Below are 144,179 nucleotides of genomic sequence, written 5' to 3' on the forward strand. Positions count from 1 at the left end.
TCGAAGTAGACGCTTCTGAGACAGGTATAGGTGCTGTTCTGTCCCAAAGGTTGGGTGTAGATAAACCACTACATCCTTGTGGATACTTTTCCAAAAAATTGTCCGGTACTGAAAGCAGATATGACATTGGTGACAGGGAACTACTAGCGGTTATAATGGCCTTGAAGGAGTGGAGACATTTATTGGAGGGTACTTTGCATCCTGTTACTATTTTGACGGATCATAAGAACTTATCCTATATTGGGGAGGCTAAACGACTATCATCTAGACAGGTTCGTTGGTCCATATTTCTCACTCACTTCAACTACGTACTCACATATAGGCCAGGTTCTAAGAATTCTAAAGCCGACGCCTTATCTCGCCAATATGAACCTGCTGCCGTATCTGAGCCGGTTTTGTCCTCTATAGTACCCAAGTGTAACATTATCGCTAATACTACTCTCAAAGTTCATTCCCCGCTACTTGATCAGATAAGGAACTTGCAGCATCTGGCACCTAGACTGACTCCGGTTTCCAGACTTTTCGTTCCCCCTGAACTTCAATTGGAGCTCTTACAGTGTCTTCACGAGAGTAAGGTGGCTGGTCATCCGGGTGTCCGCAAGACGTATTCTTTGATCTCCAAGGATTTCTGGTGGCCGTCGTTACGGAAGGATATTAAGGATTTTATCGGGGTTTGTGTGGTCTGTACTAAAACCAAACTACCGCATTCGCTTCCTTGTGGTCTTCTACAACCGCTGGAGATTCCTGACAAACCTTGGTCCTGTGTGGCTATGGACTTTATTGTGGATCTGCCGGTTTCTAAAAAACACACTGTTATCCTCACCGTAGTCGATAGGTTTACCAAGATGGCACATTTCGTACCTTTGCCTAAACTCCCGACTTCTCCTGAATTGGCAGAGGTCTTTGCTAAAGAGATTTTTCGTTTACATGGGATTCCTTCTGAGATCACTTCTGATAGAGGCTCCCAATTTGTTTCACGTTTTTGGAGGTCGTTCTGTTCTCAATTAGGCATCAAATTGAATTTTTCGTCCGCCTATCATCCTCAGTCTAACGGAGCTGCTGAACGAACTAACCAGAAGATTGAGCAATACTTACGTTGTTTTGTTTCCGAACACCAGGACGATTGGGTCGGTTTGATTCCTTGGGCAGAGTTTGCGCACAACAATCTTGTTTGTGACTCCACGCATTCAAGTCCCTTCTTCATGAACTATGGCTTTCATCCATCTATTCTTCCCCCGGTTTCTCCTTCCCAAGGAGTACCGTCGGTTGATGTCCATGTGGCCAACTTGAGGAAGTTGTGGGATCAGACTCGACAGATTCTTCTACACAATTCTGTACTGGTAAAGAAACATGCTGACAAACGTAGAAGGGCGGCTCCGAATTTTGTTCCAGGCGATAGAGTGTGGTTGAGCACTAGGAATATTCGTCTTAAAGTTCCTTCCATGAAGTTCGCTCCTCGTTATATTGGTCCTTACAGGATCTTGACTCGAATTAATCCAGTGGCATATCGTCTAGCTCTTCCAGCTACTTTACGCATCCCGAACTCCTTTCACGTGTCATTGTTGAAACCTCTAATCTGTAACAGATTCTCCTCCACAATCGCCCCTCCGCGCCCTGTTCAGGTGGAGGGTCAGGAGGAGTATGAGGTTAACTCCATTATTGATTCTCGTGTCTCCCGGGGACGAGTACAATATTTAGTTGACTGGAGGGGATATGGTCCTGAGGAGAGGAGTTGGGTACCACAAGAGGATGTTCATGCTCCTCGTCTTCGCAGGGCATTTCACTCCCGCTTTCCATCTCGCCCCGGCTCCTTCCGCCCGGTGGGCGTATCTGAGGGGGGGGGTACTGTCAGGGTACCTGGAGTCTCTACCGTTGAGAGAGGTAGAGACTTGGAAGGTTATCCGTCCGGACGCCATGTCTCCTCGGTCTCCCGCGGTTCACTCGGCCTTGCTAACGCCGGCCGCGAGGGAGTCACTTCCTTTTATAACAGAAGGACCGGAGGTAGACGTCATGACGCTAACCCGAAACATCCTGCCACTCAAATCTCGGGAGACGAATCAGGACTCGCCGGAGGCGTGTCTCCTCTCCCTAGCCAGGATACTTAACGGGGGTTCTCTCATTCACTCATTGCCCTGTCGTGGTTCTAGTCCGCCTAGTCACACAGTGCTTTGTGATTCTCTTGTCTTTTGGTTCTGACCCGGCTGTGTTATTTACTCTCCTGCCTTTCTGTTATCCTTGACCCGGCTTGTCTCTCGCTTACCTGTCTTCTGTTATCCTCGACCTCGGCTTGTCTCTGACCATTCTATTGTAGTTCTACGTTAGTCCGGCCATTCTAAGGACCGGTATACGTATCAGCTACTCTTTGTACTCTGCGTGTTGGATCCCTGACCCGATCCTGACAAGGACCAGACGGATTCGGTAATAGGTTTTACAAAGATATGAAAGATATAATTGCAGATCCATTAACTAAGACTTTCAACGAGGCCATAAAAAAGGGAGCGTTCCCACAAGAAATGCTGAAAGCAAATGTCCTGCCAATACTAAAACCAGGTAAAAAACCAACTGAAGTAATAAACTATAGACCAATTTCCTTAATAAATGTGGATGTTAAGCTGTTTGCATCAATCTTAGCTAAGAGATTAAAAACAATATTGGAGGATATAATTAATCCAGATCAAAGTGGATTTATCCCTGGGAGAAACTCGGGTAATAACGTGAGGAGGCTAATAGACGCAATGGACATGTCGAACAAAAGCGGGGATCCCCTCCTGATCCTGTCCTTAGACGCAGAGAAAGCGTTTGACAGGGTCAGTTGGGGATTCATGTTTAGGGCCTTGGAAGCATTTAATATCTCTGGGTGGATGCTGGATGCGATCAGAGCTTTATATGCCAACCCATCAGCAAGATTGGTAGGTCAAAATATATGTTCTTCCTGGTTTGGTTTAGAAAACGGAACGAGGCAGGGATGTCCCCTGTCTCCAATCCTATACATTATTACTATGGAGATTTTTGCTTTAAGAATAAGACAAAATCAATTAATAAAAGGCCTTAACACAGTTAAGGGCGATTTAAAAATATCATTATACGCAGATGATACCCTCCTATATGTCAAAGATTTAGAGAGCTCCTTACCCCAAATAATGGCAGAAATTGAATTGTACAGCACCATTTCAAATTATAAAATAAATATGACCAAATCGATTGCTTTGTATAAAAATGTCGGAGTAAGCATAATAAAGGAATACCAAACTAAATACGGTTTTCTACAACCAGAAGAATTTGTATATTTGGGGATTAGAATAACGAAGCATATAGATAAACTAATGGAAATAAATTTCTTACACCTCCTAAAACGAACTAATAAAGATCTAAAGGACTGGCGCCAACTAGAAATATCATGGTGGGGCAGAATCAACACCTTAAGGTCCTATGTTCTCCCCAAATGGATATATATGTTCAGAATGTTGCCGCTAACAATCCCTCCCCCATGGATAAAAATGATACAATCAACTTTTTCCAATTTTGTATGGAGAGGCAAAAAACCCAGGTTAAAAACAGACACCTTATGTAATCATACTAGCAAAGGTGGGCTTAGTTACCCAAATATAGAAAAATATTATGAGGCTGGGATACTACATCATATAACATTACTGCAGAAAGAATCCACACTTAAAGAGGGTTGGTTTTGGCTAGAAGCTGAAATGTGTCAAACCAAGAAATTAGCTAACATAATATGGAATAATAAAATATGTGATTGCTCTTCTTCTTATGTGTTGAGACACTTACTCCCCATGTGGGAAAAATTAAAAAAGAAACTAGATATACAAAACAAAATTTTCGGATTCCAAAGTATTGAGCATCTTGAAAGAGAAATACCCAATATTTCCTTAAAAAAATGGAAAGAAGGAAATATTATCACAATAGAAAATATTTACAAAGATGACAAGGTGAAACCATTTAGAATACTAAAAAATGAAGCGTCTCTTTCGCCACAGGAAGCTTTTTCATATATAAGGGTAAACAGCTACCTAAATAAACACAAATTTATGAATCAAGGGAATATGTACAATGCAATAAAAGCAACTTTTGATAATGATGAAACAAGGAAATTATTTTCAAAAAGTATTAGAATACTCGATACTAAGGTGTCTGAACATCACCCTACAGCAATAAAAAGTTGGGAAAAACTTCTGCATATAAATATAGATATAGATATTTGGTATGGGGCGTTAGCTAAGGTGAACAAATACGTGCATAGTATACATTTATTAGAAACCCATTACAAAGTGATAAATAAATGGTACTTGGTACCTACAAGATTGTTTTAGAATCTCAACAGACAATGACCACCTATGTTGGAGATGTGGCGAATCAAGAGGAGATTATCTTCACATATGGTGGAAATGTAAAAAAGTAACTCCCTTGTGGAGCTGGGTGAGCACTTTGTTATTCAAACTGGACAATATCAGAATAGAGACTAGCCCAGACACGATGTTGCTTCACTTTAGATGGCCCGCGTTAATTAAAAGAAAGCAGATATTGACAATTCATTGTCTGATAGCGGCAAAAATAATTATAGCGAGAAACTGGAAAAAGACAGATGATTTCGCCAAAGCAAAGCTCATACAACAAGTAAAATTCCAGATAAGAATGGAAATTGGAGTAAATAAAAGCCGAAGCAACAGCAAAGAGAATAATTTCTGGTTTACCTGGTTAGAATTATTAGAACAGGAGGAAAAAAATAACTTACCATAGAAATAGCTATCTATACAATATATACTCCCATAAGTCAGAAGGGATGAAGATGAAAGTCACCACTGTACCAAGTAAATGTGAAAGTTTAATGTGTGAGTGATTGATGAATGAATGCAGCAAGAGATTTCCCCCCCCCCTAATCCTACCCCCCACCACCCCTGACCACTACCTCCCAAGGGAGAGAGCGAATAGTGATGGACTCTCATAGGATAGAAGGGTAGCCCCCTAATACAAAGCGGTTGGGAATTCGGGGAGAAGTAGAAGAGAGGAGAGAGATGAGGGAGAAGGGAGAGAGGGATGGAGGGGAGGAGGGAGGAGAGAGGGAAAGGAGGCAATATAGTGGTTATGGAGTGAAGTCAGGAGATAGGAAGAGACAATACCAAATTGATGATGACTTTTTACCAAAGCCCTATACAATGATGTATTAGAAAATCTCTTGGCTGGTAATGTCTGAAATAAAAAAAAAAACAAAAAAAAAAAAAAAAAACATTGCCGTAACTATGGACTGTAGCAAACTTTGTTTTACATGAGTCAGTCCTGCAACAATTCAAACAAAACAATTTTGGTTGTAAATAAATATTTGGCATCAGGGGTGCAGGTGGTATATAAGTGGTAAGGGAATACAGTACATAACATTTGTGGGGTATTTTACAGGGCACAAAGAGGACATTACTAGGCACAAATTATAGAACATTCAGGGAGCTCATTACATGTGGCACGTTTGAGGGCACACAGCGGGCACTTTAAAAGGCACACAGAGATTATATTCCAACTCCTACTGAGGGTATGTCACTGCTCAATCAATGGACACTTTAAACGGCACAAGTGGCACAATAAAGGGTACACAGATGCCCATTTCGAATCATACAGAAGGTATATTATATGATCCACAGAGGCCACAATAAATGACACAAAACTGCCTTGCATTACAGGACAGTAAGGGTAATTATTGCAAATGACTTAACATGCCAGGGCCAATACATTCAGTTACAGGATGCATAGAGTCATATCCTTACTGAATATTTATTCTTGATTGACACTTAATAAATCTATATGCATGCTTATTAAATTAGACTGAAAATGTTTTTTTTTTTAAATTGCCCTCAAAACACATAATTCTAGAGAACTATGAACAGAATTGAACAACATAGATAGAGTTGAGCGGACACCTGGATTTTCCGGTTTGCCGAGTTCGGCCAAACTTCGTCAAAAAGTTTGAGTTCGGGCTCGAACTTGACCCGAACTTGACCCCGAACCCAAAGTCAATGGGGACCCGAGATTTTGGGCACTAAAATGCCTCTAAAAAGTCCTGGAAAGGGCTAGAGGGCTGCACAGGGAAGTAAAATGGGGGTAAAAGTAGGACAAGTGCCCTGCAAACAAATGTGGATAGGGAAATCACTTAAAATAACATAAAATACATAAAAATTAAAAATACAGCTGAGCTATAAAATAGCACTACATGGAATCTTTGATTTTAGCTTTGGAAGAACATAAATCAAAATCTAAAGCATGGCTGTCAGGAGGATCACCAGAATGATCAATTTGAGAGAGGGTTGGAGTGCAGGGTATTCTCTTTCATTGTTCAAACTGAGCTCAACTCCTGATGCATGGAGAAAAGGCCTTCACAAGCCTCTGCTATTGTGTACAAAGGTTATACTAAGTGACCCATAGGTTGAGCAGGTGGTTACCGTGGCAGTGTAAGTGGAAGCGGCGGTGGAGGCGGAGGAGGTAGCCAACACTGTTTTTTATTATTTTTTATTTGTTTTATTTTTTTAATTGGGGTAGCTCCCAAAATATTGGGACATTTAGAAAAAGAAACATTTGCGGTCTGCGGTGCATTTCTTGCAGTCAATAACGCCATCAGGTTTTTAAAACTGTCCGTCTCCACCAGACGGAATGACAGCATTTTGAAATGCTGGCATTCAGGGCCAGGGATCGCGGGAGGGTAGGGGGGTACTTCCTCTTTCTCTCCAGTGTTTGGGAGATGGACAGCTGAATGCTTCCATGGGACAGTGTGGAGATGCTGGACAATTGTGTATCTGGCCTATGCTGGTGCAGGAACCCACCCTCTGAGCCACTTGTGAATGACTGGCCTGATAACCGTGGAAATGACCCCTCTTCCTCCTCCTCTTGCTCCTGTGCCACATCCTCTTCCATCATCGCCCAAAGTGTTTTTTCAAGGAGACATAGAAGGGGGATAGTAAGGCTGAGAATGGCGTCATCGGCACTGGCCATGTTGGTGGAGCACTTGAAACAGCGCAACATGGCACACAGGTCTTGCATGGAGGCCCACTCATTGGTGGTGAATTGGTGCTGTTCCGCAGAGCGACTGACCCGTGAGTGCTGCAGCTGAAACTCCACTATCGCCTGCTGCTGCTCGCACAGTCTCTCTAGCATGTGCAAGGTGGAGTTCCACCTTGTGGGCACGTCGCATATGAGGCGGTGAGCGGGAAGGCCGAAGTTATGCTACAGCGCAGACAGGCGAGCAGCAGCAGGGTGAGAACGCTAAAAGCGCGCACAGACGTCCTCACTTTCTGTAGCAGCTCTGATATATCTGGGTAGTTTTAAGGGAATTTCTGCACCACCAAATTCAGCACAGAAATTCCTGAAAAACTGAGGACGTCTGTGCGTGCTTTTAGCGTTCTCACCCTGCTGCTGCTCGCCTGTCAGGCAGGGGATGTGTGTCAAACCGGCTAGGCCCAGAGCTGCTACGAGATTTCGCCCATTATCGCACACCACCAGGCCGGGCTTGAGGCTCAAGGGCAACAACCACTCATCGGTCTGTTGTTCCATGCCTGTCCACAGCTCCTGTGCGGTGTGAGCTTTTCCCCCCAAACATATGAGTTTTAAAACAGCCTGTTGTCGTTTCCCCCTGGCTGTGCTGAAGTTGGTGGTGAAGGTGGTATGCTGACCGGATGAGGAGGTGGTAGAGGAGGAGGAAGCGGAGTAGGAGGAGGAGGCAACAGGAGGCAAAGCTATGTACCCAAATAAAGATTGTCAAACGTTTTATCCTGGAACTGTGTCCCATCCGGTGACTGGGGAAATGGGTCTGACCTATTCTAATCAAAGGGGATAACCATCGGTTACCCAGGTCCCGCTTCAATTGGTGGCAAGCGGCGGGATCCCATGTCCCTGCCAACAGACCCATGGACTACAGTGCTCTAAAGTGAACTAAACTGCGGGACTTGTGTGGAGCCAGAGGAATAACGCAAGGTGGGAGTAACAATGCCAAATTGACTGCTGCACTCATGGAGGATGACCAGGCACGCAGTGAGGCAATGAACCCCAGCCAGGGGCCGGAGATGAGGAGGAAGTGCGCAAGGAGGTGGTCTGGCGCCTGGCATATTATCGAGAGCCGCTCTTAGAGGAGATTGTCAGCAGGACCTTTTTGGAGGTGCAAGCCTATGTCCTTGCCAATAGACAGAGGGCGACCTCCATGAACCCAGATGAAGGAAGAAGGGAGCAGAGGGCGCCGGGAAGCACAACCACCCTGGCCCACAAGCTACCATACAATGCCTGCAAAGAGTTCAAGGAAGCAGAAGAAGGCATCTATGACTTTTTACAAGACTTTGAGCGCCAATGCCTACTCCAAGACATGGATCCCAGCGACTGGGTCACCATCCTGGCCAGCAAACTAGTGGGGAAGGCAGCGGATATTTACCGGGCTGTACCAGAAGAGCAGATCAGAGACTATCCCTTTATTACACAAATCCTCCTGGCCCGGTATGCGGTCACCCCCGAGCAATACCACCGAAAGTTTAGGGAGACCCGGAAAGGGGAGAAGGACTCCCATCTGGAGTGGGCATGCCACATCACAAGGGCCACCGCCAGCCCCAGACCCAAGAAGTATTGGTATGAGCTGCTGAAGCTAGCTCACAATATTTCCTTGGCAGGGCATTTGGGCAGGAGCCGGACAGCGTCTCGGCTCACCCAAAGCTTCTTCTGGCCAGGCATCTCTCAGGATCTGAGGCAGGACTGCCAGATGTCTACCAGAGAGTGGGGAAGAGAAGGAACCGGCACAGGGCCCCCCTCCATCCCCTACCTATTAGTGAAGAACCGTTCGGCAGAGTAGGTGTCGACATTATAGGTCCCCTAGCCAAGCCTAGTCCCTCTAGGAAGAAGTACATTCTGACCATCGTGGACTACGCGACTCGGTACCCTGAGCAGTATTCGGGAAGAGACTGTGGCTGAAGCCTTGATGCGAGTGTTCTCCCGGATGGGTTTTCCCTGGGAGAATCTCTCAGACCAGGGCACCCAGTTTACTGCTGAAATGACTCACCAACTGTGGAGATTGTGCATATTAAACCAATCCTGAGCTCCCCTTACCACCCCCAGATCAATGGCCTGTGTGAGCGCTTCAACGGTATGTTGAAGAAAATGCTCCGTACCTTTGCAGCGACTCACAAGGATTGAGAGAGATTCCTGCCCCATCTCCTGTTTGCCTATCAGGATGTGCCACAGGAATCGACTGGGTTCTCCTCGTTCGAACTGCCACGCCAGGGAACTGCTTGGAGCTGGCTTTGGTGTGCTCGCTCCCTGGGTGCGGTGGGCAGTATCAGGCGTACTGTCTAGGGGACGGCATCTCCGCTTTTGCACCCTGCTCTAGGAGGAGGAGGTGGATGTGGAGTAGGAGGTTGAGGAGGTGGTGACCGTGGCGGCGACGACGCATTCAGATGTCTGCCCTATCAACTTTCGATGTTACTTTCTGCGCCTAAGATGGTGACCACGGGTAACGGGGAATCAGTGTTCGATTCCGGAGAGGGAGCCTGAGAAATGGCTACCACATCCAAGAAAGGCAGCAGGCGTGCAAATTACCCACTCCCAACGCGGGGAGGTAGTGACGATAAATAACAATACTCTTTCCAGGCCCTGTAATTGGAATGAGTCCACTTTAAATCCTTTAACGAGGATCTATTGGAGGGCAAGTCTGGTGCATAGTGACTGACCCGTGCGTGCTGCAGCTGAAACTCCCCTATCGCCTGCTGCTGCTCGCACAGTCTCTCCAGCATGTGCAAGGTGGAGTTTCACCATGTGAGGCGGTGAGCGGGAAGGCTGAAGTTACGCTGCAGTGCAGACAGGCGAGCAGCAGCAGGGTGAGAACGCCGGAAGCGCGCACAGCCGCTACAGTGATACTGCGAATGGCTCATTAAATCAGTTATGTTTCCTTTGATTGCTCCATCTGTTACTTGGATAACTGTGGTAATTCTAGAGCTAATACAGACCGACGAGCGCTAGGAGACGGCCGCTCCGCTTTTGCACCCTGCTTCCTCTTATGCTGTGCTGGTGCCTCTGTGCGACCACCGCCTCTTCCTCCAAGCTGCACACGTCACTCGCATGACCTTCACTCCATGTGGGGTCTAGGACCTCATCATCCTCCACATCATCTTCCACCCACTCCTCAACCCTGCCCTCCTTGCCAGTCTGCACACTGCAGAAAGCCACAGCAGTTGGCACCTGTGTTTTTCCAGCATGTAAAGTCTGCAAAGGACATATGGAAATTGTTTTAGAATTGTAATTGTATCCAGGCAACAGTTTTCCCCATAAACTGACCTCTCAGTTTGACTTGTATTGCCCCAGAATTACAATATTGTTGAAATACCTCTAAGCTATTGATTACTGGTTTAAATATAGCAGCTTGTTATATGGTAGTTTCTAGTGTAGAAAATATCAATCTGTTTTCTATCACTTAGATCTGTTTAACAAGTGTTGTAGATGTGACACAATATTACAAGTGACCGATGTAGTAAATGCGAATCAAAGTTCCATTTGCAAAAAAAAATTCTCGCCCATCTTCTGTGGGTTATTGCATTTTTAAGATGTAGACTTATTATATCACACTAGCCATGCACAGGTAGATTGTCTGACACGTTGTTTTGGTGGTGGGTTTTTAACTGTATATTAATGCTTCTGTATATGAAGCAATCACAATAACACTTATTTTTCACTTTTTTAAAAAGCCTTTAGACTTTCTTGAGAAGCAGTAACTAGCCAGTGTTGCACACATACACCAGATATGAAGTGCACACCCCAAATTTACTATTTAGCACCTAAAGAATTTGAATGTTTAAAACTGCTATGTCACAGCAGTATTTGACGGTACTATTTGACTCTCAGATATGAAGTGCAGGCCCCAAATGTACAATTTAGCACCTAAAGAATTGTAATTTTTAAAACTGCAATGTAAGCACAGTATTTGACGGTTCTATTTGACTCTCAGATATGAAGTGCAGGCCACAAATGTACTATTTATCACCTAAAGAATTAGAATTTTTAAAACTGCGCTGTAAGCACAGTATTTGACTCTCAGATATGAAGTGCATGCCCCAAATTTACTTTTTAGCACCTAAAGAATGCTAATTTTTTAAACTATGTCACAGCAGTATTTGACAGTTCTATTTGGCTCTCAGATATGAAGTGCACGCCCCAAATTTACTTTTTAGCACCAAAAAAGATTAAATTAGGCAAACTGCAATGTCGCAGCACTATTTGACGGTTCTTTTTGACTCTCAGATATGAAGTGCACCACAGGCCGCAAATGTACTATTTAGCAGCAAAAAAATTTGAATTTTTAAAACTGCGCTGTAAGCACAGTATTTGACGGTTCTGTTTGACTCTCAGATATGAAGTGCACACCCCAAATTTACTTTTTAGCACCTAAAGAATTCAAATTTGTCACAGCATACTATGTCACAGCAGTATTTGACGGTTCTATTTGACTCTCAGATAGGAAGTGCAGACCACAAATGTACTATTTTTTACATTTACATTTGTAAATTTGAATTAGGCAAACTGCAATGTCACAGCAGTATTTGACAGTTCTATTTGACTCTCAGATAGGAAGTGCAGACCACAAATGTACTATTTAGCACCTAAAGAATTTGAATGTTTAATCCCTTAAGGACCAAACTTCTGGAATAAAAGGGAATCATGACATGTCAGGCACGTCATGTGTCCTTAAGGGGTTAAAAATGTGCTGTAACCACAGTATTTGACTGTTCTTTTTGACTCTCAGATATGAAGTGCAGGCCCCAAATTTACTTTTTAGCCCCTAAAGAATTTGAATGTTTAAAAATGTGCTGTAACCACAGTATTTGACGGTTCTATTTGACTCTCAGTTATGAAGTGCACACCCCAAATTTATTTTTTAGCACCTAAAGAATTTGAATTTTTAAAACTGCGCTGTAAGCCCAGTATTTCATGGTTCTATTTGACTCTCAGATATGAAGTGCAGGCCCCAAATTTACTTTTTAGCACCTAAAGAATTTGAATTTTTAAAACTGCTATGTCACAGCAGTATTTGACTCTCAGATATGAAGTGCACGCCCCAAATTTAATTTTTAGCACCTAAAGAATTAGAATTTTTAAAACTGCGCTGTAAGCACAGTATTTGATGGTTCTATTTGACTCTCAGATATGAAGTGCAGGCCCCAAATTTACTTTTTAGCACCTAAAGAATTAGAATTTTTAAAACTGCGCTGTAAGCACAGTATTTGATGGTTCTATTTGACTCTCAGATATGAAGTGCAGGCCCCAAATTTACTTTTTAGCACCTAAAGAATTAGAATTTTTAAAACTGCTATGTCACAGCAGTATTTGGCTCTCAGATATGAAGTGCACGCCCCAAATTAACTTTTTAGTACAAAAAAATGTGAATTAGGCAAACTGCAATGTCACAGCAGTATTTGACGGTTCTATTTGACTCTCAGATATGAAGTGCAGGCCACAAATGTACTATTTAGCACCTAAAGAATTTGAATGTTTAACAATGCGCTGTAACCACAGAATTTGACGGTTCTATTTGACTCTCAGATATGAAGTGCACGCCCCAAATTTACTTTTTAGCACCTAAAGAATTTGAATGTTTAAAAATGCGCTGTAACCACAGTATTTGACGGTTCTATTTGACTCTCAGATATGAATTGCACCGCAGGCCGCAAATGTACTATTTAGCACCAAAAAGTTTGTGGGTTTTTTTAACCAACAATGTAACAGTAGTATTTAAGGGTTTTATTGGACTGCAAGAAATGCAGTTAGCAAATGTACTATTTAGCACCAAAAAAATTGCAGTATTTAAAAATGCCTAGATGTTGCCCACTGAGCTACCAGAACAGGATTAAAGTAATGTGCCTGGCACACATGCAGTTGCAAGTGCACTGCACTCTCTGTGGCACTGGGTTCAGGGCAGGGTACAAAAAGGTGGTATAGCACCCACAAAAATAATCGCTGTAGTTTGCAGATTCAACACCAGAATTCTTTCCTAATCTGTCCCTCACAGTTGCAGCATCCTCTCCCTACACTAATAAGAGCTTATGTGACTCCAGCTTATATATAGAGGCTGGGTCACATGCTGCACTGGACAACCACAACTATGCCATTAGTAGGCATGGCTGTGATGGCTTCCAGGGCACACAAGTCAAACCCTTGTTGATTGGCTGCCCTGCAGCCTTTCAAATGCGCCATTAAATCGCTGAATACCGAACTCCAACCCGAACATACAGTGATATGTCCGTGTTTGGGTCCGGGGTCCAAAAAACGTAATGTTCGGTACGAACCCGAACTTTACAGTCCGTGTTTGCTCAACTCTAAACATAGACAAAAATAGCTGATTTGAAAGTTATTATTATTACTATTGTTATTTTGGGCATTTATATAGCACCAACATATGCTTTACAAAATTATAAAATGGGGAAATTTAACAAAAAAATTAGACCAATACAAAATGTTGCAGGATCAATAGGTTGATAAAGACCCTGTTTGAACCAGCTTACAGTCTAGAGGAGGAGGAGTATAAAAATACAACCTGGGAGCTTTTCTGAAGAGATTTGTTTTGAGGGAATCCTTCAACAATTGAAGACTAGGAAAGAGTCTGATGGGGGTAGGCAGGCTATTCCAAAGGAAAGAAGATGCCTGCGAGAAGTCAAGCAAGCACGAGTTAGCAGTAAGGGTGCGAACAGCGGACAGGAGAAGGTCACTGGCATAGCGGAGAGACCAAGAAGTGGCATACCTATGAATCAGTGAAGAGCTACAAGAGGGGCTGGATTTATTAAGAGCTTTATAGGTAAGGGTCAGTGTTTTGAATTGACTCTTATAGGATACAGGTAGCCAATGTAAGGACTGACAGAGGGCCCAATGTGAAGGGAAAATCTGCCTGGTGGCAGCATTCATTACAGACTGTAGCTAGGCAGTACGTCATCTGGGCAGACCAATTAGGAGAGAATTACAATAATCAATGCAAGAAATTACTAGAGCATGAACAAGCTCTTTAGTAGCATCTTGCCAGAGTAAAAGATAACACTAAAAAAAGCGAACTTGCAAGGATTTGTTGATGTGGGTATCATCAACTTGCTGGTAGAGCGAAAGAGGAGGATCAGTATTATGAGGAGGAAAGACAAAAGCGTTTTAGAGAGACTGTGTTTCAGAAAACAGAGATATATCTGGGTGTCATCAGCATACAGGTGGTAGTGGAATCCAAGTGAAGTAATACGTTTGTCAAGGGAGGCAGTATAAAGAAAAAATAGAAGGGGACCAAGGACAGAACCATTAGAAAATGAGACACTTAATTAACATTTGGAGAGATAGGATGATAACCAAAAGAGAGCAGTGTCACAGAAACAGAGTTTGAAGAAGGAGATCAACAGTGTCAAAGGCAGCAGAGAGGTCAAGAAGAATTAGTATGGAGTAGAGGCATTTGAATTTATCCACGATTAGATCATTTGTAACTGTAATCAGAGTGGTCTCAGTAGAGTGGAGGGGGTAGAAGACAGATTGAAGGTGGTCTATGAGAAAGTTGAAATTGAGGAAGCAAGCAAATAGGTATAACAAATCTTTACAGAAGCTGTAGGGAGCAGGGGTATGGGATGATAATTAGAAGGGGAAGATGGGTCAAGAGATGGCTTTTTTAAGACGGGTACTACAGTAACATGTTTAAGGGGATCAGAGATGATGCCAGAAGAAAGAGAGCAGTTGAAGATATGTGGTAAGGAAGGCACAAAACAAAGGGAGAGAGATCTGATAAGGTGAAACATGACAGGACCAATCAGACAACTGGTGGGACAAGAAGAGAGGAGAGGTGCAGGCACCTCCTGTCCAAGTGTGATTGAGAGAGAGAAAGAGAGAGAGAGAGAGAGGAGCAAAGGGAGGAGAATGCTTTCCTTAACAGTTCAATCTTGTCTGCAAAGTAGCATGTAAATCTATCAGTTGTAAGGTTAGTTTTGGGGGTGACCACAGCAGGGTGAAATAGAGAGCTGAAGGTATTAGAGAGATGCCTGGGATTGCGAGAGCATGAACTAATGGGAGAGGAAAAGTATGACTATTTAGCACAGGCGAGGACTGCCGTGTATGAACGTAAAATTAATTTATAATGGAGAATGTGTGACACGGTGCAGCAGGACTTCCAGCAGCGTTCAGCATTTTTGAGAGTAGTGTGTTACCTTAGTGTGCCACAGTTGTCCTTTTCTTTAAGTACATTGTCCAGGGGTAAGGTGAGGGTAGTGTTCTATGCAGAGATAGCCAGTGAGGGACAGTAGAAAGTATGAATGGGTGACAGTTTAAGTTCTCCAACTCAACTACATTCACAGCTTCGCTATTTTAGCCTAAACTTTGCCGTTTGGTTCTTAAATACTAACTATACATATCCCAAAGGGCGCCCTTCAATGAGTAGATATGGAACTGGCGCAACTTCTACCCAACTCTCAAATAAGCTCTGTGGACCCCAAAACCACTTAACCAATTTAAATCATCGTTACTTCCAACGATCGAAATTCTGATTAAAATCTGGAATCAGATTCTCCAACAAAGGTGGTAGAGAAACACTTTCTTCCTGCTGCTCACGTAGTGGCCTTGGCAGTGGTTTTCCATGAATATTGCTGCAGAGGTGGATGGATGCAGGAATCACTAAGCTACAAACTTTCCCACGCCTACAGGAAGACTTTAAATTGTCCCCAGTTATATTTTTCCCAATTTGCAACTAAAAGGTATTCTCAATTCCTATGATAACTTGTGCAAACCCATACTTTTTTTTTAATAGACACTCAGTTTCAACTGTTCCTTCACAGATGCCGGAGGTCCCCACTGAAACACTGCCGGTATGCTATAAAGTCTTAAAGGAGACTTATCAAATTCAAGTTTATGTTTTTCAAAAGAAACGGGAGAGCATGTGTGTTATACAGCTTTCAGATAGAGAGTGGGAACAATCACTCAACTCTGTCAAAGAGGTATCAAAATATTACCACCATGCAGAGGCTCATTGCAAGCTAGTATACCAATGGTACTTAGGTCCCTCTTGACTCCACAAAATATATCCTTTTGTTTCGCACTTTTGTTGGAGATGAGGTGAATGAGAGGAAACCATGCTTCACATCTTGTGGTCCTGCCATACAATACAGCCATTTTGGGGGGAGGTAGCAGCACAATTAAGGGATTTGTCAATCTCAGACTTACCCTTCAATTGTTCCAGGTATTTGCTGTTATTGTCCATAAGAGATACCTACTGTCCTGGTAGAATCTTATCCACACATGTTTTACTACTGGCACGCCGTCTCATAGCTTTACACTGGAAGCAAAATAAACCACTTTCTTCCCAACATTTGGTTAAAAGGATAAAACTTAATTATGTGTACAGACATATGTGTAATGAGAATGTTTCCTGGGGAAAAAAAAAATCTAATGTATGTGGCAACCTTGGCTAACGTATGTTTCTGGTAGGACATGACTGCAGTAATATAATGATATTTGGGCAAAAGTGAAGTAGCGCACCAGACTAAGTCAGTAATGATGCGAGAAGCTCCCCTATTGTCTTTGTGTTCAAATATATGTAATCTCAAATCATTGTGTTATGGTTTTGTTTTCGTTTTCTTTTACTTTGTGATACTTATTGCGGCGAACGTGACCTTGACTTGGGCTCATGGAGTAGCCTACTTGCCAGCCTCCTGCCTCAAGGCTATGGGCCCTGCAGAAAGAACTGTAAAATACATTTTAAAAAGCCGGGTTTGTGTAATTTCCCTATACCATTTGGGAACCGAACAACCGCACAAACCAGGGACCACCCGTGTGCTTGTTAAGCCCAATTGACACCTTGTAACAATTTCCACCTCTGTGTTCTAATTGTTCGTCAGGGTGGCCGCAGTTCGTATGAACAACCACAAGGTGGCAGCCATCTTGTTCCTGCGATCGCAGGCACCAGAGTTTGGGCTTAGATCTCCTGGAACTAAAATCGGACACTGACACTCCCGAACACCACTGGTCTTCCATCATCGACTGCGTTTGTTTCTACACAACCTGGAAGGGCACTGTTCGGTGGAATCGTTCGCATGGATGAGGTGAACAAGCTACACATTGTAATAATGGATTATATTCGGTATTTTATTTGTTTTTATGTTACAGAAGTTGACTGACCTCTAGCACTGATTTCATCGAACTATTTTGCACTTAAGCCATATGTGCGGTCAGTCAAAAACGGGACTTCCATGGAAAACCCGAACCCCTGAAACGATCTGGGTGATTTTTAGATATGTTGGTCACCCAGATCGGGGAGCACTGAATGCCAATGTGTGTGGATGCAGAGAAAACATTTGATATACTGTAAGTAAAACACATTTTTTCTTTTGAAACATTTACATTTCTCTTTCTGTCATGGGTTTGATTTAATCAACTATTAATTTGCTATCATTACGTGGGATTGCCATATTTAAAGATATCACATAATGGAGCAATCTGCTAAACATCACCCATATTTCATATCTTCAAATATGGTAACCTCACATGTGGATAGCAAGTTAGGGAGCTATATCTTAAACAGCTGAACTATCAAAATTAGTAATCTTATCTAATTAGTTTCTTAATTTTGATCTTTTAGCAACTTAGCAAATCAATACTTTGTAACTTTGTGTCTGCCACCTTTATTCATTCCCCATAGGGAATAATAGGTTTTCAAATTTCGGACCATTAACAACATTTTCAGATGAGCTTGTCCAAATCAATATTTTCTGAATTTTCGGACAGACCGAAAATAGAAAATTAATGAAATTAAATTATACAATTGTTTTCCCATGCATAACTCTATTAAAATCATCCTGATGCTTGGATCAGACTCTGTAAACCTAGTGAAGGATGTCTTGTGGTAGCAATAGCCCAATAGATGCCTCAATCACAATGTCAAAAATGTTCAATATACTATAATAATGCCCAGTCCAAAGAGGGCTATTGCTGGACACACACACCAGTGATAATTTTGGTAATAGCTGATTCTCATAAGACCTACAATTTGAATTTGGAGGGGGAGCAGGAGTTGAACTCTGTACCTCAGTCACTACCTACTTCATAAGTGATAGAAATGTACTGGGTACAGTATGTCCTCCATCACAAATTAGTTACTCTTAGTTGGATATTTTTTTTTTTTTTTTAAATCTGCTATTTTGCCACACATTGTGCAAGTTTGCCATTAACAACTATAAATGCAGAAAGAAAAGTCCTGCGCTCACTCCTATCACTGGGCGGCTGCAATGACTACAGTACACATCAGCCCCAATATATAGTAAAAACCAAAGAAAAACAAGTTACCTGCGCTCTCTCCTTAATCCCTATGTATTTTTTAAACAAATGGAGGTTTTTTAGTTACCTCCAATGGCCATGAGAGGATGAGCCCACCTGACAACGTCAAGGCAGACCCCCCTAGGTGGGTCCTAACTCTAACCATTCACCTTGCTTCCTTGAGCCTCTTGCAAAAATCTCTAATGAGACAGAAAGGGGTATTTTTTATATACACCCCTATACATTATTAACCCTTAATAGGTAGTGGTCGTCACTAGGGGGTGGGGGGGCAGAGGGGGCCATGGCCCCCCCTACATTGTTGTGCCCCCCCTTGCGCCCCCCCAAATGCCAACAAACTGCTGGCCATGTGTTTAGATTATATTCCCTCGGGCTGTAACAGTCTGTGACAGCCCGAGGGAATGCAGGAGAGAGCATCTCATCTGGAGGCTGGGGGCTGTCTGTGGTCGGAGAGAGCACTGACAGGCTCCACGACACAGGCCCCGCCCCCCAAACGAAGCCCCGCCTCCCGCACATAAGCCATGCTGCTGCTGCAAAGGCCAGAAGATGGCTGACCCCCAGCAACAGGTAGGCTTGATGTGTGTGTATGTGTCTGGATTCAGCAGTCTGTCTGTGTGTCTGGACTCAGCAGTCTGTGTGTATGTGTATGGACGGACTCAGCAGTCTCTCTGTGTGTGTGTGTATGGACTCAGCAGTCTGTGTGTGTATGTGTGTGTGTGTGTATGGACTCAGCAGTCTGTGTGTGTGTGTCTATGGACTCAGCAGTCTGTGTGTGTGTCTGAACTCAGCAGTCTGTATGTGTGTGTGTGTATGGACTCAGAAGTCTGTGTGTGTGTGTGTGTGTATGGACTCAGCAGTCTGTGTGTGTGTGTGTGTGGACTCAGCAGTCTGTATGTGTGTGTGTGTATGGACTCAGAAGTCTGTGTGTGTGTGTGTCTGAACTTAGCAGTCTGCATGTGTGTGTGTGTATGGACTCAGCAGTCTGTGTGTGTGTGTGTGTGTGTGTGTATGGACTCAGCAGCAGGGCCGCCATCAGGGCATGACAACCATAACGGTTGTCATGGGCCCGGCGGTCCTGGGGGGCCCCAAGCCCCACATTCATTATGTGCACATATATATATATATTATTTTTTTCGCTATATATATGTGCACAGGGGGCCCCCTGCTACCTGTACAATGAAGAGGGGGCCCAGCAGCACACTCTGTCCTCCTTTCCAGCTGCTCTCTGTCTAACTTTCCTGCACCCTGCGGCCGCCAGAGCATTGCCACGGGTTACTATGGCAACGCTCCGCACAGCACGCAGGCCTATCTCGTGAGAGTTAGTCAGAGAGGAGCTGGAAAGGAAGACAATGTGTGCTGCTGGGCCCCCTCTTCAATGTACCGCGGCTGGCTCCCTCCACCATGCCACTGGATCAACAGGAAATGCGATCTCCCCCCATCCCTGGAACGGTAAGAACCAGGGAGGGGGGAATAAAATTGAAATATACACAAATAAATAAAAAAAAAAATACTCCCCCTCCCCCCTATTTTACACACACACACTGGATCCTTACAAGCACACTCTGCACTACACACACACACACTACATTCACTAAACACACTCTGTACTACATACACATACACACACTACATTCACTAAACACACTCTGCACTACATTCACTAAACACACTCTGCACTACACATACACTACATTCACTAAACACACTGTGCACTCACTACAAACACTACATTTACTAAACACACTCTGCACTACACACAAACACTACATTTACTATACACATTTTGCTCTACACAAACACACACTACATTCACTATACACATTTTGCTCTACACACAAACTACATTCACTATACACATTTTGCTCTACACACACACACACACACTACATTCACTATACACATTTTGCACTACACACACACACACTACATTCACTAAACACACTCTGCACTACACATACACTACATTCACTATACACTCTCTGCCCTCACTACAAACACTACATTCACTATACACTCTCTGCACTCACTACAAACACTGCATTCACTAAACACACTCTGCACTACACACACACTACATTCACTAAACACACTCTGCACTACACACACACTACATTCACTAAACACACTTTGCACTACACACACACTACATTCACTAAACACACTTTGCACTACACACACACACACACACTACATTCACTATACACACATTTAACTCGCTACATATTACATTTACTAAACACGCACGACACTACACACACTACTTTCACTAAACACACTTTGCACTCACTACAAACACACTACATTCACTAAAAACACACTACATTCACTATACACACTACATCCACTACAAAAACACAAACTCTGCATTCACTATACACACACTCTGCATCTAATGCATGCATACAAACATTACATACATTACACAAAACGTACAATCTGCATCCACTATACACACTGCATCCATGACACACATACTGCATCCACTATACACACTGCATCCATGACACACATACCGCATCCACTATACACATTCTACATCCACTATACACACTGCATCCATGACACACATTCTACATCCACTATACACACATACACACACACACTTCATCCTTGTGGGCGGACTCGGGGGCCCAGCTCTTGAGCTGTGTCAGGGGCCCTAAAATTTCTGATGGCAGCCCTGCTCAGCAGTCTGTGTGTGTGCAAGGACTCAGTAGTCTGTGTGTGTGTCTGTGTGTGTGTATGGACTCAGCAGTCTGTGTGTGTGTGTGTGTGGACGCAGCAGTCTTTGCATGTGTATGGACTCAGCAGTCTGTGGGTGTATGGACTCAGCAGTCTGTGTATGTGTGTGTGTGAATGGACTCAGCAGTGTGTATGTGTGTGTGTGTGGACTCAGCAGTCTATGTGTGTGTATGGACTCAGCAGTATGTGTGTATGGACTCAGCAGTCTGTATGTGTGTATGGACTCAGCAGTCTGTGTGTGTGTGCATGGATTCAGCAGTCTGCGTGTGTGTATGGACTCAGCAGTCTGTGTGTATGGACTCAGCAGTGTGTTTCTGTGTGTGTATGGACTCAGCAGTCTGTGTGTGTATATGGACTCAGCAGTCTGTGTGTGTGTATGGTCTCAGCAGTCTGTATGTCTGTGTGTGTGTGTGTGTGCGTGTGTGTATGGATTCAGCAGTCTGCGTGTGTGTATGGACTCAGCAGTCTGTGTGTGTGTGTATGGACTCAGCAGTTTGTGTGTGTGTGTCTGTGTGTGTGTGTGTGTATGGACTCAGCAGTCTGTGTGTGTATATGGACTCAAGAGTCTGTGTGTGTATGGACTCAGCAGTCTGTATGTCTGTGTGTGTGTATGGACTCAGCAGTCTGTGTGTACGTGTATAAATCAGCCTGTGTGCATTCAGCAACACCTGTGTGCATTGAGTAGTCTGTGTGCATTCAGAAATCTTTGTGTGTGTGTGTGTATGTATTCAGTGTACTGTGTGTATGTACTCAGCAGTCTATCAATAATTAAATTTTTTATTCCTGTGAGTTGTTGTGTAGGAAGGGCCCCAGTGCACTGCTTTGCCCGGGGGCCCTTAACGCTGTTAAGATGGTACTGCTTGTGTGTGTCAGTGAGCTTCTATTTAGTGAGCATGTGTGTGTCAGTGAGCTTGTCTTTAGTGAGCTTATGTGTGTCCCTGAACTTCTTTGTAGTGAGCCTTTTGTTTATACAAGTGAGTTTGTCTGTAGTAAGCTTGTGTGTGAGTCAGAGAGTTTTGTCTGTCAGTAAGCCTATTTGCGCATGTCAGTGAGCTTGTGTGCTTACTGTACAATATATACATATTGACTTGTAGAAATGGCATACATTTTTTTCCAGGGCTGCTTTGGATTCTCCGTTTGGCTCTGCCAGCGAGTGCGCTTTACAGCTGAATCATCTGTGTGAGCTGCCGCACACTTTAGCCCTGTTACACACGTCTGGGAGCTGCTGTTGACAGGTACTAGTAGTCTAGAGATTGGGACATGGGGTATATGCTCAGCTATCTTTATAATACTATAGTGCTGTTCTCTGTATAATACAGATCTGTGTGTGTATAATATCCCGGGATAGTCAGTGTTCCTGTATAGTGCTGCTCTCTGTCTTGAGATATTATACACAAACAGACCTATATTATACAGAGAGCAGCACTATACAGGGAGCACTGACTGTCCCAATTTATTATACACACAGCCATGTATTATACAGAGAGCAGCACTATACAGGGAGCACTGACTGTCCCAATTTATTATACACACAGCCATGTATTATACAGAGAGCAGCACTATACAGTGAGCACTGACTGTCCCAATGTATTATACACACAACCCGTATTATACAGAGAGCACTGACTGTCCAGGGATATTATACACAGACAGTAATTGATAGCTGTGCTGCAAAATGTCCTTGGAATTTTTTTTTCAAATGTTGGAAACTATGGAACTGTATCAAAGGAAATGTGTTTGGTTTTTTAATAACCCTGGTGGAAAATAATGAATCCTCCACCAGGGATTATAAAAAAAAAAACAACAACACATTTTGTCGGGGGCGGGGCTTAACATGCGGCAGGGGCAGGGTCAAACTGTGGCGAGGGCGGGGTTGAATGTGCCCCCCTACTTTTGTCCCTGGCCCACCCTAAAAATTCATCCTAGAGACGCCAATGTTAATAGGGAACACATGGGATGGGTGGCTGCATTGTAACAAGGCTGAGTAATACAACAAATGGATACAAATGCAGAAAGAAAAGTCCTGCGCTCACTCCCATCACTGGGCGGCTGCAATGACTACAGTACACATCAGCCCCAATATATAGTAAAAACCAAAGAAAAGCAAGTTACCAGCGCTCTCTACTTAATCTGGGTACAGTATGTCCTCCATCACAAATTAGTTACTCTTAGTTGGAGATTTTTTTAAAAAAATCTTCTATTTTGCCACACATTGTGCAAGTTTGCCATTAACAACTATAAGTCGCTGTTTAGCAACTAAATAATTTAGTCTCATGATATGATGAAAGGACAAAGTTATCTCTCGAATTTGCATTCTCAATGTTGTCTTGCTTATAATATTATGCATGATGCAATACATAAGAGCCTGATAAGAGTTGTCCCGATAGTTCCTTTCTGTGTGTAATTACTTCCTGTTTCTTCTGCTTTCAACCTTGCAAATAATTAATGCATGACACATATAAAACAGTCCCATTACTCAATAATGGACAGCAGTGACACAATAGCCCTTTGCATCAGTGAAAAACATCCTCTCAGAATACAGGGGATAGTAAATAGGAAACGTTTCCAGGATAATAAATTTTTATAATTCTCTACGTTTTCACAGTTTTGCTTTTAGCGTGCATTGCGTAACCAATTTGATTTGTCAAGGTCAAACACATGATCACTGACAATATTAGATACATTGTATTCATACTTACTGTAATTTTCTTTTTCAAAATAGCTTATTGACTTTTTTTTAACAATATTGATACAAAATATCCAAAACAATGATAAACTGAATTGCATAATAAAAACGACAGACCTACCTCTAAAGGTAATTTCAATATTCCCTTGATTATTTTTTTGAATACACAGGTCATTTATGGTAGGACTGATGATCTGTATATTTATTATTCTTTTTATTTGGAGCTTTTATTTTCTTTATTTTCTTTGTGAAACAGATAACACATTTCAGTATATACAGCTAAGTCACTTGGTATGCAGTTTATCTCTGACCAACTTGTAGAACCATTACAAAGGATTTTCACATTTAGCCCCTTCCACCCCTTGTTCTACCATAGAGCAGGAACATGGCAGAGGCTACTTAGACTCCTTCTGGAAAAGAGGCTCTACAGAGGGCTGCTTAGGCAAGAGAATGCTTAGAATCCTGTGGAATAACACTCCATTAGATCACTCTACTGGACCTATACTTTATACACAAAATACTCTTTCCACATCAACCAATAATGTCATAGTGTATGATACTTCCTCCTTCTCTATTCTGAGTGCTCACCTATCCTACCGTGTCAGCAGGTAATGTTCACTTATACAGTATATGTTTTACTCTTATGTGGAGTGAGAAAAAAAAAAAAGAATTAAAACAAAAAAAGAGGATTTTCAGGATGAACCTGGATTAATAGAAATTTATAGTAATTGGTGAAATAGTAAAATGTTATCCTTTTTGTATCCTGAAATTTGTAAAACTCAATACTTACTGTACGGTACGCAATCTGATTGTAACCAGATATATGGCTGATTTTCTGAGGTTTTTTTTTCTGGTATTTTCACTTTTTGGTTGTACAGGAAACATATGGGCAAATATAAGTCTTTGTTTAGACACTTGAGTACAGTCAGCATTAATTATTAAATTTAAAGTGAATAATCTAATCGTTATCCAGTTGTGATTTACCATCATTCTACTGTGTACCAAAACCAGAGGGATATCCTGCAAGTGGGTATTGTATACCACTGCATGCTGTTTTACCTAGAGCTGGTTATAGCTCTACCATATGTGAGTTGACATCTTATCTAAGTGTCGTTTGTCCTACCATGTACCACCATATTGCACTATTGGTTTGCCTCTGTTTTTGCTTCCTTTTAATATTCTGCTATTAAGCGAAGCTACCAAGAAAGTCCCATACCAGGACTAGAAGATCTATTGCCACCTTTGTGACTGTGCCGTACCATTTATTATTTTTTATTCTTTTATTCTTAATAAGTTTTATTGTGAACACTTTATATCCTGTGGGTTTTTTTATTGCTCTTATTGATTGTATTGTTCTTATTATTATATACTATTGTGTTTGGAGTATTTTTCTTGGCCCTGCCTGTATATTGTTGATTGACTTGTTCTAGTTTTTTTTTTTTTTTTTTTTAGCTTTCTTGGGGGTTGGAGGGATTCCTCTATTATCAGATGTGCTGCCTCCCATTCTAGTGTTCTTATTTTGTTTAGCACTGCTCTATTCCTTGTTCAGATTTGTTAGAATTTGCCTACACAAAATGTTCCCTTTTATATGGACTTAAAAATAAAAGTCCAAATATGCCTAGTATACAATTTCTTTAATGTATGGTGTCTTAGTGTAAGCTTGCAGTTTTACCAAAAAATAAATAATAATAATAATTTAAAGTCTCAAGTGCATTGATTTGCTTTAAAATTGCTTTTATTTAAATTTGTCAGTTATTTTTTCTAAACACAATTTAAATGCTTGCTGCAGAACTAACACATTTATTATTTAGAGTATTATATTATTGCTGGAAAGGCTATTCTTTTATATTCCCGAGCGTGTTAGATCACCCCCACCAGCTGAAAAAGCCTGCAAATAGAAGAAGACAACTATTAGAAAACCGTTACTATTATTAGATGTGAAATATTTTGCTTTCGAGGAAAAATAGTCTATGAGCTCTCATTAAAAAGGCATGTGAAGACTTCTGTATTTGCTATGGGAATTTCACTAAAGTACAGTTTCATACCCTCTGCGTAAGGAGTCCAAACTGAGCACCCATGTAAGTTTAATGTGGTCCAACTTGTAGGACACATCATATTGAGGCCCCAGGCAACTGCTCACAATAAATAAATAGTTTACTGTAGTGACATTGCCTTAACTAGGAAGCTTAGAGAACGTTGTTTTGCATAATTTATTGTTAATATACATTTTATAATATCTAAAAAATTGATTTATTGAGTCAGTCCTTCAAGTGACGAAGGGCTAATCATGTTTATGATATGTTCCTGCCAGGGCCGGACTGGAAAAAGCTCCAGCATGAGAACACGGCCCTTTATTTGTTCTGCACTGTGCAAGCAAATTTAATAGCATGCTATTGTTGTGTTTGCTTGAAACTTGTCTCTGGTGTGTCCATAAATAGGATACCAGGAGACAAAAATGCCAGGAAAAATTACTGTTCATGTGTTTGGAGCCTGCTTATGGGATTGTGTATGTGCAGAGTGAGCTGATTGTGGTGTGGTTTTGTTTGGGGTGTAATGTAATGTGTGTGTGTATAGGGGGCATAGTGTGTATAGGGGATATAGTGAGTGTGTGTACAGGTGATGTAATGTGTGTATGGGTTGTAGAAAGTGTGTGTTTAGGGAATGTAGTATGTGTTTGCTTACAAGGAATCTAGTGTGTACGTCAGAAATGCAGTGTGTGTATAGGTGGTGCTGTGTGCAGGGGATCTAGTATGTGTTTGAAGGACCCAGACTGTGTATAGGAGACCTAGTGAGTGTGTGTGTAGAGGATTCAGAGTGTATGTAGGGATCTAGTGTGTGTGTATATGTGTAGGTGATCCAGAGATGGGTAAGGGATTTAGTGTGTGTCTGGAATGTAATGTGTTTAGGGGTGCAGTATGTGTATGATGGGTTCTGTAGTACATATACATATATGTTTAGAAGTATTGTGTATGTGTGTGTGGTGCAGTGTGTTTGGGGGGCTGCTGTGTGTGTATGTGCGAAGTGTGCAGTGTGTGTGAAGGGTGTTGTGTGTGTGTGTGTGAGGTGCTGTGTGTGAGGGTGTTGTGTGTGCCAGGGTGCTGTGTGAGGGTGATTATGCATGTGTGTGTGTGAAGGTGCTGTGTGTGTGTGAGAGGATGCTGGGTGTGTGTGAGGGTGCTGTGTGTGTTTGGAGGGATAAAAAACAAACAAACAAACAAAAACAAGCATTGTATCCCCCTTCCCTTCTTACATTTAGTTTGGGAGGGGGGACTGTGCTGCCATTCCTGGTGGTCCTAGTGATGAGTGAACTCTAGCCTGTGGATCATGTGAGAGGAATCCGGCGAAGCTGCAAGATAGAGCTCCTCCGTGTCCTCTCCGGGCTCCCTCCCTCCCCAGCCGGCAGCTGCATCACACTGCATGTGGGCCGTTGAAGGAGATTTGTGATCTCCCCACTGGCCCGTCATGGAAAACAGCTCCCCGGCCGGCGCTCAGATAGCACGGGCTCTGCATGGACCGGCCGGGGAGATCCTGTGACCTCTCCTGACAGCCTCGGCCCATTGCCATTGTGGCCCACCGGGCATGTGCCCGTTGGCCAGTCCAGGCCTGGTTCCTGCACTTTGTAAATCTCCCGTGATTTGGATCTATGTTTTCAGATCTATTAAACAATTTACAATATCAGAGAAAGCATGTACCTTTTTGTGAATTTTCTTCTGGTTCATTTTCTATAACAAATTAGAAAATATGGTATTAGGCAAAGGCAGCTGTATATTGTTAAAATGGCATTCAAGTAAAAAATAACCAACATGCCCGAATTTAAACATTGGAATATGATTTTTTTTTTTGTGTTTTAAGCTTAAGATGTCAGTTTTTTCAGTTGGCATACCAAGTGTGTTGCACATCCCACAACATCTCTTGTACATGCATAAGTTGCTCCCATTGTTCTCTACAGGAGAATCACTTGATGTGACTTAGTATATGCATGTACAATGCACAATGCAGTGTGCTATGCACTGGCTGCACTATATGTGAAGTTGTTTGACTTTATCAGTGAATATAAAATGATTATGAAAGAATAATGCCAAAGTAGCAGAGAGTAGACAAAGCTAAAGGAATATAGTTCTACTGCATAAACACATTTTGACAGTTCTACAAAAATAGAACTTTCAAATAATAGATTTTAAAATTTGTAAACACAGTTTTTATGTGAGCATATTAAGTGACTGCACAGATCTAGAACATCCAGTGCCGTTTTACGGAGTTAATCACTACGAAACTGCAGGAAGTGCCTCTAGTGGCTGTCTATCAGAGTCAGGATTGACTCTTAGACGCCACCCTGAAATACAGAGACAATGTAAAAATTGGTGGCAGCAATGGTAATAATAAATTGGCTATATTGAACTTTATCGTGCAAGGGGGTTGTAAACCCAAAATGATGCGATCAAAGATGGCTCATAGATCTTCACTGTATATTTGAAGTGAAACTTGTTTCTTACTGTAAGACAATTGGTTTTAATAATAACACTGTCTGTACAACACCAAGTTCGTCAGTGAGATAATAGGGGTGTTTTGAAAATTAAAACAAGTTCATGTATTCCCGGGTTTGAGAGGGAATGAGTTATATTCAATGGAAAGCTAGATATACACATGCTGAAATATGTACTTATTACAAATATTTTTGTAAATGATTATAAAGTTATATGTAGGGTATATTTTAATAATAAAATGCTAAAAATAATTGTATCTTTTTTTTTTACAAAAATGTGAGTTTGTGAAGAATTGTAATGGAATAACAAAATCGCAAGCAGGGAAAATATCAGGACTGTCTTTAAGGCAGGACAAACAGGGCTGCTGCCCGCAAGTTACAAGTGGACTGGTCCACTGGTAAAGGTGTGGTGCGGCACCTAGAGCCACAATGCCGACATTGTTTTGCAGTAATCAGGGGCCTGTGGCCTTTAATATGGCTCCAGACCGGGCCCCTGTTATTTTGTTTGTTCCCCCATGGCCTGCTAGGAGGAAGTGAGTTTAGATCGCTTCCTCCCAACTAACACAATGCCGCTTGGGGAGGAGGAGGAGGTGGCACACACTGAGGAGGAGGAGAGGGACTGAGGATGTTTGGTGCATCAGATTCCCGTTAGCCTCGGTTAGCCAGCTCCCACTGGACACCATGGAAGCCACCCTTCTGCATCCAAAACATAGGGAAAGTGAAGGGTGGCTAAACATTTAGAAACTGATCCATATATATATATGTGTGTGTACCTGGGTCTGAGTATATATGAGGTTGTGCATATCTGTGTGTGTGTCAGTGTGTGTAGTGTTTATCTGGCTGTGTGCGTATATGTGTACCTGCGTGTCTGTATATATGTGTACCTGTGTGTCAGTGTGTATTTGCACCTGTATGTCTGTGTCTGTGTGTCTTTGAATGTGTGTCTGTGTATGTGTTCCTCTGTGTCGGTGTTTATGCGTACCTGTGTAACTGTGTCAGTGTGTATGTGTACCTGTATGTTACTGTGAATGTGTACCTGTATATTTGTTTGTATGTTTACCTGGGTATGTGTACCTTTATGTTTGTGTATGTGTGTCTGTGTTTTTGAGTGTGTATGCATATCTGTGTTAGTGTGTGTAAGTGTGTAACTGTGCATTTGTGTAAGTGTATCAAAGTGTGCGTGTATCTGCATGTCAGTGTATATGTGCCAGTGTGTGTATGTGTGTCAGTGTATGTATCTGTGTGTCATGGTGAGTGCATGTGTTACTGTCTTTATATGTGTGTTATCTGTGTGTCTGTGTGCGTATATACCAGTGTGTGTGTGTGTGTATGCCAGTGTGTATTTATATGTGTTTATCTGTGTGTTAATGTGTATGTATATCTGTGCAAGTATGTATATACATACATACCAGCAAACACAACATGCAAACATACTCCTGTAAACACAAACATTACAGACAAACACACCCCTTCACTCAAACACCAATACTATACACAAATGTACATCTACATTTAAAAGACAACACTACATACAAACACACTCCCACATGCAAATGCAAAATTACATACAAACACACCCCTGTATTAAAATGCAAAAATTATATACAAGCACCAACTCTACACACAAAAGAACACCTTCATATAAAAACCAACACTACATACAAACACACACACACACCTGCATTCAAACGCAAACACTACACACTAGGTTGGTGTGGAGAGGGCTTAATTGCATGCCAGGGTGTGGCAGTGTCCAGGAGACCCAAGGAAATGCTTGCCAGGGGTCCAATCAATATTAAAGATTGCACGGTAAAATGTTTGAGTTTTTCCTAGTTGAGTTTTTCCTAGTTTTATAATATAATTTGCAATTCCTTAATCAATTCTTGATTTTTTTTTTGAGTTGAGCGAATAATCTTGATTATGAAATTCTTCTGTAACAGAAAGCCTCTCCATGTAACCAGACAGCGTTGTAAGTTATTTACTAAAGTGAGAACTCAAGGTCAATTTTAGCTGAATTCCAAATTTTAGGCAATTTTCCAGTTTGTCTATTTTGACTTTACATTTGAAATTAACTTTGAATTCTCACTTGCGGGAATAACTGCGTTTTGTGATCGTTATCATCATGTTTTTCAGAGTTCCTGCTCTGCTGTTGAAATACGAGTTAACCTAATAATAAGTCAAATAGAGCCAATGTTTAAAATGTAAACTGATCACCATATACATCTGTAAAATGTTCTTGCTCTTTAGAAATATCTACATTTATTTAGAAGTGAGCGGTTGAATCATTTACACAATAAATAATATAGAAAGCATTTACCGGTTGGGGATTTGGATTCTGATGCCTGCCCTATAACAAAATCGAAACTTGATTAGTCAAAAGCACTATATATTGTTAAATTTGTATTACAGCCATAAAGTAATTAACATGAGGAACAATATAATATTGAAATAAGCAGATTTTTGTATAATAGTTAACTATTGGTATTTGTATTCAACTCAGTATTTTTCATATTTTGTGTTTTGTTTTTTTCTTCTCTGTTTATCTACCGGTTGAACATTCGGTACACAACATTCTTTGCCGCACACCATGGAAGTTAACGGATTGAGTTGATATTATTGGCATTTTGCATTGCTCCCATTACTGTGTATTGGAGAACAAGCCCAAGACAGATATCAGCCTGAGCACACACCCTAACAGATATGACAGTGCATCTCCAAAAGGGTCCATATGGCCATCAAAACGGCAAGTTAAAAAAATACCACTACTGTGAAACTTCAATGGTGTTTTTGCAGTATATAATACTGCAATTCGACTTTGGTACTAGATAAAACGTGAGTAGGTTAAATTACACATAAGGTGGTTAGTAGGTACACAGGTTAAGATAATACTTGACACTCTATCAAACCCTAGCAGATATCCCAGTGCACCTCCAATAGGTTCCATGTTGCCACCAAAGCAATGAGTTAAAAGAATACTAGTACTATGGAACTTCAATGGTGTTTCACATATACACAATGGTGATTCACATGCACTCTAACTGGAGCATTATTTTAAAGAGTGCAGTATTTAATACTGTAATTACATTTTGGGACGATGTAAAATGTGAGTAGGTTAAGATAATACTAGGTTAACACCCTTTTTCACATGTGGGGCTTAGGTGGGCTATCCATGTTACTTAGGGAACACACCAGTAATTAGGGTTTCTGGTACTTAGGGTAAGGGTATCTCCTAAGCTCCGTGACAGGGTTTAGGGGTAGGGGACTATCTACATTACATGCAGGGTACCCTTGAAGTCATTTATGGCTAGCAAAGCCTGTTTGGGATAGGTATTACATCCAGTATTTATATGTTTTACTTATATATGATACATTTTTATTAATGTATTTATTTATTTCTATGTTACTCATCTTTTTGATGACTCATTATCTATTTACCATAAACTTTTTTTTAAAATAAATGTATTTTTTTAAAAAAAAAAAAAGAAGAAGAGGATAGTCATTTTTAGAACTTTACAGACAAAAATAAAAAAATATCAAAAATCTTACCTGATGGCATATTATATTCCCATTTATTTTCTGAAACAATTCCAACAAAATCGTTTTAGTTGTAAATAAATATGTAATTGGTGGAAGCAATAGTAATAATGAATTGACTATATTTAACTTTATCTTGCAACGGGGTTTTAAACCCATCATGACTGATTGATTACCCATAGATCTCTACTGTATTTTGGAAGTCAGATTTGTTTCTTACTATAAGACAGTTGGTTTTAATAACACTGTCTGTACAACACCACGCTCATCAGGAAAATAGGAGGGATGTTTCAAACACTTAAATATTCTAAAAACTACAAACCTTCTAAGATTAAAATAAGCTGACGTATTCCCGAGATCGAATGAGTTATAATCAATGAAAAGCTAAATATACGTATGCTGAAATATATATAGGTTTTAAAAATAAGTTTTTTAAAATTATAATGAAGATACCTGTAGTGTATATATATAAATCATAAATTTCTATAAAGATTAAAATTTTTTTTTTTTTACAAAAATGTGAATTGGTGGAGAAGTGTAACAGAATTGCAGATTTTAGGTAAAAATAGCAAGCAGGGTGTAACAAACTCTCCCCTTCCCACATGGAGGAGCTTGATTGCCAGCCTCCTGCCCACAGACTATGGGCCCTGCAGGGAAACCTGTAAAAGACTGCCGAACTTGACCGACCGTAGCACTGATTTCATGGAACTGTTTTGGGCATAGGACCATGTGCACTGTCAGTCAAAATTATGACTTCCAGGAAATTCCTGAACCCCTGAACGGATCTGGGTGATGTTTGAATATGTTGGTAACTCACATCAGGGCTATCAGGGGATATACGTTTGTGGGGGTTTTGTGTGTTTAAATGTATTTTTGGGGTTGTATAAAAATGTATGTTTTCTGTGCCTGGAGATAATTGAGTTTAGTACAGTGCATGACCTTATTATCTCCCAAGCACAGGGGATGCATTATCTTGTTTTGTATGGGAGTGTCCTGGACCTGAAAGCCAATGTTATCATGTGTATGTTTTTACCGTAGTCTCCTCTCAGATCCAGGGGGGAGTGCCCTTGAATGGGGACCTGCATATAACACCAGTTGTGGCTGCCAATAAAGGAGTTCCTGCTTACCCTCAACATAGAGTCTCCCCTCGTGTGTGGGGGAAACAGCTGTATCTACTCTGGTAATTGCTATATCACTATACTCCCCTGGGATTATAATCACTTGCTCTTTTAAGAGCATATTGCTACACTCTCGTGGAGGAGAGGTCTTCCCACTGGAAGCTGGATCCAGGAGTTTGGTCCAGGGTGGGAAGTGATGGCAAGACCCCAGCCAAGCTGCGGCTGCTAAGGGTCTACAGTACTGATGGTGTCTGGTGGAGTGCATGGAGTACTCGGTGTGGCTAGGAGCAGCAATTGGCGGAGGCACCCAGTCGGGATGCCAGGCTGTCCGTCACACAGGGAAAATACCTATATTTTCCCATTCACTCTTTTTGGCCTAAAATTTGCAATTCCCAGTTGAGCAAATAAGCTTGACTACTGTTCTTCAACATGTGATTCTGCTGTAACAGAAACTGTCTATGACTTTGCTGAGCATCACCAGAGGACTCTATGTTGTGGTCTCTCCCATCATATTTTTAAAAGTTCTTTCTCTGGTGTTAAAATATGTGTTAACCTAATACTCAGTAGTACAATATGGGCAATGGTTAAAATGTGGAGCATCACTATATGCATCTATAAAATGTTCTTGCTCTTTATAAATATCTACATGCATTTGGAAGTGTGTTAGTAGTGTTAGTAGATACAAAGAGTTACAGGTTAAGATACCACTAAGAAAACACCAATTTCCACAAGTAGGGTCAGTGGACTATCCATGTTAGTTAGGGATCACACCTGTAATTATGGTTCATGACACTTAGGGTTAAGGTATCATATAAGATCAATGACCGGGTTTAGGGCTAGGGGACTATCATTAGATACAAGGTACCCTTGTAGTCATTTATGGCCGGGCAGAGTTTGTTTGTGATAGGTATTATCTCCATTGTATATATGTTTTACTTTTATATGATACTTTTTGTTTATGTGTTTTTTGTAATTTGTATTTATTTGTTTTTATATTACTCATTATCTTTCTGACTATTCAGTATAAACCTTTAAAAGAAATGTAAATGAAAAAAGAAGAGGGTAGTCATTTTTAGAAATACAGAAAAAAAAGAATATTAAAATATTACCTGATGGCATATTGAATCCCCAATTAGTTTCTGCAACAATTCAAACAAAACACTTTTAGTTGTAAATAAATATTTGGTGGCAGCCATGGTAATAATTAATTGGCTATATTGAACTTCATCGCGCAAAGGGGTTGTAAACCAAATATGACTTGCAGATAGATGACCCAGAGATCTCCACTATATATTGGGAGTCAAACTTGTTTCTTATTGGGGGGCGGAGCCTGACCAGCAAACGGAGCGGTCGCAAGTTCGATGGGCTCCCACTACACTTGGCAAATATACATTAATTATCTACGACAATAAGCCTGAAATTATGCCGGGGTACGCCACCCACGCCAGGGGCACCCCGGGAATTCATCTGATACCCAAAGCGACCAAACTCCATGATCGGGCACAAGAGTCAGCAAACTGCGGCCTGCGGTGGACGGAGCTGGGGAGAGACGGCCGCTATCTCCACCCACACACTGAGGCCACGGATCTCCTAACCCCCCCCCCCCCCCAGGACCACACTCCTGGTCCACACTCAAAAGCAACTGGGCTAGAGAAGCTACAGGCAGCGGGGCCAAACAAGCAACCTACCAAAGCAGAGGCCGCCACATGCACTGCCAAACGCAACGACAAGGGAGCCGACACTCTATCCAGACTTAACGCCATATTCGATGCCTTCTGGGCAAAAATGGCGCAGGGAGAGGCAAGCGAAGATGAAGGCATACTCACACACAGAAACGAGTGCACAGCCCACCCAAAGAAGAAGAGCAGCCAAACCGCCGAAAGGAGCTCAGAGACGACGCCATAGAAGGAGGCCTTTCCCGCCAAAAAGAAAATATAGGCGGCTGCACCGCACATCGCGACAGGACCCCTTTAAGCCCAACACTTCACCGACAGCAGCCGTGAAACCGGTCAGAGATCACCATCCCTCACTGCACCGAACCCGGAAGCCGCTGAAGGGGCCCCAACAGACCTCACTAGACACATCTTCTCTCTTCACACCTCACACAGGTCCTCGCAGCGACAGCCAGAAGGGCTCAATACTGGGACTTTCACGACTGGACTCAGGGTCAACCCGGTGGAGTATCGGCTAGACGCAATGGGGGAATGTAAACAAGGGCACTGCTAGCCCTCCATGACACCCTGAAACACAGCAAGTATAGCTTAAGGCGTATCCACGCGCTTAACATATGGTACACCTAACGCGTTACACATAATTTAAAACGACCCCCTATGTGGAATGTATATAGCATAACGAATCTCTGGGTGACGACCATAGCTAAATTTTGCACTAAGCAGATCACCCTAACCCTCATATTTAGCAACATACATCTGGCCCTCGAAAGGCACCTTAACCCTGCTGCCACCAATAGAATGCTAGTAGCACAAGCTCTAGGGAATGCTAACACCAAAGGTGGCTCCTAACTAATCACCCACATACAAGCATGCAAACTTACAATATGACCTACTTTGGTTAATCTTAGATCTTAGCCACACATGAATATAACAAAACTTGACTCAAATAGAGTGCATATAACTAATCTATGCTATTAACTGTTTATGTATTACGCGTGCACTGCTCATTTACTCATTTACTATTTCTATATTAATTTCAAAACTGTGCTGTCATTTAATGCCATGATATTGTTTATTTTGTGATATTTCAGCGGCTTGTATCTGCTGTCGTGGCGATATAGGCATGTTTGTTACTCTAAGCACTACAAAAATAAAGAATTAAAAAAAAAAAAACTTGTTTCTTATTGTAAGACAATTGATTTGAATAACACTGTCTGTACAACAGCACGCTCATCAGGAAAATATGAGGGGTGTTTCAAACACTTAAATATTCTAAAAAATGCAAAAAAGCCTTCTAAACTGAAAATAAGCCCATGTATTCCCGGGTTTGAGAAGGAATGAGTTATAATTATGGAAAGCTAGATATTTGTATGTTGAAATATTTAGGTGTTACAAATAATTGTTGTAAATTATTATAAAATTATATATAGTGTATATAATATAAATCATAAAAAGCTATAACGTATTCAATTTCTTTTTGTTTACAAAAAATGTGGGTCTGTGAAGAAATGTAATTGAATTGCAGATTTTAGGCCAAAATACCTGCGTTATTTCTAGTTTTAGGATATAATTTGCAATTCCTTGATCAATTCCTGACTTTTTTTTATCTAGATTATGAAATTGTGTTTTAACAGAAAGTCTCTCCATGACTTTACTGGATATCATCAGAGGACGCTGTTACGATTATTTACTAAGGTGAGATTTTAAGGTGAATTTAAGCAGAATTTAAAATTTTAGACCACAATAGGCAAACGGAAAGCATAGCTGACTTAGATAAATTTCCAGTTTGTCTAATTTGACCTTAACCCCTTCAGGACCGGCCTGTTTTTGCGATGTTTGTACGTTAAGGACCAGAGCAGTTTTAACACTTTTGTGGTGTTTGTGTTTAGCTGTAATTTTCCGCTCTCTCATTTACGGTTCCCATACAAGTTATATACTGTTTTTTTCACGACAAGAAGGGCTTTCTTTACATACCAGTATATATATTATGTCATATATTGTATTTAAAAAAAATAATAAAATATGGTGAAAAATAAAAAAAAAACATGTTTTTGGACTTTTACTTGAAAAATCTTTTACTTATCTACAAAAGCTAATGAAAAAAACTGCTAAATAGATTCAAAATTTTGTCCCGAGTTTAAAAACACCCAGTGTTTACATGCTTTATTGCTTTTTTTTGCAAGTTATAGGCCTAAAAATACAAGTAGGAAATTGCTGTTTCAATATATATATATTTTAAATGTATCAATAGTGACATTGTTACACCGCTATCTGTCATAAATCCCCGAAACACACCTAACATGTACATATTTTTTAAAGTAGACAACCCAGGGTATTCAAAATGGGGTATGTCCAGTTTTTTTTAGTAGCCACCTAGTCACAAACACTGGCCAAAGTTAGCATTTATATTTGTTTGTGTGTTAAAAATGCAAAAAACGCTAACTTTGGCCGGTGTTTGTGACTAAGTGGCTACTAAAAAAAGCTGAACATACCCCATTTGCAATACCTTGGGTTGTCTTCTTTCGCAAATGGTATGCCATCATGGGGCTAATTCTCATTCCTTGGCTACCATACGCTCTCAAAGGCAACCTAACCAATCTGACAAATTTCAATAAAAAAAAAAAAAGTAAAATCAAGCCTTATATTTGACCCTGTAACTTTCACAAACACTATAAAACCTCTACATGTGGGGTACTGTTATACTCAGGAGACTTCGCTGAACACAAATATTAGTGTATCAGAACAGTAAAATATATCACAGCAATAATATCCTCAGTGAAAGAGCTGTTTGTGTGTGAAAAATGCAAAAAACTTCACTTTCACTGACAATATCATCGCTGTGATATGTTTTACTGTTTTGAAACACTAATATTTGTGTTCAGCGAAGTCTCCCGAGTAAAACAGTACCCCCATGTACAGGATTTAGGGTGTCATAGAAAGTTACAGGGTTAAACACAGTGCTAGCAAATTAAATTATCTGGACTTTTGGCCTGGGTTGGCAGGCAGGTCCCTCAAATTGCAATCATTAAAATTACTTAATTAGGTAAAAATATTACATAAATATGCACGTAGAATTTTAATATATATACATATTTATATATTTGACGTCTACGTGTATATTTATGAAATTATTTATGTAATTATGTATGTGGACATATGTATATTTCGTATTATTTTTATTTATTTATTTATACATAGATATATATATCATTACATTCTAAGTATATTTTGATATAAATATATATATATCAATATCAAAATACTGTTAGAATAAAACTGAATATATATATATAATTTTTTTTTAATTATTAAAAATTATTTTTATTTTTTGTTATTTATTTTTATTAACATATTATTTGTATTTTATAATAATATATATATACCATATATATAGTTATTATATATATTGTATATATTCGTGTGTAATTTAAATATAAGTGTATTTTTATAATTATATACGTATATATAAATATAAAAATACACTTAGTGTGACATTATATATATGATATATATACATATATTATATATAGGTATATATAGATATAATACATGTATATATAGCATATATATACACATATTTTTTTTTTTTTTACACAGATTTTTTTTTTACACTTTATTTTGGATTTTTCACTTGCAGGGAGACTGCCTGTCAGCACAGACAGTCCCCCTGCAGGCAGACACATGGACACCTATTGCGGTCATGTGATCGAGTGATCACATGGCCGTGGGGTCCTGATCTGCCGAAGGGGGACTGCCTGGGCAGACAGGCAACCCCCCTGGACCGGGTGGAGCACTGATCGCCGCCGTGGGACCGACGGCGATCAGGTAAGTAGCCCAAAACCGTTATGACGGTTCAGGACCGTCAGCGGTCCAAACGCACGTTTTACCGCTGACGGTCCTGAACCGTCAGCGGTCGTTAAGGGGTTAAATTTGAAAATTACTTTGAATTCACCTTGAATTCTCACTTAAGTAAATAACTCTGTGTGTTGTGATCTTTCTCATCATGTTTTTCAAAGTTCCAGCTCTGGCAATGTTCAAAATGTAGACGGATCACCATGTGCATCTGTAGAATGTTCTTGCTCTTTATAAATATCGACATTTATTTGGAAGTGAGCAGTTAAATCATTTACACAATTAATAACATAAAAAGTATTTACCTGTTGGTGATTTGGATTCTGACACCTGCCCTATAATAAATTCGAAAAAACAAGGTTAGCTAAATTCACTGTATATTGTTAAACTGGTATTACAGGCAAAACAGTAATTGACGTAAGAATAACTACAATATTGTAATAAGCAGATTTTTTTTATAAAAGTTAACTATTGAGGTTTTATTCAACTCAGTAGTCTTCATATTTTAGTTTTTTCTTCTCTGTTTATTTACTAGTTGAACATTCGGTACACGACATTCTTTGCTGCACAGCCTGGAAATCAATGGAAGCAGTGAGTTGTTATTGTGGGCATTTTGCGCACCCCATGGCATTTCTCCCATTACTGTGTTTTGGAGAACAAGCCCAGGACAGATCTCAGCCTTAGCACCAACCCTAATAGATATCCCAGTACACCTCCAATAGGATCCATATTGCCATCAAAACGGTGAGTTAAAAGAAGCACTACTATGAAACGTGAATGGTGTTTCACATATACAAAATGCTGATTCAGACATACTCTAATTACAGCATGATTTTAAAGAGCGCAGTATTTAATACTGTGATTAGATTTTGTTACTATGTAAAACGTGAGTAGGTGAAGTTACACATAAGGTGGTTATCAGGTACAAAAAGCGGATAAGATAATACTAGGTTAACACCTGTTTTCACATGTGGGGTCAGTGGACCACCCATGTTAGTTAGGGAGCACACCTGTACTCAGGATTTATGGTACTTTGGGTTAGGGTATCACTTAAGATCAGTGTTGGGGTTTAGGGCTAGGGGACTATCTACATTAGATACAGGGTACCCTTGTAGTCATTTATGGCTAGGCAAAGTCTGTTTGTGATATGTGTAATCTCCAGTGTATATATGGTTGACTTATATATGACGCCTTTTTTTTATGTATTTATTTATTTAATTTATTTATTTTATTCCCTTTGCCCATTATTAGTCTATTTTTTCTAATGCTTTATGTTTATAGTGCGTAGTTAAACAGGCTTTCTGGTACAAACATTTCACACGAGTATACATGTAATAGAAGTTGTCATAGTAGGAAATGTCGAAGGTATTGCACTTTTTATAGGGTATATATAAGAGATAGAAGAAACACAGCTCTACTAGTTACATAGGCTGAAAGGAGACATGTGTCCATCAAGTTTAGCCTTCCTCGAATTTGTTTTTTGCTGTTGATCCAAAAGCAGGCAAAAAAAAATAGTTTGAAGCACTTCCAATTTTGCAACAAACTAGGAATCTAAGAGAGGTTTGGAAACATTAGGGATAACTGCAGAGCTGTGGGTGACTACAAGAAGCAAATACCACTGGATAGGTAGGTTAGTCAGTTGCAGGTGGACAAATAGGTGAGCAAATAGAGCACAATAGTAGAGTGTGGTAGTGTAGGCATAACAAACATTGTGTATTGAACATGAACAACAATAAACCAGCCCAGCTGCAGACAATGCCCGTATGCCTCCTAGCCAATGCCCTGGGATGGAGAGACCTGGCTTCCCCTGTCATCAGCACTCCCAAAAAGGCCCACCCGTGGAGCCCGTGCCCCCACAGAGTCTGATGAACTTGCCCCCAGATAGACACTCCAGTTCACGGTAAGAGCCTGCATCTGTAGAATCGTGGTCCAGTGCTGACAGCATGTTAGGGTGGTCCCTGGATCAGGCTCGGTACGCTGGAGGAGAAGAATCCTGTTCCGATCGATCCAAGGTTTAGATTGAACAGGCTCCAAATCAAAGCCGAGGATCTTACAGTACAGCTTAAGACCGCAGGTAGGTCTGTTATGGGCTGTGTTCACCTGCCTCGGACTAAAAAGTGCCTAAAGTGTGGCTGAGTGCTCCCAAGAATTGTGGACACAATTGTTGCCAAAATTGGAAAGTAAAAGTCCACCTTGGGCACGTAAAAGGGGATTTCCCTAAGCAGATCCAACAACATTCATTTGTCCGAGTCAGCTGTCAGGCCCCACCCCCTGTATATATTTATTTTTATGTTACTCATTATCTTTCTGACATCTCAGTATCTATTTACCATCAACTTTTTTTTTTTTAAATAAACATTTAAAAAAAAAAAAGAAAAATGAAAAGAATAGGATAGTCATTTTATAACTTTACAAACAGAAATAACAAAAATATAAATATCTTACCTTTTGGCATATTATATTCCCATTTAGTTTCTGAAACAATTCCATCAAAGCAGTTTTAGTTTTAAATAAAAAAGTAATTGGTGGCAGCACTAGTGATAATAAATTGAAGTAAATATTGAACTTTATCTTGCAAGGGGGTTGTAAACTCAAAATGACTCACTGATTAATTACCCATAGATCACTGTATATTGGAAGACAAATTAGTTTCTTATTGTAAGAAGGCTGGTTTTAACAATACTGTCTGAACAACAGGACACTCATCAGGAAAATAGGAGGGGTGTTTCAAACACTGAAATATTCTAAAAAATAATAGCTTTCTAAGACTAAAATAAGCCGTTGTATTCTCAGGTTTGGGAGGGAATGAGTTATATTCTATGGAAAGCTAAATATTCGTATGCTGAAATATGTAGGTGTTACAAATATGTTTTATAAATTATGATGAATATACTTGTAGATCATAATGAATTTTATTTCTTTTTGTTTACAAAAATGTAAATTGGTGGAGAATTGTAACAGAATTGCAGAAATACCTGCATTATCAATTTCACTCTTTTTGCCCTAACATATTGTTGAGCCAATAATCTTGATTACAGTTCTTCAACAGCGGGATTCTGCTGTAACAGAAACTGTCCATAACTTTGCTGGGCATCACCAGAGGACTCTGTGTTGGGATAATTCTCATCATATTTTTAAACATTATTTTTTCTGGTGTTGACGTATGGATTAATTTAATAATAAGGAGTAAAATAGGGGCAATGGTTAAAATGCAAAGAACCACCACATGCATTTATAAAATATTCTTGTTCTTTGTAAATATCTACATGTATTTGGAAGTATGTGGTTAGTATGTGGTACAAAGTGTAAGGGGCTAAGCTATCATTACATTAACATCAGTTTCTACATGCGGGGTCAGTGGACTATCTGTATTAGTTAGGGAGCACACCTGTAATTATGGTTTATGATACTTAGGGTTATGATATAAACTGAGCTTAGTGACATGGTTTAGGGTTAGGGGCTAGCATTAGTTATAAGGTTCCCTTGTAGTAATTTATGACCGGGCAACGCCAGTTTGGGATAGGTGTTATTACTACTGTTTATATGTTTTACTCATAGTTGATATTTTTTGGCTTATGTATGTATTGTAATAATAATAATTCTTATCTTTTTATTTTATATTACTCGTTATCGTGCTGAGTATTCAGTATCTCTTTGCCATAAATCTTTTTGAAATTAAAGTTTTTAAAAATAAAAAAGAAGAGGATAGTCATTTTTAGAGCTTGACATACAGGAAAAAATAGAATATTAAAACATTACCTGATGGCATATTGAATCCCCATTTAGTTTCTGCAACAAATTCCAACAAAACAGTTTTAGTTGTAAACAAATAAATATTTGGTGGCAGCAATAGTTATAATAAATTGGCTATATTGAACTTCACCGCGCAAAGGAGTTGTAAACCAAGTATGACTTGCAGATAGATAACCCATAGATCTCCATTGTATATTGGGAGTCAAACTTGTTTCTTACTGTAAGACAATTGGTTTCAATAACACTCTCTGTACAACACCACGCTCACCAGGAAAATAGGAGGGGTGTTTCAAAGACTTAAATATTTTTTTAAAGTCTTCTAAAATTGAAATAAGCCCATGTATGCTTGGGTTTGGGAGGGAATAAGTTATAATCTATCGAAATATATAGTTATTACAAATAGTTTTTCTAAATGATTATAAATTGATATGTAATGTATATATAAATCATAAAATGCTATAAAGAATTATATTTCTTTTTGTTTACAATTATTTGAGGTTGTGAAGAATTGTAACAGAATTGCAAAATTTAGGTCAACATTTAGGCCAAAATAGCAATCAGGGAAAATACCTGCATTTTTCCTAGTTTTAGGATAAAATTAGCAATTTCTTGATCAATTTTTCAAGTTGAGCGAATAATCTTACATTTTGAAATTCTGTTGTAACTGAAAGTCTCTCCGCGACTTTACTGGATATCATCAGAGAACGCTGTCGTGATTATTTACTAAAGCAAGATTTCAAGGCGAATTTAAAGGACCACTCTAGTGCCAGGAAAACATACTCGTTTTCCTGGCACTAGAGTGCCCTGAGGGTGCCCCCACCCTCAGGGACCCCCTCACGCCCGGCTCTGGAAAGGGGAAAGGGGCTAAATCTTACCTTTTTCCAGCGCTGGGCGGAGAGATCTCCTCCTGCTCTCCTCCTCCGATCCTCCTCTTCTCCTCCCCGTCGGCTGAATGCGCACGCGCGGCAAGAGCTGCGCGCGCATTCAGCCGGTCACATAGGAAAGCATTCATAATGCTTTCCTATGGACGCTGGCGTGCTCTCACTGTGAAAATCACAGTGAGAAGCACGCAAGCGCCTCTAGCGGCTGTCAGTGAGACAGCCACTAGAGGACATAGGGGGAAGGCTTAACCCATTCATAAACATAGCAGTTTCTCTGAAACTGCTATGTTTATGAAAAAATGGGTTAACCCTAGAAGGACCTGGCACCCAGACCACCTCATTAAGCTGAAGTGGTCTGGGTGCCTAGAGTGGTCCTTTAAGCTGAATGTCAAATTTGAGGCCAGAGTAGCTAAATTGAAGGCATAGCTGACTTAGAGAATTCTCCAGTTTGTCAATTTTGACCTTAAATTTGAAATTCACTTTGAATTCACCTTGAATTCTCACTTGAGTGAATAACTCTGTGTGTTGTGATCTTTCTTGTCATGTTTTTCAATATTCCAGCTCTAGTGTTGAAATATGAGTTAACCTAATAATAGTGGGTAAAATAGGGGCAATGTTCAAAATGTGGGCCAATTATCATATGAATCTGTAAAATGTTCTTGATCTTCCTAAATATCGACATTTATTTGGAAGTGAGTGGTTAAATCATTTACACAATTAATAACATAGAAAGTATTTACCTGTTGGTGATTTGGATTCTGATGCCTGCCCTATAACAAATTTGAAAATACTTATTTAGGTAATGCACTCTATATTGTTAAACTGATATTATAGTTAAAACGTAACATGATGGTCTTTTCATGAGCTCCTGCCAAAACCAGATTTAACTGTGTTAAAACTGTGTTAAAACTGTTGCGAACAGCACAAAGCCAAGCACAGAAGATACCTTTAACAAAGTTAATGAAGTCTGCAAGTTTATTCCTCTGTCTGAATTATGGCTTTCCGGGACTGGTGGTCCGTTGGTTGGGAGAGGCGGGTCCATCGCTGTGTCTAATAGGCATAGGATAAGCTACACACCTTCTCTAGCCGAAGGCTGGAGGTCCATCACTCCGTCCCTAAACTGGCCCTTTGGCAGATTTGGGGCAGCAGTTTATTATGTTAGTTAATGTCTGCTTTCTGCTTAATAAATGTATTCCAATCAGTACAAGTGATATTACTTTTCTTATTTCCTAACAAAATGTTTTTAATTGTAGGCAGCACACCTCTTTTTTGTGTTAATTATCGATATAGCTACGTGCCTAGCTTGTTTGTTCTCATTGTCATATAGCACCCTTTTGAGCAATACTCTTATTCTGCCATACACCATACTTATAACCTACTTACTGTTACTATAGTGACATTTCCAGCTTGTATGCTATCTTTTCTATCTTTTCTGTTTTATAACATAAAATGGTGCTGACTCCTTGACATATTCTCAGAACTTACTGTGACCAGCATGTAGCCATCGTAATGTCATTTATTGTCTGTTAAGTCATAAAAGCACCGTAAAAAAAAAGAATATATATATATATATATATATATATATATATATATATATATATATATGAAAATAACATTAGAAGAAATACAATATTGTAATAAGCAGATTTTTGTATAATTGTTAACTATTGGTGTTTTTATTCAACTCAGTAGTTTTTCATACTTTGTCTTTGTTTTCTTCTTCTTTGTTTATTAACCAGTTGAACATTCGGTACGCGATATTCTTTACCGCACATGATGGAAGTTAACAGAGCAGTGAATTGATATTATGGGCATTTTGCACATCCATTGCTACCATTACTGTCTATTGGGTGGTTAGTATGTACAAAAATAATACTAGGAGGTTAACACCCATTTTCATGTGGGGTCAGTGGACTATCCATGTTAGTTAGGGAGCACACTTGTAATTAGGGTTTATGGTACTTAGAGTTTGGGTATTTTCTAAGCTCAATGATGGCATTTAGGGCTAGCGTACAATCCACATTACATACAGGGTACACTTGTAGTTATTTAAGTCTGTTTGGGATAGGTATTGACTCCAGTATATATATGTTTTACTTATATATGATACCCTTTTGCTTATGTATATATTTCTTTTTATGTTACTCATTATCTTTCTGATGACTCAGTATCTATTACATGAACTTTTTTTTCAGTTAAACATTTTTTTTTAAAAAAGAAGAGGATAGTAATTTTTAGAACTTTACAGACAGAAATAAAAAATATAAAAATCTTACCTGATGGCATATTATATTCCCATTTAGTTTCTGAAACAATTCCAACAAAGCAGTTTTAGTTGTGAATAAATAAGTAATTGGTGTCTGCACTAGTGATAATAAATTTACTATGTTGAACTTTATCTTGCAAGGGGGTTGTAAACTCAACATGACTCACTGATTAATTACCCATAGATCTCCACTGTTTATGAGGGTTGTTTCAAACACTTAAATATTCTAAAAACTACAAGCCTTTTAAAATTAAAAAAAAACCCCAATAAAAAACAATGTAATCCGTATTTGGAGGGAATGATTTATAATCTATGAAAAGCTAAATATACGTATGCTCAAATATGTAGTTATTACAAATAAGTTTTGCAAATTATGATAAAGATACTTGCAGTGTGATTAATCTTAAAATGCTATAAAGAATTACACTTCTTTCTTTTTTACAGAAATGTGAAATTGCAGAAAATTGTAAGATAATTGCAGATTTTAGGCCAACATATCGAGCAGGGAAAATACCTACATTTTCCAATTTACTATTTTTGACCTAAATTTCCAGTTGAGCGAATAATCTTGATTACTGTTCTTCAACGTGTGATTCTGCTGTAACAGAAACTGTCTATAACTTTTCTGGGCATCACCAGAGGACTCTGTGCTCTTTCTCATCATATTTTTAAAAGTTCTTTCTCTGGTGTTGAAGTATAGGTTAACTTAGTAATAAGTAGGAAAATATGGGAAATGGTTAATATGTGGCGCAATCACCATATACATCTATAAAAAGTTCTTGCTCTTTTTAAATGTCGACATTTATTTGGAAGTGTGTGGTTAGTATATGGTACAACATGTGACAGACTAAGATATCATTAAGTTAACACCAGTTTCCAGAGGTGGGTTCAGTGGAATATCCATGTTAGTTAGGGAACACACTTGTAATTAGAGTTTATATTACTAAGGCTTAGGGTATCACCTAAGCTAAGGGACAAGGTTTAGCCCTAGAGGACTATCATTAGATACAAGGTACCCTTGTAGTCATTTATGTCCAGGCAAAGCCTGTTTGGGATAGGTACTATCTCCAGTGTATATATGTTTTACTTTTCTATGATACCTTTTTGTGTATGTATTTTTTTTTTATTATTTTTATTTTTATACTATTCATTATCTTTTTGACTATTCAGTATCTATTTACCCCAAAAAACTTTTTAAAATAAACATTTTTAAAAATACAATTTTTTTTTTAGAGCTTGACATACAGAAAAAATAAATACATATTAAAATATTACCTGATGGCATATTAAATCCCCATTTAGTTTCTGAAACAATTCCAACAAAACAGTTTTAGTGGTACATAAATAAACACGTATATGGTGGCAGCAATTCTAATAAAAGATTGGCTATATTGAACTTCACTGTGCGAGGACGTTGTAAACCCAACATGAGTCGCTGATAGATGACCCAGAGATCTCCACCATATATTGGGAGTCAAACTTGTTTCTTATTGTAAGACGATTGGTTTTAATAACACTGTCTGTACAACACCACGCTCACCAGGAAAATAGGAGGGGTGTTTCAAACACTTAAATATTCTAAAAAATACAAGCAGTCTAAAATTAAAATAAGCCCAATTAGTCCCGGTTAAAGGGAATGAGCTATTATCTATGGAAAGCTAGACATACATATGCTGAAATATCTAGATAATGTTATTACAAATGATTTTTGTAAATTATTAAAAAGTTACATGTAGTGTATATATAAATCATAAAATGCTAATACGAATTATTTTTCTTTTTGTTTACAAAAATGGGAGTTTGTGTAGAATTGCAAATTTTAGGGCAAAATAGCAAGCAGGGAAATTACTTGAATTCTTGCTACTTTTAGCCTATAATTTTCAATTCCTTGATCAATTACTGACTTTTTCCAGTTGAGCAAATAATCTTGATTATACAAATTCTGCTGTAACAGAAAGCCTCTCCGTGACTTTACTGCACATCACCCAGTTTATTTACTAAGGATAGTTTTGAATGTGAATTTAAGCTGAATTTCAAATTTTAGGCCAGAGTAGCTAAACTGAAAGCATAGCTGACTTAGAGCATTTTCCAGTTTGTCTATTTTGACATTAAATTAGAAAATATTTTTGAATTCACCTTGAATTCTCACTTAAGTGAATAACTCTGTGTGTTGTGATCTTTCTCATCATGTTTTTCAATGTTCCAGGCTCTGGTGTTGAAATATGAGTTAATCTAATAATAATAATGAGTAAAATAGGGGCAATGTTCAAAATGTAGACCGATCACTATGTGCATCTGTAAAATGTTCTTACTCTTTATAAAAATCGGCATTTATTATGAAGTGAGCGGTTAAATCATTTACACAATTAATAATATAGAAATTATATACCGGTTGGTGATTTGGATTCTGATGGCTGCCCTATAAAAAAATTGAAAATACATGATTAGATAAATGCACTGTATTTTGTTAAACTGGTATTACAGTAATAAACTTAAATATAAATACAATATTGCAATAAGCAGATTTTTGCATTATACTTAACTATTGATATTTTTATTCAACTCAGTAGTTTTTCATATTTTCTTTCCTTCTCTGTTTATTTACCAGTTAATCATTCGGTACACAACATTCTTTGCCGCACACAATGGAAGTTCAACAGCAGTGAGTTGTTATTATGGGCATTTTGCACACACCATAGCATTGCTCCCATGACTGTGTATTGGAGAATGAGCCCAGGACAGATATCAACCTGAGCACAGACCCGAATAGATATCCCAGTGCACCTCCAATAGGTTCCAAATTGCCATCAAAATGCTGATTTAGAAGAATACCAGTACTGTGAAACTTCAATGGTGTTTCACATATGCATAATGGTTCATACACACATACATGCATTGCATTCTAATTAAAGCATGGTTTTAAAGAGTGCAGTATTTAATACTGTAATTACATTTTGTTAGTATGTAAAACGTACGTAGGTTAAGTTACACATAAAGGTGGTTAGTAGGTACAAAGAGTTAGAAGTTAAGACAGTACTAGGTTAACAATGCTTCAAATGTGGGGACAGTGGACCACCCATGCTAGTTAGGGAACACACCTGTAACTAGGTTTTATGGTACTTAGGGTTAGGGTATCACCTGAGCTTAGTGACAGGGTTAAGGGCTAGTGGACTATCTATTTTAGCTACAGGGTACTCTTGTGATCATTTATGGCTAGGCAAAGCCTATTTGGCATAGGTGTAAACTCCATTGTATATATGGTTTATTTATATATGATATCTTTTTGTTTATGTATTTATTTTATTTATTTATTTATTTAATTCCCTTTCCCCCTTTTTAGTCTATATCAATATTTATTTTTTCTAGTGCATAGTTAAACAGGCTTTCTGGTACAAACATTTCACAAGAGTATATATGTAATAAAAGTTGTCATAGTAGGAAATGGAGTAGGTACTGCACTTTTTATAGGGTATAGTATACGAAATAGTAGAAACACAGCTCTACATGTGGAAACCAAGGGAGGTTAGGAAACATTAGAGATACCTGCAGAGCTGAAATCTCCGGCTTGTAAGAAATATGCAGTTCTTGGCTAAGTGACTAGTGCAGGCTTCCAGTGGGGACCAGGATAACCCCCACTGGTCCAAAGGGGGTGGGGTGTAAGGGCTCATGTCAAACAGGTTCCAAAGCAAGGCCAAGGATCCGCTGCCTCCCCATCTTCGAGTGCAGCTTTTGGCCGCAGGTAGGTCTGTTATGAGCTGTGTTCACCTGCCTCGCACTATAAAAGTGCGGCAGAGTGCTCGCTAGGGTTGTGGACACAATTGTTGCCAAAATTAGAAAATAAAAATCCAACTTTGGGCTCCTAGAAGGGGATTTCCATATGGAGCTCCAACACCATGCAACTGTTCCGGTCAGCTCTTAGGCCCCACCCCAGTATTTATTTATTTTTATGTTACTCATTATCTTTCATAAAACTCAGTATCTATTTACCATAAATGTCTTCTTTTTTTTTTAAATAAACTTGTTTAAAAAAAATAAAAAAATAAAAAGAATAGGATAGTCCTTTTAAGAACTTTACAGACAGAAATAAAAAATATAAAAATCTTACCTGATGGCATATTATATTCCCATTTAGTTTCTGAAACAATTCCAACAAAGCAGTTTTAGTTGTGAATAAATAAGTAATTGGTGGCTGCACTAGTGATAATAAATTTACTATGTTGAACTTTATCTTGCAAGGGGGTTGTAAACTCAACATGACTCACTGATTAATTACCCATAGATCTCCACTGTATATTGGAGATCAAATTAGTTTCTTACTGTAACAAAATTGGGTTTAATGACACTGTCTGCAAAACACCACGCTCATCAGGAAAATATGAGGGTTGTTTCAAACACTTAAATATTCTAAAAACTACAGGCCTTCTAAAATTGAAATAAGCCCATGTATTTCTGGGTATGGGAAGGAATGAGTTATAATCTATGGAAAGCTAGACATAGATATGCTGAAATATATAGTTTTACAAATAATTTTTGTAAAATATGATGAAGATAATTGTAGTGTGATTAATCATAAAATGCTGTAAAGAATTACTGTATTTACTTGAATCTAATGCGCCATTGAATCTAGTGCACACCTCAATTTTTTAAACCTGGAAGCTGAAAAATGTTTTGCTGGCCAATGTAATGCGCATTTATACAAGATACTACTATGCAACATTGTGCTTCAATGAAAATGTTTATTGCCATGTACCATAGTAACACTGATGGTATTTAAATTTTAGTGATACATGTTAAATCTATTCTTTCTTAAGCCCTCTTTCAGGAAGGAAATATGCACGTGTGAATTAACCTGTTTGGATTCAACTATTTAAACTTGTCTGATTTTGTCAAAATTTGTCTGTTTACATTCACCAATTTTTAAATTGCCTGTATGAATTTGCCAGAATGCAATTCACCGAAAAATTTCAAATTTTGACCCGAATGTAATGCGCCATCAATTCTAATGTGCTTTCAAATTTTAGAAACCTACATTTCCAAAAAAAGGTGCAAATTAGATTTGAGTAAATACAGTACATTTCTTTCTGTTTACAAAAATTTGCAGAGAACTGTGAGAGAACTGCAAATTTTAGGACAAAATTGACTATTCCCAGTTGAGTAAATAATCTTGATTATCGTTTATGGTACTTAGAGTTAAGGTATCATCTAAGTTCAGTGACTGGGTTTAGGGCTAGGGGACTATCATTAGATACAAGGTACCCTTGTAGTCATTTATGGTCTGGCAAAGCCTGTTTGGGATAGGTGTTATCTCCAAACATAATAATTTTTTGCTTATGTATGTATTTATTAATTTATGCATTTTTTCTTTACTAATTATTATTTCTGACTACTCAGTGTCTATTTACTATAAAAAATAAATAAAATAAAAGTTTTTAAAAATAAAAAAAGAAGAGTATAATGATATTTAGAACTTCACAGATAAGAAAAAGGAATATAAAAATGTTTACCTGCTGGCATGTTAAATTCCCATTTAGTTTCTGAAAGAATTCCAACAAAACAGTTTTAGTTTTAAATAAATACATACGGTGGCAGCAATGGTAATAATAGATTGGCTATATTGAATCTTATCATGAAAGGGGTTGTAAACCCAACGTGACTCTCTGATAAAAAAAAACATAGATCTCTACTGTATAGTGGGAGTCAAATTTGTTTCTTACTGTAAGACAATTGATTTCACACTGTCTGTAAAACACCACGCTCATAAGGAAAATAGAAGGGGTGCTTCAAATACTGAAATATTTAAAAAAATACAAGCCAAATAATTTTTGTAAATTATGATGCATATACCTGTAGTGTCATAAATCATAATATGCTATAAAAAATTAAATTTTCTTTTTGTTTACAAAAGGGGAATTTGTGGAGAATTGTAGCAGAAGTCAATTATGGCTAGGCAAAGCTGATTGGGATAGGGGTTATCTCCAGTGTATATATGATTTACTTACGTATGATAACTTTTTGCTTATGCATTTCTTCTAATTCCTATTTATTTATATGTTACCTATCTTGCTTACTACTCACTATTTACCATAAACGTGTTTTTGTTTTTTTTATAAAAGCTTTTTAAAAAGAGAATAATTATTTTTAGTTATTTTTCACATGCAGAAAAAATATTATTATTTTTTTCCTGAGGACTTATCAAATTTGGTTTCTGAAATGATTCCAATAAAAGAAAAAAAATAATAATTTTAAATCAATAAGCATTTGGTTTCAGTCAATATAAACACATATATAGAAACAGTATTACCTGTTGGAGGAAGATTGTAAGATGTTTCTGTGTATGTGGTGCTTTGAATATCCAATGATGAGATGAATTCAAATGACTCCTGCCAGCTGCCCATCTGTTTGGACGTTACGCCATTCCTTGAAGATCCACTGTAACTGTCAGATCCTGTTGTCTTCTTCATGATCACAGATCCTCCACCATTATCAATTTTTCCGGCATGAATAGCAGCTTGGCAAATAGCAGAATCCTAGATGTGCAGATTTAAAAATGTTTAAATATTAAAAAACATTTCGTAACAAAAAGTCTGAAATTTCCAATAATATTTATTTCTATATGAGTGCTATTCTTACTCTCGTGTAGATGTCAATTCCCCAAACATTTGCATTTTGCTTCATGCACCCACTGGGGCAATGAACTCTAAAAGAAAAAAAAAGAAAAATCATAATTTTTAATATATAATAATATAATTGGCATTTTATAATATGAGTCTGATGTACCAGAGAGATAGGCGATAACAACTACTTTAAAGAATTTGGGCTACTGTTTATTTTTTTCTTGCAGTGCCACAAATTAACATTAGGGGTTGTATTCAATGTTCTTGAACTCCCACACCCCACATGTTGATGGTCTACAGCTCCTGGTATTCATTAAATATCCAGAGAATCAATGGAGTTGTATTTCAGCAACATCCAAGGACTATACATGTGCTTTGTATAGAGCCCTTTCTTAGTTATTAATAGAGGTCTACATTTAATGAGCCAATATCAATATATTGGTTGTCAAATTTATTTTAAAACACATGTTCCTGGGCTGAATATTCTAGTCAGTCTACTGCTAAGTGTTTTGTATTGCTCTCTCGGATTGTGCTGTAGATTCTAGATTTCCTTGGTATGTTTTAATACAGATTTTTTTTTTTAAATCTTAGCTAATGTTATTCGGAAGAGAGTCTAAAAAGAACAGATGATTTTGATGACGTTGGTCCTTATCTGGTTAATTCTCACAATTATCATATAATTACACTAGAAACTCATTCATATGGTTCACAAGACAGTTAGCACGGATACTACGTACAGTGTTTGCATTGTGATAATTTATTGACCTAGGTACGCATTTTAACTACCTGCAGCTACTAAGCACATGATGCATTACTACGATCTCATTTACATAACACCAATATTTTCCCCGGAATTTTACAATATTAATATGTGCATATAAACTAGCATATAACTGAAAACAAAATAACAAGCACATAAATAAATGGTGACGAAAACTCTGCTTCAATACAGGCTGTTGCTTACATTGTGATTGATGTAGTTATTTCATTTCCAGTCATAGAGCAAGACGCTTGAACTATGGAGAAATGAACAAACATTATTTGTTGTCCTTTCCGTTAACGTTATTTATAGGAAAACTGAACTCGCATTTCATCCTTTAGATACAATGTGACAACATAATAGTCAGTACTTTAAACAGTAACAGACTTTCCCCTCCTTTCCATTCCATCTCCCTTACGTAGATGGCATTTATGCATATCTCTTGAGTGATGTCTTAAGTGATATATGCATTGGCAAAACCAAATTGAAGACTGGCACCATGTGATGCTTCTCATGATTACTTGAGAAGGAGCCCGGGATTGAGAAGTGGTTGATGAAGTAACTCGTGACTACCAGTAAATAAGAAATTAAGTTTGATACCTCTAGATTCACAATGTCTTAATTTTCGTTGCTGCATTAAAGGTTTTTAGCTCCGAGGAGGGCATTCCCTAGCCAACATTATCCTTCCACCATAAAACAGTAGGATGGGTATTAGATATCTGGAAAGTGTTAAAATGTTTTCTCTTTATAGAAGTACAGAGTGTGAAATGTTGTTCAAAGAGTTCAACTCTTTTACACTGGGCTATGTTAGACTCACCCACATCTAGGGACCAATATACACATATATTTCTAACACAACACAGGAGTACTTAGCGTTTTACAGTAGACGCTAAAGAACTGGTGATGTACACTACTAAACATCAGGACATAATAAGATTTATGATAAGTTTCTAGGCATTAGAAGCGTCTGACACATACAGCTTACAACCTAAACCCAATATAGACTACGTACAACCAATATAGGGGCATCATATGAATTGTTATGACTAAAAATGATATACTGTACCAATAAACTTGTTTAATAACTATAAGGTGCAATAAAGGTATTTTTACTTCGGTTTTGTAGAAGAAAATAGCAAATTATAAAGTATTACCTGTTGCCTGCTTGGACTCCCATTTTATCCCTGCAGAAGTTTGGAAAACAACATGTTTGTGAATGCGTTAAAACAAATTAAGATAGATTTGAATCTCATCTCAAGCATAACACTTTGATAGATCATTACCTTGACCTTCTATATTGGGCGAGGAATCTGTAAATATGTTGGTTTTAAAGTCATATGACTTGCTCAACACGTAAGACCCAGATGACTTCCCGTAGCGTCTACTTGTGATTCCATTTTTCGTGGACCCTTCATAGCTCTGTTGTCCTGGTTTCTTTAGGAGAACAAATTTACCCCCAGTACTGGGTATGACTCCTGCATGTGTGGCAGCCGCACAAGCAACAGAATCCTAATGGTTTAAAAGCACATAAAATGTATTTAAAATAAATATTTGGCACTTTGTTTAGGTGTCCTAATCAATGTTTTGGAACACACGGCATTTAATGTCTCTACAACAAATCAATAAATATGTTGCCAGCAAAGCGATACACAAATATAGTTCACATCATTTGAAATGTTGCATGATCACCTACATCAGGTCAAAATGAATAAGTGAATAGCATATAGTATTTCCTAAAAAAAAAAATGCTTATTCATGTAGACTTACCTCAGTGTACATATCTACTCCCCAAACATTTACTTTTGGACCCACACATCCATTAGCACAGTCAACTCTGAAACATATAAGGGATAGTTGTTATATATTTTGATTTGACTTTTATAGGGTTATTTACTAAATTGAGTATTGCTGGGAATTCATAGAGGATTCAAAGTGAATTTCAAATTTTAGACGAAAATAGCCGAGCTGGTAGCATTTAGAGAATCTTTTGATTTCAGTTATTTTAGTCTTAAATGGACACTAAAGTCACCAAAACAACTTTAGCTAAATAAAGCAGTTTTGATGTTTAGATCATGCCCCTTCAGTCTCACAGCTTCATTTTCTGCCATTTAGGAGTTAAATCACATTGATTATGCAACCATAGTCACAGCTCACTGCATGTGACTTACTCAGCCTTTCTAAACACTTCCTGTAAAGAGTCATCTAATGTTTACACTTCCTTTACGGAAATACGGTTTAATTTAGAATTGCGTATATCATGCTCTGTTAATAGCTGTGCAGGAGCCTCCTGTATGTAATTCGAGTTCAATTTTTAGACTAGGAGATAAAAACTTTTAAAGTAAGTAACATCTGAGTGAAAATGAAAGCATTTTTTTCTTGCAGGCTGTGTAAATGATAGCCAGGGCGTTACTGGGGCTGCATAGACAGAAGCAAAAGTGATATAACTCCTAAAAGGCAGAGAATTGAACTGTGAGACTTCAGAGGCATGATCTATATACAAAAAAAGTCTTCATTAAATTAAAGTTATTTTGGTGTCTATAGTGCCCCTTTAATCTAAATGAAGTGGTTATGGTGCCAGGAGGCCCCTGGAGGCACTCTTATTTCAAGTGGATAAATCATTCTCGAATGGTTTAAGCCCTAGGTTGCCTCAAGCGCTGATTTCCACCACCCTCCCCCCCCCCCTCTGGCAGCTTCCGGCTTCTCTAAAACTGGCTTGAAAAGAAACTTACCTTTTGCAAGCCAGTTAAGTGAATGGGGAGTCACTGATTGGCTGAGATAATCAGTTGACTGCTCTCCGCCAATCAGCCATGCCCCTGTGAGACGGCACTCCACACTTCCTGAACGTGAAAATTCAGAAACCTGAAGCCACCAGAGGGGGAGTGGAGATCAGCGCAAGAGGCAACTTAGGGGTTAACCCGTTTTAGAATGGTTTAAACCCCTTGAGGTAAGAGTGCCTTCAGGGGCTTCATGACACCATAACAACTTAATTTAGATGAAGTTGTTTTAGTGCCTGGAGTGTCTTTAATTTTGAAAGCCAGAAAACGGACGTTATACAAGCATAACATTGCCAAAAAGCAGTGCAGATAAATAAAGTGTTTTAGAAAACTGGCACAAATGAATTGATCACATGAATCTTAGCACATTCTGTTCTAAAATTATTGATTTAAAGGGAAAGCACTAAACCGTAAAACCGTGAAATGTAATAATAGGTTAACATAATATAGTTCATGTGTGCTGTCCTTTATGAATAATTACAACTTGAAGACAGTTTCCACTGAGTGACTGTTTATTCCTTCAAGTATTAATATACATGTGTGTGTCAGTCCAATAACAAGAGCGTTTATCATTCCTTATGCTTTTATGCCCAGCGTTCCATGCTCATACTTACATTGTGATTGGTGCTGTTAGTTTCTTTCCGGTTAATGAACAAGTTGCTACGACTACAATAAGAAAAAACACACAACATGCTCATTCACAGCGTCAGGAGAGCAGTGCAACGTTATATTGTAATCAGTTATCTCATCTGATAAAATCTGACATTTACACAGCATAGGGTAACAAAATTGTCAAATGTGTAACAACAACAACAATTACCCAGGTATTGGTTCTCATGGGTTACATTTTAATGTCTATGAAATGCCACCAGCACATTTTTACATGACAGTAAGGGTTTAAATAGGAAAAATTAATTTGCAAAGCTATACCTGTTTCTGGCTGAGCCTCCAATACAATTTGGTTTGCTATTTAGAAAATAAATAGAATTGCGTGAGTTTCATAAAGAACAGATATCACTGATAACAAAAAAACATTATTGGAAGTTAAGTTACCTAATTCAGGGGGTTTGTAAGATATTTCTGTGGATGTCGTACTTTGAAAATCAAATACTTTACTGAATTCAAATGACCCAGTCCATTGACCCTGAGGTTTTGATGTTACACCGTTCCTTGAAGCTCCGTCATAGCTATTATGTCCTGGCATCTTATGTACGAGAGCACTGCCTCCTATACTGGATATTACACCATCATGAATGGCAGCTCGGCACAAAGAAGACATCTAATGAAACAAAATTCCTTAAAATTACTCTTTTTTTTGGTGCAGTACATTGTTTTATAGGGGTGGGGGTGAGTTGGTGCAAAATGTATAATATTTCTAAAAATCATAGAATCAGGAATGTTAAACTTACATTAGTATAAACTTTCGATCCCCATACTTCCCATTTCTGAGTCAGACATCCATCCGGACAAATAATTCTAAAAGAAAGAAGAAACAGTGATGTAATATCACAGCAGAAAAGTATGAGATGCTATTGTAGCATGTTTGAAAAGCTAATGGTTGTAACATATTTTTCCCTCAGGTACCAGTATCAGTCACTGACTCAAGAAGTGCCCTCTATTGCAATCCTTTTCTTTGTTTAGTCAGAAATCAGTTTTTAACAGTTTGAGCTTGGTGGTACTTAGAATAACTTTTATTAGACCAGAAATAATGAAACGTTGACAAGGGAACTGCAAGTTCTAGGCCAAAATAGCCAAACTGGAAACATTGAGTTTTCATGGTCAACCAATATTAGCTATGCCATTGTACTATGTGTTATCCAATACAATAATAAAGAAGAAATGCACTCTTGGGTCAACGAGAACCACAACAGGGCAACTTGTTCCACCAAGCTCTGACTTTTAAAAGCCAGAGCATTAACACTATTGGTTGGCGTCATTTTAGAATGCGTAAAGACCCGAATTTGACCAGAGGCCGAATTCTGGAGTTTTCTGTGTTCGTTTGTGCCAACCGAATCGGTGCTCAGAGTCGTGCCGTTCTGTCATTGGCGCGACAGGCTACAAACAGGTGCGCACGAGCAGCATGCTGCATCTGTGCCGCCATTGAATCGGGGAGAAGGAGCGCTGGAGCAGGTCAGCATTACACATTGTCAGTTCCTATCAATACCAAGTTTAGTGTATTAATCACATGGGATATGCTCGTAATGCTTCTAGCAGACATGGGAGATACAGGTAAAAACTGTCTACCTCTGCTCTAGGTAAGACCCTGTTTTTCCCAAGCCCTTAATTTCCCTTCCAAACCTTTCCTTCTCAGTAAACAAATCAGAAAAAAAATGTAGTGGCGAAAGAGTAAAATTATGCATACGCTTGATACATATACCCAAATAGCAGTCATGTAAAGTGTCCTGTAAAGTGGAACGCTGGTGGGAGAAGTGAAAGGGAGCAGGAGGCATAAGTGACACAATTATATGAATTGTGCCACTTGCACCTCCCTAAGCAGGTGGATCCGCCCGAAGAATAGGCAGTTCAGTCTGGCTCTCCAATCAAGTAGTCGAACCCACTAAGGGTGAACAATGAAGAGTACAGTGTTTCTGCGCTCAATGCTTGGTCCTAGTACTCTGAGCATAGAACAAGCAGGTCTAGTAATTAACTTGTTGTACACTTTCTGGAGACCCGTCCCTGTTGTCCTCAATAGCTGGACACCAGGGATCAAAATTGGGATAGGGGGACAGAACCCTGGAAATAGGGACTATCCCATCAAAAAGGGGAACTGTTAGTATAATACCAATATAGCTGCTGTTTTCTAAATTGAAATTGTACTTTCTGTGACTTTACTTACATTGTATAAGGTCCAGGTAATTGTGCCCCTGTCCACCAACATTCTGCTGAAACTAATATAAAATGATTTTAAAGTTAGATTGAGGGAAAGTTTTCATAATTGTCACATTTACTGCATTATTTTATTGTAGATTGCTTTGTTAGCAGGAATAAATTATTAACATGAAGCATGCGCTAATGTTACTTATTCACTACGAGTAGGAGGAAGGCTCCGGTGGGATTCATACTTATTTTATATGCAGTATTAAACCCCTTATTATAATTTTTTTTTTTTTTAATGCAATCTGTTTCCCACTTTGTCAATGACACACAATCCAAGAAACCAATGCGTTTAGATGTTCCTTTATTAGAAAAGTAATAGAAATGATACTAAAATCAAGGTACTAATTTAGGGTAAAGTTAGCCAAAAAAAATAACTCACAACTTTGTTTATTACTTTAATTTTTGTTATAATAGTTTTAGTATTTGTAAATGAGAGGACAAGTATAGAAGAATGAAAGATAAAACATACATACTGTTCACTGCTCTTGCTGCAAACATTTCTAATAGTTTGTCTCATTTGCTCTTAAATCAACCATTTAAAATTTTGCTTCAGAATATATTCTCCCTATATAAATGCTACTACTAATACTGTTACAATAATAATAATAATTTACTAAGCAGGGATTGTGGATGACAGACAAGGGAATTACATGTTTAGACCAAAATAGCAAAGAATTCTTTCACCCGAGCTATTTAGGCTAACACAAGCTATATTTTTATTAGTTCCCAGAATCCCAGTAACATTAAATAGTTGTTGCTGTCACAGTTATGAAAATGTAATATCTTGCATTTCACCATGTTCACCAAGATCATATTCCAGAGTGGAACATGAATTCTGTAAACAATGGGGGAAATAAAATGATGAGTTACCTGTTTCTGGTTTTGACTGCCCGGCCATTCCTATTTCAAAACGAAAAACAAAAAGTCAGTGTACAGTAGAGATACAGAAATATCTTTAGTATGAAATATGGGCCTACATTTAATATTGTTGCATAAGCGTTTAAAATGAGTTAATACTTTCAAATAAATGCTTAAAATAATTTAATATCATGAATATATTTTTATTTTGTGATATTTTTATATTTTTTGGAATATTTTCTGTAAATTATATATATTTGTTGGTATTTTAAAATGTAAAAAAAAAAAAAAAGTTTATCCAAAAATATTAAATCATTTGAAAAGCTCATCTAATAATATTAAATTGAGGCCGTGGATAGCAAAGCAAGTAAAGAAAGTCACCTGTTTGTGGGAATGTATAAGAGTACTCTGTGTATGTTGTGCTTTGAGATTCATATGACAAACTCAGTATAAATGATCCAGACCATTTGCCCTGTGCTTTCGTGGTCACTCCATTTCTGGTGGACTCCTTGTAGCTATCCTGTCCTTGTATCTTTTGAAGAATTACACTCCCACCTTGATCTCCCATGAAGTCTGAATGGATTGCAGCTCGACAAACTGCAGATTCCTAATAACAGAAATGTATATTTTATGTTAATTAACTATGTTTAAATCGGAGAGGAGATATATATTTTGTTTATATCATATTCTTACTTTGTGTTGTATTTAGTATTTGAGTACTTGCACATTTAAAAGTATAGTGGTAGAAGGACAAATGGCCAAACTGCCCTTCTGAAATAATGAAAGCTGCAATTCTGATATGGGTATTCTCATATTGATCATCACCAGGCAGTTTGGCATTTTTTTTATGACATAAGTGGACATGTACTGTGAAATCACAACAAGGATTATATATAAAGTAAAGTTATTGGGTTAATGGAACACTCTAAGAACCATAAAAACTACAGCCACTGTGGTGGTTATGGTGCCAGTAGTGAAGTGGTTCTCTACAACTGTAAGTAATCGAACCTTTTGGAACAGTTTGACAACTTATCTGGTAAGTGCACGGCACATGTTATGAGCTCCACTGAGCTAAGCTCTGCTGTGCAGAATTGACTAAATGGCTGGAACTGTGGGCTCTATCCTGGTAAGGTGTCAAGGCATTAATGGCACCATAACCACTACATCAGATTGTAATGGTTGTTGTGTTTGGATTGTTCCTTTATTATGGCTATGTTATTGGGAGAGTTCCTTTAGGCGTAGCGCAATTATAATGAAAAATAGTTAAATATTCTTGCTGATAACTTTTCCTCTGGATTGTTCTTATTAATACTTAAAATGAGACGGTGAAACAAAATGTGAAACAGTATTTATCACAAGATAGGTCTATTAACTCAGCTCACATCTGTATAGATGTCTGATCCCCAAACCTCTCCGTTCTGTTTTAGACAGCCTTCAGGACATTCAATTCTGAAATAACAGGTACACAAAAAAAAAAATGAAACATAAACAACTACTATACCAATAAATGAATTTAAAACATTGGAAGAATTATAGGAATGTAGTACACTGAAACCATACCATATATTCAGTGCATTTCCGACAAACACTTGATTGCTATATTGATCCTAATTTTAGAATAAATAATTTAGTGCAAAAGATTACACACATATTTATCACAATTAGTATCATAGGGCATAGGGAATTTGACGACAAGAAGGGTTATTTACTAAACTGTGAATTGTCTGGAGTTCAAAAAAATTAAAATATTAAGGCCAAACTGAATATTTATAAAAAAAAAAAAATACGTTAAAAATATGATCACACATTTAATTTTTCAGTCTCACAGTTACATAGTCACATTTATAATTTCTCATGCATACTTCTAAGGGGCATAATTATAAATGTCCATGGATTTTATTCTATAATTACTACAATGTATATCCTGTCTCTATAACCTGATAAAGCAAAACCTTGGAAATTACACACAGTATAATACATTTAAAATCATATATATGAAAAACATATTTTGTTTTTAAAATATTAAATAAAGAAAATAAAAAAATACAGGGTTACTCCAACACATTTGGGGTTGGGGGTGAGGTGGGGTGGGGATACCTTTCCTGTAAAAATTGCCCTATTGGGCAGTATGGAGTATCCCCCCTACTCTGGTTGCAGAATAACCTGCAAAATAAAATGTTTACTTACCTTGAATCCAGCCACGGACAATGCTCCCAGAACTAATCCTCCACGTTCCCTCTGACATCACAGGGGCTGCACATGGTCCACTCACAGACTTCTTTCATGGAGAAGGCTGTGATTGAAACATTTTGCCAGCTAAGAGCGTATGTGCATACACTGGACCAGTGAGAGGAGGGTGGGAGTAGAGAGTGGATGGGAGGGTTTAAAAAAAAAAAAAAAAAAAAATATGCAACAGAGGGTAGCAGGAGGGAGCACAATGAGGGTGGGAGGGCATAAGAATCTATTCATGTCTGTTGCAGCGTGCAATACGCACTGATGACAGACAATTTTTATACACAGAAATGACATTCACAGCCTGGAACAGAGTTCTCAGCTGTCAATGGCACATGTACTGGAGGTACATCTAGCCCACAGAACACAACTAACAAAAACTCATTATGTGCAGAGTTTTAAGCAGAAACATTGCACATACATACTCATACCACCATGACCACTTTAAATTACTGAAATGGGTCATGGTGTTAGGGGTAACCCTTTAACCCCTTAAGGACCAAACTTCTGGAATAAAAGGGAATCATGACATGTCACACATGTCATGTGTCCTTAAGGGGTTAAGCTGAAATAAACAATTTCAATCTGCAATAGGTCTTAACCCATATCTCTCTACAAATCCAACTTCCTTGATGAGAAGAACTTCTGTATTTCATGTGAAGTATAAGTAATTTAATAGCACCTAGTCTGTGAATACTTTTTGTCACTTTATACTATGTATGTCGCAAACGTTTTCAGGGTTATTCACTTAGATGAGAATTTAAGATGAATTCAAAGTGAAATGTAAATTTAAGGCCAAAGTAGCCGAACTGAAAACATAGCTGATTGGGAGAATTTGTCAAATTTGGCTATGTTTTTCTTAAATTTTAAATTCACTTTGAATTCATCTTGAATTCTCACTTTAGTTAATAGCTCAGTACGTTATTTTATTTTATAGTAGGCTTATTTTCTGCTTTTCTTTCCCAATCAAGTAATTTATCAATGTATCAGTGTTATCCATTAAAGTGAATTCAAGGGGAAACTACAATTTTAGACCAAAATAATTAACTGAAAATATAAGTGACTTTGAGATTTTTTTTTACAATTATTTATTCATATACTATGGCCTAAAATGGAATAAGCAACTTTTGAGTCAAGCGAGTATTTGTTGGCTCATTGTGTTGGTTGTCTGCCAATATCATATTCATACTTACATTGCAACTGGAACAGGTATATCCTTAGCTTTCATCAAACAATTTGCAGAAACTACAAAAAGAGGAATGTAAATCAGACTTTTAATAGAATATATGCAGTGTGCAGGATTTTAAGACTATCAGAAATAATTCAAAACTAAAAAAAAACATTAATAAAAAAGATATAAAATTGTATGTGGACACGAAGATGATCCATTAAAGACACAAAGTTGGTCTGTAAAATGTGTTGATTCCCTTTAAATTAATCTATTTGTCATGTATATGAATTCAGATATACAATTCAAGTTACTTATTCAATTACTAATTGCATTAAAAAAAAAGAAAAACAAACAAAGAAGGCATTATAATTTAGCAACATCATGGGCAAATTGGGCAGAAGTTCCATCTGACGTAATTCCTAAGGCCCAGTTTTAAAGATGGGTTGATACCCTCCAGTGGCAGAGAGGAGAATTTCCAATTGTTTCTGTTCAGCATTATGAATTCATTTCTGTATTCTCTTCCTCAATGTACAAGTTTTGAATCCCTGGTGTCTAGATACACACCCAAACTTTGGAAGACTGCGAGAGTAGTGCCTATCCATAAAAGTGGTGACACTACTTTGGTTTCTAACTATCGCCCTATATCATTGCTCCCGGTATTGTCAAAAATCTTAGAAAAATGTGTCCATACACAACTATGTGAGTATTACCAACAATCAAACTATCTGACCCCTGATCAATCAGGCTTTCGCCAGAATAACTCCACTACCACTGCCCTCTTAAAAGTCTGCAATGACATCCAAACTGGCATGGAGACCTGTAGCGGTACTTACCTTATCCGGGGGCCGGACGCGGTCCTCTCTTCAAGCCGCGCGCGGTCCTGCGGCTGCACGAGCCGCGCGCGGCTCGTCCAACTGTTCAGACAGGAAGGCGGGCAGTGACCGCGAGAAGCGGTCACGTGTCCCGCCTGCAGCTAAGAGCGCGCCGCGAATCTCGGGCGCACTCTTAAAGAGACAGTGGGAGCCTAAATTGCAAAAAGGCTCCCATTGGCTCCTGTCATGCCAATCACCCCATACACTTACCTGTTGGGGGAGTGGAAGTGACAGGAGCCAATCACATTAGTTTGAAGGCTACTTATACTTACCCTTTTCCCTTAGTTCCTTGCCCTATCGTGGTTTCTGCTACAGTTCCCTTTAGTGCTTGTTGTGTTCAGTTGTGTTTCTCCGTATTTGACCTTGGCTTTGTATTCTGACTTCGTTTTCGCTTTATCCTATTCTGTACTGTTTGCCGGCTTGCTGATTCCTGTGTACCAGTCCCCGGCTAGTTTTCGTTTACGCTGTCTCTTTGTGCCCTTGACCTCGGATCGTTCCTGACTCTGTCTTATCCTATTACGTCGAGTCCGGCCACTCTAAGGTCCGGTAGACGTATCTCTCCTCTGTACTGTCTTCTGTTAGGCTGGATCCTGCGTGTAGGGGTATATACTCGTTACAAGACCTAACTGGAGCTATTTTCCTTGATTTTGCTAAGGCATTTGACACAGTAGACCATGACATTCTACTGAACAAACTCAAAAACTCAGGTATTGGTGATCATTCACTAAACTGGTTTCGATCGTATGTATCAGATCGCTCGCAATATGTGTCCATTTCTGACAGCGTCTCCCTCCCTCTCCCAGTCACGTGTGGTGTTCCCCAAGGTTCCATTCTCGGCCCCCTACTATTTACATTATTTATAAATGATCTGCCTAATGTCTGCAAATCCTCAAATGTACACATGTACGCAGATGACACGGTAATCTATGCGAGCAATTCCGATCTACCGCAGCTTGAGGCTGTGCTCCAAGACCAGTTTACAGAGGTAGAAAAGTGGATCGCAAAAAACAAACTCTTCCTGAACACTGACAAAACTGTCACAATAATCTTTGGAACAGTATCTAAATTACACAAATTACACAATTCCCACCTATCCATCAAAACAATTTCAAATGGCACACTGACCGCAGTCCACTCTTTCAAATACTTGGGTATGATGTTAGACCCCAAACTATCTTTTGGCCTGCACATAGAAAAGCTTGCATCTAAACTTTATCCAAAACTAGGTGCCCTGTACAGAAACAAATCCTGCCTAAGCCCTTCAGTAAAGGAAAAGATTGTACAGCAAATGCTGATGCCAATCATTTATTATGGAGATGTAGTATATGCATCTGCATCGCAATCCCACATTAATAAACTAAACACATTGTATAACTCGTTCTGCCGATTTGTGCTACAATGTAATTACAGAACCCACCATTGTGACATGCTAAAAGAACTAAACTGGCTGTCGCTGGAATCCAGACGCACCCTTCATATTTCCAGCCTTGTGTTTAAGAGCTTTTCTGGGAGACTCCCACCCTACCTGAACGCAATGCTTTCCCCAGCTGTTCCCACTTCCTATAACCTCCGATCCAGTACCAACACTTTACTTAGTCTACCTCAATACAAAAAGAAAGCAGCCAGATCCTCCTTCTCCTACAGAGCACCGCAATTGTGGAACGACCTCCCGCACAATTTAAAATCTTCCCTAAGCTTAAAGTCCTTTAAGAGATCCCTCTCTACATACCTCAAAACAGAATGCACCTGTCATGGTTGATTACATATTTCCTACCTGTTCTATGTTACATTTTGTAAATATTGTATATTAATATTGTTTTTGTATTTTATTGTACACTAACTGTAACAATGCAATGATTTGTGGACCCAGGACATACTTGAAAACAAGAGAAATCTCAATGTATCTTTCCTGGTAAAATATTTTATAAATAAATAATAAATAAATAATTAGTAGAGTACACAAAAATCCATCCATGGAAGGACTGATGTGAAAAGGGCAAATTTTTTCCAGATTCTCATGCTGAATCAGCATATTCTACTATATACTATGTATGTAGTGTGTGTGTGTATATATATATATATATATATATATATATACACACACATTATTTTTTATTTTATGTTTATTTATATAATGCTTCCATTCTATACATATAGCAGCAAATTAGTACATTATAACAACTTTGTCTTACATGTTTTGCAACAGACATTTTTCACATTCCATTGTATTGTATACATTACACTAAGCATGTTATATGCTGGAATGCATTAAATAAAGTATGTAACATCTGTTGAACAGACATCCAAATGTCTCAACCTTTTTAACATTTTCTTCTCTGATCAGATCATTAACTCCGTTTCAGTTGGATCATGTGCAATACAGTTTCATGTTATATTTTAATGTAACAGATTGCTAGGAGCTGAGTCAATAATTTAAAGGGACACTATAGTCACCTGAACAACTTTAGCTTAATGAAGCAGTTTTGGTGTATAGAACATGCCTCTGTAGCCTCACTGCTCAATCCTCTACCATTTAGGAGTTAAATCCCTTTGTTTATGAACCCTAGTCACACCTCCCTGCATGTGACTTGCACAGCCTTCCATAAACACTTCCTGTAAAGAGAGAGCCTTATTTAGGCTTTCTTTATTGCAAGTTCTGTTTAATTAAGATTTTCTTATCCCCTGCTATGTTAATAGCTTGCTAGACCCTGCAAGAGCCTCCTGTATGTGATTAAAGTTCAATTTAGAGATTGAGATACAATTATTTAAGGTAAATTACATCTGTTTGAAAGTGAAACCAGTTTTTTTTCCATGCAGGCTCTGTCAATCATAGCCAGGGGAGGTGTGGCTAGGGCTGCATAAACAGAAACAAAGTGATTTAACTCCTAAATGACAGTGAATTGAACAGTGAAATTGCAGGGGAATGATCTATACACTAAAACTGCTTTATTTAGCTAAAGTAATTTAGGTGACTATAGTGTTCCTTTAACAAAAACATAAAACAAATTACAAATCAAGACAGGAATGCAAAGGTAAAGTCATAACATGAACAAAATACCTTTTGGAAGTTCAGACGTTGTTTCTGTAATAACTTAAAATAAGAGATAAAATGGAGTTTTAAGTAAAAAACAAACAAACAAAAAGAAAACAACTCTTATTGAATAGCACATATGTTTCAAAATTCAGTGTGATCTGAATTGTATTTGTTATACATGGGCCTATACATAGGACAGGAGGTCATGCATTTAGACTGGAAGAAAAAAGATTTAGTCTAAGGCAAAGGAAAGGGGGTTTTACCATAAGAACAATAAGGATATGGAATTCTCAGCCTGAAGAAGTGGTTTTATCAGAGTCCGCACAGATGTTTAAACAGCAACTAGATGCATACTTGCAAAAAAAAAAGAATATTCAACTAAATAATGTATTAACTGTAAGGTAATAGGTTCTTGATCCAAGGACAAATCTGACTGCCATTCTGGGGTTAAGCGGGGATTTTCTTCCTAGTTTGTTGCAAAATTGGAAGTGTTTTAAACTGTTCTTTTTTTGCCTTCTTTTGGATCAATAGCAAAAAACAAATGTGAGGAAGGCTGAACTTGATGTACACATGTCTCTTTTCAGCCCATGTCACTATGTAACTATAATTTCCAAAATTTCCTACATTACATTATTATGCTCATCTCCATGAATTCTAAATTAATTCAAAGTGAACATGATATTTTAGTGCAGGATGTGACACATGATCACATTAGTTCACAGCTCTCATTCTCCCCCAGCTGGCTTTCACTAACATTAGTGTTTTGGAGACTCCATGAGTGTCTGAACTGCAATAGGAAAGCTGTCACACAATCCAGATGACCAACTACATTTATCATTTAATGTTCGATCTTTTATAAATGCATTTATGGATTGTTCTTTACAATAATTATTTTTGTATTATTGAAGTTAAATTCACAACTAACCTTTGGGTTGGTTCAGGGGCGGACTGAGCACTCGGGCAAATCGGTCATGGACCGAGGGCCCAAGGCTCTAGGGGGCCCGCCCGCCTGCCTGCCATGCACTAAAATAATAGCTGGGCTGGGGAGTTAAACAATCTCCCCAGCCTGCAGTTAGTCAGTCAGGGGCCCGCACGGCACTCCGCGGGCCCCTGTTACCAAATACATATCCCCCATGTTCGGGCAGGCACAGTAAGAGACAGCTAAAGGGCCCTCCTAAAGACCCACTATGCCGTCTCTCACTGTGCCTGACTGGTGAGCAGAGCAGGAGAGCTGTCTGTAGTGCTGATCAGGCAGCTCCGTGCGGCTCCTGACAGAGGAAATGACATCATGTGTCAAAAGGTCAGGGAGCCGTGCGGAGCTGCCTGATCTGTGTTAGAGGCAGCACTTCAGGGAGAGACAGCATGCTCCAGTGCTGCTGGGAGAAGGATTAACCCCTCTGGCCAAAGGTAAGGCTCCTCTTCCCCCAGCAGCTCCTCTTCCTTCTACCCCCTACAGCCCCTCTACCCTCTGCTGCCCCTTTGCCCCCTACTCCCTGCTGCCTCTCTACCCCCAGTAGACCCTCTGCTGCTTCTCACCCCATACTGCCCCTCTACCCCCTGCTGTCTCCCACCCCTCTGCCTCCCTACTGCCCCTCTACCCCCAGGAGACCCTATGCTGTCCCCCTGCTGCTCCTCACCCCATACTGCCCCTCTACCCCCTGCTGTCTCCCACCCCTCTGCCTCCCTACTGCCCCTCTACCCCCAGTAGACCCTATGCTGTCCCCCTGCTACTCCTCTACCCCCAGCAGCCCACTACAACCCCTATACCTACCACAGCCCCTACCCCTACAGCCCCTATACCCTCTACTGCCCCTTTGCCCCATACTCCCTGCTGTCCCTCTAGCTCCTGCTGGCCCCCCTATCCCCTGCTGCCCCTCTACCCTCTGCTACTCATCTACCCCAGCAGCCCCTTTGCCCCCTGCTGCCCCTCCACCTCATGCTGGCCCCCCTGCCCCCTGCTGCCCCTCTACCTTATACTGGCACCCCTACTCCCTGCTACCCCTCTACCCCCTGCTGCCCCTTTGCCTACTACTCCCTGCTGGCCCCTTTGCTCCCTGCTGGCTGCCCCCTACTCCCTGCTGCCCCTTACCCCCTGCTGGCACCCCTACCCCCTGCTTTCCCATCTACCTCCTTCTGCCCCTCTTCCCACTTACTCCCTGCTGCCCCTCTACTCCCCGCTGCCCCTCAACCCCCTGCTGCTCCTCTACCCCCAGCAGCTCTTCTACCTACTACAACCCCTACCCCTTACAGCCCCTCTACCCTCTGCTGCCCCAGCAGACCCCCTGTCGACCCTCTAGCCCCAGAAGACCCCCCACTGTCCCTCTACCCCCTGCTGCCCCTCTAGCCCCAGCACACCCCCTACTCCCTGCTACCCCTTTGCTCCCTATTCCCTGCTGGCCCCCTTACCTGGTGCTGCCCACCCTACCTCCTGCTTGTCCCCCTACCTCCTGCTGGCCCCTCTACGCACTTACTCTCTGCTGGCCCCCTACTCCCTGCTGCCCCCCCATACTCCCTGGTACTCCTCTACCCCCAGCAGCCTTTCTACCTACTACAACCCTATACCCACCACAGCCCCTATCCCTTACAGCCCCTCTACCACCCCAGCAGACCCCCTGCTGACCCTCTAGCCCCAGCAGACCCCCCGCTGTCCCCCTACCCCCTGCTGCCCCTCTAGCCCCAGCAAACCCCCTGAGACCCCCTACTCCCTGCTGGCCCACCTACCTCCTGCTGGCCCCTTTGCCCCCTACTCCCTGCTGGCCCCTCTGCCCCTTTGCCCCCTACCTCCTGCTGGCCCCCCTACCCCCTTCTGCCCCTCTACCCACTTACTCCCTGCTGGCCCCCTACTCCCTGCTGCCCCCCTACACCCTGCTTCTCCTCTACCCCCAGCAGCCCTTACCCCTGCGGCCCTTCTACCTACTACAACCCCTATACCCACCACGCCCCTCTACCCTCTGCTGCACCAGCAGACCCCCTGCTGACCCTCTAGCCCCAGCAGACACCCTGCTGTCCCCCTACCCCCTGCTGCCCCTCTAGCCCCAGCAAACCCCCTGCTGCTCTCCTACACCATGCTGCCCCTCTACTGCCCTGCTGCCCCCCTACTCCCTTTTTCTCCCTACTCCCTGCAAACTCTACAGACCCTGTACCCCATGCAGTCCCTATACCCACTACAGCCCCTTTACCGCATGCACAAACCGCATGCCTATATATTCCTTACAGCCCTTATCCATTATTATATTATTTATATAGCGCCATCAGATTCCGTAGCGCTGTACAATACCCCACTACACCTCCTATAGTCCCTATACCCACTACATTCTCTATATACCATGCACCCACTACAGCCCCTATATCCCATAAAACCACTAGAACCCCTGCAGCCTCTACACCCACTACAGCTGATATACCAACTACAGACTCTAAACACCTGCATCCACTACAACCCTATATCCATGAAAGCTCCCATGCCCACTACTGCCCTTTTTCCCTGCACCCACTACTGCCTTTATTGCTGTCTGCACTTACTACAGCTCCTATCCCCCTGAAACAACCACAGTCCTTATGCCTCCCCTGCAACTACCACAGTCCCTATCACTCCCCTGCACCCACTGTAGCTTATATTACCCCTTGTCTCCACTGTAGCTTCTATTACCTCTATTACCCCCTGCCCCCTCTATAGTCACTATTTCGCCTTACCCCCACTATAGCCCCTATTATTCGCTGCCCCCACTATAGCCTCTATACCCAATACAGCCTCTGCCCCCACTACAGCCCCTATAACCACTACAGTTTCTATGCCCCAGCACCCACTTCAGCCTTTATTCCCCTGCCCCCACTGCAGCCCCATGTCCCCTACACCGACTACAACACCCCACAGTTTTTATCTACTTAAAGGGAAACTATAGTGCCAGGAAACATGTTTTATTTTTCCCTAGCACTATAGCTTCCTAATGTGCCCCCCTCCTTTACAGGGTTAAGGGACCTGGGACACTGTACCTACACCACTTCAATGAGCGGGAAAGGTCTGGGTGCCTATAGTGTCCCTTCATAGATACTCTGTATTTCGTGTTAGGATATGAGGATTCAAAGGCCTTCATATATCCACTTACAGTAAATATACACAGAAACATACATTCACTTCACATGCACATACAATCAAATATATTTTGAATCCTAATATCCCAACACGACTTACAGTAAGTATACACAGAAACATACATTCACTTTACATGCACATACAATCAAATATATTTTGAATCCTAATATCCCAACACGACTTACAGTAAGTATACACAGAAACATACATTCACTTTACATGCACATACAATCAAATATATTGTGAATCCTAATACCTCACACAAAGACATACATATATTCACTTACAGTGAATATACACAGAAACATACATTCACTTTACATGCAAATACAAGGTACATCTACAACAGTGTGTGTGTATATATATATATATATATATATATATATATATATATATATCTGGAGGGGGCCCAGGTCCTAATTTTGCCCGAGGGCCCAGGACTCTCTCAGTCCGCCCCTGGGTTGGTTGTACTCCACTGTCATCTCTGCAATGATTACATAAATGGACAATTAGCTACATACAGCTTGATGTGATATGTAGACACATTTATTTTACTACAGCCTTTTACTACAACACAAAAAGTAGGAGGTAATATATTCTGGAATTAGTTGCACACCAAAGTAACGGGGTCTAAGCTCCATACAGACAAACAGACAAATACAGAGACATAGATACATACATAGACATACAGAGACAGACATCCATACAGAGACAGACATACAGAGACATACATACATACAGACAGATAGACATACAGACAGATAGACAGACAGGTATTGGTGATCATTCGCTAAACTGGATTCGATCGTATGTATCAGATCGCTTGCAATATGTGTCCATTTCTGACAGCGACTCCCTCCCTCTCCCAGTCACGTGTGGTGTTCCCCAATGTTCCATTCGCGGCCCCCTACTATTTACATTATTTATAAATGATCCACCTAATGTCTGCAAATCCTCAAATGTACACATGTACGCAGATGACACGGTAATCTATGCGAGCAATTCCGATCTACCGCAGCATGAGGCTGTGCTCCAAGACCAGTTTACAGAGGTAGAAAAGTGGATTGCAAAAAACAAACTCTTCCTGAACACTGACAAAACTGTCACAATGATCTTTGGAACAGTACCTAAATTACACAAATTACACAATTCCCACCTATCCATCAAAACAATTTCAAATGGCACTCTGACCGCAGTCCACTCTTTCAAATACTTGGGTATGATGTTAGACCCCAATCTATCTTTTGGCCTGCACATAGAAAAGCTTGCATCTAAACTTTATCGAAAACTAGGTGCCCTGTACAGAAACAAATCCTGCCTAAGCCCTACAGTAAAGGAAAAGATTGTACAGCAAATGCTGATGCCAATCATTGATTATGGGGATGTAGTATATGCATCTGCATCGCAATCCCACATTAATAAACTAAACACATTGTATAACTCGTTCTGCCGATTTGTGCTACAATGTAATTACAGAACCCACCATTGTGACATGCTAAAAGAACTAAACTGTCTGTCGCTGGAATCCAGACTCACCCTTCATCTTTCCAGCCTTGTGTTTAAGAGCTTTTCTGGGAAACTCCCACCCTACCTGAACACAATGCTTTCCCCGGCTGTTCCCACTTCCTATAACCTCCGATCCAGTACCAACACTTTACTTAGTCTACCTCAATACAAAAAGAAAGCAGCCAGATCCTCCTTCTCCTACAGAGCACCGCAATTGTGGAACGACCTCCCGCACAATTTAAAATCTTCCCTAAGCTTAAAGTCCTTTAAGAGATCCCTCTCTACATACCTCAAAACAGAATGCACCTGTCATTGTTGATTACATATTTCCTACCTGTTCTATGTTAAATTTTGTATATATTGTATATTAATATTGTTTTTGTATTTTATTGTACACTAACTGTAGCAATGCAATGATTTGTGGACCCAGGACATACTTGAAAACGAGAGAAATCTCAATGTATCTTTCCTGGTAAAATATTTTATAAATAAATAATAAATAAATATTTAGTAGAGTACACAAAAATCCATCCATGGAAGGACTGATGTGAAAAGGGCACATTTTTTTTCCAGATTCTCATGCTGAATCAGCATATTCTACTATATTCTATGTATGTAGTGTGTATATATATATATATATATATATACACATTATTTTTTTATTTTATGTTTATTTATATAATGCTTCCATTCTATACATATAGCAGCAAATTAGTACATTATAACAACTTTGTCTTACATGTTTTGCAACAGACAATTTTCACATTCCATTGTATTGTATACATTACACTAAGCATGTTATATGCTGGAATGCATTAAATAAAGTATGTAACATCTGTTGAACAGACATCCAAATGTCTCAACCTTTTTAACATTTTCTTCTCTGATCAGATCATTAACTCCGTTTCAGTTGGATCATGTGCAATACAGTTTCATATTATATTTTAATGTAACAGATTGCTAGGAGCTGAGTCAATAATTTAAAGGGACACTATAGTCACCTGAACAACTTTAGCTTAATGAAGCAGTTTTGGTGTATAGAACATGCCCCTGCAGCCTCACTGCTCAATCCTCTGCCATTTAGGAGTTAAATCCCTTTGTTTATGAACCCTAGTCACACCTCCGTGCATGTGACTTGCACAGCCTTCAATAAACACTTCCTGTAAAGAGAGAGCCCTATTTAGGCTTTCTTTATTGCAAGTTCTGTTTAATTAAGATTTTCTTATCCCCTGCTATGTTAATAGCTTGCTTCACCCTGCAAGAGCCTCCTGTATGTGATTAAAGTTCAATTTAGAGATTGAGATACAATTATTTAAGGTAAATTACATCTGTTTGAAAGTGAAACCAGTTTTTTTTTCATGCAGGCTCTGTCAATCATAGCCAGGGGAGGTGTGGCTAGGGCTGCATAAACAGAAACAAAGTGATTTAACTTCTAAATGACAGTGAATTAAGCAGTGGAATTGCAGGGGGATGATCTATACACTAAAACTGCTTTATTTAGCTAAGTGTTCCTTTAACAAAAACATAAAACAAATTACAAATCAAGACAGGAATGCAAAGGTAAAGTCATAACATGAACAAAATACCTTTTGGAAGTTCAGACGTTGTTTCTGTAATAACTTAAAATAAGAGATAAAATGGAGTTTTAAGTAAAAAACAAACAAACAAAAAGAAAACAACTCTTATTGAATAGCACATATGTTTCAAAATTCAGTGTGATCTGAATTGTATTTGTTATACATGGGACTATACATAGGACACGAGGTCATGCATTTAGACTGGAAGAAAAAATATTTAGTCATACAGAGACATACATGCATACATACAGAGACATACATACATACAGACAGATAGACATACAGAGACAGACAGAGACACACATACAGAGACAGACATACATAGACACACATACATACAGAGACATACATACAGAGACATGCAGACAGACATCTATACATACAGAGACATACATACATAGACATACAGAGACAGACATCCATACATACAGAGACATACATACATACATACATACATACATACATACAGAGACATACTGACAGACATTAATACAGAGACAGACATACATAGACATACAGATACATACATACATAATTTCATACTTACATCTGTTCAATCTGGTCCCTGGGGAGCTTGCTGTCGGCCTCTGTGGAGTCTCGTCCTGCAGCCCAGCCCAGCCCCATCACTGGGCGCCAGCCACGCTGTGTGGTACACGGGGAGCAGGGATATGATGTCATTCATATCCCCGCCCCCTCCAACAGCCTGCGGCAGTCGGCAGACACCAGGGTAGGAGGTGGGCGGGCCGAGGCTGGGCTCTGCGGGCGGGAATTTATGGGCTGCGCTTGGCCACGCTACAAGTAGTAACCGGCCAGCCTGACATTGCGCCCCCAGGGCTGGTGCGCCCTAAGGCGGCCGCCTGGGCCGCCTTATGGTAGCGCCGGCCCTGCGTCAATGTACCCCATTCTTGGCAGGTCCTACTCTAGTAGCCTTATGCCTGCCCTTATGAGATCAATTCACTTACTTGGGAACTACTTCCTCCTGGGACTCTCTGCAGGACAATGCTAAATAGGATCCTGGAATGAGGCACCAGTAACAGGGATGGGTGCAACAGGAGTTGGCCTGGACTCCCAAATATATAAGCGAAACCAATGGAATTTAATGAAATGGGGTACATTGAGGTTGTGGCAGGCTTATGCAATATATGATCAAATAATGTAACTAAACCCCATTATTTTTTTACTAGGTGAGGTGTTTTTAAATAAAAATTTACAATCTGTGAGAATTTTAAAATCATTGTTTAGTGAATAAGCGAGTGCTCTGGATTATGTATTTTGTATGTTGTATAGATTGGCCCCAGCAGCACCCTATAATGTATGCATGTTCAGGCGAGTGCAGCCCTCATTTTCATTTATAATTCTGACTCTACTATATAACCATGTAAGCGAGTATACATGTATCGAGCTCAGTATGTATGGCACCTTGGCATCTGATTGCACTCCACATGGATTTCTACTGCATATTTTACACCAGGTTTCTTCATAGGAAAAATATTCCACCACTGGCAAATTGGTTGTCAACATATCACAATTCATGTTTAGTAAAGAAAAACTTTATTTCTCATAAAAAATTTTTCCTAGAAACTTACCTGTTCCTGGGAAGTTGACATTGTAGCCTGTGTACAAGTGTTTGTTACGCTTGAAATCATCAAGTGTCCTCACAATGTATGACCCAGACGAGGCTCCATGACTCTTTGATACAACTCCATTTCTTGTGGATTCCTGATAGCTATTCTCTCCGGGCTTCTTCACCACAACAAATTGTCCTCCTTCTTCATTGTTGGCTACTCCAGCATGAATACCAGCTCGGCAAATGGCTGAATCCTAAAAACCAAAGTTATTACTGATCAAGTTTATAATTTTTGTGTATTTAAAAAATAAATAAAACCGAAAACAACAAACAACAAGAAAAACAAAATTGTCATAGTTTAAGTTTCATGTTACCTCCTGGAATATATCAGTTCCATATACGTCTCCTTCTGCATTTTGACATTCTTTGGGACAATTAACTCTGAGAAGAAAGAAAAAAAATGATTTCTTCAATATTTTATGTTGTAAGAAAAGGTTGGATTGTATTAATTTAAAGAGGAACTGCCACATTAAAAATTAGTACATATTTAGCAAACATGTAAGGGGCAGATACAATAAATTGTGGTCCAATTCTTTATAAGAAATTGTGGTACGATGAGAAATACATTACATTGGAAATGTATGTTAAAGTAGCCATACTGAAAAAACCAAAGCAAAAGCTTTGCTGTTTTTTGACTAATGTAATTATTATTATTTTCACTGGCGACTGTTGGTTCTGCTTGTGCCTTCATGAAGAATGCCATCATGCCTGCCATAGTAGCCATCTACACTATCACATGTCTTGGAACATCTTGTGGGACAGAAATTAGGCTTAGTCTAGTTTTAGTGAACTAAATCTCCAGTAGATTTTAGTGGACTAAATCTCCAGTAGATTTTAGTTGAAACAACTAAAATCTAATGGGTTTAGTTAAAGCCTCTATCTGTCTGTTGCCCCTCCACTGCTCCTCTGTGCAGTGTTAATTTTGGCAGCAAATTTCAATTTAGTTTTAATCATAGTATTTTGACTAAAAATCTTTTTTCATTTTTGTCATATCTGGTCAACTAAAATTTGACTAAAATTGTTAGTCGGCAAAATGAACAATGCTTTCAAATGGAAATCTGTTGGAATTAAAGCAGCAGAATTCAGAAAAGCACCAGGATTCCACGAATTCTGATATTGTTGTTGTTTGCTATAGCCAAAGCATCTACAAAACATGATTTTAATGCCAAACAAGGGAAGGCTCCTCAATTTTGCTTCCGAAATCTAGGCTGAGAGGATTCTTTGGAAAAACATAGACCAAAGACGCAATATCTTAAGCTGTTCTGGTCAAGATCCACTAAATAGAAAGGGCCCTATAGATAAGTGTTTAGCAGGGTAATCCCTAGTCAGTTTCTTGATTTTTCAATCCATAACAAGTGCCGTCAGAGTCAGATGACAGCTATTTCTAAACATATTGGTGGAACAGCAGCTTTAAATAGGTTAATAGTAGTCGTCTAGACATGGAGCTTTCAATAACTGCACCCTGCCACTTGCTCAGTCTACCACCCATAATATCTGTATTAACCTCCCTAGGGTGATTTCTGATTTTCCTGTATAGCATGGTACTCTATATATCTAAAAATTAAAGGATACAACCTATTTGAACCATTCAACATGATTTACTGAAATTTTCTGTTCCAGGCTTTGCATTTTCTTGGCTCACTCTTGGTTCTCATCCTCTATTTCCATGTTTTGGATATCAAATCATTTTTATCTATCCCTCTCAAAAATGTTATGGGAGTACCCTTTACCCCTCTTTGTATTATCTCACAGACATCACTAAATCTTTTCTCTCAAAAGCTGGCACTATAAGTTGCTTTAGAGTTACTGTTTCTTTATTATTGGCTCTATATATATATATACATACAATTTTACTTTTTATGTAACAGTTCTTACATAGCAATTGGTGATGTTATGAGTTTTGCTGACCAAAAACACTGGGTAATAGCTGTAAAATATAAGCAAAATAAAAACATTAATTCCAAATAAAGCAGCAGATTTTATTATATTTGGTAATATTATTAAAATATGGCTCAGGACTAAGCATAACACAAAACACATCAGGGTTATTTCTGGATCTCTCACACATTTATCTCAGAACCACTGTAATCTTGTACATTTGTAGCAAAGCATTACTTGTGGATGACCAATTAATACCTTTCTACCTTTCTACAAAAGCATGTAAATCAGGTAAAGCAACATTAATTTCTACAAGAACATGACCTCCTTGTTAATCAATTAAAGGAACACAGTAGTGGTTATAGTTCTAAGAGTTAACTGTGGACCCTCCAATGGAAGCAGCAGAACCATTTTAGAAAGGGTTGACTTCCTACTTGGGGTCCACTAGGTGCTGCCCCCTGTCTCCTCCCAGCAGAAACTTCCATTAAGAAGTAGTAGTGGATTGGATGAAGACCATCTGTCATGATGATCTTAGAAGATGTGGACCAGCTGCCAGCATAGTTCATTAAGGTCCTGGATAGGAGGAGAGTTTAGAGGCTTTTTTTTTGCTTTTGTTTTAATAAGCATGAACCCTGAATCTAAGCAACCAAAAAAACGCATTAAGGTTAAAGTAAACATATTCGATAATACTGATTTCTGGGAACAACTAGTTCCACGGGTTTGAAACTTTGCATTCTAGAGTCACTGCATTGCTGAATGTTTCTGTGATATGTCTACCAAATGCATACTACAAGCCTATAGTCAGTACATTATAGACAGCACTCTATAGTCTATGTTATAAAGGAATGCCTAAAGTAAATATTTGTCAGATAATGCGAACAACATACTGCAGCCACATATTAATATATGTATTTTCAGTGTACTTCAAGTTGACATTAAACATCAATAATATACTTACATGAAGATGGAATTGCATTCTTGTCGATGTCTTCTGCTGTAACAATAACAAATTTAAATATTTATTTTATCACGAAGAACTATATCTAGCATATCACACATTTGTCTCTTGACTTCTGAAGTAGACAAGTCAAATCTATATATGTGGAAAGGAAAGTGCTACTCCTGTAGGCAATAACATTTTGAAGTCTATTCACTAAGCTGTGAGGTGTACGGAATTTGAAAAATTCCATACAAAATAATGTTGAAAATTCCTATGACCCTGAACAAAAGAACCCAACCAGAGAAGTTAGACAAGTTGGCCAGAGAAAAGAGGACATATTACTGGACTTTACAGTGGATAGACTTAATGGAATAACTATAACAGGATAAAGACAAGGTAGGTCAGGATACTAGAGTCATGCAATATCAATAAAACAAACAAGGGTTAGAGATGAGATAACATAGATGGTGGAAGAACCCTTAGGGAGCATCTTATCTCAAAACTGCAACACAAGAATAGTGACAGGTCCAACAGCCACGTGAGGTGGATATAGCTCTGCAAAGTAAACATTGCAGTTTCTCAAATGTTGAAATGTTGCAGGGTAAAAGGACAGCAGCACTGCACACGGACCACTTAATTGAGATCAAGTGGTCTGGGTGACTTTACTGTCCCTTTAAGTTGTGTTTTTGTCCTGAGAGTTCATTTAAGTATTTAACATTGTGTTAATGGAAAAATAAACAAATGTATAGACTGCAGGGCCGGCCTTGGGGGTGTGCGAGCTGTGCGGCCGCACAGGGCGCCATGGAGCAGGGGGCGCCGTGCGGCCGCAAAGCCGGCCGGGATAAAAAAAATAAAAAAATCTTTTAAATTTGCGGCGGGGGCAGAGCATACCGTGCGGCGGGGGCGGAGCTAAAAGCGCCGGAAAACTGCTGCAGGGGAAGCAGGAAGGAGTCCCTGCTTCCGCACCAAACAGTCACCAGGAGCTGCACTGCCTCCACAATGAACTCCACAGGTAACTGTGTGATTGTCAGGTGAGTGTGACTCTCTGCCTGTGTGTATTACTGTCTGTGTGTGTGTGTATGACTGTCTGCCTCTGTGTGTCTGTGTGTATGACTGTCTGCCTGTGTGTATTACTGTCTGTGTGTGTGTGTGTGTGTATGACTGTCTGCCTCTGTGTGTCTGTGTGTATGACTGTCTGCCTGTGTGTATTACTGTCTGTGTGTGTGTGAGTATGACTGTCTGCCTCTGTGTGTCTGTGTGTATGACTGTCTGCCTGTGTGGGTCTGTGTGTGTGTGTGTGTGTGTATGACTGTCTGTGTCTGTGTGTGTCTGTGTGTATGACTGTGTGTCTGTGTCTATGACTGACTGTCTGTGTGTGTCTGTCTGTGTGTGTGTGTGACTGTCTGCCTTTGTGTGTCTGTGTGTGTGTGTATGACTGTCTGCCTGTGTGTGTGGATGTCTTCCTGTGTGTGTGTATGGCCCTGATAGACTGCATTATGTTCTTATCTGCAATTTTCTTTCTCACTGGGACATTGTGTGGCACATACACCACAGAACCAGTTACAGCTTAACTTACTTCCATGACGTTATTCATTTGTCTTTTCTGCATTTTGGATACTATACATTTCTGGAGAGCATTGATGCTTCTCCTGGGTTAGCTGTAGTTTATAACACTGTCAACCCACAGTGCTGGTCTATTGAAGTATCTTGTAGGGTTGAGCCCACTGAAATATTATCTTTTCTTATAAATGTAAAGTCATACAGTACCCTTATAAGAATATGTCATCTATACTATATAAGTAGTTTCCATGAATTTTCTATTTAAGGTAGAAAGTTAAACAACTAACTTACAGGTAAGTGAAAATGTAACCTTATCCATGCAATAATTGCAAATATTGAATTTTAGCTCCATAAGGCTTGGTATAAAATAGAAATTTGCAAGATTACACAACTACCTGTTAAAATAAGTTCACAATAGCTAAGGTGGGACATATCTCAGATAAGTTAGTTGTCAACAAACGACAACATATGTTGGGTAAACACTTTTTTTTCCTCATAAAAAATAACAAATAAACATGCCTGCTCCTTGGTTGACATTGTAGTCTCATAGGAAAAATATTCCACCACTAGCAAACTGGTTGTCAACATATCACAATTCATGTTTAGTAAAGAAAAACTTTATTTCTCATTAAAAAAAAAAAAATATTGCTAGAACCATACCTGTTCCTGGGAAGTTGACATTGTAGCCTGTGTACAAGTGTTTGTTACGCTTGAAATCATCAAGTGTCCTCACAATGTATGACCCAGACGAGGCTCCGTGACTCTTTGATACAACTCCATTTCTTGTGGATTGCTGATAGCTATTCTCTCCGGGCTTCTTCACCACAACAAATTGTCCTCCTTCTTCATTGTTGGCTACTCCAGCATGAATACCAGCTCGGCAAATGGCTGAATCCTAAAAACCAAAGTTATTACTGATCAAGTTTATAATTTTTGTGTATTTTCATAAAAAAAAGCAACAAACAAAAATAACTAAATTGTCATAGCTTAAGTTTCATGTTACCTCATTATATATATCAGTTCCATAAACGTCTCCTTCTGCATTTTGACATTCTTTGGGACAATTAACTCTGAGTAAAAAGAAAAAAATGATTTCTTCAAAATGTTACGTTGTAAGAAAAGGTTGGATTGTATTAATTTAAAGAGGAACTGCCACATAAAAAAATAGTACATATTTTGCAAACATGTAAGGGGCAGATACAATAACTTGTGGTTCAATTCTTTATAAGAAAATTGCCTTTCACATCCCATAGGCCCACTCTTCTTTCAACTGGAGATCTATTGAAATTGAAACCCCAGAATTCAGAAAGACTTCAGTTTACAAGCACTGGGATTCCATGATTTCTGATATTGCTTGTTGTTTGCTATAGCCAAAGCATCTGCAAAACATGATTTGAAGGGGAGGCTCCCCAACTTAGCTTTCCCAATCTAGCCTGAGAGGATTCTTTGTAGACCCATAGACCAAAGACGCACCATCTAGGCTGTTCTGGTCAAGCCCCACTGAATAGAAAGGGCCCTATAGATAAGTGTTTAGCAGGGTAATCTCTAGTCAGTTTCTTAATTTTTCCATCCATTACAAGTGCGGGAGTCGGATGACAGCTATTTGTAAGCATATTGGTGGTACAGCAGCTATAAATAGGTTAATAGTAGTCGTCTAGACATGGAGCTTTCAATAACTTCACCCTGCCACTTGCTCAGTCCACCACCCATACTATCTTTATTTACCTCCCTAGTGTGATTTCTGCTTTTCTTGTATTGCATGGTACTATATATATCTAAGATGAAAGGATACAACCTATCTGAACCAACATAGTTTACTGAAATTTTCTATTCCAGGTTTTGCATTTTCTTGACATCTGTACGATGGCTCACTCTTTGTTCTCATCCTCTATTTCCATGTTTTAGATACCATATTATTTTTATCTATCCCTCTCAAAATATTTATGAGAGTACCCTGTAACAAACTCCCTTCCCTGGTGTTCGGTTGTCCGTACTCGCTCATTCGTCTCCTGAATTGATGTGTGTGGTCCCTCATTGTTATACCCTTCAAACGCCGACCTACCCTTGCTGTTAACCACAAATATGGGATTAACTTGAGTTTTTCCCTGTGTGGCTGCAATTTGTATAACCAAAAGCATGTGATCCTGTGTGGCTATTTTGTCTCCCGAACGCAGGCAGCGTTACCTGGTTATCGAATGCCTGGAACTATTATCAGACTCGCGTCTCCACAAACCCAGGCAAAGATGGTACCGCTGCCCATCCCACTTCCCGACCAGCTAGACAAACGGCATTCAGGACATAGGATTTTACAAACAGGGGGAGCATTCTCCCCCTAGCAGTCAGGGGGAGCATTTGTCGGTGTTTGTATGAGAACCCCCGAAAGATGACCGGTCGTTGCCTTGTTTTCTGTGAAACAATTTTGTGGCATCATCTCGTGGCTGACCAGTCAAAACTTTATTTGAATGCCGTTCCCGAACCCCTGAAGGGATCTGAGCACTATTTCGACAAAGTGGGCGCTCAGACCCAAGCTATTCGGTGGTATGACTTTTGTGGGGTTCCTATGTTATTAAAATGTATTTTTATGATGTTTTATAACATTGTATATGTTTCCTGTATCTGAGAGATAATTGAGCTATAGTTTTCTCACACAATTATCTCTCAGAAACAGAAACTCCTGGGAGGAAAACCCTTGAAATCTTGATGTGGAGACCCCATGCTAGGGGTCAGTGCATAAAAGCTGTGTGTCAACAGAATAAAATCAGTTGTACTCCCAGAACTGTGTATCGTCCAGTTGCTGGGGAGGAGGTGGACTATTCACTTGGCTATTTCTTGTTCCTGAGTTCCTGAATTCTTGATCATAGCAGAGGGAGTGTCCTGGTCAGGACTAAGGCTCTGCTACATACCATTTACCCCTATTTGTATTATCTCAGAGACATAGCTACAGATATCTCAAAAGCAGTCCCTTTACTTTGCTTTAGAGTTACTGTTTATTTATGCTCATTTATCTGGTGCAATATAAAAAATAATAAAAATATGTAAAGTAATATGAACACCTTCTACATACAACTTGACTTTTTGGGTAAAAGTTCTTACATAGCAATTGGTGATTTTATGAGTTTCGCTGACCAAAAACACTGGGTAACAGCTGTAAAACATAAATAAAATAAAAACATTAATTCCAAATGAAGCATCAGATTGTATTACATTTAATAATATAATTAATACATGGTTTAGTACTAAGCATAACACAAACATGTCAGGATATTTGCTGGATCTCTCTTGTACATTTGTAGCAAAGCATTTGCATTTACTTATGTGGATGACCAATTAATACCATTTTAAGAAAGAATGCCCTCATTGTTAATCAGGTAAAGGAACATTCCTGTCTATGAAAGCATAACCTCCTTGTTAATCAGGTTAAGGAACACTGTAGTGGTTATGGTTCTAGGAGTGCACTGCGAACCCTCCAATGGAACTAGGCAAACCATTTTATAAAGGTTTGACTTCCTACTTGGGGTTCACGAGGTGCTGCTCCCTGCATCCTCTCAGCAGGAAGAGAGAGACGGACATTTATATGTTAAGAAGTAGTGGATTGGATCATCTGTCAGATCTTAGAACAGGTGGACCAGCTGCCACCATACTCCTTCATGGCCATGGATTGCGGAAGAGTTTAGAGGCTTTTTTTTGCTTTTGTTTTAATAAGCACGAACCCAGACTTTAAAAAACCAAAATGAACACATTAAAAAACACTATAGGGTCAGGAACACAAACATATTTTCCTGAGCCTATAGTCCTATAGTGTTAAAATCACCATTTAGGTGGCTTACCTTCCTTGCCCCTTAGAAAGTGTTAAAACTTGCCTTATTTCCAGCTCTCCATTGGTCTGCACCACCCCCAATCTGCCTCTTTGGATGACATCATCAGAATTGATGATCTTAGCTAATCCAATGCTTTCCCACAGGGAAAGCATTGGATTGACTGAGATCATTGAGTGGGCGGGGCAGGAGTGGGCCTAAACATTGCCCTGGCCAATCAGCATCTCCTCATAGAGATCAATGCATCTCCATGAAGAAAGTTCAGTGTCTCCATGCAGAGCGTGGAGACCCATAACGTCAGTGCTGCCCACTGTGCAGCACTACCCCAGGAAGCACCTCCAGTGGCCACTCCTCAGATCGTCCATAGGCTGTAATGTAAACACTGCCTTTTCTCTGTTTACAATAAAAAGCTTGCTTGGACCTACTATACTCACCAGAACAACTACATTAAGCTGTAGTTGTTCTGTTGACTGTAGTGTGCCTTTAAGGTTAAGTTAAACATATTTAATAATACTGATTTCTGGGAACAACTAGCTCCACAAGTTTTCATTCTAGAGTGACAGCGTTGCTGAATTCTTCAGGTATACATATACTACATGCATACTACAAGCCTATAGTCAGTACATTACAGACAGCACTCTGCAACCTATGTTATACAGCAATCCCTGAAGTTAATATTTTTCAGGTAATTTGATCAACCTACTGAAGCCACGTATTAACCCCTTCCCGACCGGTGACGGAAATTTTCCGTCAACCTTGTCCTTCAGTTAAGGACCGCGCGGTTAACGGTGCTCCGGTCTGCCCCTGTATTAGAGGCAGACTGGGAGCACCCGATCGGGCTGCCCCAACTCATGTGCCCGCTCTGACAGCATGTCAGAGCGAGCACATGTGCTCAATGTACTTACCTTCTGCCTCCCTGCACTTCCGGGTTCTTTGTGAAGTGCAGGGAGACGGATCTTCACTGATCCTGCCCCTTGGTGGAAAAAAAAATATTAAAGTTAAATCCCCCCCCCCCCTTTCCCCTGTTTTAATAAAATTTACCCCTTCCCTGCCAATTGATCGCTGACTACAGTGATCAATTGGCAGGGTATACATTTTAATGTTATCTGATTTTTTTTTTTTAACCCCTGAGGGTTAATTATTATTTTTTTTAACCCTCAAGGGTTAAAGTTATTGTATTAATTAATTAATTTAAATATTTAAAAATTATATATTTAGCTAGCTGGGATGGGTGGAAGTTAGTGGGGAATTGGGGAATTTGGTGTTAGGCTAACTAGGGGTTAACGTAATTTTTTTTTTTAAATAAGCTTTAAAAAGGTACCCAAAAAATTTTTTTTAACTGTTTTAGTAACGTTTAAGTAAAAAAAAATACTGAAAATCCCAGACACATTATATATTCTGTAAATCAGAACAACTAAATGAATTTATTTTTAATTACTTTCTTTAACCTGCACTAATTAGGCACACATTATTATTGCAAAAACTGTACAAAAAACACAAAATTTTTCATTTTTTTTGCATTTTTCTGTATTTTTTTATAATAAATAAGCATTTATATATATATATATATATATATATGTTACATCAAATTAAAGCCCTTTCTGTCCTCTAAAAAACAGTATATAATATGCGTCGGTGCAATAAACGAGAGAGATGCAAATTGAAGTTGAACGCATACAGCAAGAAAATGCAAAAATTGCTTGTGTCATTAAGCATAAGACAAGCTTCTGAAGCTGTGTCCTTAAGGGGTTAATATAATTATTTTCAGTGTACTTCAAGTTGACATAAAACAATAATATACTTACTTGAAGATGGAATTTCATTATTGTCGTTAGCTGCCTCTGTAACAATATGAAATTAAAGTATTTATTTATTATAAAGAACCATATCTAACATATCACACATTTGTCTCTTGACTATTGTAGTAGACCGGTCAAATATATATATATATATATATATAGATATATATATATATATATATATATATATGTGTGTGTGTGTGTGTAAAGGAAAGTACTACTTCAGTAGGCAAAAACATTTTAAAGTCTATTCACCATGCAGTGAGGTGTAGTGAATTTGCAAAGTTCTGCACAAAATAATGTTGAAGATTCCTATTACCCTCACACACACAGTGAAGACAAAGAACCCAACCAGAGAAGTTAGATAAGTTTGGCCAGAGAAAAGAGGACATATTACCGGACCTCAGAGTGGATAAGCTTAATGGAATAACTAAACAGGGTGAAGACTAGGTAGGTCAGAATACTAGAGTTACTCAATATCAATAAAACAAGAAACGGAAAGGAAATAATTTAAAATGATAGCAAACAGGACAAGACAAAAAGTAACAAAATGAACGCATTAATCTTGACACCAGAACCACAAAAAGGGCAGAGAGTCCAGAGTGCACCAAAATAAACTGTTGGACATACATTGAGATGGCTAAGATGGAGAAAGACCCCTTAAGAAGCATCTAATCTCAAGTCAAACCTACAACACAAGAATCATGACAATTCCGACAGCCACTAGAGGTGGATTTAACCCAGGAATATAAACATTACAGTTTCTCAAAAGTAGTAATGTTTTACATTGCAGGGTTAAAAGGACAGGGGCACTGCACCCAGACCACCTTATTGAGATCAAGTGGTCTGGGAGAATTTAGTGTCTCTTTAAGTTGAGTTGCTGCCCAGTGTTGATTTAGATATTTAGCATTGTGTAATGAAAAGCAAATGGATAGACTGCGCTATGTTCTTATCTGCAATTTTCTTTCTCACTGGGACATTGTGTCGGACATACACCACAAAACCAGTTAGAGCTTAACTTAATTCCATGACGTTATTCATGTGTCTGAGTTTATTGCATTCTGCATTTTGGATACTATACATTTATGGAGAGCATTGATGCTTCTCCTGGGTTACCTGTAGTTTATAAGACTGTCAACCCACAGTGCTGGTCTATTGAAGTCTCTTGGAGGGTTGAGCTCACATAAATATTATCTATTCTTATAAATGTACAGCCAGACAGAACCCTTATAAGAATATCATCTATACTAAACAATTATTTCAATTAATACATGTTGGAAATTAAATTGCTTTTCTTTCTTAATGCCTCATATCACGTTTCCATGCATTCTATTGAGATAATGAGATAATACATTAAGATAAAAAGTTAAACAACTAAATAACAGGTAAGTAAACATGTAACATCATTTCTGCAATCAATGCAAATATTGACTTTTAATTCTATAAGGCTTGATGTGATTAAGACATTTGTAGGATTACAGAACTACCTGTAAAAAATATTTCACAATAGCAAAGGTGGGAAATGTCTCAGATAAGTCGGTGTTAACATACAACAACATATGTTTAGTAAACACTTTATTTCTCAGAAAACATAAGAAATAAACATGCCTGCTCCTTGGACGTTGACATTGTAGCCTGTGTACATGTGTCTGTTACGTTGGAAATCATCCAGTGAGCTCACGATGTATGATTCAGACCAGGCTCCGAAGCTCTTTGATTCAACTCCATTTCTTGTGGATTCCTGGTAGCTATTCTCTCCCGGCTTCTTTATTACAACTAATGGTCCTCCTTCTTCATCGTTGGTTATTCCAGCATGAATACCAGCTCGACAAATGGCCGAATCCTAAAAAGAAACATTATTATTAATGGGTATGTATTTTCATAATGTTTTACTCTAAAATAAGCAAATAAAAAACATCAAAAAAAACATGTGAGTTGAAATGTAATCTTACTCCTTGATAGGGAGAAAATCCATATACTTCTCCTTTTGCTTTTTGGCATCCCTTAGGACAGTTAACTCTAAATGAAAAAAATAAATAAGAAAAAGGATCAGTTGATTCTATTTGTGTAATTGAGATCCCTAGAATTGTACTAAAAGAGAAATAATCACAGGTATCTTGATTATCAAGATCTTGATAAAAGTCCAGTGCAGGACTGAAACATCATCTCTATTTGCATTTGCAGAGAGCCTGCTTCAATAACAGCAGCAACATATTTATGAAGAAGTCCTTTGAGTGCTCTCTTTATTTTTTGCTTTGCATTTTTTGGCTGGAGTTTAGCACCTAGACAAGGAATTGTATTCCAGAGCCATCGAGTTCCATATATGTATGTATGTGTATATGTGTATATGTATGTATACTATATATAAGTGACATGCAAATATATTTTCCAAAACTTTCACCATACAACAACAACAATAATTTGCTGAACACGTGTTAACATTAAATAGCAAACAACAAAAACACTAAAATAAATGCATATGATGTGGATGTGTGGTTAACTGTACTTACATAGTAATTGGTGATGTTAATAGTTTTGCTGACCAAGAACAATCTACAGAAACTGTGAAAAACAAATAAAGCAAAACTATTAATTCCATGCCCGAATTTCAAGTTTGAATCAAACATGTTAAAATAGTAAGTGATATTATAATGAAGGGTTATTCACTAAACTCTGTGAATTAAATACAAAAATTCTAAAATTCAGGTTAAGTAGCAAAGTTATTTTAGAGAGAACACACATTTCCTCTGATGCTCGCCTTCAAGATTTCTCGAGGGCTGCACCGTACCTGTGAAACTCGCTTCCCTCCTCCGTTAGATGCTCACCCAGTCTCCACTCCTTAAAAAAATTGTTAAAAACCCACTTCTTCATAAAAGCGTATCAATTAAACTGTTAATAGCTCCTGACTGATTCCTCTTCTGCATCTGTCCTTAGTCTAATACTATCCTTACCTTTTGTGTCATTTTACCCCACTCCCTCTAGCATGTAAGCTCATTGAGCAGGGCCCTCAACCCCTCTGTTCCTGTGTGTCCAACTTGTCTGGTTACAACTACATGTTTGTTCGTCCACCCATTGTAAAGCGCTGCGGAATTTGATGGCGCTATATAAATGGCGCTACGTATGCATTTTTGTGACCTCTGCCAAGTCATGGCGTATTCCAACATCAGAAATGTCAAAATTGTATTCTATATAACTACTTACTGTATTACATATGCACAATTACATCCAAAATAGGACAGGACTGATACGCTGGTAGTGTCAGCTAATCAATGCTGTCCAAATTTGGACACCGAAATTGGACACAGTGCCCACAGTCTATTGGCACCATAAACAGTATAGTGGTCTGCAGCGCTTATGGTGATTTGAATGCTTTAAAATATGTGTAGTTTACTCAATCATTACATTTTTTCAGAGTCTGAAATATGTGCATGAAGGAAAAAATGATCACATTCGGTAGGTAACAAAATTATAAACAAATATCCCGCTTATGAGTATATTTTAAGGAACATGGTCCACTAAAAATGCCACCAGGAGGTCAACAATTATTTCAATATGTGGACTTCATGACTATATACAGGCAGTTCCTGGGGTGAGCCTTAATGTTTGACCTACAAAAAGTAGCAGTAGAGTATGGTAAGAGGGAGGGATGCTTAAACACAGAAAGCCAGAGCAGTGTCCTTTAATGTTCATTCATTACTACACAGGTAAAACTAGTGATGTAGCAAAGTGGATTATTCTTATTCTGCATTTTTTTTTTCAATGGAAAATAAAATTCAGCCATGTTGCTGGGAGGAAATGTTTAGACACATAGACAGGCAGATAAAACCGTGGAAAAATAATATATCCATTTACTAGCAATTGTATTAGTGAGAAAGTAAAGATTAATTTTGTTCAGCTTTAAATTCTTATAGAAAACATACACACAGCTCTAGTCAAACGGGTAAATAACTAACCCACAATACAATTTAAGCTTTCTATAATAAATGTAATGACATTTTTATATTAAATTCTAGCTCTGATTATAGGTTCAACATTCCCCAAAAAAATTGATATGTAATGTAGGTTTTTGTTATTGTTTTTTTTTAAAACTGTATGAAATAAAGAAAAGTAGTGTACCTCCGAAGGAAACTAGGAAAGTATGTACAAAATCTATAAGTCACAAATAGGATGCCAGTTGTACTATTCCTTGACTCGGTACCAAAAAGATAAAAATAAAATAAATAAATTTTTATTAACAATCAATAAACAATGCTGGTGCATAAGAGGTGCTCAAAGTGCTCAGGTACACAGCCAAAAAGTGCTTAAACTGTGTAGTGAGTGGACAGAATAAAGGAAAAAGTCCAATTCAAATTGGTCATCAATATATATTCATGTATAGATCCGAGAGTATTCTGTACTAATACTTGCTAAGGGATGATAGCGTGTATGTGTGCTATTTTGTTACTAGTACTACGCTATAACAATGGTGAAAATCTCAAAGATAAATAAGAAGCCCTAAAGAGTAAAGGTTAGGCACATGTGAAGGAATATCGGCTAAGTTAAGCAAAATACCAAGAAGGAGTAGGTATCGTTGTAGTGGCAAAATAAGCAACAAAGTATAGATAGCTAGCGATCACGTAAATAAGTTAACCCCTAAGTAACTGCTGGGGAACCAAACACTAACCTCACTGATAAAGGCTGCTAATACAAGGTACAGGTGCAAAATGCTACTAAGTGCCTAACCAAAGCTATAGAAGCTAAATAATACAGAGAAAGGGGATAAGGAAAAAGAGAGGGGTCCCCTCTGATGAGCCAGGTCGGGCAAAACGCGAGCGTCAGGGTTCTTGGTTAAGCTGTCCTCCTACCATGCTAGACAGCTAACTGACATGCAGCATTAATTACATCGACCGCCCTTTATTTTAAACATTTTTTTCATTTAGCTATCTTGCTTCTCTAGGGATGTGTGCAGGGATTGTAAGCTCCTGGGCTGTCTTGTCAGAATTTTGAATAAAAATCCTGTTAAAGCTAGATTTTAAATGTAATGCCAGGGTCCTCCACTGATGTATTGATATGTCTGCAGTATGTTTGCCTATTATCCCTAAATTAAACAGTGCTTCTAAATATGTTGGTGTTATCTAAATAAGAAATATTAACACTAATAATTAAGGAGTTAGACATTCCGTCTTCTGGTTCTGGTGCTAAATCCAATATCAGTTTGGGTCATTAGTTCAGCACAGATTGTAGTGAAATAATTTCTGATACAAGCATAGGGAAAACACTATCACCTCCACCTTGGTTGAAGTTGAAATTGTAGCCTATGTATTTCATGTATCCGTTAAGCTGGAAGTCAGCAAGTGAGACCAGTATAAATGACCCAGGCCAGGCTCCGTGGCTCTTGGACTGGACCCCATTTCTATTGGATTCTTGATAGCTATTTTCTCCTGGCTTCTTCACCACAATAAACTCTCCGCCCTTATCATTTTCGAACATTCCAGCGTGAATACCAGCTCGGCAAATGGCTGTAGACTGTTGGGGAAAATTGTGTTTGTTTAAAATGTATAATTTTGATATGTGCTTTGTGACAGTGAGAAATTTAGATCAGAATGTGATTCTTACATCTGTAAAGGGATTAGATCCCCACACTTCACCATCCTTATTTAGACATTCACTGGGACATCGTACCCTATATGAAAAAGAAAATACAAATGATCTGATATCTTTCACTAGTTCTTGCTGTTGAGAAACAAAAATTCATAATTATTCCTGGAGCATCTGGATATATTTTTCAGACATCCATGTCAATGAAAATATATTTTAGGAGCAGTCTCTACAACAATCATCTAATTCTTTTAACTTGTCTTGATATCTAACTTAAATAAGGATATAATTCCAACTCCAGAAATAGTGGATGAAAAAAAAAAAAATTCTGGAGCTTGGAGGTAATACCCTTATGTTAGCCACACGCGTGGGGCACCCACACGTGTGTTCTATAGAGCCTGATCATGTGAATGGTTCTGGATAAGAAAAATACAACCTGTACGTGTATGCATATTCTGTTTTTTTTTTAATCATTTCTTTAACTGTATAATTGATACTCTGTATTTTTTCTTTTGAAGAAGATCCTGTGATATATGAGTATCACGTACATTACTGATGTTTCATCATTTGTGCCCACATCTTATTTTGTTGTATTTGGTTTGTGTGTTTTGAGGGTTGTGGTGGTTAACCTCACTGGTGTCATAGAATTGCACAGTGGTTCACACACTGTCTAAGCACCATTTCACATTATTTTTGTCTTTAGTGCATTAGATCCCCAACCTTCTGCTAGAATTTCAGATAAGAGGTTCCTGAACAGGAGATATTGTTTCAGCAGGCACAGCAAGAGCCGGTACAAGACTATTTTGCACCCTAGGCAAGAACAGCTTGCACGCTTCCCACCCAAAAAAAAATGCCAACTTTGTGTGTCTCTTTCTTCTCCCAGCCACTATGTGTGTCATTCTCCCCCCCAATTTATTTGTGTGTTTTTTTCCGTTTTACAGCCCCTCTATGTATGTCTTCCCCCAGCCCCTTTGTGTGTCTCTTTCCAATCCAAACCACTTTTTGTGTCTTTTTCTCCTCCTTGCATTGTGTGTCTTTCTCCCCTCCAGCCACTTTGTGTGGCTCTTTGCCCCCAAAACTCATCTGTGTATCTCTTTGTCCCCCCCCAACCCTCTGTTCCCCAAGCCACTCTGTGTGTCTCTTTGTCCTCTCAGCCTCTCTGTGTGTCTCTTTGTCCCACTTCCCTCTGTGTGTATCTTTGTAACACCAGCCCTCTGCATGTCTTTGTTCCTCCCAGCCCTTCTGGGTGTCTCTTTGTCCCCTCAGTCCCTCTGTGTGTCTATGTTCCTCCAAGCCCCTCTATGTGTCTCTTTGTCCCCTCAGTTCATCTGTTTTTCTCTCTGACCCCCCCCCCATCTCTCTGTATGTCTATTTGTCCCCCCAGCCTCTGTGTGTGTCACTTTGTCCCCTCCAGACCCTCTGTTCATCTCTTTGTCCCCCAAGCCATTCTATGCGCCTCTTCACCCCAACCGTCTGTGTGCCTCTACCCCACCAAGCCCCCTGTGCACCGCCATAGGCGACTGCCTAATTTGCCTAGAGGTCACGCCGGCCCTGGGCAGAACACTATTTCTGGATAACTGTACTTACCTTGTAATTAGTGCAGGTAGATTCTTTGCTGACCATGCACAATGGGCATAAACTGTAAAAATAAAATAAAACTATTTATTCTCAGTGGGTAATGATGGGAAAATATTCGGTTTGCCTGAAATAAAATGCACAGTTTGCGGGAACAAAACTTTTATTTCAAAACTATAAATGCAAGGCACAATAAAAATGAACATTTCTACCCAATTGTTTAAAGGGGAACAGTCACTTCAGTGGAATTTACACCATTGAATAAAATATTAAAAATCACCTATAACTTATGCTAAACTTTTTCATGAGATACTAAGTTTTCTTTTTAATTTATATTAAAGATTTAGCAAATTGTAAACATTGCAAATGAAGATAAAAAATATATAAACTAATTGTAAAACCAATCTTTTATATGATTAACTGCTGTTTGATCTAATAGTATCGAGACAATTAACCTGGAACGGTACATTTACAAATTTGCAATTATTACTGGCATTTATTTTATCGTCCATGGAATCAAAAAGGGCTGAACTGATCTTGTCAGGAATTAAACCTATCAATCTTAGACATTGCAATTGGCACTCTTTTGCACATATGCAAACCATTTTAGTTACATCTCAATGCTATTTTTTTTTTATTTTCTAAATTTCACATTTTATGCTTCTTTAATTTTCATTGTCTTGATAAGCTTTAGTAGTTGGAGAAAGATGATTCTGCCTTCATAACGTTTTTATAACTTTAAAATATAGTGTTCACTTAACAAGCATCATATTTCCTTGTAAAAACGTTCATGCAATATTTAAGTAAAGTTACAAAATAATTAGTTCCCATTTAAATAAATATAAACTGTTTCCTATGGTTTATGCCTGATTTTTATATAAGGCTACAACAACCTACTATTGAACATTTTTTAAGCTACCGTCAAATATGATATTTAATTCAAATTCACCTGTAGGTGGGTTTGACATTGCTTCTTCCGCCGTATCTAAACCAATATGAAAAAAAAAGAAAGTGTGTAGTTGAATGATCATAAACACATGTCAGACATTCATGTAATATCTGCGATCTTGTTATTTAGTTAAAGGGACACTATAGTCACCCAGACCACTTCAGCTCAATGAAGTGGTCTGGGTGCCAGGTCCCTCAGGTTTTAACCCTTCAGATGTAAACATAGCAGTTTCAGAGAAACTGCTATGTTTAGTTTTGGGGTTAATCCAGCCTCTAGTGGCTGTCTTCTGGACAGCCACTAGAGGCGCATCTGCGACGCTGGAGGCACATTTCGCCTCCATCGCGCAGAGCGTCCATAGGAAAGCATTGAGAAATGCTTTCCTATTGACACTTTGAATGCGTGCGCGGCACTTGCCGCGCATGCGCATTCAACTCCACTGAAGTCGGACGGTGGAGCTGACGTCGGCGGGGGAGCCCTGCGCTGGAATAAGGTAAGCTGCTGAAGGGGTTTTAAACCCTTCAGCGCCACCGGAGGGGGACCCTGAGGGTGGGGGCTCAGTTGTTTCACTCAGTTGTTGCTCAGTAAGTGCCTCTCCAAGAATGAATTCTAAAGCCATTCTTTTGTATGAATTATTGCTACTTGATCTGATAGTATCAACATATTTAACCTGGAACGGGTTAAAAGTTTCACATTTTATGATACTTTTAATTTTATTTGTCTTGTTAAGCTGTAGTAGCTTGTGCATGTATAGTTTAAAGGGCCATTACATGGATATAGTTTAATTATAACATGGTAGTTGGAAAAAGATGATTCTGCTTTTGTAACATCTCTATAACTTTAAAAGTTAATGTTTACTTAACAAGCATCATATGTCCTTGTATACACTTTCATGCAATAAACACATTTCTCCATAAGCTGTTTGCCACATTTATGTAAAGTTACAGTAATATTAATTCCCATCAAAACAAATATAAACTGCTTTATATTGATGTGCATATAAATGCTATATCAATCATCTACTGAACATTTTTTAAGCTATTCTCAAATATATTATTTAATTCAAACTCACCTGTAGGTGGATTTGAGATTGTTTCTTGTGCCGTTTCTAAAACAATATGAAAAAAAGAAAAAAAGTGTGTAGTACTTGAATGATCATTAATTCATGTCAGATGCTTATGTACTATCTATCTTGTTCTTTATAACATATATAGAACTACAGTAGGCAATCTAACAAAGATGCAGATAAAAAGTGTCTCCTTTGTTAGGTAACAGTAATCTAGAATCTATTCACTGTATAGACAGTTCTACTGAATTTGCAAAATTCAGACAGATACAGCCATCTTAAAAAAAAAAAAAACAACAACGTTTTTGTGACCTCTCCCAAGTCATGGCGTTTTCCAACATCAGAAATGTCAAAATTGCATTCTATATGACTACTTACTGTATTACATATGCACAATTACATCCAAAATTGGACAGGACTGATTCGCTGGTAGTGTCAGCTAATCAATGCTGTCCAAATTTGGACACAGAAATTGGAGACAGTGCCCACAGTCTATTGGCACCATAAACAGTATAGTGGCCTGTAGCGCTTATGGTGATTTGAAGGCTTCTTTAAAATATGTGTAGTTTACCCTATCATGACATTTTTTCAGTCTGAAATATGTGCATAAAGGAAAAAATGATCACATTCGGTAGGTAACAAATTTATAAACAAATATCCCGCTTATGAGTATATTTTAAGGAACATGGTCAACTAAAAATGCCACCTGGAGGTCAACAATTATTTCAATATGAGAACTTCATTACTATATACAGGCCGTTCCTAGGATTAAAGCCTTAATGTTTGACCTACAAAAAGTAGCGGTAGAGTATGGTAAGAGGGAGGGATGCTTAGACACAGGGGTCAAGAGCAGTGTCCTTGAATGTTCATTCATTACTGTACAGGGTCCTCCACTGATGTATTGATTTGTCTGCAGTATGTTTGCCTATTTCCCCTAAATTAAACAGTGCTTCAAAATATGTTGGTGTTATCTAAATAAGAAATATTAACACTAATAATTAAGGAGTTAGACATTCCTTCTTCTGGTTCTGGTGCTAAATCCAATATCAGTTTGGGTCATTAGTTCAGCACAGATTGTAGTGAAATAATTTCTGATAGAAGCATAAGGAAAACACTATTACCTCCACCTTGGTTAAAGTTGAAATTGTAGCTTATGTATTTCATGTATCCGTTAAGCTGGAAGTCAGCAAGTGAGACCAGTATGAATGACCCAGGCCAGGCTCCGTGGCTCTTGGACTGGACTCCATTTCTATTGGATTCTTGATAGCTATTTTCTCCTGGCTTCTTCACCACAATAAACTCTCCGCCCTTATCATTTTCGAACATTCCTACATGAATACCAGCTCGGCAAATGGCTGTAGACTGTTAGGGAAAATTGTGTTTGTTTAAAATGTATAATTTTGATATATGCATTGTGACAGTGAGAGACTTAAACACATTTAGATCAGAATGTGATTCTTACATCTGTAAAGGGATTAGATCCCCACACTTCACCATCCTTATTTAGACATTCACTGGGACATCGTACCCTATATGAAAAAGAAAATACAAATGATCTGATATCTTTCACTAGTTCTTGCTGTTGAGAAACACAAATTCACAATTATTCCTGGAGCATCTGGATACATTTTTCAGACATCCATGTCAATGAAAATATATTTTAGGAGCAGTCTCTACAACAATCATCTAATTCTTTTAACTTGTCTTGATATCTAACTTAATTAAGGATATAACTACAACTCCAGAAATAGTGGATAAAAAAATACATTCTGGAGCTTGGAGGTATACCCTTATGTTAGTCACATGCGTGGGGCACCCACACGTGGGTTCTATAGAGCCTGATCATGTGAATGGTTCTGGATAGAAAAATACAACCTGTACGTGTATGCATATTCTGTTTTTTTTTTTATCATTTCTTTAACTGTATAATTGATACTCTGTATTTTTTCTTTTGAAGAAGATCCTGTAATAAATAAGTATCATGCACATTACTGATGTTTCATCATTTGTGCCCACATCTTATTTTGTTGTATTTGGTTTGTGTGTTTTGAGGGTTGTGGTGGTTAACCTCACCGGTGTCGTAGAATTGCACACACTGTCCAAGCACCATTTCACTATTTTTTGTCTATAGTGCATTAGATCCCCAACATTGTGCTAGATTTTCAGTGGAGATGGCTGAACAGGAGATACTGTTTCATCAGGCACAGCCAGGGTCGGTGCAAGACTATTTTGCACCCTAGGCAAGAACAGCTTGCACGCTTCCCATGCCCCAAAAATTGCCAACTTTGTGTGTTTCTTTCTTCTCACAGCCCTTATGTGTGTGACCCCCCCCTAATTTCTTTGTGGATTTTTTTCTGCTTTACAGACCCTCTATGTATGTCTTCCCCAGCCCCTTTGTGTGTCTCTTTCCCCTCCAAACTACTTTTTGTGTCTCTTTCTCCTCCAGTTGCATTGTGTGTCTTTCTCCCCTCCAACCCTTTTGTGTGGCTCCCCCCAAAAAACTCCTCTGTGTATCTCTTTGTTCCCCCAACCCTCTGTTCCCCAAGCCCCATCTGTGTGTCTCTTTGTCCCCTAGCCCCTCTGTGTGTATCTTTGTAACAGCAGCCTTCTGTATGTCTTTGTCCCTCCCAGCCCTTCTGTGTGTCTATTTGTCCCCTCAGTCCCTCTGTGTCTCTATGTTCCTCCAAGCCCCTCTATGTGTCTCTTTGTCCCCTCAGTCCCCCTGTGTGTCTCTTTGCCCCCCTTTCACAATGTGTGTCCCTTTGCCCCCCCAGCTCTCTGTATATCTCTTTGTCCTCCCAGCCTCTCTGTGTGTCACTTTGTCCCCTCCAGCCACTCTGTGCATCTCTTTGTCCCCAAGCCCTTCTGTGCGTCTCTTCACCCCACTCTGTGTGCCTCTTCCCCACCAAGCCCCCTGTGCACCTCTTCCCCACCCAGCCTCCTGTGCAACTCTTCCCCCCTCAGCCCTTTGTGTGCCTCTTCCCTCCAGCCCTCTATATTCCCCCCCCCTCAGCCCTCAGTGTACCTCCCACCCCCCACAGCCCTCTGTGTGCCTCTTCCCCCCACCAGTCCTCTGTGTGCCACATGCCACCCACCAGATCTGTGTGTGCCTCTTCTCCCCCTTGTGGTCTCTTCTCCCTGTGCCAGTTCACCTCTGCGGACCGCTGTGAAAGGTCTACTGTTTTCTCTACCTGGTCTGACTGGATGCTCTTTGGTGCTCTCACTTCCTGTCAGACCAGGTAGAGGATACAGATGATCTGCTACCTGCGATCCACGGTTTGGCCACACTACATGTAGTGCAGTCCGCTCCCCACCACCTGGTCACCAGGACAATGCGCCCCCCCGTGCCGATGCGCCCTGGGCGACTGCCTAATTTGCCTAGAGGTCATGCCGGCCCTGGGCAGAACACTATTTCTGGATAACTGTACTTACCTTGTAATTAGTGCAGGTAGATTCTTTGCTGACCATGCACAATGGGCATAGACTATAAAAATAAAATAAAACAATTTATTCTCAGAGGATAATGATGGGAAAATATTCGGTTTGGCATAAAATAAAATGCACAGTTTTGGAAGGAACAAAACTTTTATTTCAAAACTATAAATGCAAGGCACAATAAAAATAAACATTTCTACCCAATTGTTTAAAGGGGGACAGTCAATTCAGTGGAATTTACACCATTGAATAAAATATTAAAAATTACCTATAACTTATGCTAACCTTTTTCATGAGATACTAAGTTTTCTTTTTAATTTATATTAAAGATTTAGCATATTGTATAAGAAAACAGATCAGACAAGGTAAACATTGCAAATGAAGATACAAAATATATAAATTAATTGTAAAACCAATCTTTTATATGATGAACTGCTATTTGATCTAATAGTATCAAGACAATGAACCTGGAACGGTACATTTACAAATTTGCAATTATTACTGGCATTTATTTTATCGTCCCTGGAATCACAAAGGGCTGAACTGATCTTGTCAGGAATTAAACCTATCAATCTTAGACATTGCAATTGGCACTCTTTTGCACATATGCAAACCATTTTAGTTACATCTCAATGCTAATTTTTTTTTTATTTTCTAAATTTCACATTTTATGATACTTTTAATTTCATTGTCTTGTTAAGCTTTTGTAGTTGGAGAAAGATGATTCTGCCTTCATAACGTTTCTATAACTTTAAAAGATAGTGTTCACTTAACAAGCATCATATTTCCTTGTAAACACGTTCATGCAATATTTAAGTAAAGTTACAGTATAATTAGTTCCCATTTAAATAAATATAAACTGTTTCCTATGGTTTATGCCTGATTTTTATATAATGCTACAAAAACCTACTATTGAACAATTTTTAAGCTACCGTCAAATATATTTAATTCAAATTCACCTGTAGGTGGGTTTGACATTGCTTCTTCCGCCGTTTCTAAACCAATATGAAAAAGAAAGAATGTGTGTAGTTCAATGATCATAAACACATGTCAGACATTCATGTAATATCTGTAATCTTGTTCTTTAGTTAAAGGGACACTATAGTCACCCAGTCCACTTCAGCTCAATGAAGTGGTCTGGGTGCCAGGTCCCTCAGGTTTTAACCCTTCAGAGAAACTGCTATGTTTACTTTTGGGGTTATTCCAGTCTCTAGTGGCTGTCTTCCGGACAGCCACTAGAGGCGCATCTGTAACGCTGGAGGCACATTTCGCCTCCATCGCATAGAGCGTCCATAGGAAAGCATGCGCATTCAACTCCACTGACGTCGGACGGGGGAGCGGACGTCGGCGGGGCACCCTCCGGGCACTATAGTGTCAGGATAACCGATTACTGGTCGCTCAACCTATTGTTGGCATCATATATAATAATTTCACAAATAGAGAACTGGTGCATTTCAGTTTAGTGTGAAACTCAGAAATACATCTGTTGGCAAAATAAATCTGCTCCTGTGAAATTATTATTATTATTATTATTTTATTTAAAAATGAATCAGAATTCTTCTTAAACTAAGATGGTTGTGTTCTACTGTAAATTTTTTTTTTTTAGTATTCAATCCCCACTGCCCCCCAAAAATAATTGTGATCTGTATCATGTCTTTATGACTACTTTCAAATAAATAATTCAAGATTTTTCTACTAAAATCAGGATAATTGTTATTGATTCATCACTTCTCCAATACTTAAAAGGTCAAATGTACTTTATTTCTATCGCATATGGCCTAAATGACTTACTCTATGTTGATCATATTCCTATACATGACTCATTCCCATGATGTGTTAGTCTTTGACCTTGATACTCCCCTAGTGTTTGTCCTTGATAGTCCCTCACTCCCTCAGTGCCCGATTTAAGTCCCGCAACATCCTTATGCAGGCATTCCTTTCTCACCCATTGTCTAATCCAATGCTTCTCGTAGAAGATCATTGTGGATGAGATGTGTCCCCACTGATTTCCCAATGCATTCCTACGAATTGCATTTAATGATATTCAACCTTTTGGACGTCGGACATCACACAACCGAGTTTCACTCAGTTGTTTCTCAGTAAGTGCGTCTCCAAGAATGAATTCTAAATCCAATCTTTTGTATGAATTATTGCTACTTGATCTGATAGTATCAACATATTTAACCTAGAACGGGTCAAAAGTTTCACATTTTATAATACTTTTCATTTTATTTGTCTTGTTAAGCTGTAGTAGCTTGTGCATGTGTAATTTAAAGTACCATAACATGGATATGGTTTTCTTATAGAATGATAGCTGGAAAAAGATGATTCTGCTTTTGTAATGTCTCTATAACTTTAAAAGGTAATGTTCACTTAACAAGCATCATATGTCTTTGTATACACTTTCATGCAATAAACGCATTTCTACATTTATGTAAAGTTACAGTACAATTAATTCCCATTAAAACAAATATAAACTGATTTATATTCTTTATGCTTGATGTTTATATAAATGCTATATCAACCACCTACTGAACATTTTTTTCAGCTATTTTTTTTAAATATGATATTTAATTCAAACTCACCTGTAGGTGGATTTGAGATTGTTTCTTGAGCTGCATCTGCAACGAGTGTAGTTGAATGATCATTAATTCATGTCAGATGCTTATGTACTATCTATGATCTTGTTCTTTAGTTAAATATGAATTTGTGCTTAGATTTCTGGTCACTCCTATTATTGGCTTCATATATAATCTATTTCACAAATAGAGAACTAGTGCATTGCAGTTCAGTGTGAAACTCAGAAATACACATATTGGCAAAAAAATCTGCTCCTGTACAGTTTAAATGATTATTATTATTTATTGGAGATTTTATCATAATGCTACTTAAGGTAATATAGTTATGGTATGCTACACATATTATTTTTTAGTATTCAATCCCCACACCCCAAAAAAATATAATTTTGATTCTGTATCAAACATACATTTTCACATAAATAATTCTAGATTTTGAAACTAAAATCAGGATAATTGTTATTGATTCCCCACTTGTCCAATGCATACAGTTTAAAATTTACTTTATATCTATCACATTTGGGCTCAATGCCTTACTCCATGTTGATCATTGACTTCCTATACATGACTAAATTTCCATGATGTGTTAGTTAGTCTTTGTCCTCAATAGTTCCTCAGTTATGCTGCCTGATCATAGTCCCACGACATCATTATGGAAGCATTGCTTTCTCACGTATTGTCCAATCCAATGCTTCTCATAGAGGATCATTGTGGACGAGATGTGTCCCCAATGATTTCCCAATTATTTCCTATGAGTTGCATTTAATTATATTCAACGTCCTTTTGTACATCGAACATCACACAACCGAGTTCCACTCACTTGTTGTTCAGGAAGTGACTCTCAAACTAGAAGACAGTCACTAGATGTGTGTTTAAACCTGCAATGGAATAAATTCAGTTTCTACAAAACTGATTGAGATGAGGTAGTTTGTGTGTATTTAGTAGTCCTTTAAGATAAATGTAAGCATACATTCAAAAAACAATCTTTTATATGATTTACTGCTACTTCATCTGATAGTTCCAACACATTTAATCTGGGACGGTAAATTTAGAATTTGCAGATTTTAATGACATTTATTTTATCGCCTTTTAAATAACAACGGGCTGAATTGACCTTGTCAGGAATAAAATGCATCCAAGATACTGCAGCTGGACCTTTAGTGCACGTGTGAACCATTTTAGTTACATTTCAATGCTTATTTTATTTTTTTTCCAAAGTTTCACATTTTATGGTACTTTTAATTTATTATCTTGTTATACCATAGTAGCATGCTTGCGCCTGTGTATTTTAAAATGCCATAACAATGAAGTGGTTTTCTAATAGAATGATAGTTGGAGAAAGATGATTCTGCCTTCATGACGTCTATAACTTTTAAAGATAATGTTAACTTCACAAGCATCATATGGCATTGTATGAACTTTCATGTAATAAACACATTTCTCCGTAAGCTGTATGCCACATTTATGGACAGTTACAGTATTTTCTATTATTTCCATTAAAATAAATATAAACTGCTTTCTAACTTTATGCTTGAAGTTTATAGAATGATTTAACAAGCTACTATTGAAAAATCTTTTTAGCAATTCTCAAATATGATATTTGATTCAAGCTCACCTGTAGTTGGATTTGAGACTGTTTCTTGTGCCGTATCTAAAACAATATGAGAAAAAAAGTGAGTAGTTGAATACATGTCAAACGCTTATATAATATCTGTGATCTTGTTTTTTTTTTTTTTTTTGCTAAAGGGGTTTTAACCCCTTCAGCGCCACGGGAGGGGAACCCTGAGGGTGGGGGCACCCTCAGGGCACTATAGTATCAGGATAACCGCTTTGTTTTCCTGACACTATAGTGATCCTTTAAATAGGAATTTATGAGCAGATTACTGGTCACTCAATATATTGTTGGCTTAATATATAATGTTTTCACAAATAGAGAACTGGTGCATTAGAGTTCGGTATCAAACCCAGAAATACATCTGTTAGCAAAAAACATCTGCTCCTGTACAGTTGAACTAATTATTATTATTATTATTATTATTATTATTATTATTATTATCATTATTATTTATTTAAAATGTTATCATAATACTTCCTAAACTTAGATAGTTGTGTTTACATTTTTGTATTCTTACCTACCGCCTAAAACAATATTTGTGATTCTTTATCATGTCTTTATGACTACTTTCACATAGACAATTCTATATATTTTTTTTTATTCTTTATTTTTGTTGTGCACGAAAATGATACAGGCAGGCCTGAGGTGCCCCAGAAGCATTCCTCAGGCTTTTCCCACACGTAACATGCGGGGTAAATGATTAGCTGGCACAGTTTTTATTTTAAACATGCTTAAGTGGTACAACATCGAAGCTACGATTTGAAATGCAAAAACAGGCTGCAAGCAGGAATAGGTTGTGCGTGTGTTAGGTTCACAATTGAAGAATAGCACAGGTGTTGCAATTTTAAAATGCTAGATACAGTTCTCAGCTAGTGCATAAACAATTCTAGATTTTGCTACTAAAATCAGGATAATTATTATTGATTCATCACTTCTCCAATACCTAAATTGTATAACGTACTTTATTTCTATCGCATTTGGGCTCAATGCCTTATTCCATGTTGATCATGGTCTTCCTATACATGACTAAACTCCCATAATTTGTTAGTTAATCTTTGTCCTTACTTTCATTTTGTTTGAGTTTAATTAGTTAAACTGTTATTTGTATTAATACAAAACGAGAGTACCAAGAAGCCTGTGACTAACGCCCCCTTGCCTGGACATTCGCCATGGGCTCCTGGAGGAGTGTGGAGGCTAGCCTCCTGCCCACTGACTATGGGCCACAGAAAAGGCTGGTAAAAAGACTTCATGGGATTTATTTGTACTGTTCAGGAACCGAACAAACTCATGAACTGCGGACCACCTCTGGGCTTGTCATGGGCATGTTTACTATGTCTCTGTATTGTATATAAGTGGGCCATTGAGCCTGGATTAAACATATTTGTTCTAGCCTTCATCAAGTCTAGGCTGATGTTTGGGGAACTTGGGCTATAATCACTACTGTGCTTGGGACTCGGGAGATTCATAACAGATATACTCAGCCGGAGTATAGGGGATCCATTACAAAGCCAATCTCCTCTGCTGCTTGAGCTAATGTGGAAGCATTAGCCTGAGCAACAACGGGTGGCTACTATTGGCTGATAGTGTCAGCAAATTGCTTTCAACCTATCAAAGCTCCCAGTGTTGGCATAAATTGGTATGGCCAAACCTCCAGCAGTGGCCAGGTGTGGGTGGCCAGGGACCGTTATTTAGTGTTACATTGTTTGAAAATGATTTAACGCTGAGAGGAGGGACTACATCAGGGATCTTCAGATACTATAACCAATTCAACTAGATGAAATGGTCGTAGTGCTTACAGTTTCCCTCTAAGTTGTAATATGCACATATTTATCCTAATACATGATTTGATATCATGTTTTATTTTATTTATTTAAAAAGTCAAATACAAATATAAAGAAATGTCAGGTATCAATCTAAATCCCCCTAAAAATCAGACAGTAACCTGTAGTTGTATTGTTTGATGGTTCTGAGTCAGCATCACTTAGACTTGATATGAAACGGAATGATTCAGACCATCCTTCATATGCCGATGATTTTATTCCATTCCTTATAGAACCTTCATACAATTCTGGTCCTGAATCGGTTACTACAAGTACTCTTCCTCCACTATTATTTAGAAATCCTGCATGAATTGCAGCTCTACACATTGCAGAATCCTAATGACAGAAATAAATAAAATAACATACAAATTACTAGTTTGTAAAAAATTATAAAAGTTAATATAAATATGTGCTTGTTTATAATAAAGTAATTTCTTAACAAAAATTGATGATTTGTATTTGAAGATCAAACATACATCAGTATAGATATCGCTTCCCCAAACAACTCCTTTTTGGTTTTCACATCCTGAAGGGCAGAATACTCTAGAAAAAAAATATTCATATTTAGTCCATTTTATTTTATTAAAAAACAGTTTTTTTATGAGGATCCATATTTTTTTAATTACAAGTACACCTGAGTCTCCATACTTACTCTGTAATTTTTGCATCCAAATAGGTTGCATCTGAGGAACACTGGGCTTCAGCTACAAATCAAACAAAAGAGGCCAAGTTGTGAACATACTTAATTATTATAAGCATTTATACAGCATCAACATATTCTGTAACACTTTGCAATTATAGAAAGAGGATGTTTAGAGGTAAAGACTTCCCTGCTCAGTCAAGCTTACAATCTCTCTGGATTTTAGGTTGGCAGATATATATATCACTAAGAGTCTTGCGCAGTGCTGTATTCTTCCCAAGGCAAACAAGGCATTTGGGCAGGACTATTCAGGGGGGTGGCAAAAAATGCCGCCCCCTCAAACGCCCGCTCGTTGGTTAAACAGTGAGTTAGCCAATGTGTCTGTCAGTGAGTAAGTGTATGCGTATCAATGAGGGTATATTCTGTCAGTGAAAGTGTGTGTTGGTTACACAGTGTGCGTGCCAATGAGTGCGTTTATGGGTCAGTAATAGTGTATGCTTAAAAGTATGAGATGCAAAAAGGTAGAGTTCAAAGACAAAAAGCCAGAGCCTAAAGAAAGGTAGAGAAAGAGGTAGGTCTTAAACAGAAGAGGTATGGCTTTGGCAGGAAGTGGTGGGGCACATTTAGATTGGGTGTTGCAAAGTTTAGTTATGCCTAGGGCAGCATAAAAGCAAAATATATCACTGGCCATGCCCATGGACATTTACTGGTATTCAAAGCTAGCTTTACTATTTTTTGAGAATCGAAAGCCACTAGGGATCATAATAGGCACAAGGTATAGACAGAATATTTTTATCACACAGTGCAAGTATCCCATTATGCAGGGAAGCCGGAGTTTCTAAACAGTCAATCATTCGTCAATATTTGGAAAATCCTATGCGATAGATGAGCACGACCTTTAAGAACTCAGGAGTTGAGATTGACCATAACTGATAGCAATGTAACGGACAATAATGTGTGGTTATAAGCAGTAGTTGGTGTTAGGAGCTGTAGAAGGGGCTTAATGCAGAGGGGATTAGAAGCTGTAGTGGGGGTTAAGGGCAGTATTAAAGGGTTAGTGGCAATAGCAGGGGGTTAAAGGCTGAAGCGAGGAGTGAGGAGGTGTATTAGTAGTAGAAGTAGTCAGGTGGGAAACGCAGCTTGCGTGGTGGGTGCAGACAGCTCTTTCCAGCTGGCGCTGGGAAATGTATCAGAGCATTGCGGTAGTAATCCGTGGCAATGCTATGATACAGAAAAAAGAGTGTAGAACTTGGCCTGGAAATACAAACCAACTTCTCGTTCCTCGCCTTCGCTATCAAGGGCTGACTAGAAAGCATGGTATTGCACCAATTGATTGGCTGATTGGGGGGGGGGGGCTTGCCCTGGTGCCCCCTCCCTGAATCTACCCCGGTATGTTTATTGTTGCAGCTACTCTACTTCGTAGACTTCTTACACCATGGAATCCACAAATTTTAATTTAATTTCTTATGGAATAGGAATTTAGTCATATTGTGGATTAAAAAACACATATGATAGCGACCAGATCCCATACTAACATATGTAAGAGAAGTATGGAGGGTACATCTTTAAAATGATTTGTGTTTGCCCCCAGTAATGAAACATGTGATCTATTTGGAATATAAATATGTAGTCCTAACACTATAGTGTCCATGTACCTATTTGTAGGCAGGACCACCCACAGGTGCAAAAAAAAAAAAAAAAAAAGCTTCCCATAGGAAAGCATTAAATCAATATCACTTCCACGTCATGTAACTAAGTTTTACTAAGTCAATACAATGCAATCGCCTCTAGTGGCTGTCAGTAGGGAAGACTTACCGCTGCAATGTAAACATTGTAGTTTCTCAAAATCTGCAATTTGTTACATTGCAGGGTTAAGGGGACAGGGACATTGCACCCAGACAACTTCAATGAGATTACATGGTCTGGATGGCTAAAGTGTTTCTTACATAAGTACTGTTCATAAAGCCGTGATGGTGTACAACGTGGCCATTGCTTAGATGTGCATTTCAGAGTTACTTCCTCATTGATTGTTTAAATGTACCAGTTTTAGCAACCCATTTCACCATCTTTAATTCTTGACTGTATGCCCACTATCTGATCTCTTTAATATGATTCTTTGTGAACTAGTGATGACAAATCTTAGAACTCCCAGAGTGTAGGTGTTGAAGTTAAGATGTCTGAGTTAAGTGCAAATAAGCTAACCAAACCAGGAAGTAGCAGGACCTGCTGCCTGATTGAAAACATGAGGGGTGTAACCAGGCTGAACTAAAAAAGAGTGTACCTCTAAGGGAAACTTTAGTCATAGAGTGAAAATACGATAGGTCACATCTCGTGAGGTGCCATAAAGCATCCAGGCTAAATTGGTTAGAAAAAGTAGAAAAATATATATAAAAGAATATAAATAAATAAAAAATTGTTACTGAAAATAAACACCTATTTAGAAAACACACAAATTGCTCAAAGTGCTCCTGTACATAACGTATAGTGTGTCTCTGCAGGTATATGGTAGATAGACACAATTTATTTAATATGGCCTCTAGAAGGTGTGAAAACACTACTCATTTTAAAGTCAGGTTCAGACCGTCTTAGCTAGACAGTTAAACAGTTGTCAGTACTGAAAAAAGTTGTCCATCTGCAATTTCTGCGTAGGGTTCATCTAGTGTAAGTGTGCTCCTATAACCAAACTCAATGTGTTGTCAGCATACACGTCTGTATGTCAGACAGCAAGTTTATTAGTGCTGAATTAGCTGCATATGGTTTGTAAGGATAGCAATGTGGGCTTCACTTGTGCATTAGTCCATGGGAATAGAATAATTTCCAAGGGGGAACAGACATATAAAGCTGATGCTCAGAGTAGTATAGACTAAGGATATATGGTAATATGGATCCAAGCTAAACCATATTTCTATGACTTGGTCAAATGCTAAATAATCACCCCCGTGCCTTCGAGGGCACCTATCTCTATTGCCCAGGCTGAACTGAATAAATGTAGATAGAACACTGAAAAAGCGTGATCACATTTAGTGAAATAAGTGCATTAACAATAACGCGGTAGAGTCGTCGTAACTGCATATCAGAGTGCTGATCCAATTTTTGGTCTGAAACTGTGAGAATTTAATGGATATTTACATTAGAAAAATAAGTTGGTAGTAGCCTACCAATTTTCCTATCAGGGGTGCAGGGAGTGGAGTTTATCCAGGCTAGAACCCCACGTGGCCAAGAAATCGAGCATTTGTGACCTTAGTATGTATTTTTTTTACCAACAGTGTAGCAGAGACTTTCTGGCTGTCCAGCATATTCCCTGTTTATTTGTTAGGTGAGCCCAGAAACGTTCATGTGGATTTAAAGCATTCGTCTAATTATTCCCCATAGACTGTATTGAACCACTCCGTTCGGCATACGATCTAAAACTACCGAATCACCGGACCACCCTGATGCGAAGTGTGGCTTCAATCTACCTCTCCGTTCGTGCTATTTCATCTCACTTAAAACTCACGAACACTTTGTTGCAGTCCCTGGGTGGCCGCCATTTCGGGAGCCGAACACGTGGCGGCGGCCATTCTAAACTCCCGAACAGTGGTGTTTGATCGTCGAGTGTCTGGAACCCAAATCGGACACTCGACTAAGCAAACACCACTGAGACCTCCAGAGCTACAAAAAAGACTGATATAAACTCCCGAACGGCCCACTGTTCGGTAGGATGAATCCCACGAACATGGCGACACCCAGCTCTGGAGGGAATTTAGTTAGGGACTTTTAAAGGATGAACAGAGACCGACCGCAAGTCCAAAACTTATGGAACTGTTTTCGGCTACTGTTGCCTGTGCGGTCGGTCAAAACGTTATCCCTCCATAACTCCCGAACCCCTGGTCCGATCTGGGTGATTTTTAGGGGTGTAACCTAGGTATTTAGGGTACATCCAGAACGTGGGAAAAATTGTGTACCTTTTAATTATGTTAACTGATAATCTGAGGGGAGGAGATGTGTGGGTTGTACCTTATACCTAATTGTTTACTTTACTAATTATTGTGGGTGTCTCCCTTGCATGGGAGGATTGCATAAAAGCAGGGGTTGTGTGATTAAAGAGCAGTTCTACTCCTGATACTGTGTGTCGTCCAGTTATTGGGAAAGGTGATGGGATATTCTTGGATTATATTGCTGATTGTGCCTGCTACTCTTTTGGATTTACTACTTGTTCCTGAGCCATTCTAGGATACCAGCGGAAATAGGCTGTGGGAGACCAGCTCTCCGCTACAAACAGTTTTTGTTTAAAGTTGTAAACATTGACAAAGTGTTGCTGTTTACAGTTATAACACAGAGCCTTATGTCTGCCATTTACTCAGCATTGTGCATTATTAGCACGTATGCTAGGGAAATAGATGCACTGGCTGCGCTCAGTAATGCTTGTAAGTCAGTCTACAATGCGCGATAGTTAATTGTCTACTAAATGTAAAAGATTTTAGGAGCGGGACAACTCTTTAGGCCACTTAGCAAATTACATGTATGTGCGATGTGGAACTCTTTAATATGCAAAAAATACAGCATTCTTTCATTAGCCTACCTTTGGGTATATTGGAAGAAGATGGGTTGGTAGAGGGTGAAATGAATGAGAATGATTCAGACCACTCCTCATGTTCCGATGTTTTTACTCCATTCTTTATTGATGCATTGTATCGTTTCTGTCCTGGTTCCTTCTTCACCCACGTGGGCCCTCCTTCATTGGTCAAGTGACCTGCATGGATCGCAGCTCGACAAATGGAGGAATCCTGATGACATAAAAGTGAATTATTTAATGACTCAGAGTTTTAGCTGTTCATAGTATACTAACACACAGCTGCAACACAAACAGATATTGGCACAATGTTTTTAATAAATTAACAAAAACAAATCTTACAGAAGTGTACATGTCAGTTCCCCACACCTGTCCTTTCGTGGTAGCACATCCTGGTGGACAGTTGACTCTGGAAGTATAAAGAAAAATTTTACACTCTTTTTACTTTTCACAATTTAATTTTACCAAAAAGGCTAGCATATTAAATTCAGTAAAAATTTAGATTTTTTTAAAAAAAAAATGGCTTCCTAAAAAGAAACTGGAAACAATCAATTTAATAAGCTTTCCAAATGAGTCAATACAATTACAAAAATCTTAAAATTATTTATCTACACAAATTCCTATAGACTTTAATGGCGAATTCTGTAGATAAATCACAGAGTCATTGAATCATTTGGAAGTTATTAAATTGAGGCCTATGTCAGATGTTTCTTTGAAACTAGAATAGAAGTACCAGTTGTTACTTATCTGGAAGAACATTCATCTATAACGACATAAACTTTGGGGTGAATTTAGACAAATATACTAATTCAGACTTTTAGTCCCCAATAAATATTGTAGGCAAGTGTACAGATACTAAACAAAAACTGCATTTCCTAATCAGAGCATGAAAAATTGGTATGTCCTTCCAACTAGAACAGAACTCTGATAATTAGTATAAATTAGTATTAACACCTCCCGAAAGGTGTGAAGATAAATGATTTAATCAATGAGAGATCTACACAAAATTTTCCCAAACAATGGGGTTCACTTCAGTGTCTATAGATATTCAGTCACAGAAGACATAATGAATAGCTCATATTATACAGCAATGGGGAGAAAAGATGACCAAGATAACCAGGCCTGTAAACATAACAAGCATAACTTCTTAAACCATTAAATCCTTTTATATTTACAATAATCAAAATATTTCACAATAAGAGGATGTGTATTTCAAGGGAAATAAGGTCTAATATTTAAATTCCTTACAAAAATAGGTTTAACCCCTTAAGGACAGACAACGGATATATTCCGTCATGATTCCCTTTTATTCCAGAAGTGGTGTCATTAAGGGGTTAATAGAACATCCTAATCAGTAGATTGTTGGGCTAATGATTATACTAGGTTTCCAATAACCTAGAAGAGCAGAAACACTGAGCAAATAAACTGAATGATAAGATGACTATTAATAGAGGAGAAGCAGCTGATTTCCCACATTGTGTGGCCGCATGATGTACACCGGAGAAGGCGAAGGTCCACCAAAAGCTTTAGCTATAACCACAACAGGAAGGACTTGGACATTCAAAGCCCTAAGTCAGTGGCCATGAGAAGCAGGCCTTTATACAGACCTGGGGTTGGATGGATGCCTCTCCACGCTTCCCACATGGTGCTGCCTTCTGAGACCTTCATACATAGCTACAGCGTTTCCCTACATTGGGCATTGGTGGACTGAGCTACTCTTCATCTGGGCAGCCCAGTTACTTTTATTCAGGCACAGTTAAAGGGACACTGTAGTCACCAAAACAACTACAGCTTAATGTAGTTGTTCTGGTAAGTATAATCATTGTATGTAGGCATGTTCATGCAAACACTGCCTTTTCAGGTTCGCCTGCAAGTGCTTAGCCAATCCACCCAGTGGTGTTTTACTTGTGTATTTTTAAACAGTTCTACCCTGAAACTTTCTATATTATCTCATGGTTGACAATAATAGAGCTGTAGTTTAGCTGATATATGTGTTGATAGCTCATATCTTTATTGCTTTATTGAGTATCATGGCAATGTTTATTTTGAAATGTACATTTACGCTTGTTCCTGCTGTTGTGGCACTAGAAGCATGTGTGTAACTCTAAACTCTGAAAAAATCAATATTGACAAAAAGAAAAAAACAAGACTATGAATAGAGAAACCTACAAAAATCTAAAAATGTTTTTTGTTTGACAAAGAGTATCACAAACCTATTAGCTACATCTACAATCATGTGAAAAAAAAACTTGTTGTTGAAGACATCAAACAGGGCAACTAGTGGCTTCTTTATGCACCCTAGATACCAGTGTTATCTCAAATATATATGTCTAGGTCAGACCACACACAGGGAGTGCATTTGCAAATGTGCCATTTACTGGATCTTCAGGGAAAAGAGGCTTAAGACTGGGCTTTCTAAGACTGCATGTTGAGCCCACCCCAAAAAAAGACAAAACTCTGAAATACATAAAGAATTTAAAAAAAAAAAAATCATGGCCCACTAACTGGTTATGGAAAGCTGGCAAAAAAAGGCTGACTGTTAGGAAATGAGCTGGCTATTGGTTAAGGTAACTATGGTTGGCTGCTAGGGAAAACATTTTGATTCATTATTTGTGCTTTTGCATGTAGTATTTATTTTGGAAAACAGGCTAATTGTCTGTTTCTTTTTATTCACTTCCAAGTTTAATGTCTTTGCACAGATTCCAAAAATGTGCAGACTAATAAGAAATAATTGGCAATTCTAGTCTATAAATTATAAAGACTTATAATCACTTATGTTCTTCAGGATAGTGTTCAATATCAAAATCATTTGTGGATTAGTTATCTAGAGTGGTCTTTATCTCAACTGGAAGGACATTTCAGATGTCCACTACTCATTCTGCACAGCAATACTTACATTGTAAGTGGTGCATTTAAGCTGGTTGCATCTGAGGAACATGCAGCATTAGCTGAAAGTGAAAGGGAAAAAAATGATTTAGCAAAGAGAATTGTATGTGGAATACTCTTATAAGGCTAAAGAATCAATGCTTATTTTTAACAGTGTTACAAAAATGAATCGTGCTTTAGAAACAAAAGTCTCAGAAAGAGAGTTTAATCACCAGACAGTGGATTACAGTAAATTTACAGTAAATTGAAAATGAACCTGTAGAAATAAGGTCACAAAAGGCAAGTTATAGTATACTCTTGATCTGAATCAGTTTTGTTTGTTTTGGCCTAAATTTAAAATTTCATATTCCGTTCACCAACATTTGCTGGCTACAATGCTGGCAATGTTTATTAGTGTAATCATAATTCAAAGAATGTATAATATGTATTTGAGCTGTCAACAAATAAAAACCTCTATTATATACAATGCTACCTGTTGGCAGATCCGATTTCTCTGATTCACTTGTTGCTTGAGTTGGTAGGTTTGTTGGTGTAGGTGGGGCAGCATCAAGTGGGCTGATGGAGAATGATACAGAAGACTCCCCATGTTCCAATGACTCAATTCCATTCCTTGAAGATGGTTCATAGCGTTTTTGCCCTGGGCCTCTTTCTACCAACATGGATCCTCCGTCGTTGTTAATTGCTCCTGCATGCATTGCAGCTCCACAAATGGATGAACCCTAAAGAAAAAAATGTACATTTATATATATGTGCCACAGAAAGTGTTTTTTGAGTGTTTATATAGTCAAATTAAGGAACAGGGTAAGAGATTTAAAAATGATTTAAAAAGAGAGAAAAGTTAAAAAGGTTTTTGATCTTACGATTGCGTAGTTGTCGGTTCCATATACTTTTCCTGCAATTTTCATACATCCTGATGGACATGTAACCCTAAAACAAAAAAAGATGGTGACTATTTGAACAACGTGCTAATGTATGAAATCCAATCTATTCTGGAGTATAGGAAGGCCCAGTGTTTTAGAGACAGTTCACAGATAGGGTCACAAGGATTAAAAGGGAAGCTGCCACCACTTGTCTATCTCTTAAAGTAACACTCCACACATCTAAAGTAGTTTAGCTTACTGGAATGTTTTATGTGTGAAGAAGTGCAGATCTTAATTTACACTTTTATGAATTAACCTCCAACTCTCTTCTTGACCCTCTTCAGTCTGGCTTCCGCCCCCTCCGCTCTACTGAGACTGCCCTTACCAAAGTCACTAACGACATTATCACAGCTAAATCAAAAGGTCACTACTCCATACTAATTCTTCTTGACCTCTTTGCTGCCTTTGACACAGTTGATCATGTTCTCCTTCTCCAAACTCTTCATTCACTTGGTCTCTGTGGCTCTGTCCTCTCATGGATTTCCTCTTTTCTCTCCCAACGCTCATTCAGTGTCTCCCTTTCTAATGATACCTCCACCATTCGTCCTGTATCAGTTGGAGTCCCCCAAGGCTCTGTCCTTGGTCCCCTTCTATTTACTCTTTACACTGCCTCTCTTGGCAAACTTATTACCTCATTTGGATTCCAATACCACCTGTATGCTGATGACACCCAGATATATCTCTCCTCCCCAGACCTCTCCCCTGATGTCCTGCAACATGTCACCTTTTGCCTTTCTTCTATCTCTGATTGTATTTCCTCCCACGGTCTGAAACTGAATCTTTCCAAAACAGAACTTCTTGTCTTTCCTCCTCCTAATATTAATCCTCCTCTCTCGCTCTCCCTTCAGATTCGTGGTACCTATATCAACCCAAGCATGTTGTCTTGGTGTTACTTTTGATTCTGGCCTCATCTTTGAGCCTCACATCCACTCTGTTTTCAAATCATGCCAATTTCACCTTAAAAACATCGCCCGCATACGCCCCTTTCTTACACAAGATGCTACTAAAGAGCTTGTCCATGCTCTAGCAATCTCTCGCATGGACCATTGTAACTCTCTCCTAATTGGTCTTCCCAATCGCTGTATTGCCCCGCTACAGTCTGTAATGAATGCTGCCGCCAGACTGATTTTCCTCTCTAGTCGGTCCTCTCACAGCTCACCCCTCTGTCAGTCCTTACATTGGCTTCCTGTATACTGTATATAGGAGTCAATTCAAAGTGCTAACCCATACCTATAAAGCACTGAATAATCTTAGCCCCTCTTATATCTCCTCACACATCCATAGGTATGCCCTTTCTTGGTCTCTCCGCTCTGCCCGGGACCTTCTTCTGTCCGCTGCTCACACCCGTACGGCCAACTCGAGCTTGCAGGACTTCTCGCGGGCAGCTCCCTTCCTATGGAATAGCCTGCCTACCGCCATCAGACTTTACCCTAGTCTTCAAACGTTTAAAAAGTGTCTTAAAACCCATTTCTTTAGGAAAGCCCATGGCCTCCCAGACTAACCTCTACCTCACATACCTGTCGCGATGTAGTCCGCGACATCAGGAGTGCTAAAGTTTGCTACCCATGATCTAAGCAGTGCACCCAATGCACAGGTCAATAGCACTGCAAAATACTTAGAGAGCACTGCAGTTCAAACTTTATCATAATTAACCAATATGATATATCTAATATATATTATATATATATATATATATATATATATATATATATACATATATATATATATATATATATATATATATATATATAATGCCAAAATACCTACGGGACCAATACGGCTAATCCAATCTACAATATATAATTGATAGATATATATATATATATATATATATATATATATATATATATATATATATATATATATATATATCAAATTCCTAGTAATCCCAGCACTCAGTCCATACAGATGCTGTGTGGGCTGGCACTTATGGACTTTTAAGATTCCAAAATCTTTATTGAAGAATCATTAAAAAAGCAAGACCAATGTTTCAGTCCCTGTACGGGACTTTCATTAGGATCATAGCAAGGACTGAAACGTTAGTCTTGTTTTTTTAATTATTCTTCAAGAAAGATTTGGGGATTTTAAAAGTCTGTGAGTGCCAGCCTCAACTTGGATACACATATATATATATATATATATATATATATATATATATATATATATATATGCCCTAATTTTTGGATACATATCCAAATTTAGCCAACTGAGTAATAGAAAGCATGACTAGGATTTATTTGGTTTAAAAAACACACCATTGTCTTCCTGATAATATATACCACATATAATCATACTTACTGTGTCAATTGTGCACTCAAATGGATTGCAGGTGAAGAACACAAAGCTGTAACTGAGATAACACAAAGGCATTAATATAAAAACATTTATTTTACAAATTATGGAGTTACATACTATGACTTACATACTATTACATACAAAATAGGCAAATAGGGAATATATTCCTATGTATTCTGAATACATTTTATATTGCTTTTTTTTTTTTTTTAATAATTACAGGACATAAAGGAATACTATAAAATGTGCCTAGATGTAGAGTAAATAATAATACAATTGAGTGTGTTTTTAAATTAGTGTAACAACTAATAATTCTTCTCTTAGGTATTGTAAATATCTACATAATATCATATGGGTAGACATTGTGGTTCAAAATAAATAACATTTAGCATATCTAAAGTTAGAACAGTGAAGTTTAGTTACCGGAAGGTAAACTGGGAGCTGCAGGTGCAGAGGGTGTAGCTAAGGGTTCACTTGTTTTGGATGGTGCTTCTGGGCCAGAAGTAGATGGTTGTGTTGGTTTTTGGGATGCTGATTCTGGGCTAGATGATTGTCCCGGAGGAGTTGAAGATGATTGTGTTGGTATATTGGATGGGGATTCTGTGATAGATGTTTGTCCGGAAAGATTTGAATATGGCTGTGTTGATTCTAAAAAGATAAGACATGGGAAATTATTACATCTCAAAAGAAATATAAATTATTTGCATGTCTTAGTATGTTAAACTTTTTCAGTGGTTCAAACCCGATCCAGCTCTTTATGTCAAGGCAAACTGCTTAGATGTGTCCTATGTTAACAATTCACTCTTCTGCTTTCAGTTTAAAGATACAATTTCTAATGAGAGAGAAGCGAGTATTCTTATGGAGCAAAGCTGAATAATATAAAAAAAAAAAAAAAAAAATACAGAATTTAGCCATGTGCACAAACTTTCACTACTCTTGGGTGTCAGCAATGGTTATAGTATCCAGCCCCAATGCGCAAATAGATCAAACCAAAAAAAGATACCCGAGTAACAAGATGGGTTACTGGAAGCCAAGGTATTTGGTGACAAAGATTACCATCACAATGCTCTAGCTATTGAAAGCAGCATTGTGGGACAATATCAAAGAAGCTGCTGACCCAGAAAGTATACAAACAACAAACAGGCATTTTGTTAGATGGCTTAAAGTTATATTTTAACAGATTTACGTGATTGATGCAATAACATTGCAGAAAAAAAGAAATAGAAAATGGTACTAACATTGAAAAAAGTTGTATGTTAGGTATGTTAACTTATTTTATTGTTTAATACATTGTTGCAGAGAGGCACTGGTGGAAGTCAATGTACAGGAGTCTCTACCTTCAACTTCAATTCACAGAGTATCAATTTGACAAGTCTTCAATGAATTTGAAAAAAGTCTTCACAACAGTGACTATAAGTGACCTATCAATGGTTCAACCCTTTTGGATGTCTATGGACAGTTTGTTTCGTCTGAAGAAATGGAAAATCTTCAATGAAAACATTGACAAGTAATTAGTGCATTATTTATTTTTACTGGGTTAGTTATATTTATGTTATATCAGCCTCCTACTCACCACATATCAGGGTTGTTGATTTGATGGTGTTGGTAGTTTAGGGATAATTAGTTACCATGACGGGTATTCACTGTTACTAAATTGTATAGGGGTGTGTTTATAGGGTCAAATTGATAGTAATTCATTAATCTGAGGGACTGCCCCAGACACAATAGGCAACACACCTGAGCTGGTTTGTTGCTTAGAGTATCCCTTTGGTATCTAAAACTATCTAAATCTGAAACTACACAAAATTAGCAAGACGTGTATGTAGATACATGCTTAAATTCATGCCTCTTAAAGCTTGTACCTGCACAGATACATGGAATGTTACCTGCTGGTTTGAGAGGTGTTGTAGGTTGAGGAGATACTGCAGCTGAGGGTGCAGGTGTTTTGGGTGTTTCTGAGTCTTTAGTAGGTAGCAGTGAGGCTGGAATTTTGTGGAATTTAATTGACCCAGACCATGTTCCATACTTCTTTGATTTAACACCATTCTTATTGGAACCCGTGTAGCTTTCCAGACCAGGTTTCTTTTCGACTATCATCATTCCTCCAGCATCAGACAGTACTCCAGCATGAATAGCTGACAGGCATAATGAAGAATCCTAACAATATAAAGATTATTTTTTACCTTTATTTTAATGTTTTTTATTGTTTTGTTTTTTTCATTTACAAACCTTATTTTGAATCTTATATCCTTATAATATATGTTGAACACCATCTCTTTTTGAATATGTTTTCTTTTACTCAAAAGTGTTTTTCACTGTCTCTATTATAGATATGGTTCACAGCAATAGTTGTTAACAGCTGCATTTGACCTTTAATTGGGTCTATATACTACTCTAAAAATAATAAATACTAAAATATAGATATTAAAAGCAACACTATAGTCACCAGAACAACTACAGCTTATTGTATTTGTTCTAGTACGTAGAATCATTCCCTTCAGGCCTTTTGCTGAAAACACTGTCTTTTTGGAGAAACTCCACTGGTCACTCCCTAGATGGCTGCTAGAGCTGCTTCCTATCTCAGTCTTGCCTAGTGTGCATCAAAACATTCAGTATCTCCACCCTCTGCCTGCAGACACTGAACTTCCCTCACAGAGATTCATTGATTCAATGCATCTCTATGAGGAGATGCTGATTGGCCAGTGCTGTGTTTGACTTGTGCTGGCTCTGACCCTGATCTGCTCCTTGACAGTCTCAGGCAATCTTATGGGGAAGCACTGTGATTGGCTCAGAACAACACTTCTGATGATGTGTTCAGACAGCTTGCAGGTCTGAGGCAGACAGGGGCAGAGCCAGCAGCTTCAGGCGTGAATACAAGTAAGATTTTACTATATTTAGGGAGGCAAGAGAGGGCCAGGAGGGCTAGATGGTGGCTGAGCTATCAGACTGAAATGTACTTGTTCTATGTACCTTCATTACATTTTGGGTAGCACTAGTGCACCGAGAAATGCATTTGTATTTGTAGTGCCTACTCTCTTTCACCTATTTCACAGTATTTTTGTCAACATTGGTTAAACAATATTTTATTTTTTAAACACTGCAAAATCCTTCTTTTTGCTCATTTACACATGGACCATGCTACTTTAGTGGGTACCTGTTGTTTGGAAGACACTCAAAAGGCTCAAAAGGTTTACAATGAAGTACAATGAAGACCCGCCCGACAATGAGTTGAGTCTAGAGTAGAAGCTTTGCAAAACTAATGTTGTTATATATCACTTGAAAATGGAACACTGAGCTAAATGTAAAAGTTGAAGAATGGATCACCAGGCTACTGTCATGTACTTGATTTGAGCCCCTGACAAAAAGGTTAAACTACTGGTTTATTCTGGTGCTTTGTGGGATTTGGGTTGCTAGACTTTGCTGATTTTTTAGACATCTTTATGACATGATTTTGTTATTAGTGCTCAACACTTTTTTTTGGCAAATATATCTATATCTACTTTGAAGGAATACTTTTTCAATGAAAAGACCGGAAAACCTTTCAGTTGAAATGTTTGGCAGCAAACTTTGTTAAGAATTGCATATCAGCATATAGATGTGATTTTATCAGCAACAGATGTTATTTTAAATAAGTCTTAATATAATATAATGGCTATGCACACAGATTTACAAATGATAATTATTTTTAGCAGTTAAAATAATCATTAAAACAAAATGTACATATAGGTGAATATATCTTACATCAGTGTAGATATCATTTCCCCATACATTCCCTTTCTGATTCAGGCATCCTGGTTCACAATTGACTCTGGAAATATGATAAAATATACATTTAAAAAATATGCTTTTTTATTTAATATTTTTTTTAAATAAATATATAATGTATATGTATGTAACATCACGGTGAGCCACCTACAAGAAGATAGAAGTGGAATATATTTTAAAGGAAGTGTTTTTTTTACATACTGTTCCATAAATTTTAGGTAAGACTGACAGTTCCTGGTTTATCATTTCACTAAACAGGTGTGTGCATAATTGTGCCCCTTATATCCTTTTGGTTGCATTAGGGACATATGATTTATGGGCTTAATAAACATGTTTATTCGTGTGTTTCTTTTGAAGGATGGTAAACAGAAAAATCACATCAAACTGCACAGCTGTAGATGACAATCTTAATTTATTGTTTTGTCTTTTAAATATTTACTGACCTCTTAATAAGCCTATTTTTTGTGTTTGTTTGCCCAGATCAAAGATTGGGAAAGTGCTAACAGATTAGCATTAAATTAAGTTGCTATACTTATTATGTATAATCTTCAATATGGTATTCCAGCTGAGATGGTAGGCTTAGGGGGGCAGATAATTCTTCAGTTGTTAAAATAATATGTTAATTGGATAGAATTAAACAAAACAAGTGAGCCCGGTGGAACACACCACCAAAACGTCTACTTGGTGGAGCGCTACAGTGGAATACACTTAACTCATTAGAATCTGGGGGAGGTGTATAATGAGATGAGTCTCTAAAAAAAGAGAAAACAATGCAAACTAGAAAAGCTACAATTTCTGGGGAAATTGTGTGAAGTGTTCTTGCCTCCATCAGTAGTCTACAACTAGAGTGGGCGGAGTAACTGTTAGTATTTATTTATATAGCACATTTAATTGCAATGTTGTTGCCCAAAGTGCTTCACAGTTACATTAAAACATACAGTTATAAAAAATTAGCAGGTGTAAAAGGTTTTGTCTATGACATCACTTGCTGCTGCAGCCTTGCACAGGTCAGAGTATTTTGGCGGTTGCCATCTTCAAACGGTCGTATTTTAAAAACTATAAATCCTACAGTGAAGAGCTTTATATTGTGAGAATCACAAGACCCAGACCTACATTTTGCTGTATAGTATGTCTCTGAGATATTAACAATGAAGGCACAGTCGCAGTTTAGATATTGCCCTTCAAATGTGAGCTTTGCAGAGTGGAGTTTCAATGAATGTCAATGGACGGCGTGAGTTGCAAACAAATGGTCATATTGTGAAAACTATCAGGACTATGGCTTAGCCGTGGACATTTCTAGTGGCAGCAGGGATAGCTGAACGTTTTGATATAAGATTTGTGTAGGTGGGCCTGAAAATGAGCAAGTGGTGGCAGTTTAGAAATCATGTCCTGATTTTTCATCTTTTGCCAGCTCCCACTCTAGCTTTGCCATTCATTCCTATGGGACAAATTTCGCCACAAGAACGACGATATTCCGCGAACCATTTGGCGAAACGTTCTACAAAGTAATAGCAATCCGATCGGGAACAATCTGCACGTTTTGGTATATTTTTGTCTATGTAGTGTAAAAACTGTGGGAGGAGTTAGGGTGGCAAATTTGGCTATAATAAGAATAATAAGAATAATAATATATATGTGAGATAACATTAAGTGGTCTTGCTATGCAAGAACACTTAAATAGTGAAGTATATCAGGTCCACCAGAGTGATATGTGAAGGGATATGGACCACACTCACATGATATAGAGCCCTATATGGATAGGCTCAGATCTCATAGGCGGAGGTATATTAGGTAATACCAAAACCCTCTCTGGATTCTTGCACTAGGATATCCTGTCTCTTTTTTTGTGTCTATATTGAGGATGATTTGGTCAAGAATCCAGAGAGGGTTTTGGTATTACCTAATATACCTCCGCCTATGAGATCTAAACCTATCCATATGGAGTGTGGTCCATATCCCTTCATATATCACTCTGGTGGACTTGATATACTTCACTATTTTGCATTGTTTTCTCTTTTTTTTTTTTTTAGAAAATCTTCTCATTATACACCTCCCCCAAATTCTAGTGGGGTAAGTATTCAATTGCAGAACTCCACTAAGTAGACATTGGTGGTGTGTTCCACCGGGCTCACTTGTTTGGTTTGATCATCTGTGTGTAATTTTGAGTTATTTACATGAGTATTGAGCTGCTATATATACATATATTTGCCTTGTTAAAATCACAAAGCGCCTTGTATTGCACAGAGCACTTTTTCCATTTTGTACTAATTGTGTAGAATGTTTATAATATTTTTTTTTACAATACTATGTGACAGTATCTCCCTTGTTAATATGAAAAGTGCCTTTAAAGTGGACAAATGGTGTATGTTGTGGGTTACAGTTCAATGCGTTCACCTTCCTGTCCGCCCACACCTCCCATGCCTCCCACCTTTCAGTCCTTACACTGGCTTTCCGTCAGATATAGGGCTCAATTTAAAATTATTGTGCTTGTTTACAAATATCTGCACGACGCTGCTCATACCTATCCTCAGTGATACACAAGTATGTCCCATCCAGGCCTTTTTGATTTGCCGAAGATCTGCGTCTGTTCTCTGTCCCTATTCTCACCTCTGATGCCCGCCTCAAAGATTTCTCTACAGCTGCACCGTCTCTGTGGAACTTCCTTCCCTTCTCCATTCTTAAAAGATCATTAAGCTCACTTCTTTAGAAAAGCATATCAATTAAACTGTTAATAGCTTTCCCTTCACGTACCTTTGTAACCCACCCAGCTTCCTTTCCTGCAACTATGTCCTCCAATAGTAGTGTGCTGGTGAAGCGCTATAAAATATTAAATTATAACAGTTGTGAATTTTTATTATAATATTTACAATTAGTGAATAGACTTTAACATGTGAGTATATGTATAAACAGTACCTTTTAGGTATACACAAAGGTGTCCTAAGTTGGTAATCAATACCCTAAAAAAAAACAGAATATACCAAACATAGTGTAAACTGTGACAAAATGAAAATAGATTTAAATTAAGAGGGAAAATTCCCACTCACACTTTGGAGAGCTAATAGTGTATAGCTCAATTTGATCGCCTGCGGGGTCCGTGAAGGCGACCCTATCCCTTCTTTTTGCTGGATATTGCTGTCTTGAAACTCTGAAATGTTGAAACATATATATGGTGCAGTACCGTATGGTTCTAAATATGTATGAAAAAGAACAGATTTGTACTCACAGACACAGAGCCATCCACATCGGCTCTGATCAAGGATATATGTGGTTAAGGACCACACACCTTCTTTAAAAGAGCAGGAACAATGCCACCAGTGTTATAGAAATATAAGTATATTTATTACATAAAACTATTTGTAACAATAAAAAACTATATATAGCAATATAAAAACACTGTATAGGCATATAAAAAAGTCCAAATAAATAAAGACCGGTATTCTCCAAGTTCCAGGACGCGTTTCGCTTTAACAGCTTCTTCAACTGGATAAAAAAGGCTCTGTGTCTGTGAGTACAAATCTGTTCTTTTTCATACATATTTAGAACCATACGGTACTGCACCATATATATGTTTCAACATTTCAGAGTTTCAAGACAGCAATATCCAGCAAAAAGAAGGGATAGGGTCGCCTTCACGGACCCCGCAAGCGATCAAATTGAGCTATACACTATTAGCTCTCCAAAGTGTGAGTGGGAATTTTCCCTCTTAATTTAAATCTATTTTCATTTTGTCACAGTTTACACTATGTTTGGTATATTCTGTTTTTTTTTAGGGTATTGATTACCAACTTAGGACACCTTTGTGTATACCTAAAAGGTACTGTTTATACATATACTCACATGTTAAAGTCTATTCACTAATTGTAAATATTATAATAAAAATTCACAACTGTTATAATTTAATATTTTATAGCGCTTCACCAGCACACTACCACTGGACTTACTCTTAAAGATAAGAACTTGGTGTTAAAGCTGCTCATTCGTTGTTTACACTTTGCAAATTAGCGCTAGTACTACCCTGTTTTGTATGTCCTCCAATAGTCTATATTCTATACAGCCCTACGGAACTAGTTGGTGCTTTATAAAAAAATAAAAAAATAAAATAATAATAATACATGTCTTTATATAACACTTACAATGTGAACCGTCCTGGTAACACCTCAGCACTCATGAAACAGTTAGCTTGAACTGAAAAAGTGAAAACAAAGTATAATCTAATGTTGAACTATTAAATGGACATAAAAGGCTATATTTGTTCACTCTACCACCAAAGATATAGTCAATAAAATAACTTGAACAGTTCATGACATACAAACAAGGTTGCCATATCCATCATGTTTTTCTAGACACCCTAGTCATCTTCATACTGATTGGCAGTATATAAAGAAAGCTGCTCTATAGTTAATAGAATTTTTATGCTAAAGCAGGGAAATAAGTTAATTAAACAAATCAGTTCATTCAGCAGCGCTTACTGCTACATAGGAATGCTATTTAGTGACGGACAGTACTTTTTCATACACTATCCAACAGTAATTGCTCTGTGCTCAGAAAAACATTGTAGATCTTGAACTCTCTGATGTGTGCATATTACAAAAAACCATAGTTATCACGTTGTCTTTGAAGGATTACTCCAAGCATCATAACCACTAAAGTCCGCTGTAGTGGTTATGATTCCAGGAGTACCCTGACTCAGTTAGCCAGTAATGACACTCAGAGGCCTCTATCGTCAGGGTTGTACGTCGTTCCCGCTGGTTACCCTTCTGGCAGCAAAGTGCACTTCAAATCAAAGAAGTGGTCATTGCTCTTTGAGTTAACATTTCAATTATTTTTAGTTCATCAATCAGAAAAACCCAAGAAATAGTTGTAACCAATTATAGATCTTCAAATTTTATTTATAAATATCATAAAACACTCTCAAAAGTGACAGGATTTTTATAAAGTATGTACACTGCGTACCTGTCAACCCACTTAGCCAATAATTGGTACTGAGGATGTGCTATAGCACATGCACGGGAATTGCTGCACTGTGTCAATCATCACATTCTTATAGAGATGGATTAGCTCAATTCTAATGGGGAGTGTTTGACGTAGAGCATAAATATACCTAATGTTGGTCCTGCAAAGATTGAAGAAATGCAGCAGGACTCACCTCTACTGGCTCTCTGAGTGATGGTTTATTAGATCATGCAACACATACCCCTCAATGTAGTAAGTGGCGTAAATAGTCAAGCCATTTCTTAAGCCAATGATAAGAGAGCGGGTGTAATAGGAGTATAGATATAAGGGCAAGAGGAGAAGGGCATGAACCCTGGTAAGTAGTTTCTGAAGTCATTTACGCTCAGAAGTCAGTTTAAAGATCCATGATATTTAATATTATGCCTTGCAGTCTCGTATGGGAACTGAGCTCAGCCAGCGGATCTGCTTCTTTGACATAAGTGCTAGCAAGCTTAATGCCAGGAAAAGCCTGCAGTTATAGCTGCAAACAGTGACACCGTGTTGCTGTCTGCAGCTTTTGAAAAAAAGAAACTGTTTTTAAAAAAAGACGTGATGGCAGTTTTATTGATTTCATTCATTCAGTTTTCTCACTTCAAGTATGCTGACTTATCTGGATTGCATAATAGCATTTTAATGTATAAAGGTTTCATCTTAAAGCCTTCATTTTTGTTTATCTAGATTAGGGGTGAGCAACCTTCGGCCCTCCAGATGTTGACAAGAGCATTATAGGAGATGTAGTCCAAAACATCTGGAGTGCCGAAGGTTGGCTATCCCTGACCTAGATCATAGTATCACTGGAAAAATGGGGGGAGGGGGTGTGGGGGTTATGCCAGAAATCCGTGCAAATAAGGTATAGAGAGGAAACATCTTTAAAACTGAACGTTACCTGGAGCCTTGCTGGGAGTCTGCACTGGTGGCCTGTCAAAGAAATCTGAAATTGGATGTACAGTAAAAGACAATGCTCCTGAGCCAGAAGGATAGGATCGTATACCGTGCCTTATGGATTCAGTATATTTGCTTTGTCCTGGCTTTATTGCCACAATAACATTTTCTCCTTTGGACACTAACCCTGAATGGATTGCAGCTCGGCATATTGAAGAGTTCTGAAGCAAAAGAAGAAAAACATTTACATAATTTGAATATATAGGAATGATAATTATTTGGAAGATCTGTCCACTCACTTAAACGTATAATAATTTTCCAACTTACAATCAAAAATGTGTCAGTGCCCCATACAGGTCCTGGTTTATTAAGACAATCTTCTGGGCATATAACTCTGCAAAAAAAAAAAAAAAAAAAAAATGATTGCACAATTAAATATGGAAATAATGTAATTGATTCAATGAAAAATAAATAAAATATATTAATTGAGCTGGGAATTTAAAATGGATACTATAGTGTAAGGAATACAAATCTGTATTCCTTAGACTATAGTTACCCCTGCCCACCCCTCCTCCCACACATCCCCCCGGCATGTAAATGGTTAAAAAACTCTTTCTGTATTCCATTGCCATTCCTCATTAGCACTGAGTCTGAACTCTGCACTTTAGGTCCTCCTCAGAGGAAAGCTGCAATGCTTTCCTATGGGGATTTTACTGATGCTGGATGTCCTTATGCAAAGCGTGAGGATGTCCAGCGTCAGTTAGTTGACTAAAAGTTGCCTAGTCAGCAGGAAGTACCTCTAGTGGCTGTCTGATTGACAGTCACTAGAGGCAGCCTTAATTATGCAATATAGTTTCTCAAAAATGTTAATGATTTACATTGCAGGACTATGGGGGGCAGGGAAATGCACCCAGACCACTTAAATGACCTGAAGTTATCTGGGTGCGTGTTCCTTTAAGATATTTACAAGGGAGTTTAACATTTCATGCCAAAATAGTAGTGATTTTGTAAACCTTTTAAATGGCTATTTCAGTCTTCATTTTGTCATTTAAAGAGCGATTGCTGGTCACGACTTGTGAAGCCAAAAAATCTCCAACCTAAATAGTTATTATTCAATAGCTTTTAAAATATTTTCTTTTTTTTTATAAGTTGAATGTAAAAATGAGACACAAGCAGCAACAGGAACAGAGAGAAAAATAATAAAGTTATAAGTCATTCTTACAATCAATTTATATAAAGTTATTTTTATTTTATGTATGGAGGTTTATTTTGTTGGCTTTCTACGTTGAAGTTTCGGCAATCTGTTTTATTTGCAATTGGAGGATTCAGGACTCGAACACCTAGATTCCTAGAAGGTATGCGTTAGAAATGTTGAAAGATTTGCAAGTGGTGCTTGAACTGTCCCTTTTTTATTTGCAGTTTGTAGTTTCCTGGTCCATTCCCAGCAATTCCTAGTCTAACAAATAACCCTAATAAATTGTTCCATTCTATATTTATTTTGTTTCATTGTACAGGATCATACTTACTCTGTAAGTGGTCTTGTTAACTGCCTTGCCGAAGATGAACACTGACTTGTAACTGTTAAAGAATGACACGTAGACGTTACAAAACATGCCATTCCAAACTGTTATTTTTATAGCTGAGAACATTCTGTATTGTTTTTATTTATTTATTATACTATTTAGAACAAAAACTATTTAGGAGTGGTTTAGAAAATAAAGGGGGCCTCTCCTCAATGTCTCTGTGTATGTATATCTGTGTGCATGCCAATAGGTGTGTTGAGCAGTGGAATTGTGAAGAAGGCTTAAAGATGGGGCTTTAGGAAGGGGTTACCAAATTATTTTTGGGCTTAAGTGTTGTGTGTATTTTGGACCCTGGCAATGCCCCTGGTTATCAATGTCAATGTTATCTAAGCTGGACCTCAGTTATAGACTGAGTGGATTAGTATATCATTATTCGTCTATTATTATCATCCAGGGTAGATGGCTATCTTCATACATATTGTGGTAGATAAATACTTTCATATTCAGTCAACATTTAAGGATATATCACAGACTTTCTTTCTTTGCTATTCATAGAAACATAGAATGTGATTGCAGATAAGAACCATTCGGCCCATCTAGTCTGCCCAATACAGACTATTCATTTTGTGAATGATGGAAAAATGAGGTTTGATGAATTGTGTGCATTTGAGTTTATTATATTATTTTTTGGAAATCTTCATTCATGCTAATATAAGTACACAGTAAATATGACAGTAGAAATAAATGTTAAAATGCAAGGACTACAATTTTGTACGGGGTTTTATTTATGCAAAACAATCAAGCTGAAATTTATTTATTTTTTCAATATATCTGTTTTGGTCTTAAAATCTCTAGATGATTATACACTTAGTTTTGGATTTTTTGGTGGAAGGATTTAAGAAAGAAAGTGGGAATATATAACAAACAGTGACAGTCATCCTATCCCCTACACCATAAGTATTTCTGAAGAAGCAAACAAATAATGAAAAGTCCTTCAGGATCTCTAATATCTAAGTATATACCAGTAAATAGTTTCCATATCAACCTGATCTTTATTTTATGGGGTACATGATAATATATGGAGATTAGTAGTGGTGGGTGCCCCTGCTCCATCCTTCACTTTTGAATGATTAGTTAGGAGGAGTTTTCTGGATCTACAATTAACAAAGGAAACCTGGTGATAAGTCCATCCTACCCCACAGCTTGTGTAAAGTTGGGTGTCGGTTAATTATTGGAATGCAGATAGTCCCTGCTGCTCCTTCTCCTGCATCTATGACCTGTACAGAAAGTTGGAAGCATTTCGAATCTGAACCAGGATTTCCTTAACACCTTAGCTAACTATATGTGCCAAGATGTCCACAAACATTATTATGGATAACACTAGATGTTCCAAAACACCTTCTAAGCATGGTGCTAAGGGGTTCCATTTATGACTGTTGATTTTTTCAATTTGTTCCATTACATAAAACCCAATCTAGATCTAAAAGACTTCAGACAATTTTTATGTTGTCTTAAATTAGCAATTTTCTTACTACATTATTAGGGAATATTGCTGTCTTGCGCCAACCTAACTATACTTTTGACAAGTTCCAGTGGAACAATTAGGGTTTAATATATAGACTTATTTGTGTTTGCTTCCAGAACAAAAAGAAGATGGAAAAAAGCAAAAGGGCCATTATGCTAAACAATACCAACTGTATAATGTTTAAAATAACTGTAAAATTAATATAGAGGAAATAGGATTACAGTAAAAAAATTACCTTTGGGTATTCTGGAAGGAGAGCCTGGTTTTGGCGTAGGAACTGATGGAACTATTGGAGTTGGGCGATTGAATATAAAAGATCCAGACCAAGCTCCATACGGATTGGATTTAATTCCATTCTTTGTGGCTTCATCATAGCTGGCTTGTCCGGGCATCTTCTCTAATGTTACTATTCCACCAATTTCATTGGTTATTAATCCGTCATGGATACCAGCTCGACAAATAGAAGAAATCTTTTAAAGAAATAATAATGGATATAAAGGAGGTGCTATGAAGTGTTACTCTCTACTTTTTCATTTTCCAAATATGTCAAATTTTACTCATTATAACAGCTAGAAAACTGGAAGTAACAGAACATTGAAATGAGTATTAATGAAAAACAAGCTTTTTTTCTTACATCTCTGAAGACAACAGACCCCCAAACATCAACATTCTGATGCAGACATCCTGGAGGACAATTTACACTAAAATGGAAGAAACACAGCATAAAAACCATTGTTTGCTTTTTTTGGAACTAAAAGATTGCATTGTCTTTGAGACATGTAATTATAAATAATATTTTTCGAGGAACAAAACACTTACTGAGCCTTTGGTTCAAGTATATCGTTTGCGGTCAGGAAACACGAAGCTTTAACTGCAATAACAATATGAAAAGTTAACACTTTCATTCTGTTTGTACAATCGTCTAGTATTGATCCATGTATCAAGATTATAAAAAAAACAAAGGAATGATGATTTTCTTTCATAAGCTATGGCATCAACGCCCAAAAAGGACAAAGCTAAACTATTCCTTACACACTATTATAGAATGTGTTGTAGGTTCCACTGGGAAAAAAAAGAATGAAAAAAAATATTCTTTTAAACCTCACAGAAATGTTTCCAACTTATCAATCGATTATCTACAATGGAATCTACCATGCTAAATCAAATAAAAATAAAAATATTTCAATAAATACTAAGTTGACTTGTTTCTTTCAAGCAAGTATAATAGGTGTACATATGCTATAAATAATAGTCTTAAAAAAAAGGAAAGAATATTTTAACAAACAAAAAGAAGAAAAATCAGCCTTACATCAATGGTGCCAATTGGTGAAATAAAGAAATGATATATATATATATATATATATATGGTGGTTATGGTGTCTGGTGCGCTGCAGATGGATCTTGGTTAGCACTAGGAGCATCCGTCTACGGTCCAACCCTCAGCTAGCCTGCGGCAACCGTAACACATATGGACACACCAATGATGCCTTAAACCAGGAGATGTCTGCCACTATATTGCAGTGAAGGTTACCCAAGAGGGCCTTCAGCTAACCCTCGGTTACTAGAGGGGTCCTCACCAGCCTTGGGAGCGGTTCGCCTTCTGCCTCTCCACTGGCAAATCCTCTGCTCCCAGATCTGTAAGAGACTCCTCACTAGATGTCCGTTAGGTCCCATCTAAAAACGGTGCCATAGCAGGCCTCAGAAGTCTCCAAAGAAGTTTGCCGATATTGGCGGTAATTGAGGGCTTATCCACTCTGTGTTTTTTGCTCTTGCATCCCATAACATTGGGAAGTCGCTTTACATGCTGTGTTGGCAGGATGGAGAAGTAAATAGGGCAACTGAGGCCGTTTATTCTCCAGTTTTCACAGAGCTCCGTTGAGACACATCTTGTCAGTATGACTAAGAAGTTAAATAGAATGGACGCTGTTTCCTATTTTCTCAATATTTTTGTATACAATTTAAGCTAATATCTAAGTTGATGTTTGTTTAGATTTTGCAGAAATTGTAAAATGCAGCTTTACATAACATAGTTTGACAAAAGAGAAAATACTTGACTTTGCTCAGATATGTCTGGATAAAACACACAATATATTGTACCTTCTGGTATTTTAGCTGTTGGTTCTGGGGTGGTTGTAGTGGGTTCTGCAGGTGGTAACCTTACAGTAAATGACCAAGAAGCAGCACCAGAAGGTTTCGATTTGATGCCATTCTTTGTGGTTTCTCCATAAGTTCTTTGTCCTGATTTCTTTTCCACAATGAACTTACGTACATTTTTAGTTAGTATTCCAGCATGGATTGCAGCCAGGCACACAGAAGATTCCTAAATGGAGGGAATATCATTTATTGAAAGAATAATCTAAACTGAATGTCAAGCTAAATATGACTTTTTAGAACATTGAAATTATGTTTTTCATCTTCAAACTTACAGGCTTGTAGAAATCATCTCCATACACAGTCCCTTGGTTACTCTCACAATCTGATGGACATGTCACCCTAAAACAAGTGATAACATTTATTGCAAAGGTTTTTCTACGACTGGTGCTCATGACAATGATGTAATTATCTCAAATAAATGAATTAGATTAAGAAGAGATACTTACTCTGTAACAAGATTCCCTAAGACTTCCGCAGGTGAGGAACACTGTAATGTAACTTTGGAGGAAATGTAAAGACTATTATTAAAACAACCTTTCAAAGTATGACAATCAGATTATACAGCATGATAATGATTATTTTAGGTAATTACCGGTAAACAATTGATTTAAAAAAAGTGGATTATGAGCAAGATAAATTTAAAGTAAAGTAGCTTAAAAGGAAAACATATGAATATAATAATGTTTGAATGTCTTGGAAGAAAACTTTTGCTCAGTTGTCAAGTGGTAACTTGAGAACTTAAAGTGACGCTCTGGCACCAATACAACTTTAATGCATTTGATAGATTTTGGCCTCATTAACTTGCTTTATGTTTTGCATGCTGAAATCTTTATCGTTTTTACACAAAATAAATAAATGTTTTGCAGGATGCTGCATCAAAAGCCTGCCTCCATAGCCATGCTCCCTCATGCAAGAAAGCCTTACCTATCAAAGGTGTGCACACAGTCTCAGTCCCAACAACACTGAGTGAGATGTTTTTAATTTACACCTTGGCTGCACCTAGTCAAAAAACTACAAGCAGGTAGTGCTATCCTTTCTATATGTCCCCCTGAGTGTCCTCTCCTTCGAATGCAGGTTGTTTTGTTGTTCAGATCAATCAGTACTGCCCGTGGCTGAGCTGTTGGTGTACATTTGATAAGGAAGCATTTTTTTCTGGAATGAGGGGGTGTGGCTTAAAAGGTAGACTTATGGTGCAACATTCTGAAAAAAACATTTATTTATCTCACCCAAAAAACTTTAAAGATTTGAACATGCAAAAATACAGCATATAAATGAGGCCAAAACCTATCAAATGCATTGAAGTAGTATTGATGCCTGGAGTGTCCCTAAATGTATGACTTATTGTTATGGGCAAATGCAAATATTACAAGTTTTAGAATTAAATGTATTTCTTAAACTGTGTACTTTGTCTATAAGAGATATTGCAAACTGACAAGGTGTCAGAATGGAAAATATTGTTTTTCATACATGTTTCTTTAAGCAATAACCTCTAACCTACTTTCAATGCATAATATGTTTACGTAAATTTATCTTAGCTTAATACAAAACAAGTAATGCAATAACATCTTCAAGGCTATGCTACGTCATCAGACTTTAAGACGCCATCTTGTCCTAAGTCAGGGAATTTCCCATGACGTGTGCACCCTTAAGTTTTCATATAAACAATAGATAAGATGTTCAGACTTTAAGACGCCATCTTGTCCTAAGTCAGGGAATTTCCCATGACATATGCACTTACGTTTTAGTTATGGCCTTATCTTTTTGCCAAGTTAAGGGAGGTCCTGAAATGAACATCTAAGATATAAATATGTGTACCTTTTAAATTTTAAGGGACAGATTTTGAGACAGAGACACTGTCGCTCCATATTATAATGACTGAGAGATGTTGACATGTTCAAGAGGGTATGTTATTCTATGACTGATATTGCAAGCATGTAGTTTAGTCTTATAAACTATGCTATCAATTATTGTAATGGATTTTATATGTCTATATTTATATTTTTATTTAATAAAATATCTAAAAGACAAAACTGTATTGCTTCCAAGACAATCCTTATTTTATATTGTATTCTCAATTATTTATATATTTTAAATAGAGGATGTCTTACTAACTATATAATATTATGACTAAAGATATCTGTATGGTAAGCCCTGCTAAGTTCTATGCTTTAAGACGTTATAGTGATAAATAGGGGAATCAGCTGCGGTTACAATTGGCGCCCAACGTGGGGCTTGTACTTGGAAGCTTTAACTATAAAATAATATATATAAACATATACCTAGGTTACTTCTTATATTTATAAGAGAAGACACAATACTTTGTCATGGCACAAGTCTTGAAATATCAAGAATGTAATGAGCTATTTGTAGCCCAGACTCAGAGAGAGATATTCATCATGAAGAGATGATGTTAATGTGAACTTGTACAAGGCACTTGAAGTTCAAGTGCCAGGTACATTGTAATTAGCATATAATGCTGAAATTGTGGATCTTAAGTAATATCATAAGAGAACATATATATACATATTTGGTAAACTCCCTAATATGCCTAATACACCAGCACAGCATGGTCCATTAGTTCCAGGTCAGTGGGTTGTAGGCAGGGGGCATCCATGTTCTCTCTGTAGCTGCATAAGTTTGCATGCGCAGAAAAAAAGATTAATACAAGATGTTGTCAAGAGAAAAGTGATAAGACTAAGCGATGAAAGCAACACTTGCTATTATATTAAAAATAGATTTCGAAGTCTAATTCCAAAATGCAAAGAAAATTGCATTATGGCTTAATGAAAACATTCATGCCACAGAAGCAACATACAGACAGGATTTTAATTATTGCATTACTGCCTTCTGGATTGTAATATTCACTAAAATTAACTATCAGTGTTGTTTATATATAAATATATCATTGTTGTTTTTGAATAAATATATAGCCTAGGCATTAAAGAGCATTTACATGCTGTACCAGGCATTCAGCAGCCTGCTGTCTCAGAGCCAGGAACTGATTTTTTATTTTATTTATTAACATCATTATTTTTGAGATTTTTTTTATTTAGAGGTTATTCAGGTGCCTCAATTTATTAACACAGTACTAATTTTAGACTATGGTTCTTTATCTGGTGTAAGATCTTGCATACAAAATCACTCAACTAACAATCTACTCAGTATCTAGAACATCTATTTTTTTGTATTTAAGCAAGTATATATATATATATATATATATATATATATATGTGTATATACATATATATAATGCAAAATGTTCTGAAACAATGGTTAACAGACCTGGGAGAGAAAATAGAAAAGAGTCTATGTCTTATTATTATGGTATTTACCAGCGGATTCATTTCATGATTTCCATATGTGATTGTAGAAAGAGTTAGGTGGAGAATTTAAATTAACTTTCCTTACCCTTTTCTCAATCTCTTTATATAAAACTGAAGCCCATATCAAAATTACTATGTGTTTAGATGTTACATAAATTTGTAAAATATAGATTTTAATGAAATAGAGCATATATGACTTTGCTGAGATATTTCTTCTGAAATACACAAAATAGTGTACCTTCTGGTATTTTAGCTGTTGGTTCTGGAGTGGTTGTAATGGCTTCTGGAGGTGGCAACTTTACAGTAAATGACCAAGAAGCAGCACCAGAAGGTTTAGAATTGATGCCATTCTTTGTGGTTTCTCCGTAATTTCTTTGGCCAGATTTCTTTTCCACTATGAACTTTCGTACATTTTTAGTTAGTATTCCAGCATGGATTGCAGCCAGGCACACTGAAGATTCCTAAGTAGGGGAAATATAATTCATTGAAAAATAATCTGAACTAATTTACTTTAATGTCAAGCTAAATATGATTTTTTTTTTCATGGCTCTTAGAACACTGAATTATATTTTTCTATTTTTTGCTTTCAAACTTACAGGCATGTAGACATCAGTTCCGTACACAGTCCCTTGATTAGTCTCACAGTTTGCTGGGCAAGTCACCCTGAAACGAGTGATAATATTTATTGCAGAGGTTTTTTTTAGGACTGGTGCTCATGGCAATGGTGTAATTATCTCAAACAAACAACTTAAATTAAGAAGAGATACTTACTTTGTAACAAGATTCTCTAAGACTTCTGCAGGTGAGGAACACTGTAATGTAACTTTGGAGGAAATGTAAAGACTATTATTAAGTTGTCTTTCAAAGTATGACAATCAGATTATACAACATGGTGATGTTTAATTCAGGTCATTAAACAATTGGAAAAAGAAGCGATTATATGAACAACATAATTGAATAATAAAAAGGAAAAATGTATGACTGCACATGATAATGTTTGAGTATTTTTGAAAAGGACTCTGGCTTAGTTGTACAAGTGATAATAAACCAATGTGTATTCATGTCTTTTAAAACAAGAGAACTTAATGACTAAAGGTGTGAATTATTAAGATCATTATTTTTGAAGATTGTTTTATTTAGATGTTGGTCAGTGGCCTCTATTTATTAACTCGGGACTCATTTTTCACTCTGATTCTTTATGTGGTGTAGAAACATGTACACAAAATCCAACAATTAACAATGTTCTCAGCATATAGAAAATGTCTGTATTTGCATTTTTAGCAAATTTATATAAAATTTATTTATATACATTTATTATATATATAAATGCTAAACAGAATGTTCTCAAACAGAAAACTCAAAAAAAAGGCTAACATGAAAGACAGAACTGGGAGAGAAGACAGAAAGAAGAGTCTATCTCTTGATGTTATTTCAGTATTTACACGCGGATTAATTTAATCTTTTCCAGATCTGATCACGGGAAGAGTTAGGCAGAGAACTTAAGTGCAATTAACTTTATTTCTTCTCAATCTCTTTGTATAAAGTTAAAGCCTATATCTAAATTACTGTGTCTAAACATTACATGAATTTAGAATTCAGCCCTATGTAAAATATATTCTGTTGAAATAGAACACATGAGAATTTGTTAAGATACGTCTATATAAAAAGATACAAAATATTGTACCTTCTGGTATTTTAGCTGTTGGTTCTGGAGTTGTTGTAATGGGTTCTGCAGGTGGTAACCTTACAGTAAATGACCAAGAAGCAGCACCAGAAGGTTTAGAATTGATGCCATTATTTGTGGTTTCTCCATAATTTCTTTGGCCGGATTTCTTTTCCACAATGAACTTCCGTACATTTTTAGTTAGTATTCCAGCATGGATTGCAGCCAGGCACACTGAAGATTCCTTATTGGACGAAACATAATTTATTGAAAAAATAATCTAAACTAATTTGATTGAATGTCAAGTTAAATATGATTTTTTTTTCATGATTCTAATAACATCTTAGAAATTAACTTTTTGAAATTCAAACTTACAGGCATGTAGACATCAGCTCCGTACACAGTCCCTTGATTACTCTCACAATCCGATGGGCATGTCACCCTAAAATGAGTGATAATATTTATTGCAAAGGTTTTTCTAGGACTGGGGTTCATGACAATAATGTAATTTCCTCAAACAGATGACTCAGATTAAGGGGAGATACTTACTCTGTAACAAGATTCTCTAAGATTTCTGCAGATGAGGAACACTGTAATGTAACTTTGAGGGAAATGTAAAGAAGATTAGAAGGGCGTCTTTCAAAATGTGAAAAATCATACAGTACAACAATGAATACTTTAGGTTATTAAATAATTGTGAAAAGAAGAGATTATAACTTTAAAAAAGTATATTATATAAAAAAAATGGACATAAAAAAAATCAAATAAATAAATTAAAGTACAATGTCTGGGTGTTTTGGAAGGTGACTAAGGGGAAGGTTAATAATCAAGTCAATGAATCTCTTTTTGATAAAATACAACATATTTGAGTTTGTTCAGAAACATCAGCATAAAACATACAAAAGATTGTACCTTCTGGTAGTTTATTGGTTTCTGTTGATTCTGCAGACGGTATCCTAATACCAAATGACCAAGAAGCATCGTCAAAAACTCTTGATGTTATGCCATTCCTTCTAGATCCCCTATAATTGTTTAGTCCCGATTTCTTTTCAAGTAAGAACTTCCGTGTATTTTTAGTTAGTAAACCTGCATGCTTTGCGGCCAGGCACACAGAAGATTCCTGATTGGATGAAACACAATTAATTGAAAACATTTTCTCAAAATTGCTTACATTTTTAAGTTAAATATGGTTCTTTGCAGCCTTTAGAAATTGGAAATTTTTACTTTTCAACTTACGGGCATGTAGTCATCAGTTCCCCACACAGTTCCTTGTTCATCCTGGCAATCTTCTGGACATGTGACTCTAAAAGAAATCACACAATTTATTGCAGATTTTGTTGTGGGATAGATGCTCAAGGTAATAATGCATTCACCTTAAACAAGTGATTTTGATTAGGTAGAGATACTTACTCTGTATCTTGATCCTTAAATTGTTTTGCAGGGGTAGAGCATTCTAATGTTACTGTGGGAAAACAAAAGTATATTAGAAAGGCACCTTCCAACATCTGATAGTACAGGTATTATAGGTGGCGCTTAAAGGAAATATAAGGTGCAGCTAGATTACCAAAGTACCACATATACTTAAAAAACAAAATATAGTGTAGAGATAAAAGGTAAAAGCGCACAAAAAATACCAGAAGGATGTTACCTGTAATATATACAATTATGGTAACCAATAGTAGATATTCCTGGTATATACTCGTAAAGGATGTACTTGATGGTATGTATTACCTATACAAAGATACAACCAAACAACAAAAATATAGTGTAATCTGTATAAGATATAATAAAAGTGGATATTGAAAAGCTGAAACCACTCACAATTTATTGAGCCAATTGGAAGTTGGCTCAAAACTTATACAGCATGCATGTCTCATCCGTGGACATAGATGACATTTTCCTTTGGATGGACTCCCAATTTCAGGAACCCGGGGTTGAAATGAGGTAAAATTCCATCTATGTCCATGGATAAGACATGCATGCTGTATAAGTTTTGAGCCAACTTCCAATCGGCTCAACAAATTGTGAGTGGTTTCAGCTCTTCAATAGCCACTTTTATTATATCTTATACAGATTACACTATGTTTTTGTTGTTTGGTTGTATCTTTGTATAGGTAATACATACCATCAAGTACATCCTTTACGAGTATATACCAGGAATATCTACTATTGGTTGCCATAATTGTATATATTACAGGTAACACATCCTTCTGGTATTTTGTGTGTGCTTTTACCTTTTATCTCTACACTACCTTCCAACATTTGACACAATTATTATATCAGCTAATCTGTTGTTAAACACGAGAACTAGAACAAGGACTTTGTGTTTAAAATAGTCTTGTTATTTTTAAGATAATTTTATATTAAAGGTAGACCCTACATGAAGTTAAAAGGAAGCCTTAAGTAGGGTATTTTTTTAACAAACTAGAAAATGTATAAATATAAAGTAAAAATCCTTATCGAGTCCAGATCTGTCGATTTGGATTTTCACTTTATTTTGTTTTTATTTGTAACCTAATAAATTTAAAAGCTATGCCAAACCAAGTCCTTGAAGCCTTCAGGAACCTACATTGGGGAAGTTCTATCCCCAGAAAGTGGCACCTTGCTGATTACCCTCAGAGTCAGGAATTTAAGTCTGTTAAAAAGGTGAGCACAATACTTACCATAGGTGTACTACCTGCATTCTGTATAGTACCACACATTAGGTCGCTTTTCTCTCTCTTTTTTGTATTAACCCCTGAACCTCTATTTTGTATAGCGCTCCACTTATTGGTAAACATTGTATACCATACATTTCCTGTAGAGCTAAAATGTATTGTGGAAAAAGGGTGTTCCACTGTGTGTAGAGCTGCTTTTTATTCTTATTGTATCACTCATTACCTCCTAGTAGCGGTAAATTCTGTTTTTATTTTTAGAAAGAATTTGTGCTTGAACAAATACTTCAGTGTAAAGAAACTCTTACAAATTATTACACCTTTTGGTGTGAATTAGATGTATGAAAAATGTTACGAAGTTCACAGAAACAATAAAAGAATAGTAAAAACTGCTAAATGTTATATTGAATGTTAGTGTTTCTGTAGAACATTTACGTGTTTTTGTCCTAATGTGTTGTGCACAACATGACTAAATATTTTATTATTTTTAAATATTTTATGATTGTTCTTAAAATAACTTTTTTTTTATCCTAAATGGATGTCTTGAAATATATACATATCTTTGCATTGACACTATATTTGTACAAAAATTAGTTTAAGCTGGTTCATCTGAATCAGAATATTTTTAATCCACTCCCAAACAAATCGTCTCATCTGGGATTTACCTGTGGGGTCTTACTGAATTGATCCGTCTGGGATTTACAGGTGGAGTCGTATCAAAAGAATCAATCCATCTTTGATTTACCTCTGGAGTCTTATTTAATGAATAAGACTTGTTATACAAATCCTGAATGTGGCGGGTGGGGCTTGACTGCCAAGCTGGATGGATGCAGATCCCATCAGCTCCTCAGCATTGTATTGATAAAAGCTTCTAACCTACTCTCCGGCACCCAACTCAGGCAACAGCTGATGCTGGTTCCAGTGGTGAGCCCCTTAGCACTGGTACCTTCAACTACCAGCTCTTGTCCTACCTGCAGATCGTGATGGCCGGCAGGCAAATCTTGCGGCCTGGTGTTTGTGCGGAAGATGCGGTCGATCTCCTGCACTTTATCCGACTGGGCCCAGCTAACCTGCATTAAAGGTCCCGTGCTCCCCACGCCTGTGGGCTGGTGGGGGTTATCCCGGTCCCCGCTAGAGCCTACCTACCGAAATCGATTCCAATACAAAGCTCACGCAACGCCACACTCGTAGTCTCCCCAAGATTGCAGACTCACCTAAATCCCTCACAAGCACAACTCCATGCCCTGAAGAGGCTCTCCAGAACCTCGTGGAGTGATCTCTACAGTGGCTAGACGCACTCATTGCACAATTCTGGGTAAAACAAGAGCAGCGTGCAACAGCAGCCCCACAGCAGCCTTAAAAGGGAGTTCAGTGGAAAGTACGTCAGGAGGTCAGTGGATCTCTTTCGGGCAGAGCCCTTACTACAGCTACTACTTACACTTATACTAGCCCACCCGGGCCAAAGGCCACCAAGGGCATGACCCCACAGCATCGTCCGCACCGATGGAGGGCTGTCCGTTGCAGGCGACGCAAGATCACCACGGCCTTTTGTATCTCCCAAAAGGAGAAGGACTGGGACTGTCCGCAGCTCAAAGTGGCAGCCTCCACAAGGGCCTGGGGCTCACATAGACCCCCTCGTGCTGTCTGAGCACTTCCCAAGCACCGGAGTACACTAAATGATTTCTGGCTGTCTCCCACAGTTCCATAATCACTATTGAGAGTTACCCTATTAGTTGAAGACACCGTCTCACTCATGTCGAGTTTATTTGACCAGTTTATTTTAATTTCATGCATTCTTGATTTTCTCTTACATTGTGAAACAAAGGGCCTCTTTAGAGGGATGCAGTGGGACACCCTAGCTGAGTCTACATATATGCCTCGTTGTTTGGCGCTACTAAGCAAGTCTAATGGATGTACTTACAAGTCTAGATAGCCTTAGATAATAATTTACATTCAATGTTTTTTTATGAGTCTAGCCTAGTGCGTAGCTTGGTTATAATACTGTATCTATGCTTTAGACGTGCACCACTCTTGATTTCCAAACAAAAAACAATTGTGCAGTTTTGCCTATATGCCTACACTGTTAAGCTTAATGTTAACACTTGTCTTGCTTTTGCTGTTGTGGCATAGCGAAAATGCCTGTTACGCTCATGCACGTCAAAATATCATAAACTCTGATTTCTGAGATGGATGATATGTTAAAGGGACTCTCCAAGTAACATTTTAATCTAGGCTCCTCACACAGATTTCCATGTAAGGAGTTTCCATTTTCTTGTATTTTGATTCTTATGACCAATCCACTGTTTATGGCATTAACATTCTCATGGCTTTGTATGAGAGATCTGCTACTATGTCTGTAAATAACTCAATTCCTGAAAATAAATTAATTGAGCTATTAAGCAACTAGAAGCCATACCATTACTTCTATTGTTTTATTTAAATTTTTTTGCAGTGGTATTAATTATGTCTTTCCTTAAATAAAACATTTGCTGAGTGCTAAATTACTCATCCTATGAAGTCCTGCTGGGATTTTTAGACTCTTAAAGGGAGGACATGGTACCTAAATAGTCAGGAGAACACTGCAGCATTAGTAATAAATGTATGGATTCCTAACACTATAGTGTTCCTTTAGAAAAATGGTGGCTAAAGCAGTAACCCATATGCTTATAACTTTCAGGGAAGGGAATTTTTTTCTGTTTACCTCTAAATCCACCACTGCTACTAGTCTGTTCCTAAATTAATTTTGTTACAATATAATCCAATTTACATACTATGGATTAGCCTTTAGATGCTAAACCAGTTTGGACTATGACTACCGCTAAAGTCTCAGGTCTTTAAGGAGCTATTTCTTGTAGTGGCTGGCAATGTGATCATAGAGGGAAGGGTAGGATGACACTTCTCTTCTTTTACTTTTAGCTCATTTTCTGTAGCTGAGCTTCCATCTCAATCCAGTCCCTTCAAAAATATAACACAGTATCTACAATGTTTTAAAGTATTCCAGCTAAAGGTAGTGTGTATTAAGAGATTCTGGAGAGTTACCTGGAGATACTGCAGTAGATACAGGGAACATAAATGAACCATGCCAAATCCCATGTGTAGAGGATTTTACTCCATTCTTTGTGGATCCTTCATAGTTCTCCCGTCCCAGTAGCTTCAGGAAACGAACTCTTCCTCCCTTTTCATTGGCCAGTTTTCCATCATGAATAGCAGACAGACAAACGGAAGAATCCTAAGGCAAACAGTACATTACATTTTTCAATTAATTCCATTTATTTAAAATTATGTAAATGAATATATACATATATATATGTGGTTATCATCTTACGTCTGTATAGATTTGATTTCCCCAAACAAAGCCATTGTTCTCATCTAGACAATTTTCAGGACATTCCACTCTAAAAATGAAGTAAGAACGGATTTAGATTTCTGTACCACACATTTATTTAGCGTAAACTTAATTTCCTTCCTGTTATTTCGAATAATACTTACTCTGCACTTTCGGCTTCTATCTCGTCTGCACCCGTTGAACACAAAACTTTTACTGCAGTGATAGAATAAGATATTATATTTTAATTGGCAATTAAACTATTTTCTGCAGCAAACTTGAATGTCATAATGAACAAATTAAATTAAAAGAAGCAATAGATGAAAAGACTAAGAGAAATGGAGCATTGTAAATAACTGTCTCAATGTACAATGTATAGCAGCCATTTGAAATTGTCCCTGAGTTGTTAGTCTCACTGTTCTAAGCAAGGCACTGTCCTGGACTAGAGTCTGACAACAGACTGCCAAGGCTGTCCAAGATGTCCAATCCCTGTGGCACAATGTCACAGAGATCTGATGCCAACCACCGTTAGAAATGCTTGGTGGTAGTGGGAACACCGGTACACGTAGTGATCGCACAAGCACGAGATATGCAGTAAATGTGTTTGCAGAGTCCGTCTGCCCTTTTAATGCAATATATTTTCTGCTAAGGAATTTCAAGTAATATAAATATGCTTTTGCACTGAAACCAAATAAGCGCCAAGAACAAGAGAAGTTTAAAACAGATAAAGTGTGTAATCGTCAGTCTTCTGCAAGCAATTTTGTGAAACGAAAAATTCTACCTGTTAGCTAAATTAATAAAACACCAAAATGAAAAATCTAAGCTATGCACTTTTTGGATATTGATGGTTAAACATAGAAAAATAAAACTTTTTGCCTCCCACTAGAATGCCAAGGAAGCAGGATTTTAACCCATAACTGATATGTTTATTAAAAAAAATATCACCAAATGTCTTAACACATTAGTGTTGCTGCTGCAACAAGATTCATTCAACACTATATTCACCTGGTGGGAGGCTGGAAATTGGTTCTGTAGGTTCTTCGGATATTGGTACTGTCCCAGTTGATTCTGGAGATTTATCAGGTGATGGTGGTACTGATTTGGGGAACATAAATGATTCAGACCAGGTTCCATGTTTGAAAGACTTCACTCCGTTCTTGGTGGATTCCTCGTAGTTCTCAAGGCCAGGAATCTTCAGTATTTCTATTGTTCCTCCTTGATTAGTCAGTACTCCATCATGAATTGCTGCTCGGCAAATGGAAGAATCCTAAGGGAAGTGGTACGTTAAATTTTAATAACATATGAAGCCAAAAACATCTGTGGAAACACATTTAAAAATAGGTATTAAAATAAGATCTTACTCCTGTAAAGATGTGAGTTCCCCAAACAATATCGTTCATATCCTGACATCCCTCAGGACACACTAGTCTAAAAATAAAGTGAGAACTGATTTAGATTTCTGTTCCACACACATTTCAACGTAAACTTAATTTCCGTCCTGCAATTTCGAACAAGACTTACTCTGCACTTTTATCTTCTATCTCATCTGCACCCGTTGAACACGAAATCTCAACTGCAGTGAAAGAATAAGATATCACATATTCTTTAGTAAATAAAACAACCCAATATGGCATTATGAATAACAATATATTACAATATGAATATTATCTCAGAGAGAAAGCTTGTATTATGCTTTAACTTGTCTACCTACAGCATTACCTAGAGCAGCAAAGTATTCTTACATGGTTATTTTCTAATGGGAAAACTGTCAGGAATTCAAAGTGAATTAAAAGTGATTTTAAAATCTAAGGCCAAAGTAGACAAACAGCTAATTCTCCAAGTCCTGTTTGGCTACTTTAACCCCTTAAGGACACATGACATGTCTGACACGCCATGATTCCCATGATTCCCTTTTATTCCAGAAGTTTGGTCCTTAAGGGGTTAAATTTAAAATTTAGTTGCAAAGAATAATGCACAAAATAATTTAACATGGAAGATTAGTGCAATTAAACACATATGAGCATTGTCTTTGTCCAGTTAGCCAACAATCAATCCTTTCTTTTTCTTTGTTGCTCCTGTGAAGTTAAGTATGGTATTGCGTTACATACATTTTCTTATTTGTGCATATTTTCAGTATAGATCACATGTAGTTTTACGCCAGGATGTGTATTGTTTAGGTGTACACAGTACTATTTCTAATAACTTTATTTTATATAAGTTATTTAAATGGTTATTCCAACTATCATTACTATTAAAGCTTGCTTTAGTGGCTATAATGTCAGGAGTACCCTGGTGTTCCCATGTATTGGAGCAAACCAATTTGCCATGGCTTGCCCTTTTAGTTGGGTCCCATTGGGTGCCGACACACCTAATGCTGGTCAACGTGCATCTGTTTTCTATATATTATCAGTTCTTTATTGACTGACAGCATCAGCTTTTGTTCCAGGTTGTTTGAAGGCACTTCCACAGATTGAGTTACACCTCCAGCAGCAGCATAAAGTATTTGTATGGTAGGCAATATTCGTATAAATAAAACAAGATACACAATAACTACAGACAATGTTTAATTATTTTTCAATGGGCTTGTTCGTGGTGTTTATTCAAAGCCCAAGGGGCATGCAACCATAACTTTGTAACCATAACCATATAACATAGGGTTCACCAACTTTCAAAACTTTTAACTTTATTAACCACCAAATAGCCAGTCAGTCATAACTAACCAGACAGCATTTTACTTAAAACTTTTCAACTTTATTAACCACCATATTGCCAGTCAGTCATAACTAACCTGACCGCCTATTATATAAAACCATTTACCACCATATCCTTCCTCAGAACTTGACCCTAAGGATGACTTTATCCCCAATGCTTCATAACACCAAGACAATGCAATTCAATAAAAGTAAAGGGATGGGGGTGGGGTCCCTCCGCACCGTTCCTGCTTCAGTCCACTCTGACAGGATTAAACTTGTGCTGCTTCTTTTTATACTGTTCCAGTTTCCCGCTCTTTTTCTGCTTGCAACTTTCAACCAATCCCATGCCAGCCCCAGCAACAGCTGTGTCATCAATTCTGCCCAGATACCTGTCTAACTGACCATCTACCACCAGATGTAAAATGCTCACATTCAAATCCCAGACAAAACAGATTAACTCCTTCATTGCCACCATACATACATACCACAGTGCTTAGTGCCTGTG

The 144,179-nt window shown here is 38.2% G+C and overlaps 2 protein-coding genes across 2 annotated transcripts in view; both read right to left on the reverse strand.

Moving 5' to 3' along the window:
- Positions 1-25,480: 25,480 nt before the first annotated feature.
- On the reverse strand, positions 25,481-87,871 carry LOC134569138 (uncharacterized). The gene is made up of 38 exons (XM_063428045.1): positions 87,783-87,871; positions 87,225-87,291; positions 86,881-87,115; positions 85,279-85,314; positions 77,156-77,207; positions 75,595-75,661; positions 75,240-75,474; positions 71,025-71,054; positions 66,502-66,534; positions 62,594-62,645; positions 60,551-60,617; positions 59,550-59,775; positions 59,181-59,210; positions 58,270-58,321; positions 56,843-56,909; positions 56,487-56,712; positions 56,364-56,399; positions 56,048-56,099; positions 54,427-54,493; positions 53,943-54,168; positions 53,814-53,843; positions 52,864-52,915; positions 51,916-51,982; positions 51,587-51,812; positions 50,790-50,819; positions 49,391-49,420; positions 47,675-47,704; positions 46,561-46,590; positions 45,296-45,325; positions 43,760-43,789; positions 42,145-42,174; positions 40,831-40,860; positions 38,691-38,720; positions 33,970-33,999; positions 31,755-31,784; positions 30,526-30,555; positions 27,418-27,447; positions 25,481-25,613 (listed from the first exon to the last, which is right to left on the reverse strand). The coding sequence occupies exons 1-38, from the start codon at positions 87,869-87,871 to the stop codon at positions 25,591-25,593; spliced, it is 2,733 nt and encodes a 910-aa protein (XP_063284115.1). The 3' UTR covers positions 25,481-25,590.
- Positions 87,872-90,474: 2,603 nt separating this feature from the next.
- The window catches only part of LOC134569139 (uncharacterized), a 161,566-nt gene continuing 107,861 nt past the window's right edge, over positions 90,475-144,179 (reverse strand). The window contains exons 76-123 of the mRNA XM_063428046.1: positions 142,503-142,554; positions 142,343-142,409; positions 141,987-142,248; positions 141,146-141,197; positions 140,982-141,051; positions 140,696-140,885; positions 136,413-136,464; positions 136,239-136,305; positions 135,915-136,122; positions 135,552-135,603; positions 135,378-135,444; positions 135,024-135,246; positions 134,111-134,162; positions 133,936-134,002; positions 133,578-133,800; positions 130,463-130,514; positions 130,289-130,355; positions 129,960-130,182; positions 128,682-128,733; positions 128,497-128,563; positions 128,098-128,332; positions 126,341-126,392; positions 125,142-125,208; positions 124,819-125,035; positions 123,074-123,125; positions 118,917-118,983; positions 117,062-117,332; positions 115,599-115,823; positions 115,179-115,230; positions 112,821-112,887; positions 112,433-112,679; positions 111,971-112,022; positions 109,417-109,483; positions 109,084-109,288; positions 104,535-104,586; positions 104,359-104,425; positions 104,005-104,218; positions 102,063-102,098; positions 100,457-100,492; positions 98,831-98,866; positions 97,869-97,920; positions 95,899-95,965; positions 95,558-95,798; positions 94,443-94,478; positions 93,374-93,409; positions 92,437-92,488; positions 90,868-90,934; positions 90,475-90,777 (exon numbers count right to left, since the gene is read on the reverse strand). Of these exons, the coding sequence (XP_063284116.1) occupies positions 90,475-90,777; positions 90,868-90,934; positions 92,437-92,488; positions 93,374-93,409; positions 94,443-94,478; positions 95,558-95,798; positions 95,899-95,965; positions 97,869-97,920; positions 98,831-98,866; positions 100,457-100,492; positions 102,063-102,098; positions 104,005-104,218; positions 104,359-104,425; positions 104,535-104,586; positions 109,084-109,288; positions 109,417-109,483; positions 111,971-112,022; positions 112,433-112,679; positions 112,821-112,887; positions 115,179-115,230; positions 115,599-115,823; positions 117,062-117,332; positions 118,917-118,983; positions 123,074-123,125; positions 124,819-125,035; positions 125,142-125,208; positions 126,341-126,392; positions 128,098-128,332; positions 128,497-128,563; positions 128,682-128,733; positions 129,960-130,182; positions 130,289-130,355; positions 130,463-130,514; positions 133,578-133,800; positions 133,936-134,002; positions 134,111-134,162; positions 135,024-135,246; positions 135,378-135,444; positions 135,552-135,603; positions 135,915-136,122; positions 136,239-136,305; positions 136,413-136,464; positions 140,696-140,885; positions 140,982-141,051; positions 141,146-141,197; positions 141,987-142,248; positions 142,343-142,409; positions 142,503-142,554 (5,336 nt within the window). The remainder of the gene's footprint in view (positions 90,778-90,867; positions 90,935-92,436; positions 92,489-93,373; positions 93,410-94,442; positions 94,479-95,557; positions 95,799-95,898; positions 95,966-97,868; positions 97,921-98,830; positions 98,867-100,456; positions 100,493-102,062; positions 102,099-104,004; positions 104,219-104,358; positions 104,426-104,534; positions 104,587-109,083; positions 109,289-109,416; positions 109,484-111,970; positions 112,023-112,432; positions 112,680-112,820; positions 112,888-115,178; positions 115,231-115,598; positions 115,824-117,061; positions 117,333-118,916; positions 118,984-123,073; positions 123,126-124,818; positions 125,036-125,141; positions 125,209-126,340; positions 126,393-128,097; positions 128,333-128,496; positions 128,564-128,681; positions 128,734-129,959; positions 130,183-130,288; positions 130,356-130,462; positions 130,515-133,577; positions 133,801-133,935; positions 134,003-134,110; positions 134,163-135,023; positions 135,247-135,377; positions 135,445-135,551; positions 135,604-135,914; positions 136,123-136,238; positions 136,306-136,412; positions 136,465-140,695; positions 140,886-140,981; positions 141,052-141,145; positions 141,198-141,986; positions 142,249-142,342; positions 142,410-142,502; positions 142,555-144,179) is intronic.

This window comes from Pelobates fuscus, chromosome 7 (genome assembly GCF_036172605.1).
Source record: "Pelobates fuscus isolate aPelFus1 chromosome 7, aPelFus1.pri, whole genome shotgun sequence".
Taxonomy (NCBI): Eukaryota; Metazoa; Chordata; class Amphibia; order Anura; family Pelobatidae; genus Pelobates; species Pelobates fuscus.

Excerpts from the sequence above, each read along its gene's own strand:
- LOC134569138 (XM_063428045.1), bottom strand. The coding sequence starts at position 87,871 with ATGGAATTAATAGTTTTGCTTTATTTGTTTTTCACAGTTTCTGTAGAT. Across the intron at positions 43,790-45,295 it reads GGAATATAATATGCCATCAG|GGCAGGCATCAGAATCCAAA; the intron begins GTAAGATTTTTA and ends AATTTGTTATAG. Across the intron at positions 27,448-30,525 it reads AGAATCCAAATCCCCAACCG|AAAATGAACCAGAAGAAAAT; the intron begins GTAAATGCTTTC and ends AATTTGTTATAG.